Raw genomic sequence first — 144,179 nt, forward strand, 5'->3', positions numbered from 1 at the left:
GCCTCTGTATGACCCACACAACAGTGATAGATCTTTGTTGATTTGATTTTGGAATGCCTTTTCTACAAAATATTTTTGGTTTGAAATTGAAAATATGAACCAAAGAGGAAGTTGCAGTTTTTCTTTGGACTTACCTAAATACATAGTCCAGTTAGTCTATGTGAAAGACTACATAAACTGTGGCTAATTCTGTGGGGGAGCAGGGAGGGGAAAGAAATGATAACATTCATTTGAACAAATGTGGGATTAACCCTTTGAGTATTGGCACAGGTCTCTGCCACCTTGGCTTTTATTGAACCATAGGGAGATTTGCTCTTTTCTTGATTTAATTTCCTGTTTACTTGATTAAGAAGTGTTTTCCCAAGATAGCAAGGAAAGGCATTTGTTGGACTGGAAACAAACGGTGTCTACTGACTGACCCTCTATCTAACACAACTTCAGTAGTGGCCAGATGACAGGAAACCTTTTGTCACTTGACTGACAGTGAATTCAGTGCCCCTCTCCATGTTTTAAATCCCACATCTCATGACAAACTCTGTAGAGATGCAGCCAAGTAAGTTTATAACTTGGGACTGCAATGGGCTAAAGGCCAAGATGTGCCATCTCAAAGATGTGACTCCAGAACTCACAGAAGTCATATTTCACAGGGCTCTGATGCCTCACCTTTCTCTCTGTTCCTGGGAAAGGGCCATCCCTATCTGGGAACTGGAGACTTAGATCTCTCTTTCTCTGGCTTCATTTCCAATCCCTGATAGCTCAATTAGACAGGAAGTCACTGACCCCCGGGGATGTTGGGATAAGTGTGACTAGCCTGCTGCCATCCATCCCTAACACCATGGCCTCCTCTACTCTCCTGACTTTTATAGGACATCACCAGCCTTTCATCTATCTGTCCTAAGGATAGCAAGCTATAAGAGGGTTCATCAGGCTTCTGAGGAGCAGAGAACTTGGGGAACAGATATTTTCAATACACATTTCTTAGTGTTTCTAGGATTTTCAGTCATGTCAAGCTGATGATATAAGCAGATTCAGCTGTAATTGTTCACAACCTTATTATTCTGTGCATTTATCTGCTCTCTACTAAAAAGCTTGAGGGAATGAGACTATATTTGTATTCTCTCCAGTTCATAAAGGGCTGGTACCATGCCTGAGGATAACACCATGTAGGAATAAAAAAAACAAAAACAAAAAACCAACAACCAAATAGAGTTAGGTTCAGTCATACATATTATTTAAAAAAAAAAAACTAATTTCAAATTTTCTCTCACTGAAAATGAGGCTGATTTCAATTAAATGTTGAACATGCATGATACCTAAGCAGAATAGACCCAACAGTGAAAGCAACTTAACCCTCTGTGGTGAAACATGTAGTTATAATAGAAATATGCATTTCAAAGTTTGAAAATAAAACATTCATAGTGTCTTTCTTTCAGGATTTAAAATGGCCTTTTAGAAAAAAATAACTGTGGTGTTTGTTAAAAGCTTTCTATGTATAAAGCAGTGTAGAAGATACAAGATAGTCAAGTTAGATTCACTCCCTGTTCCGCTTGGAGGCTCAACAGTCTAAGTAGGAGGGAGAACAGGTATTTAATCCCCTTTTAGCTGATCAGACAACTGAGGCATGGAGAAGTTAGGTGACTTGCCTGTTGCTACAAAGCAGGTAAGCGGTAAAATTCGTATTAAAATCCAGGTTCTCTGGCTCTCAGGCCTGTGCTCTCCACACTACTCTTTATAACAACAATAACATCTCTAAATTAGTCAGATTATCACTGAAATTGAGTTTTGACGAACTCTACCAACCTCTCCATTTTACTAGCAAGGAAACTGAGGCAGAGAAAGATGATTTCCCTTTCAATGAGTTCAATCCAAAGCCAGGCAATAAATCAGATCATTAGACAGTGGAGAAAGTCACTCATCCAGCATGTACTCCAGTTCTTCCTTTCAGTGATGCTCCAAGTATCTATGTTAAATGCACATAATAGACTAGATGGATTCAAAAGCACATCTGTAAGTATTCTGTACACAAAGTAGTCTTTGACCTTCTTTTCTATTGGCCATTTGAAATATATTACAGTACTCCAAAATATAATGGAAGGGCCTTTAGGTATACTTGAAGCAATTATACAGGAATTGCTGTAGGCTGATGACTGTGCCCAGGAAACAGAAACCGAAGGTGACAGAATATGAATTGCTTTTCAGGGTAGGCATAATGCCAAAGGGAACTCTGGCAGTATCTGCTCAGGTAGAACGCTTTTGAAAAGGAAGATATTTTGCTGAAAAACTCCTTTTTGAACAGAATTTGCCTAGGAAAAGGATTCATTCATTCATTCAATAGTATTTATTGAGCGCTTATTATGTGCAGAGCACTGTACACCAAGTACAGTGTACTGGAATGTACACTTGGAATGTACAAATCGGCAACAGATAGAGACAGTCCCTGCCCATTGACGGGCTTACAGTCTAATCGATATCATTAAGCATTGAACAAGCACTGGCATGGATTGCTGCACTCAGGGGAGGCTATTGTTCCTCTAGTCCCATTTCCAAGTGCTTCAGGGAGCCTAGAAATCAGCATATTTGCCTGATTGAGGGAGTCAAAAGGCTACAGGAAAGAGCAGGCACACAGCATACATTCCCAACTTCCACCAGCCGCTGTCCTTCCTCCCAGAGCAATAGGGTTACGATGAAGCAACCCAGAGTCTGACCTACCTCCCTTTCCTCCAACTGCTTCCATAATAATAGTAACAATAAATTGTGGTATTTCTTAAGAGCTTTCCGTGTGCCAGGCACTGTACTAAGCACTGGAGTGGATACAATCAAATCACGTTGGACTCAGACCCTGTCCCACACTGGGCTCACGGTCTCAATCCCCATTTTACGAAAGAGGTAACTGAGGCACAGGGAGGTGATTCACTCAAGGTCACACAGCAGACAAGTGGCAGAGCCGAGATTACAACCTCCACCTTCGGAATCCCAGGCTCGTCCTCTATCCCCTACACCACCTGCTTCTCCTTTTCTGACTCTTTTCCATGGCCTTTGAAGAAGCATCATTTTGGCAGGCAGCAGCAAACCTATTCTCATCCACCACACTGGTCATCCGTCATCTGCTGCCATCATTACGTTGCCAGAAATGAGTGTGTATATGTGTCAGTGCATGCTGGTGTATATCTCTCTGTTCCATGTTTTCTCAATATACATGTTTAGCTGAGTTTGAATTTCAGTTGGTAGATGGACATTTTTCTTTCTGAGGATTGTTAAGTTTGTGGTAGTTTAAGTGTAGGTGGCTGTGGGAATAAAGCAGGATAAGTGCATCTGACCGAATTTATTTGTAGGTGCATGTGGCTGACTGAGAATAGAGACTGAGTGAGGTTCTGTGAGTAGTTGAGTGTGTGTTTGTGGACCTGTGTGTCTTTATGTGTGTTTGGGTTTTTTGTGGCCTGGGGTCTGAGTATTTCTCCCTACTGGGTGGTGGCACCCCATCTCTTTATCCTGAGTTAGGCTAATAAATTCTGCTACTAGATCATGCATATTAAACCTTTGGAATCTGGGTGACTGGGTCACTCTGCGATCTATTAAGCTAAAGAAGAATACAGTATTGATTCTAGAATATAGCATCTGTTAAACAGCCACCAGCTCAAACAAGAAAAAGCATAGATCTAACTGAAATTCATGAAAAACATTACAGAGCCCTGTACAGATTTCAAGCCCTGATATAGCAAGTGGAAGCCATTTTCTTCTCACTGTGTCCTGTGTGGAATTCAAGATGGTTGGTGAGGTGAGGTGATGACCTTTTCAGTGAGGCACCCTCCCTTTAACTGAGGGAAAGTGGATGAATGGGGCAAGTGGTGTCATCCCAAACACACAAGTACATCCTAGGGTTGTCCACATGAAGAAGAACATGGCCAGTTTCTCATAATAATTCTATTTGTTAAGTACTTGCTTTAGCTGAGGGCCGTACAAGGGGCTGTGTCGATGAAAGATGATGAGGTCCGGACACATCACAGTACCACATGAGGGTCACAGTTTAAGTAGGAGGGACCAAATAACAAATCTTATAGATAAAATGAATTTACTGCAATAGGTCAATTAAATTATTGAGCGATTACTGTGTGCAGAGTACTGTACTAAGCCCTTGAGAGAGTACAATATAATTATATAACAGGCACATTTCTCGACCCACAGTGAGCTTGCAGTCTGGAGGGAGAGAAGGACATTGATATAAATACACCACAGATTAGTGCGTAAGTGTCGTGGGGCTGACAGGGCGGGGAATAAAGACAGCATATCAGGGCAATGGAGTTGGGAGGAGGGGGAACCGACATGAGGATTTAGGGAAAGACTAAGCTTCTTTTAAGCTTCTTGAGGGCAAGGAACAACCAACTCTGTGATATTTTACTCTCCCAAGGACTTCATACAGTGCTCTGCAAACAGTAAACATTTACTAAATGAGACAGATTGATTCTCTACAGTTAGACAGCACCTATTTTCTAAACTTTTTTTCCACAATTCAAACTCATTGCCTCCTTGAGCGTTTCTTCCTAAGCAAAAATACCCCAGAATAAACCTCGATGATATCTAGCTCCAGTGTAAAAACGTCAGACCAATTTTTATTCACCCTTTTAACTTTCTGTTTTTTTCACAGCAAAGACACTTCAGAAATTGTTTTTGCGTGGTTACTCTTGTTTTCCCTCTAGATATTTTAGAAATCAATTGAATATGACAACTGATACCATATGCCGCTTCCTCTAAACTCTATATCCTATTTCCTAAGGTTCTTTCAGAGTTTAGATCAGAGTTAATTTTGACAATCTTCTACCCTTTAAAATTTACTAGTTCACCCACAGGTTAAGAAGATGCATAGGGGATCATGTTGCATTTTGAAAATAATCTTTTATAACCTTCATCTTCATTTGTTCTTCCCTCACCTTCTCTCATCTAATAGATTTATTACAAAATGTATGTGATAAAAATGTAGAAAAGCATTGAAAGGGAAAAGGTAATAAGAAACAATTAGAGGTAAATGATAGCCATTTGTATGCCAGTGAGAATTTTTACTTTTAAGTGTACAGCTGTTCCTATTATTCATGCATCATTGAAATGATTTTTGTAATAATCATTGACTTCTGTTTGCTCTATATCTTTCAAATGATTAATTTGAAATGATTCTTCTTAATTCCATCACAAGTTGCTTCTGATAGGTGTGCAGAGCAAGAAGAAAACAACTCGACTATTAAAATCTGCATGTAATGACAATTTCTAAGTGAAGCGAAGTTTCTGCACTGTGGCCTAGTTAAAGTGTACCAGCCTGGGAGTTAAAGGGCCTGGGTTTTAATCCTGGTTCTGCCAGTTGCCTGCTGAGTGACCTTAAGCAAGTCACCTGACTTTCTCTGTGTCTCTCTTTCCTTATCTCAAATATGGCTATTCAGTACCCTTACTTAGACTGTGAGCCTCATATGGCAGAGAGAGACAGTGTGACCTAATGGAGATAGCCCGGGGCCTGGGAGTCTGAAGGAGCTCTGCCACTTGACGGTTGTATAATCTTGGCTAAGTTACTTAACCTCTCTGTGCCTCAGTTTCCTCATCTGTAAAATAGAGATGAAATACCAGTTCTTCCTCTTACTCAGACCGTGAGCCCATGTTTGACAGAGCTATGCTGGACCTGATTACCTTGTATCTACCCCAGTGCTTAGAATCAGCGTAGCTCAATGGAAAGAGCATGGGCTTTGGAGTCAGGGCTCATGAGTTCGAATCCCAGCTCTGCCACTTGTCGGCTGTGTGACTGTGGGCAAGTCACTTAACTTCTCTGTGCCTCAGATCCCTCATCTGTAAAATGGGGATTAAGACTGTGAGCCCCACGTGGGACAACCTGATTCCCCTATGTCTACCCCAGAGCTTAGAACAGTGCTCGGCACATAGTAAGCGCTTAACAAATACCAACACTTTGTAAGCACTTGAAGAATACCATAATTACTATTATTCTTATTAAGGGCTATGTCAGACCTGGATATCTTGCATCTACCCTGATAATCACTACAGTGCTTGTATATAGTAATTATTTTCTACATCATTGTTCATATAGACTAAAGTCAGATTACATTTGAATTACTAAATGAGGAGCAAAGCATAGGGGAAAAAACTCTGTTTTCAAATATTTGAACATCGTATGTAAATACCAGAGGGGAAGATAATTGTTTAGGATAGCAAAAAGGACCCTAACCAGGACTAATTGGATGTAATTAGCAAAATAAATATTCAGTCCAAATATTAAGATAATTCTCCATGTGATGCAAGTGTTGGCATCCCAGTTTTGCCGTATTTAACAATAGAATGGATAAAGCGATCTTATGCAACTTGGGGACCAAAGAACTCTGATGGGATATGGACTTGACATTGTAAAACACCTTTTGTAATTTTAAGGTCTATGATTGTTACCAAGCCATCTTGAACATGTCTATTTCTATGCAAATGTGCCTTTAACCAGTCTGGCTGGGTGCAAATAAAATAGGATTTGAAAATGGCCATTAAAAAGAATGAGTTATAAAATGAAATGTGAGAATCCCAAATCTCTCTAACATGTTGTTTTCTTCTTCTATATACACTCTTTTTTCATTTCTTGATGTTTATTCTTCTTAAATTTAATTTAGCAACAGACATATGGTAGATAATGCTATAAAATTAAAAAGCTTTATAACCATTCAGGGTCACTAGCCCTAGGGTCCTATTCAATTATCCATTAATGTGGAAACAATGCAAAAATAGATTTCAGTTTTTTTCCTTGTGGGAATATAGCACTGTAAATTTTTCTAAAGAGAGGTCCACCAATGTCTTACCACTCCTCAAGAACCCCCATTGGTTGCTTATCAACCCCCTGATCACACAGAAACAACAGTTTTAAATTACTCATCACTTTCCTCTCCCCACCCCCTACTCTCACCTCCCACCATCTTAAATTGCTGATTTTCTATTACCCCCACATATTTATCTCCTCAAATTCGAACTTTCTCACTGTACCTCAATATCATCTATCTAACCACTGACCTCTTTCCCCAGGTCTCCTTCTGACCTAGGACTCTCCCCATCCAAATACACCAGATCAGCAGTATCCCCATCTTCAAGATGTTACTAAAATCACAGCTTTTTCAAGCAGCCTTCCCTGAATAAGGCCTCATTTCCCCTACTCCCTCTCTCTTCTAGGTTGCCTATGAGCTTGATTTTGTACTCTTCAAACACTTGATATTCATCCCACTCTCAGCCACCCAGCACATAGGTACAGGCCCATAATTTCATTTAAAGTCTGCCTCCTCTGTAGACTGCCGTGTCTTTGTTGTATTTTCCCAAAATTTTAGTACAATGCTCTGCACACAGTAAGCTCTCACAGTAAGCTCACACTCCCCACTCCTCTGGTGCTAACCTCACTGTGCCTCGCTTCCGCCTGTACTGCCATCGACCCTTGGCCCACGTCTTATCTCTGTCTTGGAACACTCTCCCTCCTCAAATCTGCCAATCACACTTCCCCACTCCAAAGCCCCTTTGAAGGCTCATCTTCTCCAGAAGCCTTCCCAGACTAATCTTCCCTTTTCATCTGCTCACCCTTCCCCCCCAACATTGGCCCTACTCTGTCCCTTTGCTCTACTCTCCTTCCCCACAGCACTTGTGTATATATGTACATATCTATAATTTTATTTATTTTAATGTCTAGTTTTCTTGTTCTGATGTGTATATATATCTCTAATTCTATTTATTTAGATTGATGCTATTGATATCTGTTTACTTGTTTTTGATGTCTGCCTCCCTCTTCTAGACTGTGAGCCTGTTATGGGCAGGGATTATTTCTCTTGGTTGCTGATTTGTACTTTCCAAACGCTTAGTATGGTGCTCTGCACACAGTAAGGGCTCAATAAATACGATTGAATGAATGAATGAAGGAATAAATACCACTGATTTATCCTGCCCAAGTCCTTAGTACGATACTCTGCACAATGCAGGTACTGAATTGATATCACTGATTTGTGCGTTTTTCAGTAATGAAAATATATTGCAATTTTTTAATCCTAGTACTTCGAGGGGTAGTGTGATACACACAAATACTGACTCACACACAGACACAAACCTCACCCTCTACTAGAGGTAGTCACTTAGATCTCTTCCATAATTTATTTATATTAATGTCTTTCTCCCCCTCTAGACTGTAAAGTCTTTATGGCTTAATGCAGTATTTAATACAGTGCCCTTCACCCAGTAAGCATGCAGTAAATACCACTAACTGATTGAGGAAGATACAGGACAGTGTTGAGGATGTATGAAAAACAGCTTGCCCTAGGGTATAGAACATGAGTCTGGGAGTCAGAAGGACCTGCGTTCTAATCCTGACTCTGTCACTTACCTGTCTTGCTGTGTGATCTTGGACAAATTACTAAACTTCTTTGGGCCTTAATTACCTCATCTGTGAAATGGGGATTGGGACTTTGAGACTCACATGGAACAACGACTGTGTCCAACCTGATTAACTTGTATCTACCCCAGGGCTCAGTAGCTTCCTGTACATAATAAGCCCTTAACAAATACCATGGAAGAAAACAAAACAAAACAAAGGCAACCAGTTCAAATTTGTAATTCTCATTTGGGTCAGGGGTAAATATAGATCATGAAAAAACTTCCAGAGAGAAGTGAGAAAAATATTCACTCCTCCATTAGTCTACTGGAGCGTATGGTTTTGCCTAGTGGGACTGAAATATGACTGAATAACTCTTATCAAATAGCAAAATCTGAACCATCCTCTCTGTACAGTGTTTATAGACATATAACTAAATTAATCAAGAGGTGAGCAAACCCACGACTTTTTTGTCACTGCTTTTCCCATTTTCTATGCTATGTATGGAAAATAACTGTTGGTCATAAATCACTGTATCACAGGATACTCTGTATTATTCCATTTACCACAAAGTTTTGGTCCATTTTAATGAAGATGAGAATTAAATTGATTTTGAAATAAGTGACTTTTTTTTTTTACCTTGTATCATCTTCCATTAGATTCATTGAGCTGAATAGTTTCCATCTGAGTAGAAAGTGTTTGTTCCCCAAATTGTACAAATGTGCTATTCATCAATGCTACATTGTCAGCTATTCCTCTGACCAATCTGCCAGAAGGACACTGTAATTTTTTTCCCCTATATTTGTTTGTTATTAAATTTTCTAGACTACAACATGTGTTAACATGTTGGGACAGCTATGTTGTATGAAATAATTCATTTGAAAATCCACAGGGTTGAATCTGCAAATCAAAATGCAGGGCATTTGATTCATTCTCACAGGAACTTTACTTGCAGTACAAGAAATGTTAGGAATACAAAGCATTTCTGGAAACGACTATCATATCAGAGCATGGGGAACTTGGAGAAAATAAAAATTAAATTTTGTGTATTTATAGAAAACATTTTCTTAACTAATTGTCTTGGTAGCCTAACAGTAAAGCTGAGCTACAAGTACAGGCTCAATAATAGTGCTTCTCTTCTTGAGACCTTGATATTATGGTGTGGTCACATTTTGTTAGCATTGACTGATGAGAGCACAGGAAATAAAAATGGTATTTATTCAAAACATTTTATTTCATTGTTTCTGTGATATTATTTTGCTCCCATTATTGCATGTAGGCTTTTATCTGCTACCAGAAGACAGGAATTAAAAAGCATTTTGATCTTCCCCAGGCCACTGGTCTTGGAGAATCTTTTCCCAGCCTGTCTTCTTTTAACAACAAGCTTCTCTACTCCGAAATCTCCATTCATTACTTAATTTTTGCTCTAAGTTATTTCTGTAGGGCTCTTTGGACCAATTGCTATTTATTTGCTGCCTCCAAACTGTATGCCTCCCAGGGTCCACGATGGGTCAAGGGAATGGGGAGATTTCCCTGAGAAGCAGCATGGCCTAGTACATAGACCACGGGCCTGCGAGTAGGAAGGACCTGGGTTCTAATCCCAGCTCAGCCACCTGTCTGCTATGTGACCTTCGGTAAGTCACTTCACCTCCCTGTGCTTCAGTTCCCTCATCTGTAAAATCAGGATGAAGACTGTGAGACCCTTGTGGTATTAGGATTTTGTCTAATCCAATTTGATTGTACCCACCCCAGGGCATAGTATAGTGTCTGGCATATAGTAATCACTTATCAAATACTGTGATAATTATAAGGTGCTTGGTTGATTGACAAATTTGTTTGGGAGAGGTTCTACCTCGGGACAAGTGGTAGGGCTGAGGATGAGGAAAGGGGTTATCAAATATAGTAGAAGGGTTGGAACCATGACAACATGGCTCTGCCTCCCCTTGCCAATCATATGATATACTCTGACTCTGGCCTGGGGCCCACGGCCCCAGTGGTCCAGGGGTTGCCCTGTCTAGGACCACTGCTGGATCTGCAGCATGGCCTAGAGGTATGAGCAAGGGCCTGTGAGTCAGAAAATATGGGTTCTAACCCCAGCTCTGCCAACTGTTTGTGGTGTGATCTTGGGTAAGTCATTTAACTTCTTTGTATCTCAGTTACCTCATCTGTATAATTGGGGTTAAGACTGTGAGCCCCATGAGGGACAGGGACTGTGTCCAACCTGATTAACCTGTATCGACCCCAGCACTTAGAACAGTGCTTGCCACATAGTAATTGCTTAACAAATACCATAATAATGTTAATTGTATAATTTCATAATGATAATGCTATCATATCTTATGAATAAAAGAAAACAAACTAAGCTTCCTGTTTTATCTTCTCCCTTGCACCAGGGTCATGGCCAGAGAGTCCAGGGCCTAGTGAGACATTGTATATGCTTTTAGGGTTGATGAGTCAGGATTCTGAATTAGAACCATCCAGAGGAGCTCCAGCTCCCGAATCTTCCCATTTATCTCTGAAGTGATTACTGTGTGCCAAGCAGCAAATTACGCATGAGGTAGATACAAGAAAACCAAGTTGAACATAATCCCTGTCCCACAGGGGATTTTCAGAATCTATGGGGAGGGAGAGCTGGTATTGAATCCCCATTTCACAGATGGCAAAACTGAGGCACAGAGAAGTTAATGACATGGTCATACAGCTGGTAAATAGAGGAGTCAGGAATAGCTCTCAGGTCATCTGACTCCCAGGCATGTGCTCTAGCAGTGCTGAAAATGTCAGAAAATAATTATGCTCAGAACCAGCATTAGCAGATCTCCATGATGTGTACCAAACGATGTAACATCCTTGCCAAATGCAAGAAAACACAGAAAAAATACAAATTAAGCTTGGTCTGAAGGGGTGAAAAGCCTGAGGAATTCCACTACTCTTTTTCATTATTTCAATCAATCAGTGTTATTTATTGAGCGCTTACGGGTACAGAATACTGTACTAAACCTTTGGGACAGTGCAACTGAGTTGATAGTATTGTTATGTTGGGGTGTGAACAGTGTAATTTATCATGGTTTGCAATCCATTTATATTCTTCACTGTATCAATATGACCCCACTAAAACTATTTCCACATTTATTTCTACCCAACACCTGCACCTTAGAAGCATTTAGTAGGTACCACACATTATCCACCTCATAATAATAATAATAATAATAATAACAATGATAATATTTAAGCACCTATGTGCCAAGCACTGTGCTGAGTGCAGGAGTAATAAAAATAATTTTGATAATTATTGAATGCTTACTACGTGTCCAGCACTATATAATAATGTTGGTATTTGTTAAGTGCTTACTATGTGCAGATCAGTGTTCTAAGCACTGGGGTAGACACAGGTAATCAGGTTGTCCCACGTGAGGCTCACAGTCTTCATCCCCATTTGACAGATGAGGTAACTGAGGCCCAGAGAAGTGAAGTGACTTGCCCACAGTTACACAGCTGACAAGTGGTAGAGCCGAGATTCAAACCCATGACCTCCAACTCCCACGCCCGGGCTCTTTCCACTGAGCCACGCTGCTATATTAAGCTCTAGGATAGATACAAGATAACCAGGTCCCACTTGGAGTATGCTAAGTAGGAAGGAGTACAAGTATTGAATCTTATTTTGCAGATGAGAGAACTGAGGCACAAAGAAATGCAGTGGCAGAGCCAGGATTAAAAGGGATAAGTACAATATAAGTAGATTGTACATGAACACCGTCTATGACCAACGTGGAGCCTATGGTATTAGGAGGAGAGAAAACAAGTATTTCTTTAATCTCCATTTTTCAGTTGATTTACATGGGGTCATAAAGCAGGTAAGTGGGAGAGCTGGGATTAGAAACCAAATCCTCATAATCCCATAACTGTGTTCTTTCTCCACTGGGGTACAATGCTTCTTATTGTATTCAACAGGAATTTATGACCTTCGAGAAATGTTTCATAGCCATGCCCTATATTCACTTCCAAATCAATCAGTCAGTGTATCAGTTGAGTGCTTACTATGAGCAGAGCACTGTACCATACACCTGGGGGAGTACAGTAGAGTGGCTGGAAACCACCCTGCCCTCCGGGAATTTACATAAGTAGAAGAGCAATCCTTTCAATATAGAGTTAAGTTTGAAATGCATACGCAACCTAAAAAGTTAACATTTAGATTCACAGCCCAGTTCAAATCACAGACTCTTTCAAAAAAATTATGTGAAATGCCCATAATGGCTGATCTCTCAGACTTCAAACAATTCTAAGATTTAGGGAGATTCAGTGATGTCCACCAAAGATCAGTTGTGTTTTATTTCTTACATTAACTGGTTGAATGTGAAATACAAGCTGAATTTGTCTATGAGAATTAATCTTCTTATGTGAATATAGAATTTATGGCCAAAGTCAGGAGAGAAGTATTTTGGAAAGAATTTCATTTAGGACTGAAATTTAGGTGGACTGATTCAATGAAGCAGTGCAAAGATCTTTGGAATTGAATTGCTATAGATCTTCCTTTTTGTCTACAGGTGATTATGATTTCAAACAATAGCTTTAGTAGCCTTAGAGACACAGAATATGCTGTCATCAGGTGATACCATAATTAGAAATAAGTATTGGATGGGCAGCTTGTCTAGTCTACTGTGTATTTAGAGTAGATTACTCTTGCTCAAGTAACTTTAGATGTTGACAGAAACAGTGAATGCAAATCAAGCAATCTTGTTCAAATTTCTGAGATTAAACTTGTGTTTTTTCAGTTTGTATATTTTTCAACCTTCTATCTCAGACATACTTGGCAAAAATATTAAATATGAGTAATCAAGTGTTTGTGTTTATGTGTGAGAGAGAGGGAGAGAGAGAGAGAAAGGAAGAGAGAATGTGGAGGGGAAGGAAATTCATAGCAAATTTGATAAATGGGCTGTTTATTTTAAATATGCCACTTATTACCATGGAGTAAATTAAGAAACACTGCAATGGTCTAGCTGTTCTAGCATTCTGTATGACTTTATGTATTGTCTTACTTACTCTCACATTCCAGTAAAGATGTTTGAAATAGTACCTGTAATCTACATTTTTGATCTACTTTAAGAGCTGCTGGCTTCAGCAGAACATTAATGCAAATCTAATGTACCTGCTGGTATGATTAGCTGAATCAAATGATGGCATTTAAGTAACACCTAAATAATCTTAATTAGGATCTTCAACTTCATTTTAGCACTTAGAACTATACAGATGGATAGTCTTAATTATCAGCCTTTTGATTAGGATAACAACTCTAATCAAGATGATGTGAGTCTGATAGACAGGCTATCAGTAAATTAATGACTGCTGTTTAGAGTGAGCATAAGCAAAAAAAAATAGAGCTGCTTGCTATGCAATACAAAGCACAGTCATTATAAAGAAATTAATACTTACAGGTCAAGAATAATGTTATATGTATGGATATATAGTCAGGGATATTTCAAGAGAGGTACTGCAGTTCCTCTGATCCTGAAGTCCTTCTGTTCAGTAGAGGTATATTAATTTCTCCTTAAACAGTTTCACATAGTATTTGACAGATTGACAGATTTGACAGATTTTGTTTATTTAGATGTAGAAATTACAAATAGCTCATAATAAGAAAAAAAGCCTAGAAAATTACAAAAAAAAATGAGGAATCACCTGCTCAACAAAAATGGAATTTTAACTGTATATATCATGAAATACTGAAATGATTAGGAAAATATAATTCGTTAAATTAAATTATTTTATAGTAGCCTGAAAGTGACATTTCAAATTAAAATCTCTCAGAATGCCTTTACAGCTGAGAAAAATGCAAGTGTCTTTAGTACAAACATATCACAACAGTGTCTATTACAAATATATCATTCAAATAGATTATTACAAAATGATCTTTTCCCCTTCTAGACTGTAAACTCATTGTGGGCAGGGAATGTGTCTGATCATTGTTATATTGTACTCTCCCTAACGCTTAGTACAGTGTCCTGCACAGAGTAAGCGCTCAGTAAATTCAACTGACTGACTACAGTTGATTTGCTCTGCATTTATTTGTTTATTTAAGGGATTATATATAAAGCTTTCAATAAGAATTATCTTGCTTTTAGGAATTTGGCCATTCTGAAGTAGATCTTATCTTTTCTCATTTGGTATTCATTCAATAATATTTATTGAGAGCTTACTATGTGCAGAGCACTGTACTAAGCGCTTGGAGTGTACAAATCGGCAACAGATAGAGACAGTCCCTGCCCTTTGACGGGCTTACAGTCTAATCAACCAAACTAATACCTGGTGAGGAGTTTTGGGAAAAAACAACAGCAGGCAGACCAAGCTGGCGATGACTGTCAACAGAGAAGATTCTCTCTGAGGACTGACCTAAGGAGGACCATGAAACCTAGTGGACACCTTGAGGATATTGGCAGCCCAGCAGCACAAACACTGCAGCAAACACATGTGCACATGGTGGGGAATGAAATGTGATTATTCAGTCAATGGGACTGTTCTCCAATTGTGGTAACTGCTAGGAAGTTGAACATTTTTTTGCCAACTCTTGGAGACAGAAAGGATCCAGGAGTGAAAGTAATATGCTACCTCCACTTTCACCCTTGGAAAAATGAGAAAAATCTCAACAGACTTGGTGGTAGAGAAGCAGTGAAGGTGTAAGCTTAAACCATCCATGTCATTTCCCACGTTCCCTCTCCTTTTTCCCTCTCTCTCTCTAGTCTCCTCTAGACTAAGTTCCTTGTATGCAGAGAACATACATACCAACACTTTTGTATTGTATTCATTCATTCACAATCATATTTATTGAGCGCTCACTGTGTGCAGAGTACTATATTTTAAGTGTTTGGAAAATACAATTCAGCAATAAAGATAAACTCTGCCCAAAAGTGGTTTATACTCTAGTGCTTAAGAGATTTCTCTGCACACAGTCAACACTCAGTAAGTATCATGGATTGATTGATTTATGTGTTCCAAAGTTATTTCTTCCTTCCCTCGAAGACAGCCCCCCATTCCACCTCTTCACGGACTATCTCTCTCCTCTCCTCAAAACTTCCCACTTGCTTCATGTATCCCTGCACATCAAGCACAAATTCTCCAAAAGAGGATTCAAAGCTCTACATCATCTAACGTCACCATTTTTTTAATCTTTTCTCTTCCCTGCTATTCCCAAACTCACTGTCTTCATTCCTCCCAAGTCAGCTATATAGCTAAATCTTCCCAGCCTTCATCTCCTCTTTCATGCTGTTCCTCAAGCTTGAAACGTCTTCCCTCCCCACATGAGACAAACCACATTCAGAGTCCTCCTAAAACCCCAATAATGATCTTCCTGAATGAATTCCCGGCACCCAAGCTAATTATTTCCTCAGACAACTCTAGCACTTTTTAACTTTTCATCTAGCTTAGTATTTACTTATAATGTATGCTCAATCTTTCATTTTGACCATTCTAGTTGTAAATATTTTTGATTTTGTCTCTCCTGTAAGAGAATAAGATCTTTCGGCATAGGAAACATCATTTTACTACTCTGTTTTTTCCAAGTGCCTAGTCTAGTACACTGCACCGTGGAAACTCAATGTAAGCTACTCCTACTACTGACACTACCTACTTCTAGGCTTGATGGTGCAGCCCCCCAACACTCTTCCTCAAGTTACCCTCTGCTCAAAATTAAAAGTTGGCAATCCATAGTATCTTCTTAAAAATATAAAATGGTTTTGGAGTATCCTTGTATTGCATACACATAATAATATGCATACCTAGAACCAAAAAATTCTGATAATGCTCATTTTTATGATCTGACTTTTCAAATGTAGATCATCAGGCCTACCAAGACATTTAATGGAGAAAATAGATATGTCCTTATCTAGCTAGCTCAAAAATGTTCTGGATCCGATATCCTGTAAAAATCAATCCTGCATTAAGATATTACACAACCAGAGTTCCCGGATCTGAATGCAGAGTGCATAAGGTATACAAAAGTATTAATAACATCTTTGTTGAACTATTACCATCTTTTTAATGAAATTTCATGATCCAATCTTTTAACAGAAATTTCATTCTAAAATTCTCGAGCCCTTTCACCCCAACATGAAATGCTGTGCTTCATCCTCTGCTTTTACGCAGGGTTGCTATGCATAGTTAAATAGTTCCCAAATTGAATTCCTAGAGTGGACGTACTCTGGATATGATGAAGTGCTCTTAGACACGGGATGTTTTTCAGAGTGTAAAATGTTTGGTATCATTGGAAGTGGAAAGGACCATAAGCATGAAGAATACTAATGATATTGTTTTCAGGCTTCAAATCTCTGTTGTCAAAGCAAAGCAAGACGAGGCTCTTTTCAGCCAGATACTGTTGTTTAACTAATTACAAAATGCTAACTATGAACACTTCAGCTTTGATAGGGAGAGCTCTAGACTTACAGTGGATTATTACTTAATCTTTTTTTTCCAAACTAGAGTATCATAACATTATAAAATGATTAGTCATGTTTACAATAAACATATTGGTAAGTTAAATATGTAATAAAATCAGTCATCCAGCCGACCTAGTATACTTCCCACAACATGCAGTTGCTACCTTAGAAGCTGAGCCAATTCAAAGAACAAATAAGTGGATGAAGCTCTTTGACTACTATGTAACTATGATTTTTGGATGTAGCATCTAATTAGCGGTTCAACCTTCTTTGACCTGGTAAGATCCTTCTGTAGTAGGTAATGTATTGTTGGTAAGGGAATTATACATTTATAATCTGTAAAATCAGTAATTAAATGGTAACTAAAATGTACTTACATGTTTACAAACCATAAAATTACAGTATTTTTAATATACAGTAATTAATTTATATTTAACATACACTTGTGTATGCTTGATTAAATGTCAATTAGATGCCTATTTGTGAGAAATTAACCATTACTGATTTATGAAAATATTAAAGTAAAGCTAAGCTTTTTTTCTTTCCTTCCTATTTTGTATTTTAAAATTTGGTTTCAGTATACATTTCTATATCTTCTGAATTTAAACATATATTAGCATTGAACAGTCCACTCGGAGACAATGTATGCCAAATTAATGCTTCTTAATCATATTGGTATGAATCCCAAAATATTTTAAATGTGTCTGAATAAATTCAGACTGATTTTTGAATTATTTTATTTCTATTAGAAAGAATTCTCTGGCCCTGCTAGTCTTGTCTTCCTCTTACTTCATAATTGAAATTCCACAAAACTTTTCACCACATCTGAGAAACAGAGACACAATCCTAAACATGTGTACAAGATTTAACTGTTTTTTAAAGCAAATTTTCTGAAAATATGTTATGATTGTGCCATCATTATATTTCTCAGCGAGGATTTTTTTTCTGCAAATTAGTATTCCTTTCACTTACCTTAACACGAATAACCTGAATTTTTAACCTGCTTTTAATGATATACAAGTCTTTTAATAGTGCTGCTTTTACAGCATTGAAAGATACGTAAAAAGGACATGGGCATAATGAGACCCTGGATGCCATTTGATTTTGAAATTGCTTATCATTTGCCATGGTACTAATTGGTCTCTAGCTAAGATTTTCCCATTAAAAATTATATGCTGCTCTGCAGTAGGTTATAGCTATCAATTAGCCAAGACAATGACATTTCCAAAGGAAAAAAATTATTTGTCCCAGTCTTCTGGAAAGTTGAAGACATCAAAAGAAAACCTGGCATTTTCAGGGTCTTTAGGCAAAACTTTTTTTTTTTTTAAAAAAAAAGCACATCTCATTTTGGCAAGTATCTCACAAGCCAAGCCATACCCTCCCCCCCACCCCACCCCACCCATTAATTTACAATCTTTTTGATATTTGATACATCATACTGGAGTAACACAAACCCCCCCCCCCGCACACTTTGTCTTCGCCAGTGTATGTAGTCATCAAAGAGATTACGTTGACATTATTTATTGATGAAATTTCCGGTTATGAAGGTGCCCATGCTGCCATCTATAGATATGGCTAACTCAAGCAACTCAGGTATGAATGCACATTGCGGGCTAATTTAGTTGGATTCCTAAGAGGAGGCTCAGCTCTATAAAATCCTTCAGGAGATGTAAAACAGTTACCTTGCAACTTTATATTTCAATAATCTGTGTGTTTTCCTCCATTAATGTGCCAAATTAAACCCTATTTGTTTCTCTGGATATGGAAATTCAGTTTCCTTAACTATATAAAAAGACTTGTAAGCAAAAAGGAACTTCTGTAAACTTCTATTTGGCATGTGGCTCAATTTCCTATTGTCACTGAAAATTTCCATCAGTCTCCTCAAGGACCTCTAAACTTCTTTCATTACATTCCCTCTTCACTTATTAAGGATCACTGAAGAGCATACTGCCTGGTAAACAGAATTCAGGAAGAACAATGAGTTCTGGTTTGGCTGATGAAAATCTTTTATTTAATTACTTTGGTTAACTTAGACAGTCAAACTAAGTGAATCAACTAACATTTAGGTCTAAATGTATAAGCTGTATGTGGGCAGGAAACTTAGAGGTTTTTGTTATTCTTTACGTTCCAAGCATTGAACTAGATCAAGTGGATGATCAATAAATCCTGCTGCTGACCCTACAACTATTAAAAATAAAAATAAATCCTGGTATTTGTTAAGCGCTTACTATGTGCCAAGCACTGTTCTAAGCGCTGAGGCAGATACAAGGCCTTCAGGTTGTCCCTAGTGGGGCTCATAGTCTTCATCCCCATTTTACAGATGAGGTAACTGAGGTAATTGAGGCCCAGAGAAGTAAAGTGACTTGCTCAGAGTCACACAGTTTACAAGTGGTGGAGCCGGGATTAGAACTCACTGTCTCTGACTCGCAGGTCTGTGCTCTTTCCACTAAGCCACGCTGCTGTTACTACTAGCCAGATAGATTTCACTTCTCCATTTCCTTTTAAATCAGGAAAATCAGACAACGAACTAAGTGGCAAAAGTTATAGGTGTTTGAAATTAAATGAATATACAAAACTAGGTGAAAAAATCAAGACGTGCATATATTACATATATATATGTGTATATATATGTGTGTGTGCGTGCATGCAAGTATATGCATATGATATATGAATGCACCTAGATTTTAATACTTTTTACAAATGTTTTGTGTCATTTTTAATATAACAATAGACTACTTCCATTTCATTACAAGCTTTCTTTTTATTTCTCTATATACAAAAGTTGAATGAGAGAACAATTGAAGGTATTTATTTAGCACTTACCTAGGTTCCGTCTTCTGACTAGAAAATTGAATAAGTTAACTAAAAAACAAAGAACTGATATTTGTGACCTGGTTTGCTGTAGGCTTTTTCTTTAAATCTGAAATAATAGGAATTTTGTAGCTACATTCTTACAAGGATGTGGTACATTTTCAAATTCTGCATCCTAAAGTGTATATCCATTCCCAAAGTCATTTTCTGTTTTCCTAGTGTAGCTGTAGGCTGAAGGACTCAAAAAAAAAATGTTATGACTCCTGAATAATCACAGCCTTAACTGGTCAATTATAGAAGTGTAATATAAATAATTATTGTTTTTGTGGATTAAGATATCAAAGTAAAACTATGAACACATCTTTTCATGATTTGGACAATAGACCGTTCATTACCAAAAGGTTCAAGCATCAATGCCACTGGTTTACAATTTCTTCCCATCAAAATTCTTTAGTAGGATTCTTTATTCCTAGCACTGCCTTGAGAAATTGTCTAGATGAGTCAGTGGACGTATATGCCAATTTAAGGAGTTTCAAAGGCTTTTAATCCTTTCACTCCTTTGAGACTACAATCTCTAAGGTCACTGATGACCCTTATAGCTAAATTCCTTGAGCTCTACTCTGTCTTAATCCTTCCTGATTTCTCGACAGCCTCTATGTGAATCACTTCCATCTCCATTAATACATTATCAGGCCTTAGTTTTGCTGATATATGCTACCTGATTCTCCCCTATCTTTTCCGCCTGTTCCTCCACACTTTTCTTCACTGTGTTCCTGCAGAGGTCAGTGCCCACCTCTCCACCATATTTTTTCACCTAACCCACTGCGGGGTCATCTGTGGGATGAGTGAGAACCAGTGACAAAAACATCATCCTCCCTGCCTCACAAGCTTATAATCTTGAATCAACCCTCTCATTTAAGCATATATTGAATCTATTACCAAACTCTGTTGTTTCTTCCTTCCCAGCTTCTCTAGGAATCATTTCTTTCCTTTCCATCCAAACTGATAAGTAGTGATCCCAGCACTTATCTATCTCACCTTAACTACTGCAGCAGTCTCCTCGCTGACCTCTCCTCGCTGACTCTGCTACCCAAATAATTTTTCTAAAAAAGGTTCAGTCCATAACTCCACACTACTCATAAATCTCCGACGTTTGCCCATCCATCTCCACATCATACGGAAAGTCCTTCCTTTAGCTTTATGGCACTTAATCAACTCTTCCCAAATACTTTGTCTTATGCTGTCAAGTCATCTCCAACCCACAGCGACACCATGGACAAGTCTCTTCCAGAACATCCCACCTCCATCTGTAATTGTTCTGGTAGTGTAACCATAAAGGTTTCTTGGAAAAATACAAAAGTGGTTTACCATTGCCTCATTTCACTCAGGCAATTTGAGTCTCTTTCCTCAAGTGTCTCCCATGCCGGTGCTGCCCAGCACAGGGGAGTTTTAACTTGTAGCAGATTTCCTTCCGCTCTCAAACCACTGCCCAAGCTAGGAATGGAATGGGTATGCCTCTACTTGACTCTCCCTACCATAGTTGAGTTGAAACTCTCCAGATGTGACTCTGAGAGGGGTCCCAACTACCTTATCTCAATGATTTCTTACAACATGCCAGCCCACACTTAGCTCCTCTAGTGCCAAGTTGCTCTCTGCACTCTATTTGATGTTTCCTGTGGGTAACACCATGCCAGTGTCCTCCCTCTGTCCTGGAACTACCACCCCCTCTATATATGACCTTTCTCATCTCCACAACCTTCCTACAATGACATCTTCTCCAAGAGACCTTCCTTGACATAGCCCTTATTCCCCTACCTGCCCTCCTCTCTGTGTTTCCTATGCACTCAGATGTCTGCCCCTCAAGCTCTTTATATTCACCCAATTCTCAGCCCCACAGCACTTAACAATAGTAATTTATGGTATTAATAATAATGTTGGTATTTGATAAGCGCTTACTATGTGCAGAGCACTGTTCTAAGCGCTGGGGTAGATACAGGGTAATTAGGTTATTCCACATGAGGCTCACAGTCTTAATCCCCATTTTACAGATGAGGTAACTGAGGCACAGACAAGTTAAGTGACTTGCCCACAGTCACACAGCTGACAGGTGGCAGAGCCGGGATTCGAACCCATGACCTCTAATTCCCAAGCCCATACTCTTTCCACTTAGCCATGCTGCTTCACTTACTATGTGCTAAGCACTGTTCTAATCGCTGCACTTAGCCTCACACTCTGCCATTTCCCCTTTCCAAAATGTAGTGCACTGCACTACATGCTTGGCGGGGCAGGGGGAAGAATAGTAGAAGAAGGCATGACCCCTTATCCAAACGCCAAGATGGAAATAAATTCAACTTTACCCCAAATTTAAAAGTCTATTTGAACAAATTCTTTTTTAAACAGAAAAAAATTCATAACTCATTTATGAGTAAAGGTGCACAATAGACTCCCTACATATTCATTCAAGAACAGGAGTAAATGATGACGATGATGATGATAGGATCTGCTACTGAGAAGAAACCGAGTGAAGAAATTGATTGCGATGATCTTAGGCAGTTCAGTGTACTTTTCTCATCCCAGCTGAAAAGGGGACAATGAGCCAGGTGGCAACCAGGAATGTAGCATATTGTGAAGGGCACACACTTTTTTTTCTCTGTACCAAGCTCGTTTACAGAATGTGTAGACGCTGTGTCAGAATGCTTTAATCTGGAGGTGGTTTCCATGGTAATCACTGTGGTTTCTACCACCTGCATTAGGCAGTATTTTTCAAATTTTTCATAGTTGCTAGGTCATAAAACCTCTAACAGGCATACCCCTGGTTTCAAACCTAAATGTAAATCCAGGTGTCCTGATCCCCAGTTCTGTGGTCTTTCCAAGTGGGCCAATGGCAGAACCATAAGAATGCAAAAATATAAAATGGTGTTCAAATAATTTGCAATAAATTAAAACTAAATTATTTTGAGTTTTTAAAAGATACACCATTTAATCAGATACTATCTGGTAAAAATATTTGGCACGGTCAACTCTATTATAATTTTCCAAGATTGTTAAGAAACTGGAAAGTAACAGTCTTTACATATTGGTACAATGTTCCGCACGTAGTAAATGCTCAATAAATGCTAAATCATTGATGGTGAATCGCAATACTAAAATCTCCTAAACTGATGTGTTTGGTTCAGACAGGTACAATATCAGCATGTGAGCATTCTGCTTACTCATAAAAACCTTCAGGTTTGAGAAAATATTCCTACAATAGGGGGATACAAAATGAAATAGCATCATGAAAAAATTCCTAGGGGAAACATTTTGATCAATCATTACAGTTGTAACAAAATCTACACTATGAAAGGTAACCTAATGGTTAAGCCACTATATTTAGAAACAAAATTACAAATTATCTCTCATTTCAGAAATAGACATTTGACAAGTAAAATAGGCAAAGTAATAATAAAGTTCTCTTGAATCAGAGCTCTGTCAAAATCTGTTTTCAAAGAATATTAGATTTAATGGAAATGTATCCGCTTATATTTTCAGGTTGCATAGTGATTTCTGAAATATTCTCCATGCAATCATGCACAAGCTTTCCTTAATATTTTAATGGGAAGGAATTATCTTACTTAAACTCAAAAATTAAATCAGGTATAATCACTCATTTGTTTGACAAAGGTAGAAACATCAGGAAATCTGACTTTTCGTCTTTGATCATTTTTCTTCCACCTTTTCGTCCAAGAATCTTGTTTTTTCTAGGCTTTACAGAATGAATGTGCAAAGTTCGCCACTTTTCAGTTTCTTAATTTTCTACTAAGGGCACCATGGGTGAGATTCTTCTCAAGTGGGACCTCATTCTATGTCAATCAAAGAATTAATGTTATTTATTGTGTTTACTGTGTGCAGAGCACTGTCCTAAGTACCAGTACAATAAAACAGACATGGTGGACCTGATCACTGATCACAAGGAGTTTGCAGTCTAAACAGGTGAAAGCCAGATAAGGGGAAATTCCAGAGTGAAAGAGTATGAACATCAGTACTTTGGGCTTAGGTTGAGGTAAATATCAAGGGATAGTAGTCTAATACTCTCTTCACCATAACTTCTAGGATTACATGTGTGTCCCTACAAAGTATGGTAAATCTTCCAACATTCAAAGGCTCTGTTCTTGAACCAATTACTGAGCAAGTCACTGTAACCATCAGGGCCACAAAAAATAGCTAAATATCTGAACCTAAGGGCACGCCTGTTGAGATCTCCAAATAGGGAGGAAATACTCTGCTTAAACCTTTACTTAAGCTCTATATCAACATGTGGAACAGTGAAAAGATACCACAAAATCTCAAAGTTTTACTTACCATCACTATTCAAGAAGAAAGGTGAAAAGTCAGATGGTGAAAACTCCACTCCAGACTGTACGCTCCTTGTAAGCCGGGATCATGTCAACCAACTCTGTTATATTTTACTCTCTCAAGAGCTTAAGTACAGTGCTCTGCATTCCAAAGGAGTGCTCTCACTTTCTCTCTCATGTATATTAAATTGATTCAGTAATCAATTGAATATATATTCAATTATATATATATATATTCAATAATATATAAGTTCAATTCAATAATCAATTGATTGGTTGATCGATTGAATTAATGCATTTTATTACTTTCCATTGCTGACTGGGTAATTTCCACATTAGCCAGAGTTTTCCTAGATCAGCTGCTAAAAGGGAAACAGCATGGCCTAGTGAAAAGAGAACTAGTGAAGAATCAAGCGATGAGTTCTAATCCCAGCTTTGTCACAAACCTGCTGTGTGACCTTGGGCAAATCACTTGACTTCTCCGTGCCTCAGTTCCCTCTTCTACAAAATGGGGATTCAACAACAGTTCTCCATCTTACTTAGAATGCAAGCTTCATATAGGGCATGATTATCTTGTATCTACTCCAACACGTAAGACAGACGTGGCATATAGTAAGCACTGAACAAATACCACAATTAACATTATAACAATGACAAATGTGTTATTTGTTTCATATATAATACTAAATAATAATAATCATGATAATTATTATTCATTATCTGAATGCTACTGAATCCCATTGGAGCTTCAAGTCATGGCATGGTACAGTGGAAAGGGATGCTGCATTGTGTCAAACTTCGGAAAAGTTCAGGCATTAACATCAAGACTGCTCTTTGGTTTTATAGTAGATCTGGATTCTGAAATTTGCTTGGTAAATATGTTTCCTGGTAAAACTTGATTAAGATTTTGAGGCTGCCTTATGATGACATGGAAGGTTATATTAAATGTAGAGTTGCCTTATTTTTTCTATTCCCCATCACCAGTGGAATAAAGAGGGGATGTCCATGGATTTACTGAGCACCTGAAAGTTCAAGGAACTCATAGAAGAGACACAATTCCTGCCATCAAGGAATTTATAATTTGTTAGTTGGCATAGGCATAAAATATTTGAAGGGGCCCTTGTTATGAGTGAAAGATTCCCATGGGTCTGAGAGTCAAAGTGCTTGGGTTCTATTTCTAGAATGCTCCTTGTCGAATTGTACATTCCAAGCACTTAGTACAGTGCTCTGTGCACAATAAGCGCTTAATAAATATGACTGAAGGAACTTGTCTTCTGTGTGTCTTCAGGCAAATCACTTAACTTCTCTGTGCTTCGATAACCTAATCTGTAAATTAAGATTTAAGACTGTGACCCCCAAATTGGCTATGATTGTGTCCAATGTGATTATCTTGTATCTAACCCAGTAAAGTGTGTAGTGCTGAGCACAGAGTTAGTACTTAACAAATTCCATATATATATATATGTATATATACCCACAAATACACATACAAATAATAGGCATGTATTAATAAATGAATAAATAGCAATTAAATAAATATGGTAGCACTAAAGTGCCTGACAGACTGGCAAGACTAGGGCATTTTTAAGGCAAAGCTGCTACATAAATTCTAGACATTTTTATACCATCCTTAACATTTGGTTTTTAATCCATTCCATGTAAGCACTGTATAGGAATTACGAAGGGTAAAGATGGGACAAAGGGTTCTGTCTAGAGGCAATGTTACCTTTTGACATTTCCTTTGGAAAATTATGATAAATTGCACTCTGAGAACGGTTTTTGTGGATGTCACCATAAATGCTCCCTTTCCTTTTATTGCTCTGAGCTGTTAAAACAGCTTCTACTTTGCATTCCAGAAATGACTATATTCAATCCTGGAAACTATGGTGGTTTGTGTGCCTGGAAATGTTCAGTTTTTAATAGATGAATTTGAAAATTGGTTGGAGCACATTGGCATTCTTGTCTATTAGCTGCATCTTTTATATTCATAAATTAACAGCAGAAAATTATGTTTTTACCATTTTGTGGCCTTTTTGCATTGCCCATAGGCAGGTGGGAATATTTGCAAGACAGTGTTTTTAACCTAAAATAAAGTAGGGTCAATTGAAGGAAAATGAGCAGAGTGGCCCATATTTTATAGGGTGTGTATGTTTTGGACATAGAGTTAACTGGAGAAGTTATGCATAACCTTTTAACCACTTCAACCAGTATGTTCAAGAAGAAGAAGGAGAAAGAGTAAACAAAGAAAACAAAAAGACATGCAAGGTGCAGTTTTTCACAGCCAATCATTAATTTACTGATTTAATATTCCTTAGACCATAAACCCCAAGCACTTTGAAAATTCCAGTCACTATATTAACAGAGTAGTAGTTAATTGACATCTGTAAAGGGAGTGCTCCTCCTCCAAAATATAAGCTCCTTATGGGCAAGAAACGTTTATCAAATCTATTTTAATGGACTCCACAAATGCTCAGTACAGTGCTCTGCACACGGGAAGGGCTCAAGAAGTACCAATCATTGGAGTACAATGAGGCCCAACTTAGAATATGGCTGATGTATCTTTGTGCCTATATTGGAAAATTAAATAATTGAAAAATAGCAATCTTTTAACATCCATTCTGTGAAACCAAGAAAAAAACAGAATTCTAGGAAAGAAACATGAAGAAAAATATGATTGATCATTGAAATGTTATTTCACCTGTCCAGCATTTCCTATTGGTTTCTGCTGAGGCTGGAATTATCCTCGTTCTTCAGACATCCTCTGATAGCATGAGCAGTGTCACAAAGCTTCTATAGCATATAGAGTGATTCTAGGTCTCATGGTGGTTTTTGTAGCCTTGATCCCTTCGGCTTTGACATACCTCATGGGTCAGTGCGTATTCGTTAACTACATTTGTATGTCACCCTGCAGATTTCTCTAAGCCTTCCTCTCTTCTGAATCATGGGAGTTATGAGGGTTGTTGGGGCAATATTATTTTAATGGCATCTATTAAGTGCGTACTATGTTCTAAGTGTGGGGTAGATACTTGCTGTCTTTGTATTTTGGGTTTTTTATTTTTATTTTTAAAATAGTATTTGTTAAGTGTTTACTATGAGCCAGGCATGATACTAAGTGCTGGGGTAGATATGTGATAATCAGGTTGGACACAGTCCACATCCCCCATGGGGCTCGCACTCTTAATCCCTCTTTTTCAAATGAGGTAACTGAGGTACAGTGAAGTGGCTTGTCCAAAGTCACACAGAAGACACGTGGCAGAGCCAGGAATAGAACATAGATCCTCTATCAGGTCCATGTTCTTTTCACTGTTCTCTTGTTTGGCTAGAAGTAATGATCCTAGGATAATTACATCCTGTCCCATTTATTCTAAACAGTTATGATATCAGTATTTCTTAAAGCTTACTATATGCCAAACACTGAAATAAACACAGGGACAGATAAAAGGTAATCCAGTCCCACAAGGTTATCAAAGTCTAGATAGGAGGGAAATCAGTTATTGAATACCCATATTGTAGATGTGGAAACTGAGGCACAGACAACTTAAGGGATTCATCCAATGTCACAAAGCAGGCAGGACATAACCAGGATTTGAACCCCGCTCCTCCAATTTCCAGGCTCTTTGCTCTTTCAATAATAGGCCACACTGCTTCACTTGCAACTAAGATATAGTAAGATGCAACAAACGACCTTAATGTAGGAGGCTTCTGCTCTTCTGTATGAACCCACTTCCAAATCAACAGACTTCAAGACTCATTCCATGTCCCACAAACAGTTTGTACAAATTTTTTATACAGACCACTACACCATAGAGCTGCAAATTATAAAAAAACCACTTCCCTGAATCAGCCAGGCATTATGTTCTAGTGATGAGTAATAACTGCAGTATTTATTAAGCCCTATTATGTGTCAAGTACTGTACTAAGCCCTGAGACCTGGGTAGGATGCATCAGTCTTTGTCCCACATGGGGCTATAGAAAACCAAAGTTACATATCAAAGCAAAAAAACAAAAATCTTGATTGACCACAGTCAAATACAGTCACAGAATTTCTCTTCTCTAGGACCGCACTCAACAGTGACACACCAAAGGATGAAAAAGATGATCCAATCATTAAGGCTTGTCTCATATTTTGGGAACATTTCCTTCAAAATTTGGTAGTGCTAGGCTATTGAGTTCCAGACCAAATTAGAGGTATTCAGAATAAAATTATAATAATGATAATAATAATAATTCTGGTATTTAAGCACTCACTGTGTGTCAGACACTGTATTAAGCACTGGAATGGATACAAGCAAATCATCTTGGACACAGTCCCTGTACCACGTGGGAACATATCAAGACAAGTTTCCTTATTTGAACAATCATGTTTATACTGGCCAGATAGTGTTTTCGATTCTTGTCTTTAGCTTTAAGGCCTGGGCTCTAAGTCAACATCTTATCCTACTCCTCAAGCTGTTCTATCAGCATCAATTACAAGCCTTACTTAACATCAAGTGGCAAAACAGGATCTCATAAAATGAAGATCTAGAATGAGGTCGGTCTGCTAACCTTGAAGCTACACTCTCTTCAACATAGCTGTGCTGGTGGAACATGTGAGGAGAGTGGACAATATTAAGATAGCCAAACAGTTGATGTTTGGCAAACTAAATTGGCAGGCAGTGGGGACAGAGGAAAGGTTATAGGGATATGGTAAAAACAAAGACTTAGGACAATGAGCTATCTCAGCTGCAAATAGTATTCAAATTCTACAGATAGTATGCCACACTCTAATCAAGAAACAAAGACCTCTTTTAGAGCAATAACTTCCCTGATACTGAATCCTATACTTTGTCCCCAAGATTGACTTGTAATGTCAATCGTCTAAAATTACAAGATAAATTTAGATGCATGGTCATCCCCAAATACATTCAAGAGCTTCAAAATGCTGTCTCTTTTTCTATTGCAATTTTCAAAGGGCCATTCTAGAGCAAAATAACTCAACAGACAGCAATGCTACATTAAATATCACTCATCTGTTATTGTGTTATTGACATCGCCTTGGCTTTTTCTGGAAGTTCTAATTCAATTATAATTAGGTAATAATTCAGTTTAGCTTGAAATGTGTGAAAAAGCATGTTAGTGTATTTGGGAATCCAAAATGACATATATGAATTTGATAAATGAGAAAGTCAATAATTATTGCTCACAGAAATTCACAAATACGAGTTATGTTCCTTGTATTAAAAAAATGGTCTTCATTCTTGCTTGGTAACTCTTCTGCTACTTGCTTTAAGGAATATTTAATTGTGTGTGTGTGTGTGTACACATTTACTTGTGTAAGCACTGTTACTTTAGAGTACAAAAATGCTTCTGAAATATTCACAGGAAGATTCTCTAATTCCTAAAGTTCATCCTAGTTTCTGAAATTTGTGCAATGCCTTTATTTTATTTAGTAACCATTAAGCACCAATCTAAGAACCTTAGTAGAAACATAAATAAATGAATGCAATTTGTTCTGATGCAATTATGTGCACTCCATGGCAGGTGACTGTAAAACAAAATACAATATTTAATTTACTAGTGTTCATCTCGCATATACGGTTGATTAAATGTTGTTTCTCATTTTGCCCTTTCAAATTAGTAGATCTGTGGTATTAGTTTTCCTGATGCATTTTCAATGGAGAAAGCTAATTATGCTGAAAAGGTAGGTCTATATAGCTAAGAGAGTTATTGTTATTAAAAATATCATGGGTCTGGCATTAACATTCTTTCTCTAAAGAAGACCAAGATGTATATAGAAAAGCAAAGGCCTCTATAAAATGTCCAAATAAAGAAGAATATTACCTTACTAGTGTTTACAAGACTATACAGTTGACACTGATCAAAAAGGCTTATTGTAGATGCTCCTAGGGAAAACTAGGGATGTAAAAGTAGATATGATTGCCAGTAGGGAAGTAAAAGATAAGAAAGTCTGTCCAATATCTTTTTTGTGGTCAGGTGAGTAGAATTACTTTGAAGCTGCATTAACTCCCTCAGAAAACTGGAGTTTTCTGAGTTTGGTTCACTGAAGCAAATATTCTTCATGTGTGTATATGTCCATAATATGTGTTGCTCTTTGTGTGCTCATTCATACATAGTCAACCCCAGTTATTGACTGAGATACTTACATGTACATTGAGTCATTCAGCAAGCATTGTGGACATCTTCCACAAACCCATATTTGATATATTATTCCTTCTCTTTGGCTTCAAACATATCAAATTATGAGGGTGAGATATTTAGCAAGGTGTAAATATATATGACTCTTAAGACATCTGTGGGACCAGAACCCCATTTTGGGTCACATACTTGTGAATTAAATGGTGTTTTCCACCCAAATAAAGGGTCCACTGAAACGTAGTCCTGTACAAGACTAAAGCATAGTCAGCAAGGGATCTATTACATGTTTTAAAATTTTCTTTGCTTATATATGTAGCCTGCCCATAAAATATTTTCAATTAAAAATCTAATTAAAATAAAATGGTTGAAAGGACTTTGGATTCTTGAAAGGAAAGCTGAATCCTGAACATGAACTATTGGGTTGAATACAGTAAATGAATTTTATAAAATGAATGGAGCATGTTTAAATGATTTAGAATTAATGAAAATACTACAGATAGCTTCTAGCAATGCTTATAGTTTATGATTTCATTGATATATAACTGAAAATTCCCACATTTAGGGAGAATACAATGCATGAAACCAGAGACTGAGCTTTCCAGCTCTGAGGAAAACAAGTCCTGACATCTTTCTAAATTCAGCCATTTCATTTTTCATGAGCTTTAAGAAGCTGAACCAAAAATCTGTATGAACTTTTACATTCTCCTTGATACTAATTTTGAACTAATATTGCAGAACTAATGGCAGTCTTGAGAAGTGCTATTACCAATTCCATCTGCCTCCTGCATCAAGGTAGCTTGAATTACAACATTTTAAGGAATAAATATCTGAAAAAATCCTATGCTAGGAAACCTTTTGTATAACTACTTTTGCAGTGTCCTTCGATATAGAATAATATATTTGCATTAAGGAAATGAAGTATTTTCTGACCTTATATTTTATGCTTTTCACTTGGGTGAGAACATTTTTTTCTAGGGCTGTTCATTTACCTGTAGAATCAATCATTCCATCAGTTATATTAATTGAAGACTTACTGTGTGCAGAACATTGCACTAAGAACTTGGGAGAGTATAGTAAAACAGAGTTGATAGACACATTCCCATATATTACATGGACACAACTGCTATCAGTAATGTCCATACATCCAAAGTGGATTTACAATCCTCACAACTCAGATTAATATTACGAAATAATCAAGCGGTCTAGACTTAATTCAAATGGTCTGAGGTAGATGCAGAAAATTAAACTTATGTTGACTGCTTTATGTTGACTGCATTTCAAACACATCCACTACTTTTAAAGTACCCAGTTTTTGAAAATGCATTTTCTCATGAAGAAATGAGTGCAGGAGACAGGTCTTCCTTGTCCCCGGGGAAAGCCTCTCATGGAAGATTGAGATAAGCCTGAAAGATGATGGATGAAGTAAGGATGTGTACCTTTGAGTGGTTGGAAAGAGGGAGTTGGTACTTCAGAAAGAAGACCTCTGTTAGGGTCCCAGATGTGGCAGGCAATTATTGACAACAAAGGCCAGATACTGGGGAGGAAAATGAATATATCTTTTAAAAAGTTTCTGTTGAGGCAGAACCTAGAGGTAGCTATGACATTTTAACTCTAATATATACAAATAGAAATGAGGTAATCAAGAGTAACTACAAATTTTACCAAGAGAAAATATAGATGCAGACACAGACACAGAAGTGTAAGGGGCTGTACTTGTATGATCTGCTCAAGAAAGGGCCATGTTTAGCTAGATGAGCCTAATGTGTGTGTTTGAAATAGAGAGAGAGATAGAATTAGCTGGATTCCAAGGATATTTATGTCTGAAATGATTGTTGTACTCTGCTGGGCTGTGTTGCTTTCTAAACAAGCACTCAAGCAGCTGTCTTCAAATCAGGGCATTAATAAGATTGCACACTTGAAATACAGTATCATTTTAAACAAATGAAAATATAAATACCACATTCTCCATACATATATATGTGTATGTGTGTGAGTGTTTGTATCTTTGCGTGTTGATTCAAATGAGAGGTTATGATAGTGAAATCACTTCTTTCTGCTTCGGCAACACGGCTCATCCATCATGCATGAAAATCTTCCATGATGCTCAGCTTGTCAGATGTTAGCGGCGATATGATGAGCATATCCAGATGCTTATAAAGTACTTCTTTCTCTTCCTTGCTATTTTTCATTGACGGGACACATGAGCTAATGGCAGTGGCAAAGCATGTTTGCTTTTGAAGCAGACGTAAGGTTATCAGTCTATGACGTAAGGTTATCAGTCTAGGCACATTTCAGAGTACAGAAATGCATCACTAAGTAATGGTGCTCCGAGGAAGGGAGGCCTGCCCATAAAAAGAGATAACCAGCACCGTCTCTGCAAGCTGCCCTTTATCAGATAGTCTGATTTCCCTTAGTGTTGTGTTATCAATCTGTACCTGGTTAGTTCAAGAGTAACAAATGCTATTCTGCTTTGGGAACAGTTGTTTTCCTCATCAAATAGCTTTGTTATATTCCTTGATAGGAAGGTGTCTTCTCGACATTGATTCCCTCCACCCCCCAAATCTGTGAATGCTCCTTAAAGGAGGACCATGCATAATGAATTTGTTGTACTCACTTCTCTAAGCATTTAGAACAGTGCTTACTACCCAGTAAGCTTTCAATAAATATCCTTGCAAAAACACAGACACAAATGTAGCCTTGTCTTTTTTATGTCATTACTGTGTGTGATCCTCATTTCTGTCATAAAACCAATGATGTCAGAGCTACCCATCCAGGAGCTGTACTTTTAGAGACTTTTCAGGAAATACACAGAGCCTAGAGAAGCAGCGTGGCTCAGTGGAAAGAGCACGGGCTTTGGAGTCAGGGCTCATGAGTTCGAATCCCAGATCTGCCACTTGTCGGCTGTGTGACTGTGGGCAAGTCACTTAACTTCTCTGGGCCTCAGTTCCCTCATCTGTAAAATGGGGATTAAGACTGTGAGCCCCACGTGGGACAACCTGATTCCCCTATGTCTACCCCAGTGCTTAGAACAGTGCTCGGCACATAGTAAGCGCTTAACAAATACCAACATTATTATTATTATTATTATTATAAACACTGGGCTGTAAATAGCTGGGGAGATGATCATTTGAAAAGCTAAAATATCAGTAAGGATACTTTTGAAGAGTTAGCTCTATTTTCTCTATTGCACAGATAATTAATCCATGGTATTTACTGATAGTTTACTATGTGCAGAGCACTGTACTAAGCACTTGGAGTACAATATAACTCTGTCAATTGAGTTATACTGTATAGCAGGTATGCGTTCTGCCCACAATATGCTTAGGAGCTAAGGATGGGTGAACATCAGGGGCTTAAAGGATACAGATCCAAGTGTAGAAATAACTATTGGTGGTATTAGGTGCATAAATAAGAGAAATCCTTGAGGGCAAAGTTCACGGAGAAGCAGCGTGGCTCAGTGGAAAGAGCACGGGCTTTGGAGTCAGGGCTCATGAGTTCGAATCCCAGCTCTGCCACTTGTCGGCTGTGTGACTGTGGGCAAGTCACTTAACTTCTCTGTGCCTCAGTTCCCTCATCTGTAAAATGGGGATGAAAACTGTGAGCCCCACGTGGGACAACCTGATTCCCCTATGTCTACCCCAGTGCTTAGAACAGTGCTCGGCACATAGTAAGCGCTTAACAAATACCAACATTATTATTATTATTATGTCTACCACCTCTATTGCACTGAACTCTCCCAAACACTCTGTACTGTGCTCTATGCCAATAAACACCCAGTAAATACTATTGATTGATAGATGAATTGAAATCAGTAGGCAGTATTTCCAGACCATTCCTTCAAAGGTAAAGAACCCTTTGAGATAAGGGATCATGCTTTCCACTTCTTTGATATATCCTGCAAGCATCTAGCACAGTGTTCTGTACAGAGTAGGCTCTCAATGAACATTGAACATTTTTCAAAATTTCCTTTTCTCCCTTTTAGCCTTTTTGGTAAATATAGTTTAGGAATTACAACTGAGTCGAGAAAATGGAAAAATCAATCCCCATACACTCATGATGATTTGTCCAAAATGCCCTATCAGACGGTATTCATGCTGTTCAACAAATGGCCCAAGCTTAAGGAAACAGGCAACTAAGAGCCAAGGTGCAAGTGAGTCAGATGAGGAATCTAAGGAAATTTATATCGCTTGTTTAACATCTATTAGATCACAATACAAGATCTCGCCACACATTCCCTGAAATCATAAATGTGATATAACCTGGAGAAAATTATCCATATCTTTCTATGTAATAAAAACCAAAATATTCACTGTTGAATGTTTAACATTTAATGAAGTCTAATTAATAACCACTAACCAAGCTACAGCTGGGGAGATTCCAGTGAGGTAGATGATTACATCTATTAAGTTCATTATAACTTTCTCACATTTGGCACAGTAGAAAAGGAGTAATAATTTTTAAGAAGCAAAAGTATTGCATGACATCCCGAGCCATGCCAAATTAAAAATTAAACGTATCTGCTTGAACATTTATCAGATGAGATTTTCTTGCCTTCCTAGCTTACTATGCAAGCAGTGTAAAAAAAAAATACTGATCATTAGTAAGGCACTGTCTCATCTATGGCATTTTAGCTTCTTTTTCAAGGTGATAACATAGAGGTAAATGTACTCTCAAGGCTACTCAAAGCTATTATTAAAACTTAAATCTTAAGGAAGTATATGTGCTTTTCCTATTATAACTATTGTTGATTATCATTGGCAATTTCTTTTCCCCAGAAATTCAAAGCACCCGGTCTTATCATTTGTGCAGAGGACAGTCAAATGCCATTTCTCTTTTCTCATCAAAGAGAAAGATTTATCTCCATAGCTATTCATTATTATCGACCATCTGTGTGATGTTTTTTCATAATTACTTACATACGGTGTCTTGGATAAGCCTTATTTCTGATAAACAGCAAATAAAATTAAGCTCTCATCCTAGATCAGCCACTAAGTAGGCATGGAATAAATAGAGTAGCCTTAATTTTTCCTTTTCAGAAACCTGACAAGGCAGCTGCTGGAAAGCTCACTTATGAATCTTTGTTTAGAATGAAATTCTAAAAGATGGCTTCGGCCTTTGAAGACAAAAAATATGCTGGATGGTCAATTGGAAAGCAAGTGCTCACCAGGCTTCTGTCTGAGAAGCAACAAGAATTAAAAGAATATGAGATAATTCAGAATGGTATAATCATCCGATAATCATTTCATGCCACTGAATTTTAAATCAACACCTGGGTTAGGCACTGGAAAGAGAATGTGGAGTCACATTCAAGGAAGCTGTGCTATTTGCTTTTAATATTTATAAAGGTTTCTTTTTAAGCAGAAGTTATACAATATGTTCTGACACAGGTGATACTTGGGGGGAGGGATTAGGCCACTTGATGACATATCATCAGGTGGGGCATTCATTCATTCAGTCATGTCTATTGAGCGCTTACAGTGTTTAGAGCACTATACTAAGTACAATTGCACTATACTAAGCACTTGGAAAGTATAATTTGGCAACAGATAGAGACAATCCCTACCCAACAACAAGTTCACAGTCTAGAAGCGGGGAGACAGGCAACAGAACAAAACAATGGTAAGAGTGAATGGATATGGGTTTGGCAATCATCTCTTTCTACTCATAACAAAGTATATGGAGAAATAATGAGTGCACAGTGCCCTGGTGGACAATCGGAAGCTGTGTGTGCATCGGTTCTGAGGGCAGTTTCCTTTTTTGGAACCATTTATTTATGGTAAAGATAACATGAGAAAGAAGAATGATCAGTCAAACTTACATCCTATTGCTGTCGACATGTGACTTATCTCCAGTGACATGGTAACACATAAATTAAAAAAAAACCCTTCATAACTCACACTGAACATGATTCTTTACAGAACTTGCATGTTATGCCCAGGAAAGATTAATCAGAACCAGACAAGGTGTCAGATCACAGTCTACCAACCATCAAAACCTAAAATTAAAATCAAAGTGGAACAAATATAACATCTGTAATTAAAGATGTGCCACGTAAAACAGGGCATAAATTTACAGTGCTAACACAGGCACATATCAGGAAAACCTTAATTAGGACTCAAATGCTCCTCATGTGGTCCAGGATATTATCATCAATGTACATATTCTGGTTTCAAAGTTCTAGGAATGAGCTTCAACCTTTAGTATTTAAAAAGAAAAAAAAACTTCAGGCCATGTTATAGGCTTCAGATGTCTCATGGGCCATTTAAATAAAGTTTCTTTCTTTTAGTCTTTCACCAAAATTTGCACAGAATGAAACTATTTTACAATATGCTAATTATCACTATCTTCCACACTTTTCTATATTTCCAAGTTCATTTCATTAAGAATACTAGTGATTTTAGGACTACAGCTTCCTCTTTTGAAATGTAAAAATGTGAAAGTATGAAAAGCAGGGTGGCTTAGTGGACACGGACTTGAGAGTCAGAGGACATGGGTTCTAATCCCGATTCTGCCACTGTCTGCTTTGTGATCTTGGGCAAGCTACTTTTCTTCTCTGGGCCTCAGTGACCTCATTTATAAAATGGGAATTAAGTCTGTGAGCAGTCTTAGAACAGTGCTTGCACATAGTAAGTACTTAACAAATACCATAATAGTAATAATAATAAAAGAAAAACACATTTTGGGTAGGGAGAGCACAGTGCTTTCTTCTTGTCATTTGTTCAAGGAAACACTTGCAGCATACCACTGAGGAGAGGCGACTATTACTTAATTTAATTTTTTACTTCCAGTTTGAAGAGATTCATAGAGCACTCATCTAAGGAAGGAAGTAATGGGCTACTCTGCTGATGGAATAATTGGAATTTATTGAGATTGTCTGGAGTGAGGTCTTCTTTTGTGGCTGTGTATGAAGGGCAGAGAAATAGGCAGAGAAATCCACTCAAGTGCCCCTCAAATCATGCTAAGAAGGGCATGGGGTGATTCATTTTTTCCTCTCCTGAAATTATGTTGGGAGGTGTATCCACTTTAGAGCCTCATGGTCCCCTGGAGGAGAAGGACAGGATAAAGAACGAAGCTTTGTTTATTTCCAATTGTCATCATTCTTCTTTTAGAAAATATGCTTATTGAGTCACAGGCAAAAATAGCCTATGGTTTGGATTTGGACCCCATATTCTGATTAGCAATTCTAGATCTTGTGTGGTATTTCCTACTAAGTCAATTGATATGATTAAAGGAGTTTCCAAAGCTCCCTTTCCATTGTGAATTCATAGTATTTCATTTGGAAATGTAGTCTTTGCCTGAAGATACAAGTGAAATACTTCCAACAGCAACATCCACGATGGTAGGGTAATAGATTTAGATGATATCCGAAGGCCCTTCCAGACTTCAATTTGATGATAAATAATTCCTGCTCTAATGGAAACAATGGAAGAATTCACCAAGAAAAAATGATCTATTAACTCCATTCCACAGTTAGGAACAACATAATGCAAAAGCTTCTGTGTAAGCCAAACTGAGGCCTGAGCATTTATTTCAGTGACAGACCGTAGATTTGTCCAAGGAGTATAATGACAGATCAGAGAATAAAGAGCCAGATCCTAGTATGTGTGTTTTCTGACTGCACATCTAAAAATCTCCATAAGTTTAGTCTCAGTTGCAAGATTTGGGGAACTCAAGTGTGAATTTTCAGTGCATTCATATGGACTGTATACATGTACTAGAAATTGAATTTAGTTACAATATGCTGTTAAAATGGTTTCAAAAGAACTCATTCAAAAATAATGGTGTCTTGTCCCTAACTCAACCCTTTGTTTCCAAATGCATCATTTCACTGAGACATGAGAAACATAGGTGAGAGTTGAGTCATATGAATGCCAGTCGCATTTCTTGGAAACTTAACACTGACTTCTTTTAGAAATGAGGATTTCTTCTTTGTGTCTGCTTGACCTCGAAAGGTTAAGAGGAGCTAGTATGCAACATGAAGTCTTTTGTTTACATAAGCCAAACATAGCACTTCCCCACACTCCTGATACTATAATCTTAATCTTGCCCTGAAGGACCAATTTGGCTGTAAAAAGACAGGTAATTGAAGCTTGTTTTCCTCTGGGGAAGATCAATTTAGTAACCAACCCCATGTACTTTGAAATTCCTGCCACCAAATCTGGGAAGACTTTCCAACTGCTATCCCTACTTACTTCTATGGGCATGTGTAGGTGATGGAATCAGATTTCAGTTCTCTTACTTTCCAGGGAATAGGGGAGTCGAGGGGCATCAGAAGGAACCAGCTCCATTGATTAAGTTGCTAGATAAGATTCCTTTTATCCACTTCAAATGATAGAATCTGCTCCTTCTTGTGCAAATCCTTTATTATTGGTGGGCATTGGTAAAGTAATTCAATTCTATATTAACAAGAGTGTATTGAAGATACTGTAATTGTTATAAAACTGAAGAAGATGCGTACTGTTTTCCTCTAGAAAGTAAAGGGAATTACAAAGCGGAAGTAGGATAAAAAAAAGAGCGTGGACAAGCTGATAAAAAGATGACAATATAATAATGGTGGTATTTGTTAAGCGCTTACTATGTGTCAAGCACTGTTGTAACTGTTGGGATGACAACAAGCTAATCAGATTGACAACCAGCCCTGTACCACAGGGACTCAACAGTCTTAATTCTCATTTTACAGAAGAGGTAATTGAGGCACAGTAGAGTTAAGTGACTTATCCCAGGTCACACAGCAGACAAATGGCAGAGCCGGGATTAGAACCCAGGTCCTTCTGACTCTGAGGCCCATGATCTACACACTAGACAGTGCTGCTTCCCCCGTGAGTGTGAAAAAAATTACTACTGAAATAAGCTTAAGGATATTGCAATCTTTGAAATTCAAATTATAACCCAAACTAAATGATTACTTAGGCAATATCTATCTTAAGAGTCACCAACCATCACTGATTTCATTTTAGTCAATATTGGGAACACATTAGATTGTTTTTTAAGGAAAATAATGCACCATTTCCTGATCTTCTATTAAAAGAAATATGAGTAAAGCCATCTGAGTAAGATATCCTTGAAGACCCCCTTTTTCACAATGCAGTTCCATTTTTATTGTTTCTAGTTATAGGGGCTTTAAGAGAAATTTAGAAACCATCTTGTTTGAACTTGGACTTTGCATATATGTAGGAAAATATCTTATAGAAAACGCAGAGTTCTCCAGGTCTTGAAAAATAGAAAACAAAATCTGCAGTCACAACCCCTATCATCAGTAGCAGTAGTAATCATCCAATCCATGACATTTACTGAGCCTTACTGTATGCAGAACTCTGTACTAGGCACTTCGGTGACTACGATACAAGAGCTGGTAGACCCATTCCCTGCCTATATAACATACACTGTAAGGCACTGTACTGAGTTTTTGGAAGCATGACACTAAAGTAAAAGAATTGGCACCTGCCTTTAAGGAGACCACAATCCAATGGGACATAGTTAAACAAGTACTTCAGAATTTTTAGTTTATCTTTTCAAAAAAGTTAATATACGATTTACATTTTTCACAATCTCTCCATTCTTTTTTACTTTTTATGGTAATTGTTAAGTGCCTACTATATGCCAAACCCAGTACTGAGTACCCTCAGTCTTAATTCCCATTTTACAGATAAGGTGACTGAGGCACAGAGAAATTAAGTGACTTACTCAAGCCTCTCAACAGACAAGAGGTGGAGCTGGGTCAGGGGTGCCACTACTCTGCCACTTGCCTGCTGTGTGACCTTGGGCAAGTCACTTACTTCTCTGTGCCTCAGTTCCCTCATCAGTAAAATGGGGATTAAGACTATGAGCCCCACGTGGGAGAAGCTGATTACTTTGTATCTACCCCAGAGCTTAGAACAGTGCTAGGTACATAGTAAGCACTTAACAAATACCATTTTCAGAGAAGCAGCATGGCTCAGTGGAAGGATCACAGGCTTGGGAGTCAGAGGTCATGAGTTCTAACTCCAGCTCTGCCACTTGTCAGCTGTGTGACTTTGGGCAAGTCACTTAACTTTTCTGTGCTCAGTTCCCTCATCTGTAAAATGGGGTTTTAGACTGTGAGCCCCATGTGGGACAATCCGATAACCTTGTATCTCCCCCAGTGCTTAGAGCATAGTAAGCACTTAAATGCCATCATCATCATCATCATTAGACGCCAAGTCCTTATGACTCCCAGGCTAATGCTATATTAGCCTTCACTGCTTCTCATAATCCATAGCCCACACTCCATTCTTCAGCATACTCAATTCATAATAATAATAATAACAATAATAATGATGGTATTTGTTCAGCACTTAATATGTGCCCTACACTGTTCTAAGCACTGGGCTAGATAAAAGCTAATCAGGTTGTATCGCTGTCCCACAGGGGATTCACAGTCTTAACCCCCATTTTACTGATGAGGTAAGTGAGGCACAGAGAAGTGAAGTGACTTGCGATCACGTACCAGACAAGTGGCAGATCCAGTATTAGAACCCAGAGCCTTCTTACTCCCAGGCCCATGCTCTATCCACTAGGCCATGCTGCTTCTCTTGAAATGATGAAATCATCAATTTATTTATTCATCATTCATCCATTCCCCAGTGCCTTCCTGACCACCATCATGGAAATCAGCTCATTAGATATTTATCTATGTAAAGTTCCCCAAATAATATTGACTGTACTGCTAAGCTTAAACCAGTTCCTGACATTTATTCTATGGAGAAGAAGCTAATCAGATTGCAGACCAACCCAGCCGTCTTTCTCCTTCCCCAGACTTCTCAGCTAGCTTCTTTCTGGAGATTTTACACCTAAGCTGGTCTGGTCAGAAAGAAATCTCTTTTCTTATTTTAGCGGGAAAGGGTACAAGCGACATATCCAATTGGACAGGTTATCCCCTAAGAGAAGAGAAATGCTGCTTCTGACATGTGGTAGAGTCTCCCATTGAGGATGACAGAAAGATCTTGGGATTTCAGGGCTGAAAACTGTGCAGAGGAATTGATTATAGTGATAATTTGTACAGCGTTTATACAAATGTAGAATGGGTTTGTACAGACCTCCCTCCCACCTCTTTGTAATTTTTCATACCTGCCAGTCATGTTCCCACAGAGACATGACATTCAACAGGCAGAAGTGCATCACATTGAAAAATACACGGCCAGATTTTTTAGATACCAAATCTTGTTTATGTCCAAATTGACTCCAGTATAGGGCCGATATTACACTGTATATATATTATATATATATATGTAAATATATATAAATTATATATATTGCATTATACACTGTTACATTTTTTCAGGATTCCTGCTTTTTCACTCTTTTTTTCACAAAACCTCCTAGGTAATTCTTCAGTCTGAAATTTTCACCACTAATGGCATAGCCAGTATGCCTATTTCTAAAGCCAGGGGTAGGAACCTGTTCTCTTAAATCCCAGAGCTATGTTTTCACTGCTGGATTTACTCTAAAATGTAGAATAACTGAAGGGGATTCTACCCTGATCACTTTCTCCAGTACAGAAGTCTAACTTTTAGAATTCCTAATACATATGCACATTGCCAGTTGAATGAGGATGTCTGAGTTACCAGCATGTGTCTGCGATTTTCAGTGAAGAACTGTAATACTTCTATTTGTTTTACTTAAGCCTCAAGAGACTATTATGTATTGGGTGCACACAGTAAATGAGATAAATAAACATATTCACTGCAAGTCTGTGACATTCAGCTTTAAAAATTCTAGGTAGCCCAAGTAAGTGGAAAACAGCAATCGCTAGACAAACCTCTTTCCCACATGGCCAATTTCTCCTCCACATTCACTTACAATTAGGAGGCTTGGGCACTCTGTACTCTTTAAAATTTGATTAAAATCTGTCTGTAGGATTAAAAACTTCATATTCAGTCCAAGTTACATACAGACAGCTGAATAGAATGTTTTTAAGAGCCAGATTGAAAGAAAAGAGGTAAGCATAAAAAATAAAAAGGAAATGTGATAGGACATTAGAGTTGCAATAGATAAATCTTTAGTTTTGTACCTAATCCCCACTTTTAGGGAAAAAAAGTAAGAAAAAAATCCCCAAACGCTCACACTTGCCACTCTCATCTTTGAACCTTCACCCTCTAAAATTTAAATTGCTAATTGGAATGCTCTCCAGTCCTGAACTGTCAGGCCATAAAACTGTGAGAATGATATTTTTTCCTATGCCTCCTAAAAATGAAGCCAAATAAGTCAAATGTCCTTCTCACAGGATAAAAGTTAAGCATCTAATAGAATTTATTTTCAGTATTGGAATTCATAAGCTTTCTTTTACTGGTAGGAATAAGGTCATCTGTTCTATATAATATCGTTAATGTCCCCACTGACCTATTGCAGTCAAATTGTATATACAGGCTCTCTAAGAGAGAAGTGATGAAAGGGACTTCAATCACATGTATTCACTAGCAAACAAAGACTTTGTATGGATTAAACCTTTGCAAATGGACATGGGCAGTAGCAAGACAGTAAATTACCTGGATTATTTGGGTCAAAAAATCCAAAATTATACTAACTGATCCAATTCAAATGAAATGTTCCATTCAAATTGGATGATTCTTTCATTTAATTTTCTGCACCAGGAACTCATTGTTTTCCTAACTATTCTAGGGTCCACTAGGGAGGATTATCAATAATAGCATGGCACCTGAGTCCCTTCCAGGATTCCTAATGACCAGACTGATGAGACACTGACATTCCCTCTCCAACCCCCAAAGCAAGCACTTATGCTTATCTTTATGCCTTTTTACTTCCCCTACCTGAAAAAATATTTTAGTGCCTGACTTGACACTAGATTGTAAGCTCCTTGAGGATGGGGAATAGGTCTGCTATTTTATTCCCCAAGATGCTTCATACAGAGTTATGACCAGAATAAGAACTTGAAAAATAATACTGGTTTATTGATTTTGGGTCTTCCGCCTTTTGTCTGCTTTTCCCTCCACTCACAGTCAGTTTGATATTCAGAGGGAGGTCCTCAGATAGGGGCTAAAGGATTTGAGAAGGAAAGCTTGGTCTCCCTTATTCCCAACTATGACCTGTTGACCATGAGAGCAACATAGCCAAATAAAAGGTAAGGATTCTGACCCTTGTCAGAAACTAAACTCAGATGAATTGCATCAAGCAACAGCTGTCACCAACAAGCATTGAAGGCCACAATAATTGTATGTGTATATATCTTTCTCTCTCTCTCCCTCCCTCCATTCATTTACAGATATGCATATGTACATAGGTATATGTCAGAGAAGCAGCGTGGCTCAGAGAAAAGAACCTGGGCTTGGGAGTCAGAAGTCATGGGTTCGAATCCCAGCTCTGCCGCTGGTCAGCTGTGTGACTGTGGGCAAGTCACTTCACTTCTCTGTGCCTCAGTTACCTCATCTGTAAAATGGGGATTAACTGTGAGCTTCACGTGGGACAACCTGATTACCCTTTATCAACCTCAGCGCTTAGAAAAGTGCTCTGCATATAGTAAGTGCTTAACAAATACCAACATTATATCTATATATATATAAATCACAGTTGCACAGACGTGATATTTGTGAGGTGATACCTATGTTCCAGACAATGTACTAAGCATTGGGGCAGATATAAGATAATCAGGATAGACAGTATGGGACTAAGTCTAGTAGGACAGAGTTAGTAGTTAACTCTACATTTTACAGATGAGAAAATTGAGGCACAGAGAATTTGGTGAATTACCCAAGGTCACATAGCAAGCAAGTGGCAGAGCCAGGTCCTCTGTGACTTAGATATTAAAGTTCTGAGTTTTTGTGACAGACGGCACCAGTAAGGTAATTTATTTTTGTGGTATTTGTAAAGCTCTTTCTAGGTGCCAAGCACAGGTTTATCAGATTGGACACAGATCCTCATAGAGCTCACAGTCTAAGTAGGAGGGAATAGGATTGAATTTTCATTCTACAAGGAGGAAACTGAGGCACAGAGAAGTTAAGTGACTTGCTCAAAGTCACACAGCAATGCAATTGGCAGAGCAGGGATAGAAACCCAGGTCCTCTGACTCCTGGTACCATACTCCTTCCACTAGACCATGCTGTGTCTTTAAATACCCTGAATTCTACAATTTAAGGGCATGAACAAACTTTCAGGATCTGGGAAATAAAATTCTCAAAGACTTTATTTGGAAAAAAGATTCAAGTTTCTCTTTTTACAATATTGAGAGGTTTCAATATGATTTTTTAAAAATTCAATAAAGGAAATTATGTTGTTATACTGCCACGACTCAAAATTAGAGGTGCATTGAAGAAGCAGTTTAAACAATTGCCATGACAAACTGACAGGCAGTAACAAACTCTAGAGCTACTTGAAAAGGTAAAGGGATCAAAACCAGTCTCCCCTCTAGGAACTAATAGGCACTGTCCTGTCCTGCAGTTTCAAAATGGACCAGGAATGTGCAAATGTTAAAAAGCTTACCAACTCACTTATTCAGTTTCTAGAAACTGTTGAAAGAAACTATAGGTTTGTTTTGATTGATCCTGCCATTTGAAAGACTTTCTTCCCTCCTAATTATTTCTTTTATTTCAGTATTCCTTTATGTTCTTATTTTCAGGAAATATTTTACTATTTTTTCAACTATGATAACTCTGTTAACTTTAGATCTTTCTAAAGCATAAATTGAGCATTTTTAAAAATAATTTTAAAAGATATGAACGATTAGTTCTCTTATCTTTTAAAATGTGGATGGCTACTCACCCCACTTATGCTCTATTCCCAAGATGAGGAACGCTGGGTACTAATAGAACCTGGGTTCGAATCCCAGCTCGGCTACTTCTCTGCTCTGTGAGCTTGGTCAACTCACTTCACTTCTCTGTGTCTCAGTTACTTCAGCTTTAAAATGGGCATTAAGAGTGTGAGTCCCAAGGGATATGGACTGTGTCCAACCTGATACAATGGCTAGCATATCATAAAAACAAAAGACAAACAAAAAATTCATCTTAGGGATTCATGTACTGGTGCGTTCTTCGCTTTTCCTTATTAAGATTTTTTTATTTTCACTAAAACATGGTAAATCTTCTTTCATTTGTTTTCTCTGTAAGGAGGAATATCCCCTGTCAGCTTAGGGAGTTTCCAGCATTTCTAGCCTTTAAATTGAATTAAGTACACCCGCTTAGGATAAATTGGCTTATTTTTTGTTGTGGACTTTCCCTCAAGCTTAATTTGGATCAGATACCATTTTTTTTGAAACTTTTGAAACAAGATTAGAATGTAATATGAAATATATGCAAGGGTTAGGGAAAGCGGGAAAGCAGGAAAGCAGCCCTCTGAAAAGAAAATCAATGAAAAATCATTTAAGAAGTAATAACTGACTGTATTTACTCTCTGTGTTGCTGGGGGATCCCTGGAGTATGGGCCTGGTGATTATCCCCATCAGAAGATAGGACTCTCCCCATTCTACACTACTCCTTACTGGAATCAGACTAATCTCTCTCATTTTTGATTCTGATTAATTGTATTCTTAAAACATTTCGGCATTCATTCAATATGCTTTATAATTTTTCCATTGCATCTCATCATAGAGAAATTTTCTGGGAATCCTGCTCTTAGCCTTTCTGCATTTCAAGAATTAAATTTTCTATCCTATTTTATCATTTGATGTTCTCTATGGCAAAAAGTTGAATAGATGAGACAGAATAAGAAAGATTGCCTATACAAATCTCCCTCTAGATTGTAAGCTCATTGAGGGCAGGGAATGTATATTGTACTTTTTCATGTGTTAAATACAGTGGTATGCATCCAGTAAGTGGTCAATAAATACCACTGACTGACTGCTAGAAACAGCTTGGCCTCATGGAAAGAGGCCTAGGAGTCAGAGACCCTGGGTTCTAATTCTAATTCTGCCACATGTCTTCTGTGTGACCTTGGGCAAGTCACTTAACTTCTCAGTGCCTCAGTTACTTCATCTGTAAAATGGGGATTAAGACTCTGAGCCACCTGTGGGACAAGGGACTGTGTTCAGCCTGATTACCTTGTATCTAGCCCAGCACTTAGAACAACGCTTGGCATTTAGTAAGCGTTTAACAAGTACCGTTAACATCATTATTATTATTATAATAGACTCAAATTGTACTAGTTTGATCTGTATCCTGATGTCAGGTTCGTGCTACATTATGTCTCCCAAAGAATAATCAACCTTTTTTTATTTGCTTTTTCTCCTCCTCTTTGTCTCTCCTTGTATCAGTATGCAAAGTGTTTTTAAATAGCAGATTTTAAATAGTACGACTCATCTCTGAATCGTTGATAGAAATCTTTGGATGCTTGCAGACTACAGCAGTGACAGACTGGTACATATAACCTCAGCCTCCTTCATGCCAACTGTCAATCAACAGCACTCTGCTGATTCTGAATAGCAGTTTATTTTCTTCTGATGTCTTCTGTCTTCACAAGCATAATCATCAGAGTATAGGAGCTTTTGGAGGAGTCATTCATAGATTTTTATGACGTTCACAGCTTGTGGAGTTGAAAGAGCTCCCTCAAAAATGAGAAGCTAGAATTATTTCCATTTACAAGTGTGCATCCCTGGAGCATGTGTTCCTTGACTAGGACTGATCAGATTGGACTATATACTCAGCCCTGCCTTATTTTATTGGTGACAGGGTAATGATCAGTCAAAAACTCCTCAATTTTGACACAAGACGAAACCTGGCAGAGCCAGGATAATAATAATAATGATGGTATTTGTTAACCCCCTACTATGTGCCAAGCAGCGGGGTAGATGTAAGGAAATCAGTTGTCCCACGTGGGGCTCACAGTCTTAATCCCCATTTTACAAGTGAGGTAACTGAGGCACAGAGTTGTTAAATGTCTTGCCCAAGGACACATAACAGACAAGTGGCGAAGCCGGGACAAGAACCCACATCCTCTGACTCTTAAGCCCGAGCTCTTTTCACTAAGCCATGCTGCTGGGTGATTTCAAATTATCGTGACCAAATGCCATGCCAAGGTCTTGATGCTGTTCCTTAAACTTCTCCTAGAGGTATGAAGAGCATTCCAACTGGCTGAGCATATCGACACCCTTTCTGGCTCATGTTGCTTCAGACTGCGTAGCCTGGGTCATTCAAGTGAGCTGTATTAGAGAAACTGACTATCCATGCAGACTGTGACCTCCCTCCTCCTAGTAGCAGCTAAACCCAGCAGGGGGACTCCAGCTGCCAATTACCAAACCTGCTGAACCTCAGCTAAGCTAGTGACTGGAAGAGCTGGAGTCCCATTAAATCCCCTTTCCTAGGGAGTATCTGGAATTTGTAACCTGTAAGAACTGGCTCTGCTTCTGACACACTAGGGGTCTTCTCTTTGCAGTTTTCTGGCTGGAGAGCAATATTTTTTTTTAATGATATTTGTTGAGTGCTATGTGTCAGGCACTGTACTAAAGTCCTGGGATAGATACAAGTTAATCTTGATGGACACAGTCTCTGTCCCTCATGGGTCTCACAGTCCAAATCCCCATTTTACAGATGAGGAACTTGGAGACAGAGAAGTGACTTGCCCAAGGTCACACAGCAATCGGTGGTGGTGCTGGGATTAGAGCTCAGGTCCTTCTGACTCTCAGGCCTGTGCTCTATCCACTAGGCCATGCTGCTTTCCCCTTCTTGGGACTAGCACTAGCATCTCTAATCTAAGGAGCTAAATAAGAAAGTGGAATAGGGTAAATACTGTTTCCTACTTGTATGACTGATAGACTGTCCAAGATCACTTTGGTGAATGTTTGTGGCTTGGAGGGGGTGGGATCTCTTCTTATCTTTGTGTCTCTCTCTTCTCTATGTCTTTCTTTTCTCTGTTTGCCTATTCTCATTGTCTTTGCTCTGTTGGGGAGGTTCAAAGCAAATGAAAGCAGACATTTTTTCACACAGAGTATGACAAGCATGTGGAATTTGTTATCAGGAAGTTGGGTAGGCTGGAAATATCAGCAGTCCACAATGGTTTAATAGAGGGAATGTCGGGGACCCAGAGGGGAAAGTTAAGAATATTTCCAGGACACCATGAAGATGAGTTTCTGGGAAGATTGAGAAGGAGAGGCTAGGAAGGAGGAAAACCAGAAGAAAATAATGCCAGGAAAACTAAGGTTAAATAGAGTTTCCAGGAAAAGGGAACGGTCCATTGTGTCAAAGGAGGCATGTAGCAAAATTTGGGTGAAGTGGACATCACTGGATTTAGCGAGAAGAAGGGCGTTGTTGACCTGATCTTGCTCATGGTTTGTAATTTGCAAGGGTATTGATTTTGTAAACTACTATTGACTAAAAGCTTGAGCCTAGAAGAGCACTGAACTGTTATGATGCTGTAAAGTTCAGCGAGGTTCAAACAGTTAAGAAGCATGGCCTAATGGAAGAGCACCACCCTGGGAAACAGAAGGCCTGAGTTTAATCTTGGCCCTACAACATGTCTGCGGTGTGACCTTGGGAAAGTCCCTTTATTTCTTCCCTGTGCCTAACCTCATCTTTAAAATGGAGGTTAAGACTGTGAGTCCCAAGTGGGACATGGACGGTTTCCAACCTAACTTGCACTTAGTACAAACGGCAGGAACTGTCTCTATCTGTTGCCGACTTGTTCATTCCAAGTGCTTAGTACAGTGCTCTGCACATAGTAAGCGCTCAATAAATACTATTGAATGAATGAATGAATGGGTAACACTAAATAGCAACACAGGAACACAGTTGAGGCCATTAGCAACAAAGCAATGCTCTTCACATCACAACTATGGGATACTTGTAAACAGGGTAGGTAGGAGAAATACTTTAAGGCCACAATGAAGCAAATCTTCAAACAATATAGCCTAGCATTGGATATCCATAAATGAGAAATACCTGGAGACAGTTTAGTTTGGCATCATGCCATCCCATATAGGGCAATTTCAGGCAACAGAGGCTTCAGATAGATTGGGACACCAAATGAAAAAATGAAAACAGTGTCAGACACTGTGGGAAACAACACTAACAGTACAGTAAAGGCCAATTTTCCATGTCCATACTGTGTAAGTGATTATCTGTCATGCACTGATCCTATAGAACACACACAAATACACATACACACACATGCACACACATCTCATTAATAGTAGTGTCACCTTTAAACAAAAAGAATGACTAACTCTGAAAGCCTGAGATCAACTTCACTGTCACCCTCCAAAGGTAGAAGGGGATTATTCCCCATCCTTATTGTAAGCCTATATAGAGTTAGTGAGCAGAGAAACCAGAGAGAAGTTATCATTGAAATTGAAGCAAAAGTCACCTGGAGGAATTCAGGAGGAGTGGGACTGATCTAGACAGAACTTCACTGTGTCATAATGCATTTCCCAAATGTCCATGGATCCATCTGCCCCCCTTCACTCTCCACCCTGTAAAAAAATGATCTTTTTTGGGTAGTTTTATATGCAGTCCTGGAAAGAGGCTGGATTAGGTGAATGGCTTATGATCCTTTCCAAATCTGTGCTATTATTCAGTACAAAATTTGAATCATTATTTATAAACAATGCCCATTAGTTAGAACCCTAATAGAGCTAAGATTGCTCAGGTATTAGGATTTTGACTCAATCATTTCTCAAAACCACAATTAAGTATGGTGTTACATAAATAATAATGAGTTGAACAGATGCAAGTCTTTAGATATAACAAGACAGTTATTGAATATTTAATTAAAAGAAAAGTGATAATAAGGACATGAGTCCTAAGCTTTAATCAAGTAATAAAAACTACAGTATTCATCAAGAAAATCATCAAATGCTAATTAAATAGTATTTAATAATTAGATATCCAATTAAGTTTGATTTAAAGAAATAGTTACCCTTTATATAAATGTCTAATTCTTAAAGAAGATATTTAAATAAAAAATGAGGACCAGATAAATTTCTCTTTCCTCTCTATTTCCATTTCCTTTGTTGGGAATGCTTGAGGGAAATAAGGGTGAAATATTTCATGGTGTGCCATATTTATGAAATGCTCAAGATTGAAAAAAGGAGAATACTGTAAGGAGATGTATAATATTTGAATTAAAAAAAAAGATTCCCTCCAACATCTTTGAAAAATTTAAAGTGGCAATAAGTTTGGGTTAGGGGGTAAAGAGTTTAAAAAACATCTGGAGATGCTGAAATAACCTGCATTCATTTATGTTATTTAAGTTGTAAAATCATATTCAATCTTGACCCACTCAGGAAATCTAACATAAACGTCCTGCTGATTTTGACAGTCATACAGCAAAAACACCCTCTAATGAGCATTTAATAGTCACCAAAAGTTTTGCATTAAGTACAAAGCCCTTTTGATTACTTATTCCACTAATTTAAAGTAAATGCTTTTACAGATGGCATCTGTTAGGCCGCAGAGCGTGTGCTGCATTTATATGTAGCCATTGAAAATAGATTCCAGCTTTGGAATAAAGATTGTTCAAAAAAGATCAAACGTGAAACACCGAGTAAACATTTACCAATGATACATTAAAAGAAAAAAATCTTCATTAAGACTTATCCAATAATATAGTACATGGTTTGCGTATGAAGAGTAATTTAGAAATTTCTTGGCAAATTAACACCTAGAGCAAAATGATCTAGACAAAGAAATTGAGCTTCCCATTTTGTCTCTCATCTTCCTGAGTGAAGAATATAATATTTCAGTCCCCTTCAAACTGGATTAGGTTTCATACATTAAAAATATCTGAAATGCTTTCAGATGTTAGAGTCTACTGGGAAAAGAATAACGGCACATTAAAGTGAAAAGATCTTTTTAGGCAGAGGAGGGGATTTTCTTTTTAATTTTTTCATGAGATACAAATGAAGTTATTCCACAGTTACCTAAACTGAATGAATAGTTGAATTTTGTCAAGCAAATCTGTCTTTAACAAGGAAAGCTTTCATCATCCACAGACCTTCCTGCAATGTCAGCTTCTCCATATATAAATTACTCCAGGTAATAAGCAAGGCGTATTAGGGGAAGCAATAGCTTTTCTAGACCTGTAAGTTACCTTACTGTGCGGTGACCTGCAGCAATAACCCACCAAAGAGAAACAGAGTAGCCTGAAACAAGTAACGAATTTGGGAATGACAATCAGGGAAAAACTAACTTCCTGGGTGAATTAGATCCCCAGTTTATGAGAGATTAATTTTCAGTGCCAAAGGTGAGTTGTAGCCAAAAGCAGGAATTCCTTTATCCTGGTCTATCATCTCAGAAAAGGTGTAAAATGAGTGGCTTATCAGTGTTGACTGGGTTCTTATAGTAGGCAGAACATTGTAATAGCCTCTGTGAAAATTTAGGAAAAATGAAGAAGAAGACATGTCCCCTGCCATCAAAGAACTAATGGCAGTCAGAGGGCAAACACAAAACACAAAGCAGATAAATATAAATCTCAAATGCCAGAAATATAGAAATATTTACAAAATTGAATTACACAAAGAGAATCTATCATATAAACACAGTAAAGATGTTGCTGGTTCTTAGAACGGCTACTGATGCTTCAGGATTTCACTGTCTGTCTTGTTATTACCCCTGAGGAAATGCAAGGGGGTTAAAAAGGAAGTCTAAGTAAGAATGAGAATGGGTATTGTATCTCCATTTTATGGATAAAGAAACTGAGAAAGTTAAGTGCCTTACCCAAGGTAACACAGTAGGTAAGTGGCAGGGCCAGAATCAGAAAGAACCCAGGTGATTTGATGCCCTAGTATCTTTCCACTAGTCTGTTTTTCTTCTGTCATAGTCTCCTCCTTTGATTGGGTCTGAGTACCAGAAAAAATACAAAGAAGGGCAGCCATAAACATCATTATTGAAAACTCCAGAAATCAAAAGCAGACTCACTTAATAACCAGGAGTGGCAACCATTCTCTGGGACTGTGGTCCCCTCAAGAAGTCCGTCATGATCCTGCTGATGTGGATAACACCCCTTGGTAAATCTTTCCATCTTGATTAGTCACTTGTTCAGTCCGTTGGTCAATCATGTTTATGGAGTGCTTACTGTGTGCATAGCACACAGTCCTAAGCACTTGAGAGAGTGCAATAAAACAATATAACAGACACATTCCCTTTCTGTTGGGCCAAACACAGAACATGGTTAAGACCAGCAAGGTTCTCAGATGGATTGACCAGGCCCCTAAAAGCAGATGACCAGCTATAGGATGTTGAAATGTATCAGGATGTGGTTTAATCGGCTGTGAATGAAACTTGGGAACCAAGAGAATAGAAGTGACCGGACCTTGAGGGAGACTATTTTTGCTCCTTGTTTCCCAAGTGCCTAAACAATGATCTACATAGAGTAGAGGCTCAGCCAGTACTGTCTATGAGGCTACTATTGCTGATAACAGCAATGATGCCATCTCCCAATGATTTGTATCTCTTCTCAAGAGATACTTGTTTCAAAAATAAAAGAAGTTGAGGCTTATGAAGGAACAACTGTGAACACAGAAGAGGAATTCTTATGCTGCTGCCTCCAGAGGAAGGACTGACTGCATTCATTCATTCATTCATTCAATCATAGTTATTGAGCACTTCCTGCGTGCAGGGTATTGTATTACGCACTTGGAAAGTACAATTCAGCAACAGATAGAGACAATCCCTACTCAACAACGGGCTCACAGTCTAGAAGGGGGAGCCAGACAACAAAACAAAACTAGTAGATAAACATACATAGCATCAAAATACAGTTGTATTTACACAACATTAATAAAATAAATAAAATAATAAATATAAGGGTGGTGACATGCACAGAGCATTTCTGTAGAAAGATAATCTGGGCAGCAGAGTGAAGTATAGAACTGAAGTGGGGTGAGACAGGAGGTTGGGAGCTCAGAAAGGCTGCTGATGCAGTAATCCAGTCGGGATATGATGAGAAATTGTACCAACAAGGTAGCGGTTTGGATGGAGAGGAAAGGGTAGAACTTGAGCATGTCTTGGCCATGTTGTGAAGGTGACACTGGCAGGTTTTGGTGATGGACTAGATGTGTGGGGTGAATGACAGAGCTGAGTCAAGGATAACACCAAGGTTGCGGGCTTGTGAGACGGGAAGGATGGTAGTGTTGTCCACAGTGATGGGAAAGTCAGGGAGAGAACAGGTTTTAATGGGTCACTATGGTATCAATTTTCATTTTGATTTGATGGTCTAAAAAATTCAATGCATCCTTTAAAATAACCTATCAAGGGAGTATCACTGACTCTATTCCCTCTCCCCCTGACATATGGGTTGAATGCTCCTTGAGGGTGGGGGATTCTGTCTTCCACCCATACCATACCCTACCTACCAAGAGCTTAATAATTATGGTATTTGTTAAATGCTTACTACATTTGAGGCACTGTATTAAGCATTGGGTGTAAACAAGCAAATTGGGTTGGACCACATGAGGGTCACGGTCTTAATCCCCATTTTGCAGATGAAGTAACTGAGGCCCAAAGAAGTGAAGTGATTTAGAGAAGCAGCGTGGCTCAGTGGAAAGAGCACAGGCTTTGGAGTCAGAGGTCATGAGTTCGAATTCCGGCTCTGCCACTTGTCAGCTGTGTGACTATGGGCAAGTCACTTAGCTTCTCTGTGCCTCAGTGACCTCATCTGTAAAATGGGGATTAAGACTACCAACATTATTACTTAACCAAGGTCACACAGCAGACAAGTGGCAGAGTTGGGATTAGAACCCATGACCCTCTGAATCCCAGACCCATACTCAATCCACTACACCATGCTGCCTCTCTAGTACAGTGCTCTGATACAGTGGCCGTTCACATAGAAGCACAGGAACACATTGATTATTTGTAGTCTAATAAATGGCTGCAATGATCAATCAAGGTTCTTCACTAATTTTGCCAAGTAGGTTTTAGCAGATTGCTTCAAATTCTCAAAATCCCCTATCCCCTCTAGACTGTTGCTCCCTCTAGACTGTAAGTTCCTTGTGGGCAGAGAACATGCCTACCAGCTGTTATATTGTACTCTCCTTAGTGCTCAGTGGAGTGTTCTGCACACAGTAAGCTTTCAATAAATGTGATCCATCGACTGATCAAAGTAAATCTATAAATAGACTAGATAGGGCGTTCCAAACGGCTATACTAACTTTCCACTGCACCAGCAATTGATTTAGCAATTTCATCTATGGGATTCAATCCTTTAATGTTGAATTAATATTTATGAGGCTGTAGCTATTGGGGAAATGGCTTTTTCATCCAGACATTGAAATTAAAAAGAAAATCACCTGTGATTACGAGCACAATATGTTCAAGTCTGTGATTATGGTCACCTTTAAAATCTCTGTCTATAAGGGGAAGTACAATCCCATGAGAAATCCCCCCACTCTCCATTTTCTCTGAGTTCACTGGTTTCAACCTTTCTGGCCAACGTCCCGCTACCACACAAGCAGCTTTCTTGGCTGAATTAAAGTGACCATGATAACATTTTGACAGTTGCTTATTTTGATTGGCTGAATTTTGGAGTTCCCAGGTGTTACATCACACCCTGTAATTGCAAGGTTTATTTTATATGGGTAGCAGGATGTTTAACACTTCAGTCTATGTACAATAATACATTTTTTGTCTTCTGTGCTTAATGGTAATTAAAAGCAAAGAGTCTTGACTTGAATCCATTCAAACCCTCTCCATTTGAGACAACTGGTAAACAGAAAAATGACCTGGGCAGCAGAGACCAGTGATTTTTTTTCAAATAATGTCTTTCATTGAAAGAAAAAAATAAACAAAAGGTGGTAGAAATTATTATAACAATGAGTGACTTTGAATATTAGTATTCCAAAAGCAAATGGAACTGGTGTTTCTGTACTATGGTTTCAAAGGAAATAAATAGTATTTATGATAAAACAAATCCTGACATTCTGCATTTAAGTGTTACATAAAAAAAAAACTCGAAAGATTTTAAGAGGCTTCATAAGGCTTTCCTTTCAAATATCTTGGGTGATATTCTGGTCAGGGCCCAAATATTACAGATCCATCAGATCTCAGTCTAGGACATCTGTTAGTTGATTTTCAGGTGTTACTGGCTCTTCTAAGGTGAAACATGTGGTGACTAGATGGTCCTTGTGGACCCTCATAATGGCATCTGTCATCAATAGTTTATCCTCCCTTCATGTGGGTCAATCTGTAGTAAACCTACTGTTTCCTTCAGAACTCTTTTATTGGTTGATGATAACACATCAAAAGATTCAGATTTCCTCTTCTATAATACTCCCTTTTCAGATATATTAACTAAAGGTCTTTACATTATTTCCATACCAATACTTTGACATTTCAGCTCCACCAGTGCACTGCAGATTGATAACCCAGTTTGAGATATCTGGCCTATGAAATATTACAAACAGCAGGTGATAGTTTTCCCTGACACAACTCCTTTGCATCTTGAAGCTTTGGAGAAATAATTTCACACCAGTGGAAAACCAATATAGAAAAGAATCCATACAGGAAACTAAAGGGAGTAGTTTGGGGAGAAAATGATTAAATATTTCTTTCTATGAATTACTGTTCTCACTAGGTCAGGTCACATCATTCTTTGGCAGGCACCAAATGTGAGAGCTGAAGAGAAATTTCACGTGCCTTCCATTGCCCTTTCCCTCGCACTCCCCAAGCCTCCCAAATTTTATAAAATTACCTTTGTGCCCTTAGCAGTTCTACCAATTTTAGAGAGCCCAATTACATTACTTCTAATCTGGAGCTTCCACAGCACCTGAGTAAGGAAAATGCATGACAGGATATCTTTGAGCTCAGGAAGCCCTGAGCTTAGGCTATTAGAAGAAAAGAACCACCAGCAATAATCCTGCTAAAAGAGTGCCAGACTTGAAATTGTTCCAATCCCAATAAAATCATGTTGTTTTAGGGCTAAAAATGTCTCATTTGGTCATTCATTCTGACCCCTATTTTTTTCACTAGGCTCATTCTCCCTCATTCTGGATTATTTCAATTAGTGCATCATTCATAGTTGGGTCACATTCAAGTAGTGTGTTGGTCATCACCTGGATGAAATCTTATGTTCTCAATCAAAGAAGTATTTTGTTTCTCTAGTGAACAGTAACTAAGTTCAGAAAAAGAAGCCTTTTAAACAAACCGCTGAGAATTTGAATATCAAGAGGACCTAACAGTCACACTTAAATGGTCCTAAAATGAGGAATAAAGTCATAAAAGAAACAGATGAAGAGATGAGGAAAAACAAAAAGTGAGGAGAATATGTACATCAGAGCACAAAGGGAGGGGACTAAAAACAGGAAAGGAAGGCCAGAAGATGAAAAGAAAGAGGTAAGGTCATAGAGATACAGAGAAAGAGACACAAGGAAGAAAGACTGTGGAGAAGTGAAGAGTATTTTGGAGAGCTGGAGAGACAACTTTTGAGAGAAAGCAGTCAAGGTAGCTCCTCACTGCTCCTGCAACCTCCATAAAAGACTTTTTTTCTCTACTTTATCTGCATGGCTGCTGCAGGCTATTCCCAGGAGGTTTGGGTATACACAGTAAATGCTATTATCAATGAAGCTTCTGAAGCAGAGGAACGGAAGAAGGAGTGGATGAAGGAATAAGAGATCAAAAGGATGATGGAAAGCAAGAATATAGAAAAGGAACAAGAAGATGGTACACTTACCGCCTGCTTCAGTGACACCAACATCACACTCCCTCAGTAGTATGGCCAGTTGCTCTCTATTGCACTGGACAGCTGAGCTGTCTTGCTTTACAGCTCTGATATGCTATTGGATGGTTTTATGCCTTTTTAAAAATGCTGGATGCTGATTAACATGTCCAAAACAGCTCCTTATCTTCCCTCTCAAACCCTGTCCTCTTCCTGACTTCCCTATCACTGTAGATGGTACAACCATCCTTCCCGTCTCTCAAGTCTGCAACCTTGGTGTCATCCTTGACTCGGGTCTCTTGTTCACCCCACACATCCAATCCATCACCAAGACCTGCCGGTCTCACCTTTATAATATTGTCAAGATCCGCCCTTTCCTCTCCACCCAAACAGCTATCTTACTGGTACAGCCTCTCATAACATCCCGGCTGGATTATTGTGTCAGCCTTCTCTCTGATTTCCCTTCCTCCTGTCTCTCCCCGCTCCAGTCTATTCTTCATTCCGCTGCCTGGATCATCTTCCTGCAGAAACACTCTGGGCATATCACTCCCCTTCTTAAAAACCTCCAGTGGTTGCCTATCAACCTCCACAAGAAACAAAAACTTCTCACTCTAAGCTTCAAGGCTCTCCATCACCTTGCCCCTCCTACCTCTCCTCCCTTCTCTCCTTCTACTGCCCACCCCGTAGGCTCTGCTCCTCTGCTGCCCACCTCCTCACCATCCCCCATTCTCGCCTATCCCGCCATCGACCCCTGGCCCACGTCCTCCCGCTGTCCTGGAATGCCCTCCCTCCTCACCTCCACCAAACTCTCTTCCCCTCTTCAAAGCCCTCTTGGGAACTCACCTCCTCCAAGAGGCCTTCCCAGACTGAGTTTTCCCTTTTCCCTCTGCTCCATCTCCCCCCCTTCACCTCCCCTCAGCTAAGCCCTTTTTCCCCACCTTTCCTTCTGCTTCTCCCCCTCTCCCTTCCCCCCCTTCACAACTGTGCTCATCTGCTCATTTGTATATATTTTTATTACCCTATTTATTTTGTTAATGAGATGTACATCCCCTTGATTCTATTTATTGCTATTGTTTTTGTCTGTCCATCTATCTCCCCCATTAGACTGTAAGCCCATCAATGGGAAGGGATTGTCTCTATCTGTTGCCGAATTGTACATTCCAAGCGCTTAATACAGTGCTCTGCACATAGTAATTGCTCAATAAATACTATTGAATGAAGGAATTCTCTCTCTCCACTACCTCCTGCCACTCAGGTCTGAAGCTCAGCCACAATGCTGGATCTGGAAGGGAAGGAAAAGAGTCTGGAGTGATTGGGAAGGGCAATTAAACCCTGAAAAACACCCTAGATTCATGTCAGTTTGGGCCAGATTGAGCATAATTTTGTAAAATGGCAGTTATGTGACCTCATTATGTAGCAATAGCATTACTGAGCACCTACTGGGTACACTGCACTTAATTAAGCATTTGGGAAGTAAAAAATCATAAAATGTCACATTCCCACCACACAAAGAGCTTGTACAGGGGAAACAGAACTAAAGAAATATTTACAGGGTAGTGAGAATAATTGAATAAACATGAATATGTAAGTCCAGGACTGGTTATAAGTGCTAGTGTAGCTGATGAGTTCATTGACTGTAAGTTCATTATTGTTAGGGAATGGGTCCACTAATTTTGTTGCATTTAACTCTCTCAAGTGCCTAGCACAGTGTTCTGTGCATAGTATATACTTCATGAATACTATTGATTGATTATACAATTTGTGATATTCTAAATTAATAGGGAGGCTTTGTTTGAGGAGGAGGGATTTCAATCAATTATATTTATTGAGCACTTACTGTGTGTGCAGAGCACTGAATTAAGTGTTCAGAAGAGTACAATATAGCAGTAGAACAGAGTTGGTAGACACATTCCCTGCCCAAAACTAGCTTACAGTCTAGGGGGGAGACAGACAGTAATATAAATAACTTTCAGATCTATACATAAGTGCTGTGGGGTTGAGGAAGGGGTGAATAAGGGAACCAATCCAAGGGCCAGGGCAATGCAGAGGGGAGAGGGAGTTGAGGAAATGAAGGCTTAGTTAGGGAAGGCATTTCAGAGGAGATGTGCCTTCAGTAAGTTTATGAATGGGGGAGAGTAAATTGTCCTTGCTTAAGAAGAAAGAGCATTCCAGACCAGAGGAAGGAAGTGGGCAAGGGGTTGGCAGCGAGATAGTTCAGATCTAGGTACAGGGAGTAGGTTGGTATAGGGGAGCAGAGTTTGTGGTCTGGGTTGTAGTAGAAGAACAGCACAGTAAAGTAGGAAGGGTCAAGGTGATTTAGTACTGTAAAGCTGATAAGTTTCTGTTTGATGCAAAGATGGCCGATCAACCACTGGAAGTTTGTGAGGAATGAGGAAACAGGGATTGAATGTGTTTGTAGAAAAATGATCTGGGCAGCAGAGTCAAGTAGGAACTGGAGTGGAGAGACCCTAGAAGCAGTGAGGTCAGCAAGGGGGATGATACAGTAATCAAGGAAGTATGAAATAAGTGCTTGGATTAATGTGATAGCAGTTTGGATGATGAGGAAAGCACTTTAGTTATATTTTGAAGGTTGAACCAACATGATTTAATTACAGATTAAATATGTGGCTTGAATGAGAGGGATGAGTTGAGGATGGTGGTACTGAGATAGAAAAGTTTGAAGGAGGAGTAGATTGAGAAAATTATTTGTAAGAGAAGGAAACTTAAGAGGGCAAAGGAGCATGTTGAAATTGAGGTGCAGGAGGGACAACCAAGTACACATGTTCTGGAGATTAGAGGAGATGCAGGGGCTTGAAACTTGTATGAGGGGACAGAGCTAGAGAGATCACTTTAAAAATCATCCACACCATGTGGCAGTGTAGAACATATGATGTCACAGGTGAGTGCATTTTTTAGGTCACTGTATCCCTCAATCACCCTTTCCAATTCTTGTGTGACAGAATGGGACCCCAAAGGTCATGCATGCCTGGCCTAACACAGCAGGGACATAAAACTAGCTCAGTAGAATAAAAAGTACCAGGTACCACAAGGATTAGAGAAAATAAAGAAAAATTAAACTGTGGAATATAATGGGAAATTAATTTTGCTTTTAATTAATTCTTTTCATTTGTCTATTCATCTTAATTAATTTTAATAGCCATTTTATCTCAGAAGGTTAATTTTCCTTGCTCAGTCATCAATTTTTCAAACTCTCGGGGCAAATTTTCCACAGCCTAACTTTCTCAATATTTCTGCATGGAGCTATCCTCAGCATTGGTGTTTCAAAATGCAAAATGAAAACGCAGAGCATGTTTCCCTTATTGAATGCAGATTCCACCTAGCTACTTCACACCTACCAGCTACTTCTAGGAGATACTTACTGAGGCCTCATCATGAAGTACAGACAAGCCAAGAGGCAAATGTGACATGCTGTGGGATGTTGCAGCTAAGGAGAAGCAAGACAGAAATCAAATTAAATCAAAGACTTTTGTATCTTTGAAGAGTATATATCAACTACACACACACAGGAAGGTAACGAAGGAAATTGATGCAAAAATCCGGGAAGGATGGGATAAATTATTGGATTAATGAAGTAGTAGTTTGGATGGAGAAGATTTTATCAATGTTGTGAAGATTGAACCAATAGGATTTAGTGATAGATTGAATATGTGGCTTGAATAAGAGAGATAAGTAAAGGATAATGCCAAGATTATGAGCTCATGAGACAGGGAGAACAGTGGTGATCTCTAAAGTGATGGGAAATAGTAATAATTAACAATTATAGAATTATAGAATTAAGTGCTTACTATGTGCCAGGTACTGTTCAAATAAATGGGAGAACAGGGTTTGGGTGAGAATATGAGGAGCTCTGTTTGAATGTATTTTATTTTGAGGTGTCAACAGGACATCTAAGTACAGTGGTAATTCAAGACTGCAGAGAAGGAGCAGCTTGGTATAGCGGATGGAGGCTTGGGCATGGCAGTCAGAAGGACCTAGGTTCTAATCTTGGCTCCATCACTTGTCTACTCTGTGACCTTGGGCAAGTCACTTAGCTTCTCTGTGCCTCAGTTACCTCATTTGAAAAATGGGGACTTTGGGGCCCAGGTGGGCCTTGAACTGTTCCCAACCTGTATCAACTCGTGAAGCAGTGTGGCTTAGTGGAAAGAGCAAGGGCTTGGGAGTCAGAGGACGTGAGTTCTAATCCCAGCTCCTCTGCTTGTCTGCTGTGCAACCTTGGGCAAGCCACTTAACTTCTCTGTGTCTCAGTTACCTCATTGTAAAATGGGGATTAAGACTGTGAGCCCCTAGTGGGACAACCTGATTACCTCATATCCAACCCAGCACTTAGAACAGTGCTTGGTGGATAGTAGGTGCTTAACAAATGTCATTATTATTATTATTATTAACTCCACTGCTTAGCGCAGTGTTTGGCACTTAGTAAGCCCTTACGAGATGTTCTCCCCCTTGAACGAGATGTTCTTCCCCTTGATGCTGTTTATTGCCATTGTTCTTGTCTGTCCGTCTCCCCTGATTAGACTGTAAGCCCGTCAAACGGCAGGGACTGTCTCTGTTGCCGACTTGTTCATCCCAAGCGCTTAGTACAGTGCTCTGCACATAGTAAGCGCTCAATAAATACTATTGAATGAATGAACTAATACCACATATTTAAAAAAAAGACTGGAGATGTAGATTGGATATCATTTATTCATTCAATAGTATTCATTGAGTGCTTACTATGTGCAGAGCACTGTAGTAAGTGCTTAGAATGTACAATTCGGCAACAGATAGAGACAATCCCTGCCCAGTGATGGGCTCACAGTCTAACTGGGGGAGACAACAGAGCAATTCTGAAGTCAAGTCAGCCTGATGTGGTAGGTATCTAGGTAATGAACAGAAAATGAAAGGCACACAACCCTGTCCTGTGGACAATGAAAAGTGTTGACTTTCTTATCCAAATATTCATCATTTTACAGCATTTGCTATGCACTTGCAATGAGCTGGATGCTATGGTAAGCACTGGAGTAGATACAGGTAATTGAGTTGGATGCAGTCCTATCCCACAAATGCTTCATATTCTTAACAAACTTTTCAAATGAAACAACTGAGTCACAGAGAAGTGAAGTGACTTGCCTGAAGTCACACAACTTATAGGTGGCAGAACTGGGTTTCACTTAGAGATGGTATTTGAAACCATGGGAGCAAATGAGTTCTCCAAGGAAGTGGTTGTATATGGAAAATAAAAGGGACCCAGAACTGAGCCCTGAGGGACTCCCACAGTTAGGGAGAGAGAGCAGAAGAGGACAGAGACTTATAATGAGTAGCCAGAGAGGTAGGAGGAGAACCAGGAGAGGAGTGTGTCAGTGAAGCCTAGGTGGGATATGATTTCCAGGAGAAGGGACCAGTTAATGGTATCAAAGGCAGCTGAGAGGTAGAGGAGGATTAAGATGAATAGAGACACTGAATTTTTCAAGGAGATCATTGGTGGCCTTTGAGTGAACAATTCTGGTAGAATGAAGGGAGTGGAAGATACAGCAGAAGTGTAAGTAAGAATCATAAGAACTTTACCTAGTGTTTGTAGTCCTTACAAAAATATTTTACAGCATCAGTGCAGCTGGGACCCATCAGATTCCAACAAAACTGTCTACACGGAGAAGTTTACCAGAATCATAAAACAGTTCCGTAGTGATATATTCTTATTTGCTGAGGACTGAGCTCTGGAAATACATAAGACATGAAGAAGATTATGATCACTTATAAACCCCATGAACTGAGGCAGGGTTATGTATCAGTCTCCACCTGGTGATCTCTAAACATAATCAAGTATCTCCTCTAACAGAGAACCCCAAACTATCATTACATACTGCTACCTAAAAACAATACTCTCCAGTGATGAAAGAATGTTTCACTTGGAAGATTCAAATAGAGTTGGAGGCTTACAGTGATATTGTAGTATTTGACCTTTATGGTTCTGAGACCTGAATCAACCACAAACACCACTTCTGACCTTTCAGAACATTTACAACAATTTTGGTATTTATTATTATGGTATTTCGTTAAGCACTTATTATTTTCTAAGTACTGGGATAGGTACAAGATAATCATACCGGACACAATCTGTAGCCCACATTTAAACCCCATTTTACAGATGATGAAACTGAGGTACAGAGAAGATAAGTGACTTCCCAAGGCCACACAACAGGAAATCGACAGAGCTGAGATTAGAACTCAGGTCCTCCAATGCCCAAGTCCAGGTGCTTTCTACTAAGCCATGTTGCTTCTAATATCACAAATCAACCAATAAATACACAAACAGTCATGTCCTGGAAAGACATCACTTCACCATATTTTCACATCACATCTTTACTGAGAAGGACATGTGAAGAGAATGAACAACAGCAAGCTACTTAAATAGGAGCTCTAGCAAACTGAAATGAGGCAGACAGAAGAAGCCCTTTAATGACACAGTGAAGAAGGATCTCAGTTGATAATGGCATAATAATAATAATTGTGATATTTGCCAAACTCTTACTATATGCAAAGCACTGTATTAAGTCCTAGAAGAGATACAAGATGATTGGGTTGGACTCAGTCCCTGTCCCACACTGGGCTCACAGTCTTAATCCCTATTTTACAGATAAGGTAACGGAGGCATAGAAAACTAAAGCAACTTGTCCAAGGTCACACAGCAGATATGTTGCAGGGCAAAGATTAGAACCCAGATCCTTCTGAATCCCAGGCCCATGCTCTATCCACTAAGCCAAGCTTCTATGCCTAACAGTGGGCAACTAACGTAACAGCCAAGCCTAAGTTTATCTGGCAATTAGAATTCAAAACGTAGTCTGTATAACAACAGAGACTTCTGGAAGACCACAATATCGAGAGGAAAAAATAAAAACAGTGCTTTGCTATGAGCAAACGTTTCAGCGCAGAAGTGGTAAGCAGTTAGTACAGCGCTCTGCACACAGTAAGCGCTCAGTAAATATGATTGAATGAATGGTAAGATTCTTGTGGGCAGGGAACACGTATGTCTACCAACAATTCTATTATACAGTACTTTCCCAATCCCTGAAATACAATGCTCTGCGTACAGTAAGCGCTCAATAAATATGATTGATTGCATGTACATGGGAAAGGGTTGTTGGTCACATCTCACTGTCCTCTGCCACAGTTGCACACCTCAGTAAAAATTCCTACTTCAAACACTGAGGCGGCAGAAGCCAACGGCGTCTCTGTGGCAACAGCCGCAGGGAAATCATCGTTGGAGGTGAGCTTCCTGCTCCTTCTTTGGCTCTGCCTAGGAGCTACTGGGATCCGCCACTTTCAAGGTCATTTCCACCCTGATCCTCACCTGTTGGAAATGACCTAAGAACTTGAAATTAAAGTAAGTGCGAAAGATCTGTTAGGTTACGGTGTCTGAACAAGAAGAGTCAAGCCTTGTTTTCTCCTTTGTGACTCCCACAGAGATCTGCATAATTACATAATATGATTAATTGAATGGATGCATGTGAAAACATCACAGTAGTAGTCCATTTCATCAAGTTTTTTTTATTTAGTACTTAAAGTATGCTATCTAGTTATTACTGGTGAATCTTATAAAATCTTAAATAATCTTGCCTTTCTAAAATCAATCAACAGTAGTCACTGAGTACTTGCTGTGCTTAAGGCACTCTATTAAATTCTTTGAAGAATACAGCATGGCTTGGTTTATAAAGCACAAGTCTGGAAATCAGAAGGTCATGGGTTCTAATCCTGGCTCCACCACTTGTCTGCTGTATGACCTTGGGCAAGTCACTTCACTTCTCTGTGCCTCAGTTATCTGCAAAATGGGGGTTGAGACTGTGAGCCCCACATGGGTGAGGGATTGTGATTTGTTTGTATCCATTCCAGTGCTTAGTTCAGTGCCTGACACATAATAATCACTTCAAAATACCATTATTATTATTGAAATAGAGTTAGGAGACAAAATTCCAGAAGTCTTCTGGGCCTTCTTTCATTTACTTATTCATTTATTATGGTATTTATTAAGTGCTTCCTATGTGCCAAGCACTGTACTAAACACTGGGGAAGATACAAGATAAAACAGGTGGGACAAAATCCCTGTCCCAGATGGGGCTCACAGTTTTAGTAGGAGGGTGTAGGACTTAATCCCCATTTTACAGATGAAGAAACTGAGGCACAGGGAACATAAATGACTTCCCCAGGCTCACATAATAGCAAGTGGTAATGCTGGTATTAGAACCCAGGAATGCTGACTCTCTTTCTACTAGGCCATGCTGCTCTTTTTCTAAGCTATATCTCTTTCACCGAGGAAGCCAGTCTTTGAAAAGTGTTAATTTCCAGGATTCAGTGCAGAATTACCCTAAGATTTCTCGGTCATGACTTTTGGATTCAAAGTGACATCACAAATCAGCTCCCTAAGGGTTCCTTCTCTTAATTAATACATTAATATTTATTGCACTTGACAATTTTACTGTTTCCAAATTTGATTTCATTGCCTGCAATTTATGTTATGTTTAATTTTGAAAAGAATTTGTTGGGTTTTTTTTAACTATATGACCTGGGGCAGTCTGTGTAATTTTTCCTAGCAATGTATTTTCACTGAAATTAGTATAGACTACTATATTAATGCAAACAGGGTTTGCCACTGGAACCAAGCCTGAAGCTAACTTAGAGATGTATCTGGGCCGCTGGCATTATTGGAAGAATCATGGCATTTATTTCTTAATTGTAGTATTACATGCATTTTCTTAATTTAACAAAACATATTTCCAGCATTGAATGCCTAAAGCTAATCATCTAGAAATACATTCAAAATAATAAAATTAAACATTAAAAATTTTCTGCAAACTAAATTGATTTTACAAAATTCTAGAAGTCCCCCGTCAGAATCCCCATGTCTATTTTAAAGTCAAAATGTGGGACGAGCCTGCTCCTGACGGAATCTAATGGAAGGAATTTCTGGGACAGATGGATAGTACACAATCAAGCCAAGAAGACCAAACCATTGCAGCGATGGCAGCAGAAGCCATGACATTGGTGACATTTGTGGCCTTGGAATCCCATTTTTGTCACTCTTAGGATCAGACACCAAGAAGGTATAGGCACAGTGCTTTTTACAGACGAGGCAAGGATGTTCTTAGGGTCCTGTGATGTTATTGGGGTTTCTCAGCCCTACTGTCTGGATGAAATAACATTTTAGGAGCTCCAGAACCCTGGCAGCCTCCGACGAGTCCTAAATCCCTCCACCTCTTCTCTTCTTAAAAGAGCAAGTTTCTGCACAATGTATCCCAAGTCCCACCAGTGTCATCACTCCACGTTTGAAGTCCTGACATCTCCAAAAGGTGAGGGGATCATCGGGAGCTACATACCCTTCCCCCCCAGCCATGCCGCAAGGGCTGACTACAGGAGGCTCCTAGAGAAAGTCACTCCTCTTGCTCCTACTCAGGTCCATGTTTCTCCCTGGCATCTGAAGCTTTATCTCTGGCTCTTCTGCAGGCATACACCAAGACAGAGGTCTCAGTATTCTTTAATAGCTTGTCTGCTGTATGAACTTGGGGAAGTCACCTAACTTCTTTGTGCTCCTGTTTCTTCAACTGAAAATGAGGAGTCAATGTCTCTTCCCTCTCCTACTTAGGCAGTGAGTCTTATGATAATGATGATGATGATGATGGTATTTGTTAAGTGATCACTATGTGTCAAGCACTGTTCTAAGCTCTGGGATAGATACAAGGTAATCAGGTTGTCCCATATGGGCCTCACAGTCTTAATCCCCATTTTTGCAGATGAGGTAACTGAGGAAGAGAGAAGTTAAATGAATTGTCCAGGGTTACACAGAAGGAAAGTGATAGAGCTAGGATTATAATCCAGGTCCTTCTAACTCCCAGGTCCATGGTCTATCCACTAGGTCATGTTGCTTTCCTCAAAAGTGTTTTGGCTCCATCACCTGCCTTCTATCCCTTCACTCCTGAATAGTGCTATTCTGTAAGCCAAACTGGAAAATTATCTGTGGAAACGAAGAGCCAATAGCCTATCCCTGCTATTGGTTCATCTTTCTTATAATCAGCATCATCAGTGACATCAATAAATACAGTGTATATTCCAAGACTGTTCTCAAAGCAGATTTAAATTTACTGAATGGATTACTTTGTCAAATAATTGAAAAGAGGTCACTACACAGGTCAGGAGATGGTGGAAGTAGCTCTGTTGAAAATACAGTCAATAAATCATATAGGCAAATTTGAGATAGGCATTCTGAGCCTGTTTCAATTATGTCTAAATGAATTAACTTTTAATATTCCCTGTTTATGTGAATGCTTATCTTTTAATATGTAAATTGTTATACAGCTGAAAAAATATAGCTCTGCTTTCAATGAATTTACATTAAAAAGTGGTTTGTCTTACAATAATGGAAAATATTGATCCATTTGGTTTTTTTCATTTTATTTTTAATTGGATAACCCATCAGTTCTGCAAATGAAATGAAATCGTGGCCTAATAATCTAGCATTTATGGAAGCTTTAACAAGGAAGAACAGTGTTATTTTCTATAGCTGGCTTTCACAGAGAGACCTGAGATGTGACTCACACCAGATGGATTTCTGACCCACTGTGCTTATGGATAAACTCAAGAAATTGATGTCATGGGAAATTTTAATCTGTCAGCATGAGATTTCTTTCCTATTTCTCATCAGTTTAGCTTCACCACGTGCCAAGGACATTCTAACCTTCTAAGTGCAATGATGTGAATATGGAATTAGTAACTAGAGTTTTAATGCGTTATGACTGGCACATTGCATGAAGCGGGTTAATACTGAATGGACATTTTCATACTTTGCTGATCTGATTCCTCCAATGAAGACTGCTTAGAGTGATCCAATTTTGAGGTGAGCCATTTTAATCATACCTTCAATTTCTATGCAATTCTAAATTGCTACTCTATTGGTCACTTTTACTCAAGGTGAACCATTAGGTAGTATTTTAGAAAACAAGCTGCACCTCTGCTAAAGGAGAGTGGAGTAAAATATTTCATTATGCTGGATTACAACAGGCTACCAAAGAATGGCTGAAACAAGGATAATATTGCCATCTTTTGATTTTCCTTTTTTCCCCCCCTCTATCTTCAAACATGTGCCAGTGAGTTTGCTATCAACATTACCAACATATTGTCAGAGAGTCCTTGTCCGGAGTACAACAGAGTCACAATCTTACAACAGAGTAAAAAGCATCATTGAAAAACAAAAAAACAGTGTTATTTCTTTTCTACAGAGAACTATCTGCTTGATATGGTAGTCCAACCTGAAAGGACTGAAAATTTCATTCACACGAACACCCAATCCAATCAAGAAATGCCAGGCTACCATGATAACACTTGGAAAAGGAAATCAGTAGCTAGAATTCCACAGGATTATTTTTTCAAAATTATTATTTTCCATATCTATGCTCTGATCAGATATTTTTTCTAACCATGAAGCATACAGCCTTTATTAAGAGTCTGCCTGCTTCAATTCTGGGTTGACAGGAGAGTTCTCCTTAAGAAGCTAGAGATTTAGATTTTCTCAAATTCATTAGCTTTTTCTGACCTCAACTGTTCTGATCTTGAAACTTAATGATCTTAGCATAAATTATGTTTTAACAGTGTCTATGAAAGGTGCAACTAAATACAAGGTGCGGTGTGTTGTATTAATTTTAGGAAATGATGCATCAGATAGCATAACTAACTCATGTGCATTACTCTGACATTTAATCCTATGTGATGGTGACAGAGGATTACCAACCTTATGTCATTATTGCTGGAGTTTAGTTCTTCTGGGAATCACTTCAACCACCTGGCATTTGGTGGAACTGTGCTTTTAATTACAGTCATAAGCTGCCTTTTAGGGAGTAGGTTTTGTCATAATGTCATCGGATCGTTGGCTACCAGAATAGGCATAAATGGCTTTATCCAATAGTTAACTCATCCATGGGTGTTTAGTCACGGTTCAGTGTAGACATTTCTTTTGAGTAACCTAACATTAAAATCATTAATGTTGAAAGCTACCAGTCGAGAAAATGAAATAAAATAACTTCTAATCAGACCTTTTCCTGGATTATTTTTTTTTAGGATCTCCCAATTGTTTCCAGCTAAGATATATAAATTGCATTGATTACTGCAACCTCACTGTAAAATGGTTGAATTCGTTATGGTAGGAGGAAAAGCCACTTTTGCTTCAGATCTCAATGTGCATTGTTTTAGATGTTGCTCACCCCTTTGACTGGACAGAATGGATAACAAAGCAGCATTCACCAACTGCATTCATCACGTGCTTACATTGCGTGTAACAGTGTAATAAGTGATTGGGAGAGTGCAATAAACAGATTTTTTTTATAGTACTTGTTAACCACTTACTACGTTCCAGTAATATGGATGAATGGGGTCGTTAAATGAGGTTAGTCAAAGATGGCTTCCTGGAAGAGAAAGGATTTTGGTATGGCTTTGAAGATAGGTAAAGTGGTGGTGGCCTTTTGGATATGAAGGGGAAAGAAATTCCAGGCTGAAGACAGGATTTGAGTAACATGTCTGATTTAAGCTATGAGCCCGTTGTTGGGCAGGGATTGTCTCTATCTGTTGCTGAATTGTCCATTCCAAGTGCTTAGTATAGTCCTCTGCACATAGTAAGCGCTCAATAAATACCATTGAATGAATAGCAAATTAGAGCTCTAATTTGACAAAGTGTAGCACTCTCCCACCTCTGGATATCTACAGCTTCATGTATAAAAGATAGTGAGGAAAAAACACCATTTGGGAAGATAGAAATAATTCTTTCCCTTATTTATATCTCTATCATCTTTGATTTACTTGAATACCTTTCTCAAGCAGCTAATTCCCCAGCAATAAATCCATGCCTTGTAATAAACCTTGCTTACAACAAGCATAAAAGAGAACTCACACTCAGTTCTATACTCAGTGCCTCAGTTACCATTCACTTTAGAAAAAAAAGCAACCTGAGTGTGGTCTTGTAGATAAAGCATAGGCTTAGGAAGGAGTCAGAGGACCTGGGTTGTAATTCCAGCTCCATCACTTGTCAGCTATGTGGCCTTGGATACATCACTTAACTTCTCTGTGCTTCAATTACTTCAACTGTAAATTGGGAATTAAGACTGTGAGCCCCAATGGGACAGTAGTTGTGTCCAACATAATTAGCTTGCATCTCCCCAGTATTTCGTACAGTGCCTAGCACATAGTAAGCCTTTAGCAATACCATAAAGAGTGATTGCTACAAAATCACAAAAGTATAAAAAAAATGCATCTTCTATTCCAATCACTAATTGAAATGATGCCACAGCAAAAAATGTCAAAGCATAGACTTTCTTCCTTTCAACAATTTCTATGGTGGGATGCCACAATTCTCTTTCATTTCTACATTTTCTTTTATCAGAAATAGTAAAGAGGAGTGCATTTCAAACACAGGATGATCTAAAGGACTTTCACAGTAGTAAACAGCATGGCAGAATCTCACTGGAGCAACATTAAAATCCATTTCTTTCACAAGTTAGTTATGAATAGAAAGAATCACTAAATGGTACTTACCTAATGTCTGAGTCCTAACCACTGTTCTAAACACTTGAAAAGTAAACCGTAGCAAGATACATTCCTTGTCCACAAGCATACAAAGTAAGATTGTTAAATATTTTATCCTAGCTTTAAATGAAGTAATTCCTTTTTCTCATATATGTACTTCTGTGTTTAAAGATGATGTTGAATGATAGTGAAATACTATTTATGCTTGCGGATGTAGTTTTTGGACACTCTATTCCACAGTTTGATCATGTAAAAAGAGTTCCCAAGGCTTCAACTACCCTCTATGCACATGACTCTGAAATCTACCTCCGAATCCTTGACCTCTCTTCTCTGCAGTCTCAAATTTCCTCCCACCTTCAGGACATCTCTACTGGGCACTTGTCATATCCTACCTCGACTAATTTTTGAGCCTCTCACTAACCTTCCTGCCTCCAGCCTCTCCTTGCTCCATCCCAGAGTTCACTCTGTTGACCAGATAATTTTTTTAAAAACCATTCTGTGCTCATCTCTCCACTTCTCCAAAACCTCTAGTAATTGTCCAGCCATCTCCTAATCCAACAGAAACTCCTTACCATCAACTTTAAAGCAGTCAATCAGCTCTTCCCTCCCATATAACCTGCTCCTCTCCCACTACAATCCAGTCGACACACTTTGTTTTTCTAACACTTCCCTAATCACCATATCCTGATCTTGCCTTTTTCACCATCGACACCTGGCTCATATCCTCCCTTTGGCCTGGAACATCCTTCCCCTTCATATCCAACTGACTGCCACTTTCCCCATCTTCAACCCTACTGAAATAATTATCTCTTCCAAGAAGCCTTCCCTGACAAACTTCTCATAGTTCCCCATCCCTGCCCACCATGACTATCACTACCTTCTGCAACATCTAATTGCACTGTACCCCTTAAGCACTTGGATACTCACCTCAACCCCATCACCACAGCACTTTTGTACATATACTGTGCTGTTTTCTCCTCTCTGTACTTGGTTTTAATGTCTGTCTCTCCCACTAGATTGAAAGCCTCTTTAGGGGCGGTATTAAGTCTACCAACTCTATTATATTTTCTCAAATAATTATGACATTGCTCTGTACATGGTCAGTTCTTAATAAATACCACTGATTGATTGTTATTAGATGATATGATATGCTTGTCACTCATAGTGCCTATCACTGTGAAGGTGTTTGCCTTTTGATCTTTCCAAAGCCTCTGGTTAGAAGAGCAAATCCACCACTCTGCTCTAACTTTTCTATTGTCTCTCAACTCTCTACTGCCATACCACAGTTTAAGAGTAGGAAACAGTTTCTTTGAACACTTTTTCTGCCTTTCTTGTTTAGATATAGTAATAGTGGCTTATTTATTAAGCACTTACAATGTGACAAGAACCGAGGTACATAATCAAATTGGACACAGTCTCTGTCACACAAACAGGGCTCAGGTTCTAAGAGGGAGTAAGGGAGAGAAAAAGAATATTTAATATCCATTTTACAGAAAAGGAAACTAAAGCAGAAGTTAGGTAACTTGGCTAACATCACACAGAACCAAGCCCTTTGCTCCCCTAACTCTCAGGCTCTTTCAACTAGACCATTCTGCCTTGCAGTTCATGCTGGACCATGAGCTGATTGTACCTCCTCCTTTTCACCAGAGAGCAAGTGCTTGGGAATCCTGATGTTATTCATTCTTCTTTAATGTCCTTCCAACCACACTGTGTTTCTATGAGCTTTATCTCAATGCTGCTGTGTTGCCAGTATCCCAAGCCCAAATTACAGGTAAACTTCTGCTGCCATTTGTTGTTGAGTATGGAAGAGGAGAGTGCTCCAAAAGTTAGGTGTACATTTTATGGTGAGAAAATAACTCATAGTCATATCAATCTATTAATGATATTTATTAAGCATTTACTGTGGCCTAGTGGAAAGAACCCAGGCCTAGAAATCAGAGAACCTAGGTTATAATCCCAGCTCTGCCTCTTGCCTACTGTGTGTGTCCTTGGGCAAGTCATTTTACTCCTCTGCGCCTCAGTTACTTCATCTGTAATGGAGGATTCAATACTTGTTTTCTCTTCTACTTAGAGTGTGAGCCCTGGGGGGTCCTGATAAACTTGTATCTGCTCCAGAGATTAGAACAGTGCTTGACACATAGTAAGAGTTTAACAAATATTATCATTATGATTATTATCATTATTATGAACTTGTATCTGCTCCAGAGATTAGAACAGTGCTTGACACATAGTAAGAGTTTAACAAATATTATCATTATGATTATTATCATTATTATGAATCTGTGGGAAAGAACAATACAGAAGGATTGGTAGACATGCTCTCTGCCCACACAAGTCTGAGCCATTTACAAAAGTTTTGCATAAGTCTGAACACTAATATAACAGCTTTCTAGACCTTCCATTTGGTAAGGAGCTTGGTTCCTGTGCCCGCAACCAACTCTCCCTTTTTCAGCCTTTCAAAACGGTGGTGACTTCCTTGTTTCAAGCTTCTACTCTGTGAATGCTTACAATGCTGGAAAGTGCACTACTAAGCAAAATGTGATGACTGCATCACCAGTGTAGAGAAATGTAGAGCTTCGTCTGAGTAGGATGATACTTGCTAAGTCCATGAAATAAGAATTTGAAACTCATATCACTCTCTGGGAAGCAGATAAGATTTGTGTAATGAGCTCAGGTCTCACAGAGGAGTAGTTTAGACAGCACTATAGCTTTGTGTACCTTTAGCTTTATCTAAACTCTGACACCCCACTGTCACCACCCACTCCCACCCTGTGTCTGACAGTATTACAGAAAGCATGCTATCTTTCATGATTCAGTTTCTTAACTGATCTTTAAGAGTTTTTCATGTCTACTCCAGATAGCAGAAGTTTTTGACAAGATTATGCAGTGCTCCTCTGGGTCATCCCAGTGTATTGCCTAGATTATGGGTGGATAACCTCGTTTGCAGAAGAACCAAAGAAATATGCCCTTGGAGCTTTTGATGTAAAGAGGGCCACATAATGCTGGGACTTCCACGTGAAGCCCGTTGACATTATTCTACATTATATATAGCATGGCTCAGTGGAAAGAGCACGGGCTTTGGAGTCAGGGCTCATGAGTTCGAATCCCAGCTCTGCCACTTGTCGGCTGTGTGACTGTGGGCAAGTCACTTAACTTCTCTGTGCCTCAGTTCCCTCATCTGTAAAATGGGGATTAAGACTGTGAGCCCCACGTGGGACAACCTGATTCCCCTATGTCTACCCCAGCGCTTAGAACAGTGCTCGGCACATAGTAAGCGCTTAACAAATACCAACATTGTTATTATTATATATGATGACATAGAGTCATTTTCCCCGTTAACTGATTCACTCCACTAGATTTTAAAATCTTTTAAGGCAGGGATCATCTCCACCAACTCTATTATATTTTTCTAATAAACACTTAATAAAACTGAATAAATACCATTAAATGATTGGTTGTTTAAAAACTGCATGATTTAACTCTGCTCTCTCCTCTGCCCGGTAAAACTATTTCTCCACCCTGACTGACACCTGTGCCCAACACCTCGCCAATTGTTCCAGACATTTAATTCCCTCCTCAGGCCCCCTGCCCCTCCATCCATTGCCCCCAGTGACCTGGCCACCTACTAACACCATGAGGGGTGAGATCCACAAAATCACCCCTGACCCTAAGTCTCTTCCCCTCCCAGCCCCCTCTTCAGCTCTCCCATCCTTCCCAGCAGTGTCTCTAGAGAATATCTCCTGCCCTCTCTCAAAAGCCACCCCCTCCACCTGCACATCTGAATACATTCCTTTACAGCGTAACAAAACTCTTGCCTCTTCCCTTCCCTCCTTAACAACCATCTTCAACCGTTCACTCTCCAGGAGCTTCTTCTCCACTGCTTTCCAACATGCCCAAACCTAGCAAAACTCTCCACTGACCCCAGAGCTCCCTCTAGTTATCACCCCATCTCCCTCCTACCATTCCTCTACAAACTCCTTGAGACACTTGTCTGGCTTCAAATATCTGGCCACCTTAGGTGGGAGGATTTTTTTTTCCTACACTTCCTGTTCTTCCTGTCCCTTACAATATCAAGTTACTCTGTGCAGAAAGTAACCATGAATATATCACCACATTCACCCTCTTATGTAAAATCACCAATATATCACCCTCTTATGTAAAATTCTGCATTTCATCATATGCCATAATGTATAGCATTTAGTGTCTGGCATAAAGTAAGCGCTTAACAAATACCACAATCATCATCACATCATCATCATCACCTCATTACATTCTCTGGGCATGCATCATGTTGCATACGATGATGATGATGATGATGATGATGTAATCCCATAAACTCATTGTGCGCAGGGAATATGTCTACCAAATCTCTTATACTGTACTCTCCCAAGCACTTAGCATACTTAATAAATAGTGAGTGATTCCTAAAATCCTTATTGTGTGCAAAACACTGGGCTGGAGTCATGATAATCAGATCAGATATGGTCTCTGTCCCATACAGGGCTCACAGTCTAGGTAAGATAGACACAGGTGAGAAAACAGTCCAGAGAAGTGAAGTGAGTGACTTGTCGGAGATCACATATCAGGAAAGTGAAGGATTCAAGATTAAATGCCAAGTCACCTGATTCCTAGTCCTGTGCTCTTCTCTCATTCTGACATTCCTTCTCCTCTCATCATGGGCAAGCCATTGAAACTCCTCAAACCTAAAGTGTCTCTCTGAGAGAAAAGGGGGAAAAGAGGAGAACTTAATCTGTCCCTACAGGATAGAAAGAACAATGATTCTATTGAAATGTGGTGTTGGAGAAGGCTTTTTTGAATACCATGGAGTGCCCAAAACACAAACAAAAGGATTTTGGAGCAAATTAAACCAAAGTGGTCTTTGGAAGGTCAAATGACTCAACTTAGATTAGCATATTTTCGACACAATCAGGAGGACTAAAGGAATGATTCTCTGGAGAAGATACTAATGCTAGGAAAATTCCAGGAAAAACATGGAACAGGCAGACCAGCAGCTAGATGGATAGAGAATATAACAATAATAACGGAAGAACTATTAGAAAAGTTGTGGAGTATGGCAGAGGACAGGGTGTTCTGGAGAAAGTGTATCCATGGAGTCTCTCTGACTTGGAAACAACTAGACAGCATTTAATAATAATACTTGCTCTACAACTCCACTCCCAAGTCCCTGCTAAGGCAAGCTCCATTTCTGTCTTGAGCTGGGTGCTTTTACAATTTTCTTGTCCCCATTCCCCAGACACTGTGGTTGTGGTACACAGTCTGAAGTGAGTTCTGACAACCAGGCTGTGATATCTATCATAACAGTTGTATTGCTCAGCACTTACTATATACCAAGCACTGTTCTAAGCGATGGGATAGATACAATATCAACCTCTGCTCCAAACAAAAACTCCTCACTCTAGACTTCAAGGCTCTACATCACCTTGCCCCTTCCTACCTCTCCTCCCTTCTCTCTTTCTACCGCCCACCCCGCATGCTCCGCTCCTCTGCCGCCCACCTCCTCACCGTCCCTCGGTCTCGCCTATCCTGCCGTCGACCCCTGGGCCACGTCCTCCCGCGTCCTGGAACGCCCTCCCTCCTCACCTCCGCCAAACTGATTCTCTTCCCCTCTTCAAAACCCTACTTAAAACTCACCTCCTCCAAGTGGCCTTCCCAGACTGAGCTCCTTTTCTCCCTCTACTCCCTCTGCCACCCCCCCTATACCTCTCCGCAGCTAAACCCTCTTTTTCCCCTTTTCCCTCTGCTCCTCCACCTCTCCCTTCCCATCTCCACAGCACTGTACTTGTCCGCTCAACTGTATATATTTCCATTACCCTATTTATTTTGTTAATGAATTGTACATCGCCTTGATTCTATTTAGTTGCCATTGTTTTTACGAGATGTTCTTCCCCTTGACTCTATTTATTGCCATTATTCTTGTCTGTCCGTCTCCCCGATTAGACTGTAAGCCCATCAAACGGCAGGGACCGTCTCTATCTGTTGCCGACTTGTTCATCCCAAGCGCTTAGTACAGTGCTCTGCACATAGTAAGCGCTCAATAAATACTATTGAATGAATGAATGAGACACAAACCCTATTTTACATGGACTAAAGTAATTTAACTTATGTCCAGTTTAAAGCTGACAGAGCTGCGGCACAGAGAAGTTGTGACTTGCCAAAGGTCCCTATAGCAGGCAAACGGAAGAGCCTGAATGAGAACCCAGGTCTGCTAACTCACTTGCCCATGCTCTTTTCTGTGGGCCATACTGCATTGCAAGAGAATCATGGCTTAGGTGATGCAGAACTGGTAATTCATAATTCTGGCACCAGTGAGATTTCCAGGTCAGTCAGGAGTAAATATAAAATTTATCTTTTAGATTTGTAAATATTAAATGTAAATACCGAAGACTCCTACAATACTTTACTAATGGGATGTTCTTCCACATAAAATGTGAGGACTGTGTATGGGACAACAAATTCTGATCTCTTATAATATGGATGTTTTGTTACTGATGAACTAACTCCATGATACTTCCTGATTGACAGTGTGCATGCATACGAGTGTGTTTTTTCAGACACGGTATTCAATTTGGTCTAGATAGACGAGGGTTGTCGGAAGAACCTTCCCTAGTTCCTTAATAGCTTTCTTATCCTGGATGTAGAGTATGAACAAACATTACAGGAAAATGACAGCATTACTGTCACGGTAACAATCACACCACTGTCACACATTTATAATCATTACAAAAAGTTAGAATGTAAAAGTACATATTCACTTGAGCTCCAGCACACCTGGCATTCACATCAGTCACTGGGGAAAAATACTTATATGAAATCTGTCAACTACTAAACAGCCAGTAGTTTTACAAACTTTAGTCTGGTCTGCATAGTACACTCCTCTCTAAAGTAAAATAATTCTAATTGCTGACTTTGACTTAGCCACACACAAGCAAGGGATATCCCTGCCCTATATAGACATTTTGACACACTCTACTCCCCCACTGTCTCTCTGGGAGAAGTGAGAATATCTGTTTAAATAAAGAGAAATACCAGTATGGGATCTGATACTTGAAGTTCATCATCTTTTGGCTCCATTGCCTTTTGCTCTTTTGCTATTAATCCTCTCTATTGAAGAAGGTGCTTCAGACTGGTGAGATGCACCATGATTAATGTGCTAATTCAGGATGAGATTAAAGTTCCTTAATCATAAATATACCAGTTTGGATGTCTTTTTTGAGCTAGGCATTTAAAAGTGATTCATCCCCGATATTTATAATAGAAAGTGACAGAGAAATGAAAAATGTATAAATTATTTTCCAAATTATGTGGCAATTACATTTTCATAGACAATCCATGAAACCTGAGTTTAAATGTCGGATTGGAGGTGGGCTGTAGATGTGGGTGTGAAACAGAGAATGCTTAGTAACAATAGCTAATCATACCTATATTATCTATTGGAACGTGACTTCTTTCTTAGAGCATCTATCAATGAGCGAAGAAAATAATTTGAGCCTGAAGTCAACCAAAACTTAATGATTATTTTCTCTTGAAAATTTTAGCAGATATAAAAGTTTTTCTAATTTTATTTGAAAACAATATGTTCTACAAAATGGAAAACTGAAGTGATTATTTAGTTGAGTAGATAAAAGGTTTTAAGCCTGGAAAAATGCAAATAATTGAAACACATTTTTGCTTGTATTTGAATTATTTGGATAATTACTTCAATTCTTCATTCCATTGCTAGTGTAGATCTATTCCCAGTAAGAAAGAAATGCAGTAATTAATATTCTATTCAGATTGTTTACTTGGGTCAAATCCTATAATACACTGTGCATTATTGAGCTTCCCTTTGTCCATTCAATTTAGATTTGTTTTGTTATAATGGTCTTTTTATAGCATTCTACTTCATCTGCTGATGAAAAGGCCATAGAAAAATCTATATAATAAACTCACTGCTTATTAAAAGAGCAAACACACAGGAAAAAAACCCAACTGTTATGCATTGTAGACTTAGGTTGTTCGCCTTTCTAAAATAGAAATTATGACCCAGGTTTATAGCACGTTGTTGAGAATAAAGGACTATGAAGTCCATCTTAAAGATTTTTTCTACTATATTTATAAATATTATATGATCAAATACTTGGTAGCAAAAAAAGGGAGTTAGTTTACTGCTAGTGTCAAGTACTAGCTACTCTGTTTATTCCATCATCAACTTTTCAACTGTTTATGATGATAGATGTTACAATATTGACTTTGACTTTTTCAAATTCTAAAATATAATTTTTAAAAATCGTAAAGAAAATCTTAAAATGATATTTAAAACTACTTGAAGAATCTTAACTTCTTCCTTTCTAAATGGAAAATATCATATCATTCTTTTGCTGCCTTATTTATTGTCTTCCTTTTGCCCCTTACAAATATGGCTCCTAATAGTTTGGGGTTCTGGGTATTTTTTTTAGTAGCTAATTTCATATAAGAAGTCCTCTTTAGAAATTCCTGCTTTTATATATTTCCCTACTGATCTTTTCTAATATTTAATTCTCACTAAATATCCTTACTTTTCTATTCTGTCCTAAGAATGAACTATCAATATGATTGTACAAAGGTAACTTTTAAGAATTACTAGAAAATGACACTTGATTATTCATTAAGAATATGATAGGATTGTCTATATTAAACAGTGTAGAGAAAACATGAATCAGTTTCAATCATCTTTGTTCATTATTCCACTGTAGCATTAAAGATCCTACCAAATGGCTTCCTTTAATATTCTCCAATTCCTAAATGTACCTTTGATATAAGAAGACCATTAAGAACTTTTCAAATATGTGTTTAGGGAAGAGGTAAAAATTGTGGACTTCTTATACTGAAATTAGGACATGTTAGCCTTTGGAGTTCCCAAAGCATCTTATTTTTAAATGGTTCTCTATTTTTCAATTTGGGATAAGACTGACAATATCGATCATTCTTTTGTCTGTGAATACATCCATCTGTTAATATCAAGAGTTCTTCAAAAATAGCCCCCGGAAGTTATCAGCTAATGTGTAAACTATTGATTTCATTTTAGGAATATAAAAAAGTGTTTGCATACAATGCTAAAAATGTATCCCTGACCTCCAACAAGCACTAAGGAGTTTCAATATATAACATATGCTGTAAGGAAAGACCCTTAGGCTTTCATTATTTTGTCATGAACTCTGCACCCAGACCCATTTACCGAAGTCAAGAGATTAACTGGGGCCTTCTACACCTAGTTGTGTCTGGGATAGAATCTACTTAATAGTGGAAGAGCCCTTTTAGGATATAGTGTAGTGTCTTAGTTTTGGCCTCTAAAACAGGTTCGGTTACATTATAGGAAGCAGATTCCGTGCACTGTAAACAAGCCTTCTTGTTTAAGATTTGTATGTAGGATAGTCATCATTATAAACATATGTACAACTTCATAGTGTATTTTTCCAAGGTGCCATTTGGTATTTATTAAAATTCTATTTTTATGGACATTATCAGCCCAGAGTATTCAGCTACAGAGATCTCACCATGGGTGAAATATGCTTCATTCAGAAGTGGAAATCTTAAATTCCAAGAAAACAATGCTACAAAAGGGTCAGCCTCTCCCTTTGAACTGTGCCTGTCACTGGTTTCTCAGAAACTAAAGCAGGCATGAAAAATCCAGTTAAGCTCAGAAACTGTGGCTGAAATTTAAATGCACTCAAACCAAAGAGAAAAATGATTGAGGCAATGTGCTTCCATTCAGTCCTCCACGCCCCAGCCTAGCAAAAACCAATATTTGATTGTTTTTCAAATGCAACAGATCCTACCATTTTGAACATGTACTGGGACATTCAAGCATTCCATTGAATTGTTTATGATTCTATCATATATAGTAAAGTGTTTTCATAAATAAGTCAGTAGGAATTACTGAGCACCAATGGTGGTCAGATCATTATACTGGGTCCCTTATTAATCAATCACTTTAGTATTCTCTTTTCAAAGACCCTGACATCAAAATCAAAGCTCTTAAAGCTTGTAATGTGTGGCACTATTCCAGGCGTCTTGAAAACTGCTCTAGAAACAGTTTCCCATATGTGAAAAGTTGAGGAAGGATTTTGGCACTGGGAAGATCACATAGGGAAGAAATCCTTATTTGCTCATAACGATCTGAGGGGAAAAGTATTCTTAAAGATCTTAATGGAGAACATTAAGCCTCAGATAAATGTGACTCAGGCAGTTCAGATATTTATGCATCCAGTAATCCAAGTGAGGAGCTTGCTGGGTCAGAAGCTGTAGAAGCACTCCACTGGGTTATATGGATGTGATTGGCCTTTTGTTCAGCTCATGATATTTTCCAAAGAATAGATGGTAATTGTTTCATAAAATATTACTTGTGGTGAAGAAACAGGACCAATGAAGGCTTAATTAGCTGAACTCAGGTCAAAGGCAGCAATTTTATCTCCTGCTAAGGATATGTAAGCCCTAGTACAGGGGATTCTTCTATTAATGGTTTAGTTATGAGGATGACTTTTTTCCCCTTTCAAGGGTCCTGTTGCTTAACAAAGTGTTGTTCCTACATGGGGCATGGGTCGTTCTTTTAAAAATGGCCCCTGCAAGGCAGCTGTCTGGTGTTTCTGACTCTTAAAGGAGACCTGGCTCTTTAAATTGCAGGAAATTGGCCAGAGAGGAACCTGTCTGCATCAAAATTCACCCCAGGGAGACCTGGAGTTGTTCCTCTAAAATTCTCACTGCCTCAGCCGACTTACTCCTCCTCCTTCTCAGCTAGTCAGTAGCATGATAATTACTACAAAGAGATTCTAATAAACACCACACTCCCAGAAAGTCTTTTTCCCAGGACCTCCAGGAGGAATCTTGTCAATTCTGTGGTCAGGGGAGATCATGTGATAGAAAGGAGATGGAGAGGGTAAAAGTGGATTTGATGGTAAAGAGGCAATTTGTTGATTGTATGACGAGTCAGAATGGAGGTGAGGGGGGTGTGTGTATGTTTATTTCTGAGGTATTGCCCTGCTATAGGGAAAAGCATGAAGAGGGACCAGGAAGAATGGAGCATGGCCTAGAAGATAGACCATGGGCCTGGGAGTAAGAAGGAACTGGGTTCTAATCCTGGCTCCGCCACCTGTCTGTTGTGTGACTTTGAGCAAGTCACTTCACTTCTCTGGGCCTCAGTTATCTCACTTGTAAAATGGAGATTAAGCCTATGAGCCCCATGTGGGACTGGGACTGTGTCCAACCCTATTTGCTTGTATCCACCCGGCTGCTTAGTGCAGCACCTGGATATAGTAAGTGCTTAACAAATACCGCCATAATTATTATTAGGGAATGACAGTTACACAGGGGTCTCCAGGGTCCTATTATCCTGTCCCCCTTTCCCCACCTAATCTTACCAAACAAAGCCCTCCAGGACCTAGCAGCCAAGGCCCCTGACAGCAGCATGACTCAGTGCAAAAAGCATGGGCTTGGGAGTCAGAGGTCATGGGTTCAAATCCCTGCTCAGTTGCTTGTCAGTGTGTGACTTTGGGCAAGTCACTTAACTTCTCTGTGCCTCAGCTACCTCATCTGTAAAAGGGGGACTAAGACTGTCAGCCCCATGTGGGACAACCTGATCACCTTGTATCCTCCCCAGTGCTTAGAACAGTGCTTTGCACATAGTAAGTGCTTAACAAATGCCATCATTATTATTACATCTCTACCATTACTCTGACTGGTGGTGATACGGTGATGTCACTGATGATCGTGTAAGAGGGAGTCCCCCTCCATGCCTCTAGATGGATCAACTCTGGGCCCAGATTGTAGTTAATGCAACTGCATAGGGAACATCTATGCATAGGGCTGCATCACGAGAAGCAGCGTGGCTCAGTGGAAAGAGCATGGGCTTTGGAGTCAGGGCTCATGAGTTCGAATCCCAGCTCTGCCACTTGTCGGCTGTGTGACTGTGGGCAAGTCACTTAACTTCTCTATGCCTCAGTTCCCTCATCTGTAAAATGGGGATTAAGACTGTGAGCCCCACGTGGGACAACCTGATTCACCTATGTCTACCCCAGCGCTTAGAACAGTGCTCGGCACATAGTAAGCGCTTAACAAATACCAACATTATTATTATTATTATTATCTCCTCTCTGGTTCCCAATGAAATGAGGCCTCCGGAATCCCACATTCCACAGGGCAGAATCCTACATCCTAGTCAATGAGTGTCTGTTACACTGAACTTTTCCAAGTGATTAGTGCCGTGCCCTGCACACAGTAAGCCCTCAATAAATACAAGTTGACTGACTGCAACCTTGGACACCCCTTTAGATATTGTACCCTTTAAGCACTTGTTATTCACCCTAATGTCAGCCCTACAGCACCCATGTAAATATCTGTAATCTATTTTAATGTCCATCTTCCCAACTAGACTGTAAATTCCTTGTGAGCAGGGAATACACCTACCAACTCTGTTGTATTGTACTTTCCTATGAATTTGATAAAATACTCTGCACACAGTTTGCACTCAGTTAATATTGACTGATTGATGAAGATATAAGTCCCTATGCCCTAGAGCACTGAGGACATCCTAGGAAGCTCAATCCAGTCATGGGCTCAGGTTGGTATGGACAAGATAAACCCAGATCCTCACTGATGAGGATTATTTTCCTGGTTCAAACCCTTCTTGGGATACTATAATAGTAATAATAATTATTATGGGATTTGTTTAGCACTTACTATGTGCCAAGCACTGTTCTAAGAGCTGAAATAGTCTCTTCTGCTGCACACAAAATCTCTCCAAACTCCCAAAACTCTGGATTTGGGCCGCAGGTAGGAATAACTGTAAGGATGTATGATAGTCACGCCCATCTTTCTCTCCAAGAACTCTAGAAGGGTAAACATGTTGGTATTTATTAAGCGCTTACTATGTGCCGAGCACTGTTCTAAGCACTGGGGTAGACACAGGGGAATCAGGTTGTCCCACGTGGGGCTCACAGTCTTAATCCTCATTTTACAGATGAGGTAACTGAGCACCGAGAAGTTAAGTGACTTGCCCAAAGTCACACAGCTGACAAGTGGCTGAGCCGGGGTTCGAACCCATGACCTCTGACTCCAAAGCCTGTGCTCTTTCCACTGAACCACACTGCTTCTCTGCAAGGGTAGTGAGGTCTAGCATGGCCTAGTAGAAAGAGCATGGGCCTCGGAGTCAGAGGACTTGGGTTCTAATCCTGGCCTCCAACCTGTCTGCTGTATGGCCTTGGGGAAGTCACTTACTTCTCTGTGTTTCAGTTATCTCATCTGTAAAATGAAGCTTGAGATCATGAGCCTCACATAGGACAGGGACTGAGCCCAATACAATTTGCTCATATCCAACCCAGCACTTAGTCCAGTGTCTGGCACAGAGTAAGCCCCTAAATACGATAATCATTTTTTCTTCTTATTTTTATATGGATGGGGCATTTGAAAACATAATTTTCATTATGCCCTAAGTGATAATAGTTGTCCTATCTATAACTGTGTTTATTAGATGTTTAAACAGAAACTTCAGCTCTAAATGATCCATAATTTCTAAATTATCATCGAGATAAAGTTTCTTGATTGTCAGGAGACTGTAAACTCTGTGTAGGCAGGGCTCATTTCTATCTACTCTGTTGCACTGTACTTTTCCAGAACAATTTCCCTCCCAACTAGACTGTGATTCCCATACCAGGTAGGACTATGTCTGATCTAATTGCATTGTATTTATTCCAGTGCTTGGCAGACAGTAAGTACTTGAGTACCACAATTATTATTATGATCACTAGGAGGAAACATATGGAGACACTTAGAAGTTTACAAAGTAATCCTTGGTTTTAGCCCTTCCTATATCATATGCTTTAGAATATATCTCCCCAAAACATATTTTCTTATATAACTTACATTGTAGAAACGTATATGAAGCATCTTTACTTTTAAAAATCCTAATAAGCAAATTTTACTCTCACGGGGATCAAAATATCGGTACTATCCAGAAAATAAAGTTTCACTGGGCTTTGTTTTCTTTCTTTGCAGAATATGAAGTTCAAATGAATTTAAAATCACTTCTATTCAATTATTTCTTTTTGAAAAGATGTCATCCCTGAAAGCAATGGAAGCAGAAAGGGAGAACAGAGAGAAAGAGCATCTGAAATGGTTTTCAAACTCAAAACCTGCTTTTCATTATCTGCCCTTTCCCCTCCAACCCCCAATATCATGGGCATAACCATGGACCGTTGGGCCAGTGATTGGAATCAGGAACTGGAATCCAGGTAAGTGGATCGAAGTAATATTGGAGTTAAATTTGTTGAGAATGAATAAACTTAACTAAGGCAGGATCGCTTTTCGTCTCAACTCAGAACCTTTGTCCCACCACTTTAAGATAGCCTGACCTGTTGGCGGTTATGGAGAGAGAGAAACCCTTAGATGACATGAGGCACAGCTCAATCCACAGCTGACCTTTCCTTTTTTTATTATTAAAATACGAAAAAAAGTTATTTTAGAAAAATCTAACTGTAAGAAAGCTAATACTCTCGGTTTTGAATCTAATCTCATTTTTTAAAATTTTTTTTTCCTCCCTAGAACAACATTCCTCTCACGTTATAGAAACAAGAGAAAAAAGCAAGGTCACACTCTAGTCACCTATATTTTCATATCAAACTCAGAATAAAGCTAAAGTACGGGGAGCTACAAAGAGCAAGGGTATTCTGAAAGTTCTTAGTAAGATACAAGACTTTTTAAATGCTTCGGAAAGATGTTCTCCTTCAATCACTTCCCGAAAATAACCAGTACAAAAAATACTGCCAACTGCATTACCCCTTTTTTATTCCTTGTTGTTTTTCCCATCTGTGACCAACCACAAAGATATTTCTCAGCAATAGCACTCCATCATAATTCGTGTTTACTTGGTGTTCTTGGTGTCATTTTTATAAACAAGTTTTCATTCCTCTTTTTTCTGGCATGAAAACATATGAATCTACTGTTAGGGCTTCCTGACTTCAGCTGTGCAGCTATCTCATGTATCAAACTGCTGACATTTTTACAGGGAACTTACTCACTTTTCGTGGTCTAAGTCAGAACACCGTTATCAGCTTGAAATGGAATGCCTTATTTAATTGAAGAAAGGCTTGCAAGATTTGATCTATTCACCTGGAAAGGTTTGCTATCGCATATGATGATGAAGATCCTGTGACAATGGCATTTGATGATCTCTTTTAAGGCCCTTGTATTTACCGTCTGACTCGGTTGACACAAGGCTCTGTGAGTTCCATGTATGTGCTATGATTTAATATGAAACACTTTCCGGTGGTTCATGACATAGAAGCCACATGCTAAAAAGTGATCAAGATGTCTCAGTGGCTCAACCTCTTTAATCCCAACCTTCTCTGGTTACCTCATCTCTGATTCATTTCCCACCAGCCCCCAAAAGACCCCGAAACCCACCCCAAACCATGACAAATTACACTTTGGAAATGAACAAAATCCTGGTAAAACATCTCTTTTGCTTGACATAAGCCTTTGGTGGCTAAACTGAATCCAGAGAAGAATAAGTCAGAAAAATGCCAACGATTCCTACCAATTTACTCCTTAGGAAGAATCAATGCTTTTTGAACATGCCAACTTAGTTATTTCTGTTTAATGATTTGGGACTAACAACAGTGGGTAACACAATGCTTTCCGGAAATAGACTGTTACTCAGTTTTTGTTTTTTTTTTCATTTTTCTTTGGTCCATGTAAGTTAGTTTCCAGTGTTAGTTAAAAAGACAAAAAACTGAGAACAGAAGTTGGGATTCCCTCTCACACCCCTGCATTTTAATCTGTCTGTGCAGTGACAACCTCATTGGTCGGGATGGAGCTGTAAAACTATGCACTTCGATTTCTCTTAACTTTTTTCTCTGTTTCAGTAGCATCTATTTTATATGCAAGTCCAATATCTGTGACTTCATCATATCCTTGTCCTGCCACCAGATACAGAAGTGCTTTGTTCTGGGTCTTTTCATGCTGGGGGAGTTTTTCCTTTAGGTTGTTTCTTGTTCTAAAACATGAAAATGTGCGAAGCATAAAACTCCAGCTGTGAATACTTACCTCCCCGCAGTGTTAAAAAGTTCAATATACAAAACACCTGGTTTCAAGTAAAATGTACATCAAGATATATGGCAAAGAGACAGATTTAATATACCCCATAGGGCCTTTAGGCAGTTTTTAAATTAAAGACACAACACACTTTTTTTTTCCAAATGAGCCTTTACCATTGCACAAATAATAAACCAGTAAACCTCAGACAGTTGAAGGGAAAGTTACAGGGAAGGAAAACACTGGAAAAAAGCATTGTGATATAAATGAAAGTCAATCTACAGAGATTACATAGACACATTATAAATGTGTTTGTTGAAGGTTAGTAAAACCCTTTTACAAGTGGTAAATGTGGTCAGAAATGCTTGTAATTATTTAAATTCTGTGGAGAATGGATCTCATCACTGGTCCTTATTCAGAATCCACCATTTATAGAATTAGTTTTATTTAGTTATCTAATAACTGAATGTAAATCTTTTAATGAGGCAATGGGAAGGATAAATTAGTAACAGTCTTAAAATTAGACAACTTTCCTTTTTATTGTAATCCTCACTTCTCAAATATAAATAATATTTTCAGAATGAAAAAAATGGGAAGCAAGCATTTTTGACCGAATTTTGAATACCTGTGTAATATACTTTGAAAATCCTCTTGCAAGCATAATCCAAGGGAATTCATACACCTTGATCTTCATTTTCCCACTTTTATTTGGAAGGGTACATGGAGTGTGAATGGTTTTCAGAAACTAGAATGGAGCATAACAGCTTTGATCCATATAGTCTGACAAAGCACACCTATAAAAATATGGGAGGAAGAGCTCTATATCTTCATTTTTCTTCCTACAGTCTATTCCTAGAAGCAAGATGCATTTACAAGGATCAAAAATAAATGTAGGTGATAGTAAAAAGAGAAAACTTTCATTTTAAATATTGTGCTTTAATGCCCCATAGACTCTCAGGAAGGGAAATGAGTTATGAAGTCTTACTTTTTTATTGTATTTTTAACTGTTTATTATGTGCTAGGTACTGTACAAAGCTTTGAGATAGATACAAGCTAATCGGCTTGGACACAGTCCCTGTCCCACATAGAGCTCACAGTCTTAATCACCATTTTCAGATGAGGTAAATGAGACTCAAAGAAGTTAAAGACATGCCCACGATCACACAGGATTAGCACTCAGATCCTCTGACTTCCAGACTCAGGCTCTTTCCACTAGGCCACACTGCTTCTGCCTCTCCTTGATTTTGCACCAGACCTAGATTGTGGCTAGTTTGAACAATAGAGTTCCAGGAAGCTTTAGTGTTTACGGAGGATCAATCTCCACTTTACAAATGAGGTAACTGAGGCTCAGAGAAGTTAAATGACTTGCCCAAGATCACACATCAGACTGGCAGAGCTAGGATTAGAACCCACATCCTCTGACTCCCAAGCCTGGGCTCTTTCCACTAAGCCACATTGTTGTGCAGTTGAGGGTGGGGCAAATAACTAAAATCCCAAAGATCATAGATCTAAATGCGTAGATGACACAGGAGGGAGAAGAACTTTTGGAAAAGAGTGATTAACTGGGGAATGTCTCTTGGAGAAGATGCAACCTTACATGATTTCACTATCTATAACATTTTCAAATATGGAGAGTCAGACAAATGCACACACAAGATTCAATTAGGGTAAAGATTGACAGACACTAAAGATGATGATGAAATTGAGTGTGTGCCCAAGTTGGTGGTCAGTGGAGCTGAGTGATAGGAAATGGAACATCTATATGGATATTGAAGTCCAATAGCATTAATATAGAGCTGAAGAAAGAGAGAAGGAATGTGAAGAAAGGGATCAAAATGGTTCAAAAAATTGAAGGTGGGGCCTGAGAGGGTGGTAGATGATGGCTGCTAATATTTAGAGGGGTGATAGAGGCAGATAATATTGTCTTCAAAGAAAGGGAAAGAAAGGGATGGGAGAAGTGGTGTGATGTGAAAGTGACTTTGGGGAGCTAGAAGAAAGCCGGTCCCTCAATAATTTGATGTTTGTTGATAAATGATAATCTGTGATAGAGTTCTTGTATTCGTATAGCTATTACCTGAAAAGAATCAATCTTTAAAAGTTTATTTGTGAATCAAACCCACAATGCAAAATAGGCTTTTATGCTGAATATATTTTATTTTGAGGGCACCACACTGGCAGCCCATTCACAAGCACAGCAGCCACCTTGAAGCTTCCATAAACTACTGAGAACAGAAACTGGATTATAGTTTACATGTCATTTAAACTCACAGTGAAAATAGTCTGATAAATGTCAGTCTGCCACTCACTGCTGCTGGGCTGGGCTGCTTAATTGTAGAATTATACAATGATGCACCACAGGGCATGGAGCAATTTGTCTAATGGGATGGTGTGGTCTAACAAATATTTAACAAGTCCTGATCAAAATTCATTGCAAGCTAATCCTCAGCCACATCACTGAGTACCTCTATATGAAATATTCTCAGATAAAGTCAAGTGATAAGCACTAGTTGATTTGAATATAAATTCCACAGGAGATCTTTAAAATGCATATGCACAAATAATTTTAGGTTTGCAGTCAGTCTCAATAAGGGCTGAGAAGGTTGAATAATTATCCAGCCCATGGGTTGGCAGACAATTTGGGTATTTCAGCACCATCTATGATTTAGAAGCTGTGACCCCCCACTAAAGACAGTTATGGACATCTCTTTTAATTACAAACTGGAAATTTATATTGATGTCTGTCTCCTCTAGACTACAAGCTTGTTATGGCAAGGGTTGTGTCAGCTAATTCTTTTGTTTCGAGCTCTTCCAAGCAAGCGTTGAATACAGTGCTCTGCACGCAGGAAACACTCCATACATACCTTGGATTGATTGATTGATGGTAATCCCCATTCTCTACTCTGATCAGTCTCACAGTAAAGCTAATACAAGTTTATTGAGGAATGAGACAAAGAATTTCAAGCAATGGTATTTGCTGACTGCTTACTGTGTAAAGAGGAGCACTTGGAAGAGGTTTGAACAGCACTTAGAACAGTACTCAGCATATAGTAGGCACTTAGAAAGTACCATTATCATCATCACAATACAGTCGGTAGACACGTTGTCTGACCACCACAAGTTTACAGTACAGAAGCTCTTAGACACTATCTATAGTATTGAGTCACAATCAGGTTTCACATAATCTGCACAATCTATTACAGCAGTGAAACTGAAATTGGAATGTTTTTTGTCATCATCATCAGAATAAACACTAAACATTTCTGTGTCTTCTAAGTCCTGATCTGACCAGAGTCTGAAATTTTACTCTGTTTTCAAATGAAACAATAATGAATACTTACTCCTAACAGGACTAAAAATATTAAAATCTTAAAACAGCTCTAAAAGGCTTCTCTTCTTGCAGATATGATACACAAACAGCAAAGCTTAGTGGAAAGAGCACAGACCTGGGAGTCCAACGAGCTTGGTTCTAACCCCAGTTCTGCCAGTTGCTTGCTCTGTGACTGTGAGCAAGTCATTTAACTTCTCTGTGCCTCAGTTTCCTCATCTATAAAATGGAGGATAAATAATTGTCCTCCCTCCTACTTAGACTGGGAATATGGGAGTGGAGATGTCGCAGACCGAATCATCATGTAAATACTGCAGTGTTTAATAGAGCGCTTAGCACATAGTAAGCATTTAACAAATACCATAATTAGTGCTATGAGTAATTTTGGCTTCTTTGGAGGAATTGGGCTTAATTATAATAATTATCATTATTATTGTTTTTATTATTATGGTATTTTTTAGGCAATTACTATGTGCCAGGAACTGTACTAAGCGCTGGAGTGGATACAACCAATTTGGGTTGGACACAGTCGCCGTTCCTCATGGGGCTGACAGTCTCAATCCCCATTTTACAGACGAGATAACAGGCACAGAGAAATTAAGTGACTTACCCAAGATCACACAGCAGACAAGTGGTAGAGTCAGGATTAGAACCCGTAACCTTCTGAATCCCAGGCCCATGCACTAAACCCAATCTCAAAATATATAATTTTAATTTAGAAAAATTGTTTCTCATGGTCTTTGGACAATGTATAGATGAGCTAAACTGAACTGTATTCCTTTCAAGAATTTTATAATTTAGATAATACAGTTAAGTCATTTTGTATCCAGCCCCACTCTAATGAAATTTGCAATTAACATCTGATTTCTCCAAAGGTTTCTTAGGATTTTTGTGTTTAACAGTGTTGTGAATGGAAACACTTTCTATTTTTTTGTCAAGCATAGATTATTAAGAGGTCTCTACCAGAGAAGTCTTCTGCTTCCTTATCATTTGGACTATAAGCAGAGAAGTAGCATGGCCTAGTGAATACAGCATCGGCCAGGGAGGTGGAAGCACCAGGGTTCTAATTCTGGCTAACCTACTTCTCAGCTGTGTGACCTTGGGCATGTCACTTAACTTCTCTATGCTATATTTCTTCAAATGAAAAATGGGATTACTGTGAGACCCATGTGGGACAGAGACTATCCAAACTGATTGGCAATATCCACTCCAATGTTTAGTATACAGTACTTGGCATATAGTAAGCACATAAATACCAGTTGTTATTAAGCTCCACATGGGTGGGGGACGTCAACCAAATCTGTTACATAATACTCTCCAAGCACTTAATACAGTGCTCAGCTCACTGTAAGTGCTCAATAAATATGATTGATTTGGAGTCTGAAAGTGGAAGGTTGTGATTTCCCATGTTCCTCTGAACCAGATAATTCCTAAACACTGTATATGATCTGTAAACAAGCCACTGAGCTAGATCCTATCTACAACAGAGTCAGAGCCAAGACTGTCCTGCAGAAAATCATGTTAAGTGCATCATTCTTGAGTTGAGGAGGGAAGTAGATGATTAGGACCATGTTTAATTGTACCACAACATAGCACTGTTACCTTGATAGTGTCACTTCTTGTCAATTCACATTCCATTATTCCAGAAAGGCCTATCTACAGGTTCAAGAGTAAAGCCATTTTCTACTTTACTCTGTCACCCTAAACGCTCACCCTAGAATTAGATTGATTTCACATAATTGGTTACTGAACCTATAAACTTGAAGTTATTTTCAACCACTTATGGCAAAATAATTATCCCAAAATAGGAAAAAGAGTCTGTACTAAGGATTTTTCTTTCACTATAGATAAGTATATTGTATAATATTATGAAATTTGTAACAGCCTTACTAGACCAATTCATAAGTGTACTTTCAGTGGGCAGGGAGAAAGCAATTTTTTTTGTTAGACTTTTATCATTTCAGTTTCCTTGAAATGGTTAAAAAAATATAATTTCAGAATGCAATCTTACTGAGTCCAGTCAAAACAAAATATTTGAGTTTGACTATTTCCCTCTATCTCCTTTGTAATTGTTAGCTTAAAGAAAGTTCCACAGAATTGAAACTATGAACCTTAAATCTGGATAATTTACCATTATAATTGTCATTTTGATTATATCTCATAGGGTACATTCTGTACATCCATTTCCACTAAGCACAGAAGAAAGGGAAACAGGTTTAAAATGTGGCCTGAGGATTTAGATTAGATAAGGAAGAATCTCCTCACATTTGACGGTTATTATATTGCAGTAACCTCTGGCAATAGCCTCTAAAAGCCTCTACAAGGGAGTTTTTCATCTTTCTAGGATAGTTTAGGTGGGATTTTGCATGAAGATGGGGGATTAACTAAATGTCCCTCTCAGTAATGTGTCCAGACATTTCCTTAGCTGGGATGGTGAAACATTTGTATGTCTTTCACCCATTTTTGGACGAGAGACAGAGAGAGTGGGTGCTTTGCTGCCATCTCCTTTCATTGTCCCCTTTATCTTTGGCTAGGATGCAAGATCTTGGAGAGCAGGAATCAAGTCTGCTTACTCTACTGTACTCTTCCAAACACTTAGTAGCGTACTCTATCCACAGTAAGTGCACAATAATCTATAAATAGTATTTGACTGATTGACTTTTTTAAAAATTCTTCTCTCTTTCCCTTCCCTCCTCCCTCCCTCACTTTCTCCCTCTTACTCTGATGGTCAAAGCTCACCCCGTGCTTTTGGGGGCTCTGCCTTTATATTCAAATAGACACTGGTGGCTAATTATCGTCTTTGTATATATGCCAAATTGAAATATTTGATAGGACAAGTAAGCACTCACATATGCACATGATAAACTCTTATGGTTCTCAATGTCCTAGATGTCAAAGAGCAGTTGCAGAAGAAAAGTCATAGATTCAACTATGTCCCTCAGCCAATTATTTGTTGCTGTACACAGGGCTCTATATTTTGTGATTTAGTTTTTTATGGAAGTAATATATAGTTGTGCGGGATGCAGTTTGTAGAATGGTGAAGGGTGAAGAAAGATTCTTATTTAGACATGGAACAGCTTAGATAACTCTGAAATTTAGAAAGAGATTGAATGCTGATCAGCCCTGGAAATATTTTAACCAAGACTTTGAATTGTTTCTGTGAGCAAGGGGACTGAATCTTAAAAAAAAAACAAAAAACCCACAGATGTTTCAACATTCCTATATAAAACATTTGGAAACTCTTTCTCATTTTCTAAAAGTATTAAAATGTCAGAATTAAAATGAATGGCAATAAGTGAAGCAATCAGTTGTATTTATTGAGCACTTACTATGTGCAGGACACTGAACCAAGCGTTTGGTGCTTGGGAGAGTACAGCACAGCAATAAAACTGAACATTCCCTGCCCACACCTATTTCTTCCAGTATTTCAGATAAACTGTTCATCATGTGGTGGTAATTCTGATATAATATAAAATAATAGACAGAATATGAAATATTTGCCACTTATCTAATCACGTTAAACAATTAAATTACAGCTGAAATTTTAGAACTCTAGAAAACTAATTAGAGATTTAAAAATGATTGGGAGTAAAAGACAAAGAACATGAGGAAACTATCAGCTGCAAATCAACTGGAGTTCAACAAAATATTAGACTATGTCAACCTGTTCAAGTAATTCATTGTAAATTAAGTCAACTTCTGTAAAGATAATATGGGGACAGAAATTCAGAATTTGGTTAAGTGGTTCAGATATACCAGTAAGAAAATAGAGTGAGATGATGATGATAACAGTGTTGATGGTATTTGTTAAGCACTTTCAACCCCAGCAAAGATGTTCTCCTCATGGAAAAATCTGTGACTGCTGATTTAAATATGATCATTTTGCATCTGCTTGTTTGAGCAGAGGAATACAGAAACCAAAATGAAGCTACTTGTGCATTCTATCAAAAATGACAGCCACACACTTGAACAACTTTTATCAGAAATGAAAGAAGATCAGTGCTGTTGTGTCCTTGAATGCAGCTGTGTACCTTTGAGCTCTGTATATTGTGCAGGGCTAGAACACATGTATACATGGTGACAAAGAGAGTGAAGGAACAGATAGTCCCATTTAGCTTTCCTCTCCCTTCTCTCAAAATGTTCAAATCCAGAGTGGTAGTGGGTTAAAGCAATTCCAAGAAACTCTGGCTAGACTCCTCTGAAGAATAGAACTCCGGATTTACCACAACATTCACAACAAAATTTAGTCTTAATTGTACCAAGGTGATATCACCAGTATAAGATCAGTGTTATCCAGAAAAAGACCAATGGTCCACCCAGCCTTGTATTCTGGCATCAGAAGAAGTTTGGACAATGGAAACTGCGAAGATTTAATGATGGAAATGGTCAAATAATGGAAATAATATTTTAGTCAAGGATTTTTGTTCTATTCTGGTGTCATTTAAAGACAGGAAGGGACAAAGCATAGTTGATAGGGATTGGTGAGACAATTTGGGGATTTTAGATAAATTTAGTGCTTGAATTAAACAGTGAATAAATGAAGGCTCCTGAATAATTAACAGTTCCTTTCACACAATGCTCAAGTAATGAGCATCCTTTTCTAGGTTTTTACATTGATATTGGCTATGTCTGGTGCTCCCTCTGATATTTCCCCTGTTTTTCCTCTGTTTCCTCAGTTGCTTCTGTTCTGACCGAGCCTCCCCGCTCCTGATAGTAACACTTGAGGATGCTTTGCTTGATGCTGCTGTTTCCTTGCAAGCTACTCCTTTGCCACTCTGTTCTAGTGTTGTGTTACATGGTAACTTTTAAAGCTTTCTTTTAACAACTCGCTTTCAGGCTACCCGAGTTCAATAGCAATCAAAAAGTGCTTCCTGTACTGAATAGATGCTAAAATTGTTTACTATGCAGCCTGTTGAAGTTACCAGAGTCCCAGGGAAGATTCGTCATAGCTGCTAGCTTGATCTCTTCACCTCATGAGCAGAACAATTATTTGATTACCACCTTCTTCACTGTATTAATCAGCTACCTGCTGTGCTTGCCTTTCTCAGACAATCAATGGCATTCGTGAAATGCTTAGTATAAAGAGTACTGTACTGAAGAGTACAGTAATAAAGACTTGTAAAGTTATATATATTTGGTAGGCAAGATCCCTTCCTCCTGTCCCACAGAGCTAATGACTCCAGAATCTGCTCACAAGAACTGAAGGAAGATTTAAAATAGCAAATTCCCTCTGTTCCTTTCATTTTAATGATATTTTTTAAATGCTTACTATGTTCCAGGTACTGTACGAAACGCTGGGGTAGACACCAACTAATCAGGTTGGACACAGCCCATTTGACACACAGGGCTCACAGTCTTAATCTACGTTTTACAGGTGAGGTAACTGAAGCACAATGAAGCTAAGTAAATTGCCCAAGATCACACGGCCGACAAAGCTGCATAGATGGAATTAGAACCCAGGTACTTTGAGTCCTAGGCCTACGTTCTTGCTTTTTATGGTATTTGTTAAGTACTTATTATGTGCCAGGTACTGTACTAAGTGCTGAGATAGATATGCCTATCAACCTCGTTGCCTATCAACCTCTGCACGAAACAAAAACTTCTCACTCTAGGCTTCAAGGCTCTCCATCACCTGCTGCCTCCCACCTCTCCTCCCTTCTCTCTTTCTACTGCCCACCCCGCATGCTCCTCTCTTCTGCCACCCACCTCCTCACCATTCCCCGTTCTCACCTATCCCGCCATCGACCTCTGGGCCATGTCCTCCCGCGGTCCTGGAATGCTCTCCCTCCTCACCTCCATCAAACTAATTATCTTCCCCTCTTCAAAACCCTACTTAGAGCTCACCTCCTCCAAAAGGCCTTCCCAGACTGAGCTCCCCCATCCTCTGCTCCCTCTGCTCCCCCTCTACCCCCCCTTCACCTCTCCTCAGCTGAGCCCTCTTTTCCCCCCTTTCCCTCTGCTCCTCCCCCTCTCCCTTCCCCTCCCCTCAGCACTGTACTCGTCTGCTCAACTGTACATATTTTCATTACCCTATTTATTTTGTTAATGGGATGTACATCACCTTGATTCTATTATTTTGTTAATGAGATTTACATCACCTTGATTCTAATATTTGCTATTGTTTTAATGAGATGTTCATCCCCTTGATTCTATTTATTGCTATTGTTTTTGTTTGTCTGTCTCCCCCAATTAGACTGTAAGCCCATCAAAGGGCAGGGACTGTCTCTGTTACCGATTTGTACATTCCAAGCGCTTAGTACAGTGCTCTGCACATAGTAAGCGCTCAATAAATACTATTGAATGAATGAATGAATACACAGGCTGATCATGTTGGACTCAGTCTATGTCCGCATAAGGTCTTAATCCCCATTTTACAGATGAGGTAGCAAGCACAGAGAGAACTGACTTGCCCAAGTCACACAGCAGCAAGTGGTGGAGCCGTGAATAGCACCCAGGTCCTTCTGACTTCCAGACCCCATTATCTGTTCACAATTCCCCACTGAATAGATGGTCAACGGGTAGATTCATAAGCAACTTCTATGCAGAGAGTAGAAAGGGGGTCTGTGCAACCAGGGAGGACAGAAGAAACTTGTTTAAAAATAATATAATAATTTAACAGAAGGACAGATTAAATGTTTCAGCAATTTAACAGTAGCAAACAATGTGATCTAGCAGGGGACTATGAGGACATCTTGCAGCAGAAAGACAAGCTTTGTGGGCAGTGATGGGAAATGTTTGCTCTCTTGAAAAAGACTCAAGATGAGAGGGCTACAAATGCATAAGGACTGACATTTTCCTAAGTGACACAAGTGACATTTTCATACAAAAGCATACTTTTTGGGTGCTGTTGGTGACAAGGAGTTTCTGTTATGGAAATTGAGTTTATTCCAGGCATTCCCATATCCACTACTAACTGAATTGGGGGATGCTCCAACTTTGCTGGGGTTCAAAATCTCACTGAATTTACTCACCACCACCTGCTTGGAAAAACACAGTAGGGTAGAAAGACATAATCCCTGCACTCAAATAGTCTACAGTGCTGTATTTTTCACTTTATTCTCTCAAACACATAACATACCATAGTCATTCACTCAATCAATGGTACTTATTGAGCACTACTAGTTGGTAGATACAATCCCAGCCCACAAAGAGCTGACAGACTATCAATCAATGAACTCAATCAATGGTATTTATTGAAAGTTTACTTGTTGCAGAGCTCTGAACTAAATGCTTGAGAATATGCAATTCAACAGAGCAAGTACATGCAACCCCCACCCACAAAGAGTTTACAGCCTAGAGAAGAAAACAGATAGAGAGATAGGGGATACGGCAAAGTGTAAGGATTTGTACAAAACTGTTGTGGGTCTGAATAAGGGGTTAATATCAATGGCTTAAGTTACAGATCTGAGTGCAAAGGTGACATCGTAGGAAGAGATGGCAGTGGAAATGAAGGCTTAGCAGGAAGGTCTCTTGGAGGAGATGTGGTTAGGAAGGCTTGATGGTGGGAAAAATGAGAGGGGGGCAGAAGGAAGGGATCCAGGCCAGAGGAAGACATAGGCAAGGCATAAATGACAGGATTGAAGAAATTAAGTAAGGAGAGTAGGCTGGCATTAGAGGAGTAAAGTGGATGAGTTGCATTGTAGTAGAATGTCAGAGAGGTAAGGTAGGAGGAAGAGAGCTGAGTGCCTTAAGGTATATGGTAAGGAGTTTTTTTTTGATGCAGAGTCTAGAGGGGACAGTGGATTAAAACCAATTACAATCAATCATATGTATTTTTTGAGTACTCACTCTATCCATAACCCTGTATTAAGCATTTGGGAGAGTAGGAATGTGTCTGTTACACTGTTATATGTTCTCTCCCAAGCATTTAGAACAATATTCAGTACACAGTAATCACTTAATAAGTATGATTGATGGATTACAATACAGCAGTTTGTAAATGTGTTCCCTGTTCACAAGTTGCTTACGGTTTAGAGGGGAAGGCAGACATTAATATAAACAAATAAATTATGGCTGTGCACAGAAGGGCTACGGCCCTGAGGGTGGAATCAATATCTAGATGCAGATTCAAATGCATAAGCGATGCAGAAGGGAGGGAGAATAGGGGAAATGAAGGCTTAGGGAACACCTCTAGGACGAGATGGAATTTCAGTAGGGAATTTATCCTTCAGGTTCAATCTTGGGGTTATTTTCCATGTTGAGTTTGAAACTATTGGTAAAACTTTAACACCTTAATTATTGAAAGTGGTGTTTTATTGTGGGCACAAACTTAAAATTCCTGCCATTATCATGGTTTCTCCTTACCATTACATTGTATACTAATTAGGTTCTGTCCTCTCTTCAGATATCAAGTTTGGGACATGTGTCTAGATGGAAAGAGAGACAGATACACATGCGCGTGCGCACACACACACACACACACACACACACAAAACCACATTTGTATCTGAGAAAGTAAAATATTAGGTGAATAACAGGTAGGCAGAATCAAAGTGTTTTCAATCAAATCAAATAGAAACTACTATTAATAGGTATGCATTTTTGAACACTTGAGAAATGACTCGTATATGTCATCCACTGACATGGTTTTTTAATTCTGCCTAAGAAAATAGCCTAGGGGAGAAAGTGATCTGTTTTTAAGAACTTAAGCCTCAGTAACACAAGACATAATCTAAAATACGTGCTTACAATCAGGAGGGCTTCCACACTCTGGTGGAGAGATGGACACTTCTATTACGACTTTCCAATTTGATGTTGTCTTGTTTGAGAGGTATTTAAGCACCCTCTTAACACAATACATCTACCAAGTAATCTCTCTCCAACCTGGAGATGTCTAGTTTAAACTAAATGTTCCAAGCCTGACCTCAGCATTTATGAAAATCTGAAACCGGTTTGGACAGCAGGGAAAGCCGGATTTAATTTAGCCACAAATTTGGACTTTTTTTAAGGGGAGTGTATTTTATTAATGTTTGTGGTTGTAGAATGTATCTCAACCCCTTTTATGCTTGGTTTGTGCACTAACAACAACAAAAAGGGCTCTGGATTTTGTATGATTTAGTTCGTATTGATGCATTTCAAGTGTTCTATGAGCATCTGTTATAAAAACTATATGGAACCGCAAGTGACCAAAAAGTACTCTTTGAAGGCCCTTTTTTTTTTCTAACTACCAAATACACTAAGGCCCTGTCTATATATTCCTTTGAAGCTGTGTTTTGATATACCTTTAGGCATGGAGGAGAATTAGACTAAGGCCTAACATTTGGTAATGAAATTTTGTGAAATCACATTATGATTGCTCTGCCACTGAGTCCATAACATTGTCCAAAAACATTATGACACATTTTGCAGAGAGATGAAATGTGAGCACAGGAATGAGAATGCATGTTTCTGGGTTGCATTTTCTTTTAACGGTGTTTGTTAAGGGCTTATTATGTGTCAAAAACACAGTTCTGAGCACTGGGGTAGGTACAAGTTAATTAGATCAGACACCGTCCCCTTTCCACATGGGGCTCATAGTCCAAGTAGGAGGGACATTCTCCCTGTTGTTTAGTGGCTCTCAAAACCTGAAACATAGGTTCCTTATCTGTAAAACTGGCCAAATAACATGCTCCAGCCCCTGAGAGGGTCTAACAGGAGGGGGATACTGACAAACTGTCTTTAGACATAGAATGTAATTAGCCAATAGGAAGGAGATATGCTGCATGAAGTTGTGTCTGTCATAGAGTTAGAGAAGTTGCACATTTTACCATCCTAACCTCGGATCTAACCTTTCAGACAGTAGCCAGGATGGAAAGCTTTCATATTTCTCTTCCTCCATCACTGTCTTAAAAGCTTTGGCAGCAATTCAGAAATCTAGACCCACTCTTTTCAACAGGATGACCACTAATGGACACAGGAAAAATGAAGTTTTATGTAGCCACCATTATTTGATGAATCTTTGACCATCCATAGAAACTATGTAAATAATTCAGGGACAGTTAGATCTTTGACATTATTTACCTAGATTTGGTTTGGGAATGATGCAAAATTCATTGAGTGATTGGTTCCATAATCCTTGAACTTACTGCAAATAGTCCCATCTTGGCTAGGGACACCTTAATCAAAGTCCCACTAAAATCACACCTCCTCCAAAAGGTCTTCACCAACCTAGCCCTACTTTTATGTCTAAGCCTTCCCTTCTGTGTCACCTATGTACTTGGGACTGTTCTCCTTAACCACTTTTATATGCAACCCTCTCACAGCTCCACAGCACTTATTTACATAGCCATCTGTAATGTATTTATAACATCTGTCTCCTCCTCTAGTATATATGCTCCTCATGGGTAGGAATTCTTTATACTACTCTGTTGTATTCTACTCTCCCAGAACTTAGGACACTGTTCTGCACACAGTAAGTGCTCAGTGAATACTACTGATTGACCAGATGGTCACTGGTGGCAACATACCTGACTCAGAGGGTCAGCTGTAGGCAAACGAGTAAGACTCCTCCACAGGCTTTCTTCCTTTTTAAACAGAAAGCTGCAATGACCATGCCTATTTTATTGCATCTTTTAAATGTGCTGCTGGCTAGTGAAATGGGCACATCAAAGAAATAAATGGAATACTTGGAAGAGGAAAGGCCAGGGTAGATATGCAGTATTATGTTCTTGATAGTAGACATAGAATGGGAAGTTGCTATTCCACTGAAGGGAAGAATAAAGTCATACTTTACTTAGCTTTTAAAGTCGTTAGAGTCAAAGCTGACAAATGCGACTGCAATCTTATTCCTTATTCCTAGTACAATTACTACACTTTAATGAAAAAAGCCAGTTATTTCTCTGGAAAAGCACTGTCTGTGATGCAGCCGATTACTAATCAAAAGCAATTCTGGATGGAAAACATTTTAATGTATATAGAAAAGTTCCCCATTATATTACGAACAGTGTGTGATGATGGCATTCTGTAGAGCTGAAGGAGGAATCTTGAAGGTAATTTAGTGAGCATAAAAGGAATTCTTAATTAGAAAGTCGGTCTCTTTTAGATAACTTTACTTTGAAATAAATGATGGCTTGGGTAGTTAATAAGAAAATAGCACCTTCACACACTACACCCTACCTTCCCAGTGGAATTCTCACCCAGCAGCCTGGCATAGATGTTTTTCAATCTATCACAAAATGATCTTTATAAAGGGTATTTAAATGTATAATCACTTTAAAATTTGAAGTACTGTGGTAAGGTACACTTAGGTTTCCAACATTTTATTAAATACAAATGCTTTGGAAATACATTTTAAAACTCCACAAAGAAGAATTGGCTTCAAAAACTGCAAAATTTTTGTGTTTTCTCAACTGTAGAGATTACCTTACTTTCATTTAGGGGTTGGGTCACCTCCAGGAGGAAGATCGTGGAAAATAGAGCTTTCCTGAAAATGATGTTTGGGTGGGACTGGCTAGAGGATGAGTGCCTTGGGGTACAATTAATTTTAAAGTATTTCTTCCCTTAGGGCTGTAAGGATTGATTAGATTTAATGTATAAAGATATCAATGGATAAAAAATGCAATATAAAATCAATAAGGATTCAACTTTCCAGTGCATATTATACTAAACTGGGAGGAGTGAAAAGGAGAGGGATATACTTGTTTTCAGATTTTTCCCTTAATCTACAAGAGAGTAGAACATGTGAAGTCTCCAAGGGCTGTGAAAATGGCTCTTTCAGTGACTGAACTGTCTAGAATAGGAGTAGGCAAAATTAATCCTGCAGGTTGAATTCTGTCTGCCAAGTGATTAAATTTGGCCCTTGGGGCCAGATTTGAACAGCTTCTGTGTCAGCCTCCTCTAGCCATAGATGCAGGAAGTAACCCTGTGGCATGCTTTAGAGGTGAGTGTAAATGTCCTTCCAAAGTTTACCATCTCTAGCGCCGCCTCCAGTCAACTTTCATGCTCTGCTAGCCTGCAACAATGTGAAAAATACTACTAAAATAATTGATCACCTTTGGGCTAGAAGGCCCGTGACTGTGTGAGCTGGAAAGTGATGCAACTACCAACTACTCCGTGCCAATCAAACACCCTCCATTTTCGTATCTGACAAACGTTTACTCTCCCCACCTCAAGGCTTTATTGAAGGCACATCTCCTCCAAGAGGCCTTCCCTGACTAAGCCTTTCTTTCCTCTTCTCCCATACTCTCCTGAGTTGCTGTGACTTTCTCCCTTTATTCACCACCCCCACCACTAGCCCCATAGCACTTAGGTACATATCCATAATTTATTCATTTATATTTATGTCTGTCTACCCCTAAAGACTATAAGATCGTGTGGGCAGGGAATTTGTCATATTGCTGTTTGTAATCTGCCACTTAGTACAGTGCTCTGCACACATTAAGCACTCAACAAATACAATTGATTATTGATATCTACAGATGTAGAGTTATAGATGACACACACAGAAACAACATGCACACACACTATTTCTGTGTTGTTTGTATCAAAAGATAACATACCTTCTAAGCAAGGGTCCAATCTGATTATCCTGTATCTACTCTAGTGCTAGCACAATGTCTGGCACAGAGGTGTCCAATATGATCAGAATATATACACCCCTATACTTAATATAATGAAGGGCAACTAGTAAGTGCTAAACAAATACTATAATCTTTATTATTACCATTATCATTAAAGAGTCAGAGAAAGGCCACCAAGATATTAAGGGGACCTGGAGATTTTTGCAGGCAGAAACAATGATACTTCTTCAGTCTGGAAAGATGCAGACTGAGATTCGACACGACTGAAAACCCCAAAGTCAGAATGGGTGTGAGGAAGGCCAACATCCAATTATAACTCACCAAATCTCACAAAACCAAGTTGAAGGGGCGCTCAATGAAGTTTGAATAGTGTAGGGATGAATGAAAATAAAAGGACCACTTCTTCACTTTGCAAGTGATAACTCTATGTAATGCATTACCCCAAAGCACTTGTGTAGGTTGAAGGTATTATCAACTCCAAGTGGGGAGATTTGGATAAAGAAATAGAAAACACAGTTGGGTTATTTTTTAGGTTCTTACAATTTTTTACCAGGTAAATCCTCACTAAAACAGTCTCACCCTGCTCAGGCACTGCCAGATGGTGTTATTTGCAGAAACCTATGGCTATTGCCAGGCCAGAGCCGTTTGCAGAGGTGGCGGTGTGGAGCCAGAATTTCTCAGGGACTGGAGAAATCACATACAGATTTATCCTCTGTCCTGGCAGAGATTTGCTTACAGTGTAGCCTGGGACACTATCCTGTACAGTTTGCTCAACCAATCAATAAATAGTATTCATTGAGCACTCACCATGTGCAACAGAATTAGCAGACATGCTCTCTGCCCATAATGAGTACTTGATTTCAAACACCTATTTTCCAAGAAATAATTGTTGTACATAGGCGAGAACAAATATTAGCCATTACATAAAAATGTTTCAAGCTGGAAAACTAAGACAAAAAGTATGTTAGATTGGGCTCAATCCCTAATACAGAGACAAAACTGGGCTTCTATCTAGGTCTTAGACTGGTAGTTATCTGTAAATTGGCACAGAAAAATATGACAGAGCAATTTAGGCTGGATGACAAATTCTCGAGGAGATCTGCAAAATATCAGGGGTCTATTTCACTAGACAAACAATATATCCAAATACTTTTAAAGGGTCACTGACTCATTCAAAAAAGATCTTTGCTAAACTGTAAACTCCTTGAGGAGAGGGATCATGTCTATCAATTAATTGAACTCTAATACGAGCTTAATACATTGCTCTGGAAAAAGTAAGCACTCAAAATATATCACTGTTAGATTGGCACTGGGATACTGAAAATTCAGAGTTATTTATTTGACTCTGCTCAATTACCACCTTAACGTGTGTCTTTGAGAGATTACTGAAGTCTGAGGTTCTGCAAAATGAGTTTACGGCTCCCGGAATAACCCAAGTCTGTTAGGAAAATAAATCCTTGTTTACCACAAACTATAAGGAACAGAGATCATTTACTTATAATTGAAGAGGAAATTAATTATTTTGCTTGCTCTTTGTATCACCTAAGGGTAGCTATGCATATAGGTAGGTGATGGTAGATTGTAGGATTCTTCATGGCAGGAATTGTGTCTACCAACTTTGAAGCATTGCACACTCCCAAATGCCTAGTAGAGTACTTTGCACACACTAAGTACTCATATTGACTAATTACTTGTTTGAATGATTGAAGGTTAAATGTTAGATGTTTCAAAATACCAGTACTGCAATATTTTCTAGCCCATTTCAAAACACTGGGAAAATGAAGATAAAATATTCATGAGGGCTTGAAGGCAATAAAAAAAAATAATTCCACAATCTATCTAGACTATATAGCTTGAAACCTTATCCTCTGAGTCAGAGAGAATTGTCCCAAGTACATTGTGATGGTGGTAGAAGGGAAGTAAATAAGGTTGGGGATGGGAACTTCAACATTACTCAACTGAAAACATCAGAAAAAGGATAAGAATGGGTGAATTATACATAACAATATATTTATACCTGACATTTCTCTTAAAACAGATCTCACCAGCATAACAAGATCACAAAATGAAAAGAAAACTGTTCCCATACTTTGAAATGGCATAGTGACTTTTTTGGCCTCAAGATACAGGATTTTCTTGTCAATCTAACAAAAACAAAGCTTTCTATCAATCTGGCTAAAGAGAGAAATGCAAATATAAATACTTTATGTTCTGAAAATAGAATCATTCTAATAAAGTCAGTTTTATAGAGTTGGTTGTGCAGTATCCAAACACATTTGCAAGATTGATGCCCAACTAGGCATCACTTTTTCCTTCACCCAATGTAGAAAGTGAAGCGTATTTTAAGAGGAAACAGGGAATCACAGACATGATAAAATCACTGATATTTTATATAAGGGTGTGCGTAGCCTGAGTCATGGAAACCCAGACCCACTTCTAACCTCTCCTCTTTCTTTTGCTAATTGATGATTAAATATATTTATTGAGTGATTACTGTGTGTACCTGGTTCCAAATCTGGTCCTGCCATTGCCTGCTGTGTTACCTTGGGCAAATAGGGATTCTCTGTGCCTCAGTTTCCTCATATGTAAAATGAACCCTAGTGGGATAGGGACTTGCATTTGCCCAGCTCTTACTACAAAACTTGGCATATAATATAAGCAAATATCACAATTAATTCAGGAAGATCTGGAAGGATTTGGCAGGATGCTGAAGGGAATCTCCTGGGATTTGTTTATATTTTACAGAAATCACTCAGACTTCAAAGACCTGCTCCTTCTTTCAGAAGACTGGAAAGAGAACCATGCTGTAGAAGTCCAGTGAAACCTCGACAAAATGTTAACTGAAGTAGCTCAGCAAGGAGCAGTCATCCACTGAATAGTATATGCTGAGTGATTTGCTTTGTGTGTGCCTGCACTAAGAACTTGGGAGAATTGATAGACCTGATCCTGCTTTCAAGGAGCTGCTAGTACAGTGCTCTGTAAGCAGTGATCGCTCAATAAATACCATCGATTGATTGATTGATTATAATCTAGCAACCTCAAAGCATAAACAGAGCTCTGCTTCTGACAACCAACTGGACAACAGAACCTAAAAACTAGATGTGACTGTTTACAAGTGATTATTTGAGTATGTAAGTATGAGTGGCTATGTAAATTCATTTTGTGAATTTATAATTTAAGAAACTTGCTTCCTTGTAGAAACTAGTTTTATGATTTGCAGAATGAGGCAAAAGTTCTGATTGCAGCTTTTGCCGTTCAGATTCATAACCCTTACCAGTCACTTAGGTTTACCTTTAGGGTTTACTTCGCTGTTGCTCATGGCAAGATCGATGAATGTAGCCTCTATGAATAGTGAGGTATTACTGCGTAAGTATTTTGAATAGATCTTTAATCACACAGTAGACCATTCAATTTACAGATGTTGGAGATCCATTCAGTCACTCTTGGTTTAACACCAATTCCAAATCTATCAAAGTGATGTGTCAAAATGACAGAAATATTTCTCTCTCCCATGGACTGCTTACTTTTAGGAAGGAAGATCAAAATTATTATTTTTTCTGCTGTATGACAAATAATCACATGCAAATGCAGCAATCTTCTCTGAGAAATTAGTTTGAGATTCTTTGACAATTGACTTAATTATCCTGAATGCCAGCCTTTTTCCATAAGTCATTTTCTCACTCTATGTACTTCACAAATTGTTGATCTTGAGATGAAATTACCAGCTGCATACCTTTCTGTGTTTCTAATTTGTAAGCGTGACTTACGGGAAAACTGTCCATGCAGCTGCCTTCCCAAGTCCTAAACGGCTTTCTGATTCCTAAGCAAAATGTCGCAATAAAAATAACTACAGATGAAAGTCTGAGGCTCTGCAATTCAATCTACAGTCTGTGATGGCCTAAATAGGTAAGGGAAGTGGGTTTTTAATTTCTATGAAAGGTCTGTATTTTGTCCTATCAAGTCAGGTAGAATCCAATCAAAGTCTTGCAGTGAAGCATGCCACCAACATATTTCTGAGTCTTTTATCTCATTCTTTTCCCCATCCCATTTATCATTTTCAAGCATTCACTTTTTCATTTTTCTCAGTAATGTTGTCACCAGGATTCTGACAACATTACGCCCTCCTTATTGTTACGACCAACACACACCAAACTCTTTGGGCCACAATTAATTGCTATCTGCTCGTGAAAGCTATCTGCTCATGAAACCTGGAGTCACAACAGTCCAAGAAGACTAAGCCTAAACTATGTGAACCATATACATATAAACCAACCTTCACCTTATGGCTATGGGAAACTATTAATGAAAAGAAAAAGAGGTGAAATAAATATGCGTTCATTTAGGATGGCTGCCAATTAGAGAAGAAACTTTGATTTTAAAAATAACAAAAAATTGAATAAGCTTATGGTACAGCTGTGGGGAGAAGAGGGCAGGAAAAACTACACTCCATTTATTAATCTTTAGCCAATGACTTCTGCCTATGGAACTTGCTGACAAAACGTACTGTTCGAAAATTGTTTAAGATGACACCTCAGTGACAACAGAAGAATAGAGAGGATATCAGGAGAGAGAGAGAAAGAGAAGTCGGGGGGGGACTTTTTTTGGGCATTTGAGAGTACATTATTGGTCTGTCAGGGCATGATGATTTGGTGTCAGATGTCTAGGAAATGGCACAATGCCCCCTGTGTGAGAAATGCCAGATGATCCAGATTGGGCTCCATAGAATACCTACCATCAGGGGTGACAAGTAGCGTGAATTTCCAGCTAATCCTTAGTTTTCTGCCTGCCCCTCAGCCGAACCGCAACTTCACTACAGCAGCTCAGGTTACCTGATTCCATTTACCTTTTGTCCTCAACTGTATTTATCTGAAGAATGCTGAAGAACCTTACTTAAATAGAGTATTTGTAATTAGGAAACACAAGTGGCAATATCACTAGTGACACTCATTCAGCAAGCTCATACTTCAAACTATAACGTGAAAGAAAAATAGGTGTCTTTGGAATTAAATTAGGGAAAATAATTCAGTTTTTACCCATAAAATATAAATTGGGTCTATTTTCCTTCATTTTATTCTCAATAGCATTGAAAACGTGAGACAGTTACATCTTTTTCTAGATACAAATGTTTATACAGCATAATTTCAATGATGTTATACTGCTAAGAACCTATCCATATGAGTATATATGTCCAAAAGGGCAGATATATGGGCTGGGCCTTGGATTCCAAAATTTTAGGTTAAAGTCAGTTTACTTCTTGCCTCTACATCTTGATCTTACCAAAGCCACTTCTCAAGTAAACTAATCCCTCTCTGATTGCTTTCCAACAGGCTGATCTATCTGTCTCTCAACTGTCCATTGTCGAGATTGTGATGCACTTTGCCTTTAAAGTTTACTCTGTCCTTCCTGCTAATTTATGCTCCATCTCACTATCTTGCTTGGGTATCTTGATATTGACTGTATTATCCATTTGAGAACATGGAGGATTGGGCCCAGAGATGTGCCTCAATTACAGGATTATTCTATAAAAGAGAAGCAATCATTCTAGTAAACCATCAATTCATTTTTTTTATTAATTAGGTCCAAAGTACTTAAATAAAACTAAGGGAATATATCCTCAGTAATTTTGATTCTTCTTAATAGAACCAGTCTCCAGAGTGTAATAATTGAAGTAATGATAATCATAAAGTAGGCATCTTTTGAGTTCAATTATGAGTCTTTGTTTTCCTTTTATGAGTGTTGGGATGAGGTTGTCGCTAAATTGACAGAATCTTTGTCTCACTCGGGCTCTTTCCAAAGCAGCTCTCTAATAAAGCAAAGTGCATTTATAGAATATCTATGTCTGTACTGACCAATTAATTTGTATGCACATGAAAGGCTAATATGAGCTGCAGTAGCCTAAGGAGCAATAGGCTGTTTCTAAGCAGGCACGGGGAACTATAATATTTATGAAAACACCATTGAAAAGGTGTTGCCTTCAAAACCTTGGATAGCATTTTAACAGCTCTGTGCATATTCTAAATGCCTATACTCATCCGTGCATTTCAAAAAGGGACAATGGTCAGGAAAATATTGATTTTTTGTACAAATGTGTTGTTTCCCCCAGAGAATATTTCTTTGTAGAAGGGGCCTTGGAGTGAACCATTAGCACTTCAGTGCTCACACACAGTCAAAGAGGCACATATATTCAAAGTCTATTAATTGAAAACTGGCCTTTAAGTAAGTGAAAAGCAGCATGGCCTAGTGGATAGAGCACGGGTCTGGAAGTCAGATGGACCTGTGTTGTAGTCTTGGCACTGCCACTTGTCTGCTGTGCAAACTTGGGCAAGTCACTTAAGTTTCCTGTGTCTTGTTTACCTCATCTGTAAAACAGGAATTACTACTGTGAGCCCCATGTGGAACCTGGACTGCGTCCAACCTCATCAGTTTGTATCTACCCCCCCATTGCTGAGTACAGTGGCTGTCAAATTGTAAGCACATAGCGAATACAGTATAAAAAGTCTGCTGGCTTCCAGCACTGTCAAAGGTGTAGAGGCTCCAAGCATGAGTGCCTCTGTTGCTGGTGGTTCTGCAGTGTTGAAGTAGAGGCCGGGGCGTGTAATGGAGCTCTGGCAGCCCCAGGTAGGTTCTGAAATTTGCCATAGTCCCACATGAATGTCCTACTACCTCTTCAATTATTCAATCAATCAAGCCCTTGGGAGAGTTCACTATCATAGGGTTAACCCTTGTCCTTCTAACTCCCAGGCCCGTAATGAGAGAATCTCAGTAGATCCTTGAAAATGAGAGATCTGAGGTCTCTCAGTTATGAAAGGGGAGGGACTTTTAGGTGGGGACTGGAGGCTGAGCAAGAAATGGAGAGAGTTGATTGAATACTTTAAAAAGAAATGCTCAGGAGTTTCTGCTTGATATAAAAAGGAATGGACAACCATGGGAAGTTGTTAAGAAACAATGTGTGCCAAATGTCATTTAAAAATAACCTGTAGATCAGGGTAAAGAATAGACTGGTGGGAGGAAAGGCTAGAGGCAGGGAGACCAGTGAGGAAGCTGATCCAGTAGTCAAGCCACGATATTCCAAGATCCTGGATCATCATGGTGTTACTTTGGAGAGAGATAAAGGGGCATAGTCAGAAAATATTGTGAAGGAAGAACAGATGGGATCTGGAAACAGAGTGACTATGGAGGCTGATAGAGAGGAAGAAGCCATCCTTTCCTAATCTTGGCAGGAGTACACATTACCACCAGAGGCCAAGATTTATAATAATGTTAAAAACTTTAAGATCAGTGAATAATGGGTAGAGGTTTTGAAATTACCCTACCACACCAACTCACTCCTCTCCCTAACAATACTAAAAAAGTATAGATGCCTAAGCAAGGAGGGCATCTTTAAAAAGACAATAACATTTACAACAAACCTCCCGCCACTGAAGAAATGTTAATGTCAACAAAACATGAACTCCTCAGAAACAATGGAGTCATGCTCCAGTTAGAACCAAATACCACAGAATTTCAACACAATGCCATCATTACCATCACCTTTAAAAATAAAAATAATGGAACAAACTGCAAAATTTATCTTGAGATGTCAAGATATAAGACCTGACCAGTAGCTAAGTTTCCCTTAGATGAATTACTGAAGAACATTTAACCATGCTCTGTGAGAAATAAAATAATGCTTCAGACCCCAGTAAGATAAAGAAAAAAACTGATTTGACTGGATGGCAGATCCCGAGGAAATGTAGTGAACAACATCAAGGTAGATGGTGTGCATGGACCTTACAAAATCCTTGAACTTGGATGTACTGAAAAGTTCTTCAGACATTAAGATTACTCAACAATGATGTGGCTGGATTAGAATGGAAATAGCCCCAAATGATGCTTTCTTCACTGCCAATGAAGCAACATAATGATGCTTATTAGGTTCAATTTTCAAACCACCAGCTCTCTCTGGCATTATGTATTTCTTTACACCCATCCTCCGGACTTGCGTGTACATGTTTATTCAGTAGCACATGCTAGTTGGCAGGACATATATCCCTTTTTCACTTAGTATAGTGTGTTATACCTAGGGGACCTTTAAAAAATACTATTACTACTAAAATGGCTACTATGTTAATTTAATCATGCATTGCCAAAATGGGTAATATGCTTCATCTGAAGGGGAAGCACATGATGTTGAGCAGAGAGGACAATAACTGTACTCCCAAATCAATGAGTAGGTAACGGTAAACAGCATCACACTAGATATGATACAAGAACCCAAGAAGCAATCCATATTAAAGAGTTGTATACTTCTAACAATTTTGGTGCTGAGCACCATTGTGCTTACACTAGATAACAGAGAACTCTCAAAATATGTTAACAGCATTTAGTCAAGCAATAAAGATTAGTAGTGTTTAAAGGTGAAATACAAGAAACATGATTTTGACAATTTTTTCTTCAATAACTAAACTTTTACTAAGAGAGTGGGTGTTCTCATGTTGACAACATTTTCATTTTGATAAGTAGTGTATTAATTTCCAAGAAATACAGAGGTTCTTAAGAGTCTATTCTAATAAGCTTTAAATTAGTGTATTTCTCTGGGGAAGAAGAAAAGAAATTGTCACACAAACATTTATTCAAGCGGAGTATTGGAAAGGGCCTCTGAATAAAGATGAAAAACTCCAAACTTACTTAAGCGATTTGCAATTCAAAATAAAAATAAATACAAGAAATGTGGAATTAGTCTAAATTGGAAGGAATCACCCAGAATAAGAAAAGAAGCAGGGGAAATTTAAACTTATACCAAAATACGGAAAGTTTAGGAGAGGACTATATATATTGGCAGGAGGAAACTGTTTTTGGCATTTCTATATACAGAAGATGCTCAGAAGGTCTTAAATGGCTGTATTTTTAAGTATTTTTACAAATGCTATTGAAGATTTTAAAATGTTACAAATAATTCTCACCAAAATTCAAACCTGGATTTAAAAATGGACATTTTAAAATGTTTTTGAAATTCATAGAAGTGGTTTGAAAGGGATGAACTTTTTGCGATGCTCTGAATTATTAGACTTTAGGTCAAAGGACCCCTTCTCAGGATCGCACCTGGATAGTTTCCAGTACTCTACCAGTCTCGGCTCCAAGAGGGGGAGTCAAGCAGAGGCATTCCCATTCCATTCCTAGCTTGGGCAGTGGCTAGCTGGTGGAAGGCAATCTGCTACAAGTCAAAATTCAGCTGGGCTGGGCAGCAATGGCATGAGAGAGAATCGAGGGAGGAACATAGGTTTACTGAACAGAAGAAGGGCAGGTAATGTGTCTGGTATATTGTACTGCTCTATGCTCTTGGTACAGTATTCCACACACAGTAAGTGCTCAGTACAATTGATTGATGGTTTTAACTTGGACTAATCTTAAGATTTCAGTAAAATATTTCATGGCAGTTAAACTCTTCTTCCTACCTGTGATGATAAAAGATAACTAATGGGAACCATGGAATAAATGAAACACATTCTATGAAAATGCAAGATATTATTTTGAAATCATTGCCAGAGTCATAGCTATTGAGTGTGTCAAATGTTTTCTGAGGTCTATGAACGTTTACAAATTTTTTTGTTTGTTTGTTGGGCCATATGTTTCTCTTACACCTGACACACAGCAAAAGATCAGGTCCACTCTGAAGTATTGTGATCTAAAGCAATGTTATAATTGTGGGAATGGACACTTAGTGCTGTTCTTTAGATTTGGCATAGGGAGTCATTAACTGAGATTTTGCCAACAGTGAAGATAAATGATTCCACAATCAACTCTCTCCCCTTTCATCTTGAAGATGGGAACTGTCCCATCCTCAAAATTTTATTGCATTTCCTTAGTGGTGTACATGTTGAGGAAGGGACTTGGTCAGCTAAGTAGGCATACACTCAGGTTCAGGAACTTGTAATCATCACCATCACTGCCATGTCATGTGATTCCTGTGTGGAAGCACATGTTCATCCATATACATGCTCCAGCAATTTGTAAAATTCCTTGGTGTGGTTTCTTTCTGTATACGTTTAAGACCTGGAGTATCAGTACTGCTAAGCTTACTTCTTAATTATATTGTGAAGCTCAGTTAAGCAGCCCTTTCATCAGGATTGTGAAGATTTGCAAGGTGTTGCTGACATATTTATTTTCACAGCCAATAGAACTTTGATATCAGGGCTGTTCTCATCAAATTTGTCTCAGTCTTTTATATTTGGCAGAACCAACATCTTAAAGGCTACCTGAAATAATTTATACTTAGCCTAGAGAAACACAGTGAATGCTTACACTGGGAAAAGCAGTGTGGTGATTGTTTTAAAAAGGCTGATTTTATAATGTCAAGATGTTTCATGGCAGTACCTTAATTCTCCAAAGAGTTTTGTATTTCATTTTTAGGAAGTTTAATTTGCTTTAAGTGGTACTTTAAAGCAGTTACTAAGTCCTGGGATAGATACAAAACAAAGATTAGACACAGTTTAGATGCTTCCTAGCAAAACTTTAGGTAGATCACTGATAAAATCCTCCCAGAATCAATAATATTAACATACTTTAGAGCTGGTGGTCAAGCAGTGATATGATCATTAAGATGCCACTGCTTAGATCTTGGGTGCATCCAAGATGCCGAAGGACATTTCTCAAATTTTCACACTGAGACCTTCTCTCCCACATAAGAGGAGAAGAAGAAAATTCATCCCAGGCTGTCTTGGATGTTACTATTACAAAACTGATAATGAATAACCAGGAGGACTAATTCTCTGGAGAAGACACTAGTGCTAGAAAAAATCCAGGAAAAACATGGAAGAGGCAGACCAGCAGCTAGATGGATAGAAGCCCTAACAATGATGATGGAAAAGTGGTTAGCAAGGTCATGGATTATGGCAGAAAGTAGGCTATTCTGGAGAAAATATATCCATAGAGTCTCTATTAATTGGAAATGACTTGATGACATTTGATAATAATAATGATATTGTCGTGTTTGTTAAGCATATACCCTTCGCCAAGGATTGCATTAATGATGATTGTGGTATTTATGGCACTCAGCACTGGGAAAGGCTCAACACAATCAGATTGAATACACTCTCTAGCCCACATGAAACTTAACATCTATGGAGGAGGAAAAACAAGCACTTAATGGCCATATTACCGATGAAGAACCTGAGGCCCAAGTGAATCTCAGTCAGCAGCCAAATGGAACTGGGTTAGAACCCAGGTCTATTTACTGCCATTACCATGCTTATTCCACTAGGTCACAATGCTTCTCTTGAATACTCGTTTTAGACAGTCACAGGGAGTGGGTGAGAGTTTTTTCCACCACATGTCTATATGTTGCCTTAAAGGTCCGCCTACTGTACCTATTTGAAGCTTCAAAACTTTGCCTTCTGGTTAGGATTGGTTCTCTTGTGCCGACTATCCATCTGCTAGATCACTGCAGCCAGCACTACGATGTTGTTAATTGGCTGCTTACAGTGATATAGCCGTGGAAATGTATTTGGATCCATGTCCCTCAGTTTTGGCAGAGATGATCAGTTTGGCAGGCAATTTTATGTTTTCATGATAGGAAACTCACAGGTTTAATAGGATTATTCATGTACTTTATCAGTGTGATGGGAATGTCTCTGATTGTTATAACTGTTATGTATTGCAAAAGACCTAGTTGTAATTCCCCATGCCATAAATTTCCAAATAGTCTAAACAAAATCCTCCTTATAAAGCAGTTTACAATAAACAATCTTTGCTACTGGTATTTTTTAGTCCAATTCAGTATGGAAGAGCCAAAAACCATTAGATTGAGGGCATAATAATTACAGTAATCATAACTGTGGTATTTTTTAAGTGTTTTCTATATGCCTAATACTGTACTAAACACTGGGGTAGATACTAGGTAATTAGGTTGGAAACAGTCCTACGACTGTCACACATGGAGCTCACAGTCAAAGAGAAAGAGTGAACATATATTGAAGGCACATTTTACAGATGAGGTAATTGAGTAAAAGAGGAGTTCAGTACACCCAAGCTCACATACTAGGCAAGGGACAGAACCAGAATTAGAACCTAGGTCTTTGGACTCCCAGGGCCATGCTCACTTTTTCCACTATGCAACTCCATTCAGGTGTGTTTTTTCTATAAGCTTGGATCCAGAGCATTATTCCTAATTATATTGGGACTCAGTTTGAGTGACAGTTCTTTCTTGGAGCTGGTACTGTCTCTATGCTTCCTCTATCATTGGTGCCACCTTATGAAGTCTCAGGGGTTGACTATGAACCCTTTTCTCCAAGAAAGGAGAAAGGTGAGGGACCTAAGCCAGGGATATAAAACCCTTAAATGACACCTACCAATCAGATAGCCACGCTTATCTGTTGTAGTACTCAGATTGAACTAGGCTCTTGTATTAATGGAAACAAACGTTATTCCTGTCTACAAGTTCATGTCTTAAATTTTCTGTGTTCCAAGGAGATGAAAACTGTCTTTTCTATAGGAATATTATTGAAGTTATTCAGACAGACAGACAACACTTATCACTAATTTCTGCTCCCTGATATCTAGACTGCTTTCAACCAAAGGATCTTAACAGAAATTTAGGGATAGAAGCTGGAGATTCAAGTGCTTCAAATCACTTTCCAGAAAGATAAAAATTGGGAGGAACAGTTAAACATCCTCACATGGGATTTTGTTGTGGTTGAAATGCCTGTTGGTACTAAGCCTGAAAGGTTCCCTAATGATGAACAATTAGCATCAAATTTGTGTGTGCAATAATAATTATGAAGGGTAGTTATGCATAGCACTTAAAGGTCAATTTTCTTTTTTTTATATTGTTCTCAGGTTACTACTGTGCTACTATAGACATCCAAGATAAATAGTAAAAACGATAAAAAGTTAAATACTTAAAAGTTAAATACTATAAAAATACTAAAACACACACTTATGATCTCCAAACAAAGAGGTTTATTTACACTCATTAGAACATTGGAGTTCCTGGTTTCAAAGGGATATCCAGGTGTTAAGCTCTGAACATATAGGAAAGAAGGAAGATAGCTACCCAATTAATTACATTTAAATTTAACTCTTAGTAAGCCCCATGAGTGCCTGCTTAGTTGATAGTCTTTCCAAATGCTCCCTAGTCAGCACAACTTTTTTTTTCTGCCAGCTACCTTCTTAGATAAGTCACTCTCAAAAAGGATTATAATAGGTACAGTAATGGCCCCAAATTCTTCTCCATTAAGCACTTATCAGTAGAGCTCTGAAGCTCCATTGGCAGCAGCTGATCTGTGGTGATACTGAGAACTAGGACAAATATTTTCGCTTCTTTTGAGTGCTTGAAAGACACATTCTGATCTAGTATGTGTTCTACTATCTGCTTGTTCTGTAGCCTAAGCATGCTGGGTGATTTTAGGTATGCTTTTTGTTACAGAGCATTCATCAACAATAACTTTTTAATTCCTGAAGTAAAACAGCAACTGGATAATGTTCGACCAACTAACTCAGTATACATCTACTTGATGTTGGTATGAAAGATGATCCTTCAACCTTATAAACTGAGACTTCATCACAAGTGAATTGTTTTCTACCAGCAAACAAAGGTCTGTTTTCTTAACATAGAGTGGAAAATCATACCACAGTAGCTTTGTTGTGGGGAATGGCTAAGGAAGGAACACTTGTTTCCATGCTGACATAAGATTTTCCAATGTTTGGGTCATATTTACAGAAGGCAAGAGAAGAAGCGTTAGGTTATCGGTCTGATAAGAGAAATTATTATTATTTCTATCACTATTTTAACTAGCTAGTTCACTTAGAGAGGGAATGATTCAGCAGTAGCAAATCTACAATTCCTAAATCTGTATAGGAAAAATACTACTTTCTTAGTTTTCCTTATAAGTGTTACTTTTGATTTTATCAGAGATTAATGAATAAATAAGTATATTCAGCTATTGTGCCATTAAAACTCTAAAACATCTTTGATGCTTAACCCCAGTCAAGGATTGGAAAATGTTCTACAAGTGCAGCATGGGCTGGCATCGCATCTACCAATTCTGTTGTACTTTCACAAGTACTTAGAACAATACTCTTCACAGAGTAAGAGCTCAATGCATACTAAGGATTGATTGATCGATCACCAAGTGCTGACTGAAGAACCTACTGGGCATTAAGACAAGGGGCAATGCCATTTCTGACAGAGTAATGGTCCATCCAGTGCCGTAGTCTGTCGGTAGATGCAAAATGCTTGGAGATACAACATCTCCTTCCTCATATTGGACTTCAAGGCTTTCCACCAATTCATCCCATCTTATATGTCTCCTTCTTTCATCTGCTACTCCCCATCTTCCTTTCAAGGTAACTTTCCAACTATAATCTGCCCTTGCCTCTCTCACCTCTAACCCCTCCTCTATGCTATATTTCCAGCATGGTACTCCTTCCCTCTCCAAATCTGCTGGACCAAAGTATTCCCATTGTTCAAATCTCTCCTGAAATTCCACCTTCTCCAACAACTCTTCCCTTTTTAGTTACCTACATCCCGAAGCCATGAAAATCTGCCAACCTTCTCCTTGTGTATTTATTCAGCACTGCTGCATGTATGCATGCTTGCTATCAATTCTTCATCCAATTATTTTGACTACTCTACTTGTAGTCCTCCAGGAGAGTATAAAGAAATGGCTTTTCTTTTAAAATTAAGGCTTAGGTGAAATCATAATGTTTCCAAAGGACTGTTCCCTTCAAATGCTTCCCTGTGCTTGAGACTCCCTCCTATGTGAATCCACCAGACCCATCTCTCCCCTCTCTTCTTTGGGTGCACAATGATTTAACAAGTTGCTTAATGAAAGCAGTCTCCTGTTTTATGGCTTTGTGTCCCATTGTAATACCCTGTTTCAAAATGCAACCCATAATGGAAAATGATTAAAAATCAGCCTGGCAAATACATTGTGTTTAAGGTATATTTAGCATGGTTAACCTCTCGGTTTGAAGAACTCATTAATGTGACGTGTGTGTTTGTGTGTGTATGTGTACGAATTCACCTATTTTTGCCAGGATGATATAGAGTACAGTTTATCAGGCCAAGAAAGAATTGCCAATCCCTTCCATATCATTTATATAAAAGATTAATCTTTGTAATATCATTGCATTTGCTATCTACAGGGTCTGGTTCCATTTTTTGTTTCTATGGATTGGAATCTTCTTGGAAACTGTCACTGTTTGATTTGCTTTTTGCCTAGATGGTCTAGTCATTGCAGTTGAAATTCTCTATCATAGTGCATTGTTTGATGCTACACTTTACCACTTCTTTAAAACATTTGTACTGCCTTCACTCTTCTTCTATGTTCCTTTTCAGTGCATCACCGCACAGCTTCTTTTGGGGTTTGCTAGTAGAAATTATTGGGACATATCCTATATTGCTGATAATCTTGTCCCTTCCTTTGATGTTAATTATGGATTACAGAAGATGTTAATTGAAACTGCATTTTCTTCAATAGCTGGTCTGGTAAAATTCTGGCTAGAATTTTGACAGCAAAAGAAAGCTGAGAGATATTCTGGTAGTTCCCAAAATTCAATTTTTTTTGTGATTTTCTAGAAGAGGGTCACTATGGTTCCCAAATATCCGGCTCTAAAATGAAATGTCATCTAGAAGCCCACTTACCCCACCTTAGTGTTGCAGATGACCCCAACACCAAATGTAAAAGATACATATCTTTAAACTCTTTCATAACCAGGAAATGAATACATTCCAGACATTTGAATGCATTTTTAGCATCTCCCTGGATTTTCTGGAGAGAAGCACTTATAGCAAAGAAAAAAACCCTAAATATGTGTTGCTGAGGGGCACCAAGATAGCATTAGCCTCAATCGCTAAACAAATGTGCTATAATGCATTATTTATCTTACAAAGCTTTTCATTTCTGACAGCCACAGGGCTAATTAGACTCGGTAATCTAATTGTCCTTAAAAGGGTAAGACCCAGTCAAATATGCAGTGTGGAAAAAATGAAGTCTTTGCATATATATCATAAAAAAATCATTATAAGGTTAAGGATATTTGTTCACTGTGATTTGAGCAGCTTTTTCGTATGGTTTCCTGATTTTATCAATTAAACTTGTGATCTGATTAGCACTTAACACAGTCTTTTGAAAGATGAAGTGAAACTATTCTCGTTAACACTCCCAGATGTGTGGAGAAAAGAAAAAAAAGATACACATCTATTACTAGTTGAGGAAAGCATCTCTGCAAGAATTTCCAATCAGATTAAAGGTCACCTCTTAGTTACTGCAGAAGGTACATGACTACATATGCTTTCAAAACATGCTGGAAATACTGTCTTTATCTTCCTTTAAAATTCTTGGTAATTTACAAAGAACAACTATAAATACGTTTATAAATAGGAATGAAATGGTGATACTTTTTATTTTAATTAGGATAGAACATTCACAAAGTGGTGCTTTGAATAGGTAAGATCAAGGTTAGGAAAATTTGAGAATTTTGTGAATATGTTTAAGGGGGGAAAAAAAGTACATCTTTTTCACCCTGATGAATATTTTATTACAACACTGAATTCTACTTGCTGGTGGGTGGTAAAATTACCCGGAGAATTGAAGAGTAACAATAAAGTCAAAATCAAGTATCTGAATATTTCAAGAGAAAATTATCAAACAACTTGAAATACCCAGATAATTGAAGCCAAAGTGAGCTTTGGGGAGACTTAATTGGGAGCATATGTATATGTATTCTTTGATATTTTTGCAATGGCAATGTGTTAGCAAGGTCATAGGTCTGGAAAAAAGGTCATACCCCACCCTGAGGGGTCATTTGGAATAGCTATTGAGGGAACTGACTTCTTGACCCATAAGAGGAAAGCTTCATCCCCACTAGGAGAAGAGCCAAGATCTGTTGAGTAACAAAGCAAAAGGAAGTAGAGCTGAAACTTCCTTTTGGCTGTGAGGGGTTGATTTCTTGCTGACTCTGAGGCTCAGTCAAATAAGATCTTCAGGTGGTAACTCATGTCTCTCTACCAAGAAGTTAAAAAGAAGCTAGAGAGGATTAGTTTGGATATTAGCTTAATTTGGGGCTCATTTTAGATAAAATCCTATTTCTCAGCTTTTCTCTAACAGAAATGTACAGGCACATGGCCTAACTGCATGACTTTGGCTAATCAATGAACAAACATGGTCCTGACAGTTTTAAGGTTCAGTGGCTGAAAATGTCACTTGGAAGCTTTGTTCTTTAGTATTCTCTGCTATGATCTTTCCCATTTGTGTTAAGAATTAAATTCCAACTTTAATCACTATCTATTTGGGGATTTGGTTAATCATGGCCCCTGAGATTTATTCAGCACTATCAAAGGGAGCATGGATGTTCCAATTCCCATATCTTTCTTTCATGGTCCTAAATACAGAATTTTGGCCTTACTTTGTGGTTATATAGCATAGCGACCCCAATTTCAGTATGAGAAAAAGACTTCATTGGAGTATAATAGATTGTAACAAGGCCTTGTTTGTAACCTAGAATAAGGCATCAAACAATATCAGTTATATCCTTGATCTTTATAAGATGGTGTGTGTCTGTAATCATCCACCCTCAACCAGGGCTGTATTAATCCTCCCATGGGTCTCTGAGGATAATGGATTTTGCATGGACCCCATGTGATTTTTACTGATCTATTTTTTATGGTGAAGCACTTAGTATGTGTCGAACACTGTTCTAAGCGCTGAGATAGGTTCGAGTTAATCATGCCACATACTGTCCCTGTCCCACATGGAATTCACAGTCTGAGGTGACACTGTGAATGATGACATGAGAGCACTATCCACGACCACTAATTTGCACATGGAGATTTCTAGATTTCTTCCTCTTTTCCATGCTGGTCTTCTACCACACTTTCCTAGCTCTAGCTACTTACAGCTAGCACTAATGGAACAACCCCCCTCTCAGGGTCGCACCTGGATAGTTTCCAGTACTTTTCCAGTCTCGGCTAAGGAGGAAAAGTCAAGCAGCGGACTATCCATTCCATTCCTAGTTTGGGCAGTGGTTAGTGAGTGGAAGGCAATCTACTACAAGTCAAAACTCACCCATGCAGGGCAGCAGCGACATGGGAGAGAGTCGAGGGAGGACACTCTAGTTTACCATGCGGAAGGGGGCAATGGTAAATCACTTCTATATTTTTACCAAGAAAACGCTATGGATACACCACCAGAACAATTGCAGATGGACAGCAGGGCATTCTGGGAGAGATGTGTCAGTGGTGTCACTACGGGTCAGAAACGACTCGACAGCATAACACAAGACAAGAATGGAACAACTAACATGCCCTGCTGCTGGGGCTATCTCAGAGTGTCACTATATGTGATTCAGCTCAGGTTGGCTCTTTCACAGACAATTGAGGGGAGTGATTCTACCCCACCTGCTCCTCTCCCTCTAGTCCTGGGAATCACTTTCCAACTCCTGTAGTCAGTCAGTCAATCCTATTTATTATTTACTGTGTTCAGGGCACTGTACTAAGCCACTGGAAGAGTACAATATAACAATAAACAGACACATTCCCTGTCCACAAGGAGTTTATAGTCTAGAGGGGGAAAAGATATTAGTATAAATAAAATTACAGATATTCATTAATTCATTCAATCATATTTATAGAGATTTTACTGTGTACAGAGCACTCCACTAAGTGCTTGGAAAGTATGTACGTAAGTGCTGTGGGTCTGGAAGGGGGAATGAATAAAGACAGCACGTCAGGGTGACAAAGAAGGGAATGGCAGAAGATGAAAGGAGGACTTAGAAAGGGAGGGCCTCTCCGAGGAAATGTGCCTTCAATAAGGCTTTGAAGGAAGGGAAGTTAATTGTTAGATGTGAGGAGGGAAGACCTTCCAAACCAGAGGCAGGATATGCACAAGAAATCAGGGATGAGATAGATGAGATTGAGGTAGAGTTCATTCAATCGATCATATTTATTGAGCACTTACTGTGTGCAAAACACTACACTAAGCACTTGGGAGAGCACAGTAAAATAATAACAGTGATAAAGTTAGCATTAGAGAAGCCAAGTGTGTGGGCTAGGCAACCTGGTAGGACAAGGCTGGGCATCCCATATGGTTGAAGCTCGTTTTATTTATTTTATTTACTACTGTGCTAAACACTGTACTAAACACTGGGGTAGATAAAGCTAATCAGATTGGATACAGTTTCTGCCCCACATGGGGCTCACAATCTTAATTCCTATTTTACAGATGAGGCAACTGAGGGATAGAGAACTTAAAATGACTTGTCCAAGGTTGCATGGTTTGGGGTGTATAGAGGGGCTCCCTGGACCCTTTTCCAAGGACCTTAGGGCATCAATCCCATGAGAGAGTGAGTTCATGCAACCCTTGTATACCCTCATGGCTGACAGATACTGATGTAACCAACAAGTAAATCCCACCCTGCTTCTAGCATGATATGGGTTTAAAGTGATTAGTGGGAACCTCTGCCCATAATTAGTGTAATTTTTTATGCACTGAAGAAAGCTTAACAATGAAAACCAAATCATTTGTGGAACCTGACAGTCAGATTCATTTAGAAATGGACAATGAAGATGTTAATGAGTCAACTGAGGAAATTTCAGAGAAAAACTCCAATGAGATCTCATCAAAATTTGACGAACCAGGGCATTATTGTAAGATGACAAAATAGATGAAGAGGAAATTGTTGGTTCTCCATCACCAGTTAAAATCTTGGGATTGAAAAGTCTAGATTGACTGATTGATGCAGAGGTAGATCAGCAACCACTGGAGGTTCTTGAGGAGTGGGCATACAAGAACTAAATGGTTTTATAGAAAAGTGACCCAAGCAACAGAGTGAAGTATGGATTGGAATGGGGAGAGACAGAAAGTTGGGAATTTAGAGAAGCAGCAGATGCAGTAGTCAAGATAGAATAGGATAAATGCTTGGATCAGTGTGTAGCAGTTTGGATGGAAAGGGTGGATTTTAGCAATGCTTTGAAGGTACAACCAACAGGATTTGCCAATACTGAATACGTGTTTGAACAAGAGAGATATGACTCTAAGGCAACACCGAAGTTATGAACGTATAGATATAGAATGTAGTGGTATCGTCTACAGTGATGGGAAAGACAAGGAGAATGCATTGTTTCAAAAAGGAGAGATAGGTAGTTCTGTTTTAGACATGTTTAGTTTGAGGTGTCAGTCAGACATCCAGGTAGAGATTTCCTGAAGGCAGGAGGAAATGCAAGGCACTAGAGGAGAGATTTCAGGGCTGGAGATTTAGCTAGAAGTAACTAAACTCAAAGCATGACCATGTGGGTGTATGTGATCAACGAGCAGTGGTGCCTGCCTGTATATCTATTTTACTCTCCTGCATTTTCTTCTTCTCTCATTCTTTTTTTTTATCTGTCTCTACAGTCATATGCTTTTAGTGCTTACTGTGTGCAGAGCACTGTACTAAGCGTTTGGGAGAGTACTGTATGAGTAAGTAGGCATTTTCTCTACCCATAACGAGCTTTCAGCTTACAGGGGGAGACAAACATTAATATTAAGGATCTGTACCTAAGTGCAGTGGGACTGAAGGAAAGGTGAGTAAAGTGTGCAAATCCAAGTGCTAGAGCAATGAAGAAGAGCAACTCTCTACCACTCTTTATCCTTCTCTGGATCTCTGTTGCATTCTTTTTTCCTGTCTTTCTGATCTGTTTTTCTTTCTGCCCTTTTGTCTTCATCCCCCAGAGACCTACTCTCCATGTCCCTTTTTAGCATTATAGTGATTGTAAGGGAGGTCTAGGGAATAGAACCTACTAGGGTAGGAAGAATAGCAGAGCCAGAAATAGCAAAGCCAAGTTTTTATTCTTTCCTCATTGCTTCTAGTTTTTATTTTCCCCTATTCACTTGTACTCTACTCCAGCTGCTCCATGCAGGCCTAGTTAGCAGCAGAAAGCCAATGAACACATGTCAAAACTCAAGTGACTTTTCTTCACAACTAATGCATCAATGTCGTGGCTTAGTGGAAAGAGCACGGGCTTGGGAGTCAGAGGTCAAGGATTCTAATACCAGCTCCTCCACTTGTCAGCTGCATGACTTCGGGCAAGTCACTTTAGTTTTCTGGGCCCCAGTTACCTCAGCTGTAAAATGGGGATTAAAACTGTGACCCTCCCGTGGCACAACCTGATTACTACCCCAATGCTTAGAACAGTGCTTGGAACATAATAAGCACTTAAATACTATCATCATTATCATCATCATGTACTCAAGGTTCTGTAACTGTCTCTTCTGTTTTTACCCCAAACTCATGCCTTTCTCTTTCAATCTGTGACATGACTTCAGCAGTCTAACCATTTAATAATCAGAGCAAATGTAGTCAGAGGAGGTGAAGAAAGACAAAAACACAAACTGTGCTGCCAGTTAAAAGGCATTTAGTGAAACTCAGTACTTAGTATGCAAAGAAAAGGGTCTCAGGGATGTATACCTACTCACATCTGAAAGCATGTACAAAAAGGAAATCAATGTATTGATTACATGTTTGGGAACTAATGCTCTTTGGAGAAAAGCAGCTCATTTAAGTGATAAGTGCTCAGCACTCCATCACCAAAATAAACACCTTCAATTCAGTCCCACAGCCCTGAAAATACTCTCGGCCTCGGGACTGCACTGAAAGTACCATGGGAAATATACAAATAGAAGAGTCAGGCCAAAGTATGGTTCTAGGACCAAATAGAATCAGCCCGAAATTCTGCTCTCTATACTGGATCTTGAATGATACAAGATCCCGGGTCTGCCAATTGCCTATGTGACCTAGGGTAAGTCACTTCATTTATCTGGGCCTCAGGGTACCTCACCTTTTACAGGTATTTGACACTACCCCAACCACCTGAGAACTGTTTCCACCCAACGTTGAGTGTACAAGAACCACTGAAAATGGTTCATGATTCAAATGCAAGACTGATGGGGAACTGCTACCAATTCTGCTATATTGTAGTATCCCAAGAGCTTAGTACAGAACTCGGCCACATAATAAACATGTGCCTAATAAACATGGCTGGTTGATTGACTTGATCTGCACACAACCCCTATTGAGCAATGAACCAGGCAAGGCATAGAGTATTGTAACCATTTACAGGTACTCCGTAGTCAACTACCCCCCAAATCTCTGGAACAGATGCCTGTTATATTTTATAACTTCCAAGAACAGATCTATGAACTTTGTGATTCTGTAATCCTGTACAATGGGTTAAACACAAGCCAAGAGTATACGAAGGGAATTTTCTGAGAACTAATACCCAATACCAGTCGATCAATCAATGGCATTCATTGAGCACTTACTGTATGCAGAGCCCTGCACTTAGCACTTGGGAGAGTTCAAACAGTAGAGTTGGTAATAATAATAATAATTATGGTATTTGTTAATCACTTACTGTGTGCCAGACACTGTACTAAGTGCTGAGATGAATACAAGCAAATCGGTTTGGATACAGTCCCTGCCCCACATGGGGCTCATAGTCTCAATCTCCAATTTACAGATGAGGTACCTGAGGCCCAGAAAAGTGAAACAACTTGCCCGAGGTCACAAAGGAAACTAGTGGCAGAGCCAGGGTTAGAACCCATGATCTCTGACTCCCAGAGTCGTGCTCTCTCCACTAGGCTATGCTATTCCCCACAAGTAGACACTTTCCCTGCTCACAGTGAGCTTGTTTTGATCCACAAAATCATTCTCTGCATGGTATTAGACTCAGCCTCAGCACCAACTCGACCAATGTTTTAGCCTTGGACTTAGAAAGTCAGAAAATCCAGTTGATTCAGGAACAGCCTCCATCTACAGACTGTAGCACTGTACAGTCAAGCACTGGGATAAATACAAGACCATCAGGTCCCACATGAGGTTTATAGTCTAAGTAGGAGGGAGAACAGTTACTGAATCCATATTTCTGCAGATGAAGGAAGTGAAGAACAGAGAAGTTAAGTGATTTGCCCACAGTCATACAGCAAAGTGGCAGAGTCCGGATTAGCCAAAGGCGAGGTTTTTTGGATTTTTTTCCCCGAATAGTTATATCAGAAAGATCAGGAGATGGAAGCAGTTTTGCAAACTGCAGCAGGCTTTGTGAGCAGCAAACATTGCCTTTCATTTTAGTATTACACTTACATTAGAAATAACAGATCCAAAAAAAATAACACAGAGCCCATTCTCACATTTGATCTTCACAGTAATCCTTAATTTCTGTTGATTAAAGATCTTTTCTTACTCACTCCAAACTTACGGTTATTTGAAATGACTTTATCATGATGCCAGTATGTAAGCAGAGTGATGGGAGTCACCCATTTCCATGGAGAAATATTATTTTTCTTCTACCCCAAGGCAAGACTTTTATATCCTTTTTGAGCATTTTTTTTCATTTTTCAACAAGAAATCTCCAAAGCCTCCAAGCCAGTTCTTTTCCTTGAATGAAACTTTGCATGAGTCTAGACAAACTTCCATAACTGTGCCTGATTCAAGAGATTGCTATAGAGACCTAGAGAGATAGCCTGTTTTGTGAGCACAGATTGTACACATTCTCCCCACCAGCGCTTTTCAGTGTTTGCTACTGGACATGGGGGGACTGAACAAAGGTGTGGGAATGACAACGTAAACCATCACCTCACTGAAAAACAACTCAACCACATGTTCTACCTTTCCCCTATTGAGCACCACGGTCTGTTGTTCATAGGGCCAGGAAACAGAAGACAGTCTATTTTCAGGGATGAAATGTGCAGGGTTCAAGAGATTCTCCCTGAAGAGCATTCACACACATGTAAGCAGTCTGACCTTCAGCATTGCCATTTCTGGACTGAACAACTCTATTCTAATTGCTCTGTACAATGTCAATTTAGTACAAATCTTAATGTGATAATATGTTACCCTTTGTTAACCTCTCAAATAACATTTTGCTATCCTTCAGTTCTTTATTTCTTTGTCTATCATTGCATCACTAGTCAGGGTGCTGCCTGGGTAACAGAAAAGACTAATAGCCAGGTCTATTTTGCTTTTGCATGCCTGTGACCTCCTGAAGGAATTTCCAGGTGGAGACAACATGCTTGTTTATTGCCTCATTCTCATAGAAGACTGTGGTTGGAGATTCTAGAGTTTATTCCGTAAATCAGACACATTTATTGAGCACTTACTGTGTGTAGAGCACTATACTAAATGCTTGGGAGAGTACAATATAATAAGGGCTGGTAGACGTGTTCCATGACCACAGAGAGTTTATAGTCTAGGAAACAAATCCATCATCTCCTCAAAACTTGGCTTAGTGGATAGAACATGGCCCTGGGAGTCAGAAGGACCTGGATTCTAATCCTGCCTCCACCACAATTCTGCTGTGTGACCTTGGGCAAGTCACTTAACTTCTCTGGGCCTCAGTAGCCTCATATGGAAAATGAGGATTAAGAGATAACTCAGCCCTACCCATGTGGGACAGAGACTGTGTCCATACTGATAAACTTGTATCTACCCCAGCACTTGAACAATGCTTGGCACATAGTAAGTGCTTAACAAGTACCATAATTATTATCATTATTATTATTATCCAAAATGCTCCACTGCCTTTCTGTGGGTTTCTGCATCCAAAATCTCTGTCCAATCTGCTACAAATTTCCCTGCCATTCATTCACTTATTCATTCAGTAGCATTTATTGAGAGTTCTGGTCTCAGCCTGCCTCTCTTTAACCACTGTTCTCCAAATCACTGTCTTCATGCCTCCCCAAGCAACCTTCCAGCTATATTTCACTTTTCCTTCAACTCTCATTCAAGGTCTTTCCCTGGCTTACAATCCTTCCCTATGAACAACAGACAAATCACAGCTCCCCCGACAATCAAATTCCTCCTAATATCCCACCTCCTCCAACAAGCTTAACTGAATGAATTTTCCACCATCCTGAGCCATATCATCCCTTAGCCAATGTTAGCATTTATGAATATCCTTACAGCCTTTATATAGCCCTCTTGTTATCTATGTGTGGTCAATTATTTCTTTTGACCACTCTAGTCATTTGGTACTGCTTTCTATTTCCCTCTCAGTATTATTAGTACTCTTCTCAAACTCTAAATATACCATATTGAAACCTTAATAAAAATAAAACTTGAGGAAGAAATTATTTCATTTGAAAAATCCTTATATCTACTAGGAAATGGTGAAAGTACAATAAAACTATTTTTTTCTATCTTCTATTTTGCCAATATGTTATTCATAGGGAATTTGGGGAATAGTATGTAATAGGGAACAGTATAATAATTTAACTTTTCAAATGCAAGACTTATAATCCCTCTAATTTTCTTTATTCCTGGTTTTAACACTTTTGTAATAATATTGCAAATTAAAGATTAAAAAATGAGTATTTCTCTTTCCCAAAGGACATTTAAATATGCTACTTAAAAATAACATTAAATCTACCTGATACATAGATTTTATATATATATATATATATATATATATATATATATATGTATATGCCCATGTGCATATATACACTTATACACATGTATAGATTTAAATTCTTTGTAAGATGAACACAAGACAAATAAAAGAAAGTAATCAGAAGTCTAAGGAAAATTCCAAGAAATGACAAAGGAGGCAATCAGAAACGTAATTACAAATCTGACAGCATTTGCAACATCAAAGTGCTAAACCCTATTTTGACCTTGACATTTGTGTCAGGCTTTTTTCGCAGTGACACTTATCTTGAAAAATTTGCATTTTAAACCCTGATCCAAATATTTAAATGGCAACTAAAATTTCTGGTGGCAGGGGTTGAATGTAACTAGACTTTGAATGTCTTTTGCTATTTTGCAATTCAGAATGAAAGTAAGGCAAATGTTATTTTTAAATGAATTGTGGTAATTATTCTAAAATAATTTACCTGTATTTAAATGATAAATGATCTTTTTAATAATTTACTATTTTAGTTTGTAACTATTTTCAATTATTTAAAATGACTGGCCTTTTCTTATTTGTTACTGTACACTGTATTGAGCTAAATAAGTACCATTGCTTGATTTAAAATTCCTTTAAAGATCACACAAATTGAAAATTTGTTTTGCCTACCTTAAATTGTGTATTTCAGTGAGGGTGAGGAAATAAATCCAATCAAATTAACGTGTATCTCCTCCGTGAATAACAGTTTCCTAGCTATAAATATTGTTTATATTGTTATTATTATGTTATGTTATTGTTATTATTATGGCCCTTGGTTTACTTGAGCCTGTTTCTTAAATTGAAATTTATGATAACACTTGTCTATAACCATTGGTCTAAGACAACAGGATAGTTTGCCTTAGTTTGGTGCTATGCAACAAAATAACCCTGATCTTAATGACACGAAGCAAAAACATTTGAGTCTAATACTAACTTTATGAAACATGTGTCTTGTATCTATTCCAGTGCTTAGCAAATTATATAGTTAATATTTAAATACAATCAAATATGAGGTATAGTTAATGCTTAAATACAATGATAATAATAACAGTGATGATGATGACAGTAACATTCTTAAAGGGGGAAAAGTGTCATAGAGGTAGCAGGGTAAATTTCAGCCAACCTCAATTAACAGACTCGTCTTGCTTTTAGGATCTAAAGATATTTTGAATCCAGTATTTTTAAGTGAGAAGGAAAAGGACATGGATGTATAAGTTGTTTCATTTGAAGAGCAGGGAAGTGAAGTGATTCATTTACAGCTACAGATTCTACCTCTAAAATGGAGTGAAATAATTTCCCAAAAAGAAACAAGCAAACACTCTGCCTCATTCCCCAACTTCCAAGAGCTGTCTAATCCACAGCTGTTCCTGAACTTTCTGAGGTCAGGTAGGCCTCAGAGCATCTTATAGATCACCACTCCCCACAGATAAAGATCTCTTTGCACAGATACCGAGTTTAGCTATGTTTCTTATGCCATTTAATGATTCAAGTTGAATTGTGGAATGCATCCTTTCCTGAAAGAATAGCTGAAAATTTTAGCCAGTGCCAAAGAGAGAATCCATTTATGAGCCACAGGAGTATATTACACCATCAATTTGTTTCCAATTTATGGTATTGACTTTAATCTATTATACAAGATAGTTGAGACCATCGGCTGTGCTCGATAGCGGCTCTCTCCTTATGCATCTTCATGACAACTGATGTTAGCCAATGTGCTTCAAATAGTTGCCAGATTTTCATGAAGGATCCAAAATTCTGGAATTTCTTGCTAACTGAATTTTGCTTAACTGATTTCCATGACAGTGGAAGGACCAGCTCCTCATTCTGTTGATTTTACAGGTCAGGGTGACCACATGTTATTTGAAACCTTTTAAAAACAGTATTGTTTTTTTTTTTCAGTTGATCCTAATTTAATAAATAGTCCTCAATGAATTGTTTTTTGCTCCCTAGAGCTATTTTGTGAAGAACATGATATGAAAAAATATAAAAACAAATCAATACTATTCACCCACTGAGATATTCCAGATGTCAGATTATCACCTTTTCTAAGAGGGCCATAAGCCACACAAGACATTTAGTTTGATTTTATTCTATTTTATTTTACAGAAAAGGACACATGGTGGGAAAGGAGCACTGAGCTCAATTCCAACTGTGGAGGCCCCTAAACCTCCACCAATTATGCTGCCAAAGAGTCTGCTCCTGCAGGGAGACACTATAGGTTGTGTGTTTACATCTCTCTCTTCATTCAACACTCCTTTCCCTTCTCAAATTGGGTGAGATTCAGATCCCAAAGAGCCCTTCATGTCTTAAGTCTTTGCTAATTAAGCTAAGCAGTCTTTGGGTTTCCTTCCCCCTGCCTTCTTGATGAATAGAGGAAAAAAAGAAAAGCAGAAAAACTGATTGGTTAATTCAGAAACTTGACATCGCTGTGATATGGAGCCAGCATCTTAAATGGGTAGCAGTGAAGTGTTTTTGTTTGGAAGAAAAAAAAATATGTATATGCATATATGTATATATATATATATATTTATGTATTGTTGCTAGTTTTTTCCCCAAAACAGAAACACTTCAGTTGTCTTTACTGTCCCCAGTCATTTAAATTATTTTTTAATGTGGCAAAGGCCTTGGAATTAATCAGTCCCATCTGCATGCACAAAAGACATGACACAAGGAACAAAAAACGTCTGAGGACAAAACTATGCTTCCTTTCACAGGCAGTAGGGGAAATTAATGTCATCACTAGGTTGAAGACATAAAGAGATGCAAAATTAAAAATCCTTTGAAAGCTTCCAACAAGATTCCTATAATCAGCTGAAAGATAAGTAATGATCAAAGACCCTTTAAAATAGTATTGTTCACTCCATTAGAAATGTTTAAATGTACCCTACTATTCAGCAGAAATTATACAAGATTACTGCTGAAACTATGCTATTGTTTCAGTTAGGCACCCAGATGTTTTAAGGATGGCTTCCCCTCGTAACATAACGTTAAAAGCCAAGATACAAAAACAGCTGCAGTTATAAACCTTAATTACTAGGAACATCCCACCACCTAGGTGCTCAATTGCTCTGACAAATCGTTTTATCCCAATGTGTGTGAGGTGAGGATTGGAGATTGGGCAACTGGCAAGAGCAGATAGAGAGTTTAAAGATGACAACCCCTCACATATCAGGACCATATTCAAAATTATTTAATTTTCTCAAAGGAAAAAATGCATATGTATCCACGGTCATTACTTTTTTCTCTGAGAGATTTCTTCTGCCCGCATTGCCTCTGGAGGCAAAACTGTGATTGGAGGTCTAAACGAAATTAAGTGTAGAACACCTGAAATTTCATTACTGCTGGTGTTCTATAAAACTGCTCCATGGAAAATAATAATTGTGTTAAGTGCTTACTCGGTGCCAAGCACTTTATAAAGCACTGGGGTAAATACAGTATAATCAGGTTGAACCCAGTCATCCAACAGTCTTAGGGGTAAAGAGAACATATATTCATCTCTAAAAATTAAAACCCAAAATGAGAAAACTGAGGCACAAAGAAGCTAAATGACCTGTTCAAAAGTCACACCACAGCAAGTAGTGGGACTGGATTAGAACCCAGGTCTCCTGAGTCAGAAGTCCCAGCTCTATCCACTAAGCCATACTCTGCAGTCTCAAATTGGAATCTCAGAACATTCCCAGAGATGGGTCCATAAGAACTGATAGTCTGACAACTCAACTAAGTCTTTGTGGTTTATTAGCTAATGCAGGGTTTGCTTCTAACAGAAATGTTGCTATTGCTTTGCTGGGTATCAAACGAAGTAGCCATGACTTGTATCCTAAGGATATTTAGAAGTAGCTTGTATAATACTGTTACTAGCATTAAGAGATGGACTAGAGAATTTTCAGTATTTGAGAAATTTCCTGTTTCAGAAGATTTCAAAAGGATTCCTATTTTGGGTTTCATATGCTGGAAATCATGGAAACAGGCTCTTTTCATAGCATAACATTTGCATGCTTAAAAAAGTAGGAGGCACTATAATTTATGCATAGTTGTCCTTCATAGTTGAAGACACCATTGATGATGGAGTTCCTCTAGGTGAGAGAGAGAGAGAGTGAGTGTGTGTGAAAAAGTTAACGTCATCCACAGTCTTGGCCACACAACAAGGTTGTCCCTCACTATATTTAATGTTTGTAACACCTTCCACTGTTTGCTCTTTTGCCTCCTTTTCTTTTTTCTTTCCATACCAAGTTTTTACTCAGAGTTACTCCCTTCTTGATAGTTATAAAGTCATACATGTCTATTCTCAGAATTGATTCCCCATTTTCCATGGTGATTCAGCATTTTCTGAAACTTTAATTTACTAGGTTCTTAAATGCTATAACTCAAATTTTATTTAATAAATGAACACCAAATATTAAATAAACTTGGGATTTTGAAAAACAGTTACATGTGTTGCTCCATTCAAACTAACAAATGAAACATTATGTTTGTATCTGTTCTCCCTCCTATTTAGATTGAGAGACACGTGTGGGACAGAGACCGCATCTGGCATGTGACTCTCCCATCTACATCAGTGCTTAGTACAGTGCCTGGCATATAGAAAGTGCTTAATAAATACTATTTTCATCATCAACATGTTATATTTTTCCACATGCCAATGGTAAATACATTTATCTATATTATAGTGTGTTTAGTGCCTGTTGCCCCAGGGACATACACTTCATAGAAATAACATAAAACCAGCATCAGATTTCCCTCATTTCATATTAGTCAGGATAGCATGTTGGTGGCAAATGAAAGGAGAGAGAATCTCACATTTTAACAGGAAGTTCCCCAAGTTCATTTAAAACGCTTGGAAGAAGGTGTGGATAGCCTGAGGAAGCAAATACTTTTCAGAAGAGCGTGAGAAGAAATTGAAAACAATAATGAGAGGAAAGAGGCAGCAGGTTTAGCCATGAATGGAAAGAAAATCCCCAAGGAATGAGCAATCCCTCAAGTATCTTACCTGGTCCTGAACAAAGCTGTGAGATTACAGTGTTGTCTCACTGCAGAGAACTATTGCTTGGAGCTAGATAAAAGTTACTACATTTTAGGATCTTGAAAAGCATGATGGCATGAGGCTTATAGGTAGAGACAGGCCCATAAAGTCACTCATGCAACGTCTCCTTCCAACCCCCACAACCAGCACACACAGCACACTCACACAAGCACAACTACCCATTCCTTCTGTTATTGCTGGTGCTCACATCATAATAATAACTGTAGTATTTGTTAAGTGCTTACTGTTTGAGAGCAGTGTTCGTTCTAAGAATTAGGGAGATATAAGATAATCAGGTTGGACACATTCCCTGTCCCACATGGGGCTCACAGTCTAAATCTCATTTTCCAGATGAGATAACTGAGGCACAGAGAAGTTAAGTGACTTGCCCAAGACCACACAGCTGACAAGCGACGGCGCTGGGATTAGAACTAAATCCTCTGACTCCAAACTCCATGCTCTTTCCACTAGGCCATTCTGCTTCTCTCACATCACAGCAGAGTCGCTTCTGCCTTTTGAAATGTGATGTGTGGACTGCGTGTCCTGGTGATTGTTGATGTACCCAGAAACACAGTGTGATTGTGTCAGAAACTTCCAGGAAACAGTCCAACATCCAGTTAGCTCAGTCACATTTGCAACAGAAGAGGAGCATGACGAGGAAGAGATGGACGTTGAGTGAACTTGCTACTCTTCCAGTCCCACCTCTTTACTGCTATTCCATAGTCACCACAGCGGCAACAACTGTTGACTTGCTTCTTAACAGCTCTTCTTCCGAAAGTGTAAACCCAATAGGTTCCACTGAAAGTTACAGAATTCCCTAATTTGTGACTGACCTCATTAATGTGGGCTTTATGAGAGGCAATGAAGGCTACGGGTGATGGAGTGCCTTTATGGGAAGACCCAGGGACTGGAGGTCAGGAGACCCATCCTGATTCTACCATTTGCCTACTATGTGACCATGGACAAGTTAACTAACACTAATATTATTATTATGGCATTTGTTAAGTACTTACTATGTACCAGGCACTGTTTTAAGCAGTGGAGTAGATACAAGGTAGTAGGGATAGACACAGTCTCTGTCCCACATAGAGCCCACAGTCTTAATCCCCATTTTACGGATGATGGAAATGAGACCCAAAGAAGTGAAGTGACCTGCCCAAGATCACACAGCAGACAAGTGGTGGAGCCGGAATTAGAACCCATGACCTTTTGACTCTCAAGCCCATGCTCTATCCACTAGGTCATGCTGCTTCCCAACTTCTCTAACTTCTCTAACTTCTCTGAGCCTTAGTTTCTGCATCTGTAAAATGAGAATGAAATACCCATTCTCCCTCCCTCAGTCTGTGAGTCCTATGCCATTAGTCTGTATTTACCCCATAGAAGCAACATGGCTTTGGGGAAAGAGCACAGTCTTGGGAGTCAGAGGACATGGGTTCTAATCCCAGCTCTGCCACTTGTCTTCTGTGTGACCTTGGGCAAGCCACTTAACTTGTCTGTGCCTCTGTTACCTCATCAGTAAAATGTGGATTAAGACTGTGACCCCCATGTGGGACAATCTTGCATTTACCCTAGTGCCTAGAACAGTACTTGGCACATAATAAGCACTCAACAAATACCATAATTATTCATTATTATTATTACCCCAGCACTTAGCAAGTATGCCAGGCACTAGCAAATGCTTAATAACTGCCATCATAATTATGACAACCACATTTATTAAGTGTAACACTGGCAATATCTAAAGCATATGGAGATTCCCCAGTCCCATACTCCTATTCCTGACATGATTCCTCCAAGCTGGCCCCTAAACCCTGATCTCTCTCATGCAGGCACTGCCCTGTCGAGCTCCCCACTTATCTGATCTCTGGAGTTTCCACCTCCCTGAACCATTCTCAGGAGCCAATGGAGGATGAAAATGCCAAATCATTTACTTAGGCCCTTAGTCATTTTGCCTCTGTGACAAATCTAATGCAACAAGACAAACAGATAGAAATCCAAGTATAGTGGATTCAAATGCCTCCCCTAATGGGAAAAATGACAGGCAAGCAGGCAATGTTTCTCAGTTTCCTCCATTTCAGTGTCTTGAAGCAGAGGACTTTTTCTCAGTAGGCTTGGGTCTTTGGGTCCCTGCTGCCCCAGACTTGGAAATTTTTCTTTCCAGATTTCACCCCACCTAGAGAGAGTAGATCAAGAAGGGCTCCTTCCTTTAAAACCAAGAGTTTGGGCTCCGAAGGTGCATTCCTATTTTTCCTACGTCCTCTTCAATTTGAGAGTTCTCTTGGTGTGAACTCTGTGTTAACAGTGACTGGGCCTGATCTGGGTTGTGATGTAATGTACTCTGACATTTCATTCCTGATCTACTGCCTCAGAAAAGCAGCCATTTCTGCTTGGCCCGGCCACGTACTTTATTGAAAAAATTGAAACTATCAGGCATGATCTACCTAAAATATCCCATACCCCTTCCCAGTCCCTCACTTTTCTTACTCCTGCTTCAACTCTTCCATCTTCCATCTTTCCCAACAGTATCACAAGAGGAAATCTCCTGCATTCTCTCAAAATCCATCCCCTCTGCCTGCACCTCTGCCCATCGCTTTGCCTATCAAAATATTTGCACCTTCCATTCTTATCTCCCTTCCCACCATTTTCAACTATTCTCTCTCTAATGGTTTCTTCCCTTCTGCCTTCAAATGCACCCATGTCTCCCTATCCTAAAAAAACCCTTCCTTGACCCACAGCTCCCTCCATTATCACCCCAACTCCCTCCTACCATTCTGCTCCAAACTCCTTGAGCAAGTTGCCTACATTTACTCTTTCAAGTTCCTTTCTTCCATTTCTCTCCTTGACCTTCTTCAATCTGGCTTCCATTGTCTTCACCACAAAGAAACTGCCTTCTCAAAGGCCACCAGTGGTTACCTTCTTGCCAAATCCAATGGCCTCTATTCCATCCTAACCCTTCTTGACCTCTCAGTGCCTTCAACACTGTCGATCAGCCTCTTCTGGAAACATAATCGAACTTCGGCTTCACTGATACTGTTCTCTCCTGGTTCTCCTCTTATCTCTCTGGCTGCTCATTCTCAGTCTCTTTCTTGTGCTCCTCCTCCTACCTCTCTCCCCCTAACTGTGGATGTGTCTCAAGGTTCAGTTCTGGGTCCCCTTCTATTCTCCATCTACACCCACTCCCTTGAACTCATTTGATTCCTCAATTTACACCTTCAGCTCTGATCTCTCTCCCTCTCTGCAGTCTTTGCATTTCTTCCTGCCTTCAAGGCATCTCTTCGTGAATGTCCCACTGTCACCTCAAACTTAACATGTCTAAAACAGAACTCCTTAACATCCCATCATCTTTCCTGTCCCACAAGCTCATAACCTGGGCTTTATCCTTACTCCCCTTTCATTCAACCTACATATTCAATCCATTGTTAAATTCTGTGTGTTCTAACTTCACAACATGGCTAAAATCCTCTTTTTCCTCTCTTTCCATACCGTTACCACATTAGTCCAACCATTTATCCTATCCTGCCTTGATTATTATATCAGCCTCCTTGCTGACTGCCAGCCTCCTGTCTTTCCCAACTCCAGTCCACACTTCACTCTGCAAGAACACCCAGTCCATGTTTCTCCACTCTAGAGAACCTTCAGTGAATGCCAATCTACCTCCACATAAATCAGAAAGTCCTTACCTTCAGCTTTAAAGCACTCAATCACTTTGCTTCCTCCTACCTCACCTCACTACACTCCTAATACAACCCATCCTTCACATTTCACTTCTCTATCGTTAACCCTCTCACTGTACCTTGATCTTGTCTCACTGCTGACCTCTAGTCCAAATTCTGCCTCTGGCCTGGAATGTCCTCTCTCTGTGTAGCCAACAGATAACTACCCTCCCTAACTTAAAAACCTTACTGAAGGCACATCTCCACCAGAGGCCTTCCCTAACAACAGGAGGGGAGTGGGAAGAAGGAGGAAAAGAATACCTCTACCAGGACTCTGCCCTGCTGCTTCCATATTCTCCTTTCCCTCTGATCCCCCACCCCTTGTCTGTTGGCAGTAACAGTTATTACTCTGAGGCAGCCTTGTGATATCATCACATTACACTGTGTGCAAAATGATAGCATAATGTCTCTTGTCATGCAAGGTCCCCACAAAACCAGATATCCATGGGTCCCCAGAAAGACAGTGTCACCAACCCACCCACTGTCAAGTGGAGATTGTCCATGTCTGGGGTGGGCATGAAACAAGGCTTTGGTTACTGTGTGGGATAGGGGACACATCAGCTACATGATTTGTGCAGATGCTGCACAGTTGGCTCTTTGTTGTCCAAACTCTTCTGCACACACAAGCTACCAACCTCTATACTAGCCCTTGTTTGATGAATTCAAGCAGTGGATTTCTAGTCTTACCCTCTTCCCTCCACGATTGACAGACTCAGTCTTCATCAGGTTCATTCCAGTTACATCTGGGAAGACAGGAATTATGGGCCTTACCCTGTGTCCCTGAAGCCCTCTTAGACCTATTTTGACAGTGTCCTGTACATTTTGATCTTTGACTCTCCAGAGTGGATAGGGTAGAAGCAGGTGACCAAGAGACTAGAAAGGTGATATTTTTTTTCCCTCCGCACCAGAGAATTTGGATGTATTTGAATGTTACCTATCAAAAACAAAGTCTGGTCTGGAATTCAGTACCCACCCTATCTCATGTTTCAATTAGAAAGTGAAGTAGTTATTTAGTTTACTGTCTGAGAAGCTTGGACCCGACAAACAATACTCTACATACAGTGAACTTACAGGAGATGTGGGTATCCTTGATGGCTTACTTTAAAACAATGCTTAAAAGGAATCTGGAAAAGAATACTGAAAATGAGTAGGTTGTTCAGTAGCTATTTCTGTGAATGAGTAAAGAAAACCTTTCAATAGATTTTAGATCAGTGAAACATGCAAAAAACTTCATGCAATCATTAAATGATTGAATCTAATGAATCCCCTGACTAATGTGGAGTCATCTAATCAAAGGGCTCAAATGTCAACTGAATATGTTCTTAAAATGTATTTTTCAAAGGAGGAATCCTTTAGAACTGAAGGTTTTTCCCATGAAATGGGTATGAAATGTGCAGATTTAACTGATATCAGTTTTCAATTTCTCCAAGACTGATATTACTCTATTGCAACAACTCAAGAACTTTCATTTTATTTGAGGTGAATAATGAGTTTCAGAGAAAACGAGTTAAAATCTCCACATTGTAGGACAATCATGGAGAGCTCAATTTTCATGCTAGTTCCTGAAATCTATGAATTTGTTTTTTTCTGTGGGTACTTAACGTGGGTCCTTTAATGAATCCCCTTCACTCCCCCCTCCCAAAAAAAAGAGCCCGGTTTTAAAGCATGTCCTGTCAGAATATCTGCTATTGCCCGGGACGTTCTGCTCATTATTCCACTTTAACTTTCCCATGTCAAACACTTACCTCCTAGCCATTTTTGGCAGGGGCAGCTTAATGAGGAAAAAACGATCTAACGGCCAGCCTGCTCTTGGGTCGTCCCTGCCTGAAAAAGAGATTTCAACATGCATTTCTTTTAACAAGGGCCCACGTCAACCTGCCCTTATTCACCTCTCTGTGAAACTGGAATTTGCACAGCTCAAGTGTCAGATTTGGTCATGCAATTTATGTCTCCCAATCTGTATGTCCAAGCCTATGCTCAGGGAAAACACATCAAAATTGTAAAGTGGTGTTAATGTTGCTTTTACAGCTCTGTATTAAATGGCAAGTCTTATTTTTCCCTGGGAAATTGGTAAAACGTCTATCACAGCTTTATCACTAAACAGGGTCATTCTCTACTTCTTTGGATCCCATTCTAACCACACCTAGTTTCAGCAATCTGATTCACTTCTTAAGTCTGTACCCACTTTTTTACCCTTTTTTTTTTTAAAGAATAAGAAACATCTGTCTTTTTCAGTTTCTTTACAGCAACCAGTCACATGGACAGATGTTTTCCAAACCACGTTGTCTGTGAACATTTAAAGAAATACTGCATTTGCATAAACACTAGGAATTCCAGTCCTAGTGCTTTCCATACTGTTTTAATTTTTAAAATCAACATTTTTTTGTTCCGTACCCATCATTTTGTTTTACTCCTCATAAAGCAGACATTGTGTGCACACATCTGTGAAATCTGGGCTGCATTTATAACAGTTCTGTTCTTCCAGAAACAGGAAGGATTAATTACCACAGACTGGCTCTAGGAGCACCCCCGCGTTTCTTAACACACAAAATTAATTCAGAGTTGACAAAACTCTTTCAGACACAACCTGCTTCCTGCTGATGGCGCTTTATTAGCATATTCTTCCCAGAAAAAAATGCCTCATAGACCCTTTTTACCTCTCCTCTGAGTTCAATTTGTAAAGCACTGAGTGACAGGCAGCAAAATGGCTTGAATATATCCAAGGCGAGTTGCCAAAATCCTCCTGATAGAAGCACTTTGGAGTCTTTGTTCTGAGTACATTAAAGTCACAGAAGGTCCATGTACTGTAGACAGTACAGGGCAGGCAGGATGTTCACAGTAAGACAAAACAGCAGGTGATAAATGACATTAAATAACAGTGAGAATTTACCACAGACTAAATTAACTACTGGAGTGAAATGTTCTCAGCTCTCAGGCTATATTAACAGTGAATTTATAATTAGGCGATTATCATTCGTTTTAGTGTTTGAGGAAGTCTATATGTAAAAATGATGAAGACAGCTCTATTTGACTCTAGAGACACACTGCTGGAAGTGGTTCTAAAAATGGTGGAAAATAATTCTTCTTTCAACCCTTATAAAGCCATTTATAAATATAAGTACTTAGAAGAGAATTTGATATCTGGTTGGATGTTTTACCCCCACAGGGATTATTAAAAATTGGAGACAAAGAGTTGACCAGCAGAGACTCAAACCTTTACTGATAACCTCACAAATCCCCTTTTAGTTATCCTTAAAAGTAATTGGTAAAAAGGGGCATTTTTTTTCTGAGGGGGAAAAATAAAGGTCAGTAGTACTAATATTTTCTTTTTCTACAATATCCTCAAACGTATACCACCACTATGCTAACTTGAAGGGAGGACTTCCTATTATTATTCTTATAGCACATCGTAGTTCCTTCCTATTTTCTGGTGACCTTTGAGATGAACTAAACCTTTATTTGAACTCTGAAATCTTTAGAAACCCAGTGAAACGCATTGCGTTTATTAGAAAAATGTGGCAGCCTAACAGGATGAACTGCCAGATTTTTCTCTGACTTCTTTCTAAGAGAACTCACATCATAGCACTGTAGCTTTTTGGAGTTTTCTCAAAGAAAGAATTCCTCAATCGTGATCCAAGTGGTAATGTTCTTCCTGGACCATTGCTTTCATTAGAGCAAAGAAGAAAACAAAACTAAACCTATGTAGTTTGGAATTCATTCCTTAGAATTTCTTTCTAAAAAGGAAGACAGATTTAGTATGGTAGCATGAATTTGCAGTATCCTTCAAATGAAATACGCTAGGGACACTTTGAGGCTCAATAGGTGCTCAAAGTGAGAGCCCTAAGTACTGGGAACATAAGCATTATATGTCTAGACAAGTTATATGGCTCGGTTGCAAACACATTTCCCCAATAATCCTGAATCCTCTCATGCATAACTCCCTCTCCCCCTCTACCCCACCAAATCTCATTTTGGACTGAAACTCTTCATGCTTGGTCTCAACCCAAAGGCTACTATTTGAAAAGTTTTCTGTAATATCCATTTCATCTGATATTGGCTTACATGTATCATAGAAATATATATTTTTTCCATATATCCCCCTAAAATTACTCACCAACAAAATCACCATGATAGACTGGATTTTTTAATTTAAAAGTCTGCATTGGGACGATCCTCCCAGGCACAGATTTAAAAACCAAAATAATGTAATGAAATGTAACCAAATTATTTCTAAAAAAAATGTTCTGCACTAATACCCACACCCAAATCCAGTCTCTCATTCCCCTTGTCTTTTTTATTTTTCCTTGCCTTCTCTTTTGCCTTGTGAATGGGTGGAGGGGTTTAGTTGCTATATCACTGCCTGTGCTAGTGTGGGCTTGAACAATATAATAGTGTTGCCCTATCTACCCAGCAGTAGAAATTAATGAATGGGGCTTGGTTGAACCACTAGAACTCCTGGAAGATTGTGTGGTTTCCAGCATATACAATGCTCTTTGAAAACCCTATTTAAGATGCCTTTGATTTTTCATAAAGGATATTAATCCTAAAATATATAATCTGTCTATCAACCAAGTGTGAGCTCCACATAAACCCTGCTGCTAATCCTGGGACTACCAGGGGACAGTATATTTCAGTATGGCAAACACTAGCTGCTCTGTCTGGAGGTTTCTTTCAGATCTTGTAAAGTTACCTAGGAATAATAATAATTGGTTACTACAAATGTATGAAAAAGTGACTGGGCATTTAAAGATGGATCTTAGGGGGGCTATTGGTTTAGGTCTGTTTGTTTTATTCACGTGTTAGTATTATATAAGAATTGAGTCATTTGAAAGCATCATCTAAAGAAAAAGAATGGAAGAGTTTTAATAAGCATGATTCAATAAACATAATATACATATATAAAAGAGGGACAGTAGAAACCCATGAAACTCTTCCAGCTGAGTTTAAGAGGATAGTCTAGTGATTTATAAAGTATGTTTAGATTAGTGCTAAAAAGTGTTCATATTTTTCTAAGAAACTCAGGCCCCAAAAAAGAAATCATTAGAATACTGACGGTATTTATAATACACTTACCACCTTTGCAAGTATTGTACTAAATTCTGGGATAAAGGTAAATCACATCAGACACAGTCCCTGTCCCACATAGACTCTGAATATAAGAGGCTGGGAAACTTGGTAGTTTATTCTCTATTATATACATGAAAATCTGAGGCCCAGAGAGGTTAGGACTCCTTTTTAAAATTACAACACAGTAGGCCAGTGGCAGAGCTGGAGATAAAAATAAAGTCTCCTGACTCCTGATCTCATGCTCTTTCCAGTAGATTATCCTGCCACTGAATAATAATAATGCTATTTACTATGCATTCACTATGTGCCAAATAGGGGGGTAAGCACTGGACTAAAAACAAGATAATGACACTTGACTAAATATGTGCCCTCCCACGTAGACTAGGTGTTCCGTGCAGGAGAACCGTTACTGGACTAAATCCTTTAGCTGGAGAGGTGAGTGGTAAAAGGAGAATGCCTAGGAAAGACAGAGGTGGCTGATGGAAAAATAAATTGCATATTTATGTGTGCATTTACAAGATTGTTTGACCTAACTTTATCTTTACCTTCAGTTAGAACAGCAGATGGATACAGAGAGGCAGTCAGACCACCTAGCCAGTGGTAATTTGGAACTAAATCCCTTTCCCTTCAACTTGATAATAATAATAGTAATAATGGTATTTGTTAAGTATTTGTTAAGAGCTTACTATGTGTCAAGCACTGTTCTAAGCACTGGGGTAGAAACAAGCTAATCAGGTTGGATATAGTCCCTGTCCCACATAGGGATCACAATCTTAATCCCCATTTTACAGATGAGGTAACAGTCCCAGAGAAGTCAAGTGACTTGCTGAAGGTCACACAGCAGATGAGTGGCATAGCTGGGATTAGAACCCAGGTCCTTCTGACTCCCAGGCCTGTGCTCTATCCACTAGGCATGCTGCTTCTACTTAGACTAGGAGCCCCCTGTGGGAGAAATGACTGAGAGCCCGTTGTTAGGCAGGGATTGTCTCTATCTGTTGCCAAATTGTACATTCCAAGCATTTAGTACAGTGCTCTGCACATTGTAAGCGCTTAATAAATACAACTAAATGAATGAATGAACTGGCATTTTTATTCCCATTTTCCAGATGAGAAAATTGAGGCACAGAGCTGCTAAGAGTTTGTCCACGTCATGTAGCAGACCAGAGACTGACCCAAAACTATAAGGAGGGTCTCCTGGATTTTGCTTCCATGGCCTTTCTGCTAAACTATGCTCCCATTTCTGGTTCTGCCCCATCCAATCTCTGAGCCAAGAGTAGAGTCAAAAATTGACTGCATGACCCCATTTCTAGAACAGTGATCTTAACTGGAAATTGATCCTTCTCTCATTTCTGGATCTTGTTGGTAATGTCCACAGAGAAGTCAAATACTTTCAAGTGGGAATGGAAAGGAAAGGACAGATTGGAGTGATAATGTCTGAGAACTGAATTTGGTGTGTGAAGGGTGGATATGTTTGCATAGGATCCTTTTTCGAGGATGATGTTCTAGTAGGAAATGCTGGCCATGTGTGACAAGCCTGGCATGTGACTGACAGTTCCTTTCCACAATGTGAATGTGCAAACATTGCCTTTGTTGGGCTTTTGCATTTCCTATTTGTAGAGGCTAGCCTTGTGTTAGAATCTGCCCCATTCCTAATTACTACTACCTAGCCGGCTTGACTGCCACTGTATATCCATCTGCTGTTCCAACTGAAGATAAAGATGAAAGCAGGTCAAACAACCCTGTAAGTCCCCTCACAAATGTACAGTCTTTTTTCATCAGCCACCTCACTCTTTCCTAGTCATTCTTCCTTTGCCACTCACTTCTCCAGTTAAAGAAATTTGATCTTTGTTTCCTCCACAGGAGTGTCCTGCCTCAAAATCTTGACCATCACCTCATCTGTGTTTCCTGTCCCTTCCATTTTGTCAAACTACTTCCAAGGATTCAAAGTTTTTATTTTCTCTAAAAATCCACTTCATTTAGTTACATTTTTATTCTTTCCCCCATCCCCAGAGGTCACAATATTCATGCTATATTCTCAATATTGTATAAGCTTACATTAAAATCAAGTTCTGGTTTTCCTCCTTTATCTAATGTATTATCTGATCTTTGTACTTGCCCATCTACTTTTTAAATTGTGAACTTATTTAAGACAGGTATCACCTTTTTTTCTTTTGTAAGCCTCTTCAAACCTTACTAAAGAATTTAGCAAAACTAAGCATTTTTCAATCTAGTGCTTTCCATACAATATGGGAAAAGCTAGGTTAAAAAATGCTCTACATTGCTAATTTCAACTCCAAACCTGGTCTAACTTTGGAAGCACATATTTAGATTGACTTTTCTTTCAATTCAAATAATTCTTATTTAGACTTTTCTTTTTGCTGCTAGTATGACACCCTTCAGATTAAGCATTATCAAAGAGAAGTTTCACACTAAAGTCTAGAGCATTTAATATTTGTTTCTCAGAACCCAAATAAACTCTGGGCTTTGACACTTAGATCAGGTAACTTTGTAAATCTTTTATCAGTTGTTCAAAGTAAAAATTGTTTCCATTTTCTGTTCTTGATCTTGCTTTTTTCTTCAATCTTTTAATGTACTGAATTGCCTTAAATATGCATATGTTCTGGTCTCTTCCAAGGTTGGACATATGTTTCTGGAGCAATGAATAAAGTACTAGAAATATGATCTAGTTTCTGGAGCAGCTCTTCCCTGAACAGGTCTTGAGCAGTGTTCCTTAGCATCCTTTCACTTGAGGGTCAGGTAAACCTTCCTAAAATTCCTTTCAGTCATTCTTCTTCAAATATTCTGAAACTACTCAAGCCTACAAAGAAAGTGCCTGGAAAAATTTTAGCTAACAACTTAAAGTCTACAAACAGCATGTAACAAAATGATAAATAATAATCCATTTTGCTAAGTTAAAT

The 144,179-nt window shown here is 38.8% G+C and overlaps 1 non-coding gene across 1 annotated transcript; it reads left to right on the forward strand.

Moving 5' to 3' along the window:
* Positions 1–111,125: 111,125 nt before the first annotated feature.
* Positions 111,126–111,263, forward strand: LOC114814832. Its single transcript, XR_003762629.1, has one exon. It is a non-coding gene; the product is annotated as a small nucleolar RNA SNORA7 (small nucleolar RNA).
* The last annotated feature ends 32,916 nt before the right edge of the window (positions 111,264–144,179 follow it).

The sequence above is a fragment of the Ornithorhynchus anatinus genome, chromosome 10 (assembly GCF_004115215.2).
Source record: "Ornithorhynchus anatinus isolate Pmale09 chromosome 10, mOrnAna1.pri.v4, whole genome shotgun sequence".
Classification (NCBI taxonomy): domain Eukaryota; kingdom Metazoa; phylum Chordata; class Mammalia; order Monotremata; family Ornithorhynchidae; genus Ornithorhynchus; species Ornithorhynchus anatinus.